The sequence below is a fragment of the Lampetra fluviatilis genome, chromosome 29 (genome assembly GCF_964198595.1).
Source record: "Lampetra fluviatilis chromosome 29, kcLamFluv1.1, whole genome shotgun sequence".
Taxonomy (NCBI): Eukaryota; Metazoa; Chordata; class Hyperoartia; order Petromyzontiformes; family Petromyzontidae; genus Lampetra; species Lampetra fluviatilis.
In genome coordinates, this window is record NC_136303.1 from 12,040,601 (window position 1) to 12,184,779 (window position 144,179).

Below are 144,179 nucleotides of genomic sequence, written 5' to 3' on the forward strand. Positions count from 1 at the left end.
TGCGACATTTTTCTTCTTTTGTAAAATACTTTATTTGAGTTATATAAAGTTTATGAGTTGAATATTTTATTTTTTACTTGAAGTAAACAATATTTAACATTTACTTTTGTTCTGGAATGCTTCAGTCGGTCTGAACACACGGGAATGACGCATGTGCGTGATGACATACGAAAGGTTCGCGAGACGTCGTTGCGTTGCGTGCGTGATGACGTCACAACGTCGGCACGTCGCGACTGTGCGTGAACGCAATGACGTCGACGAATGGGCTGCATCGTCGGAACGTGGGCGTGCGATCGCGACGTGCCCGGCGTGCGCGGTGACGACACGTACGTGATGACGTACAAAGGCTCGCGAGACGTGCGTGCGTGATGACGCGATTACGTCGGCATGTCGTGCCTCTGCGTGAACGCGATGACGTCGACGAATGGGCCGCATCGTCGGAACGTGGGCGAGCGATCGCGACGTGCGCGGTGACGACACGTGCGTGATGACGTCACTCCACCGGGGCGGTGATCCTTATATAAGGAGGGGCGCGGAGGGGAGGCGCGGGAGGCCGCACACAAACCACGGAGAGAGGCGAACATGGCGACGGGCCCCAGCAGCAGGCCGCAGCGCCCGCACCTCAAGGAGCGCATCTTCGGGCTCATGATGGACGCGTTCCACGACGCCGTGGGGCCGCCCAAGCAGGCGGTGGACAAGCGGCTGGTGGAGAAGACGTGGAAGCTGATGGACAAGGTGGTGCGCTACTGCCAGAACCCCAAGGTGCAGCTGAAGAACAGCCCACCGTACATGCTGGACATCTTGCCGGACACGTACCAGCACCTGCGACTTGTGCTCGCACGGCACGACGACCGCATGGCCGCGCTGGGCGACAACGAGTTCTTCAGGGTGTTCATCGACAACCTGCTGAGCAAGAGCAAGCAGGCCGTGAACCTCTTCAAGGAGGGCAAGGAGCGCATGCACGACGAGCACTCGCACTGCAGGTACGCGGGGAGAGCGCGGGACGCGAGCGGGCCCCTGGTGAGAAGTGGTGAGTGTGTTGGTGGAGGTGGTGAGGGTGGTGAGTGTGTTGGTGGAGGTAGTGAGGGTGGGGGTGGTGGTGAGGGTGGGGGTGGTGGTGAGGGTGGAGGTGGTGAGGGTGGAGGTGGTGAGGGTGGAGGTGGTGAGGGTGGAGGTGGTGAGGGTGGAGGTGGTGAGGGTGGAGGTGGTGAGGGTGGAGGTGGTGAGGGTGGAGGTGGTGAACGTGGTGAGGGTGGTGGTGAACGTGGTGAGGGTGGTGGTGGACGTGGTGAGGGTGGTGGTGGTGGACGTGGTGAGGGTGGTGGTGGTGGACGTGGTGAGGGTGGTGGTGGTGGACGTGGTTAGTTTGGTGGTGGTGGTTAGTTTGGTGGTGGTGGAGGTGGCGAGGGTGGTGGTGGTGGAGTGGTGGAGGTGGTGAGGGTGGTGGAGGTGGTCAGAGTGGTGAGTGTGGTGGAGGTGATGAGGGTTGTGGTGGTGGAGGTGGTGAGGGTCAACTGTATTTGTTTATTCAGACACCAGGAGGGTATCATTTACATGTGGTGTTGGTGGTGATTATGGTGGTTATCCTCAGGGTGGTGCTTGTGGTAGTAATTGTGGTGGATATGATGATGGTGGTGTTGGTGGTGGAGATGGTGATGATGGTGTTGGTGGTGGAGATGGTGGTGTTGGTGGTGGTGATGGTGGTGTTGGTGTTGGTGGTGGAGATGGTGATGATGGTGGTGTTGGTGGTGGAGATGGTGATGATCGTGGTGTTGGTGGTGATTATGGTTGTGGAGGTGATGCTGCTAGTGGTGATGATGATGGTGGTGGAGGTGACAACTTGCAACGGTGTGATCACTAAGATGTACTGATAATCGTATTGATGGTGACCATTAAGTCCATCTACTGCCACTGTGTTATGATGCTGGTGAGGTTGGTGGTGACGGTCACAAAACAACGATTTCATCACTCGCGTACCACTGTTTTATTTTGTCCTGCAAACTTGTGCATTCCTCGTGTTATTCTTAACTTGGGTCCATCTTTTCAGCCTTATCTGTAAAGTTCTGAAAATAATGTATCGTATTTAATTTTCACTGTCTGTTAAAATAGCTCATCAGAAAGTATAACATGGAAAACATTTACGTTTAAACCTATAATTGAACTTTCTAAGCTTCATGTCTCCTTTTGTTGGAAATAACCATGGTTGAGCATGCCTCTTATGATTTGTGTTTTAGCGCACTCCGGGAAACCTAATTTTAGCAGTCCGTCTTTAATAAATGGGTTGATAATATAGTGGGGTTTTTTTATCATTGCCTTGTTTTGAGAGCTTGGATGACTGCTTCAATTTCCACATGAAATGCAGGCGAAATAATGGCAACAGAGATTCCAACACTGTCTGATGACCGCAGTGACACCAATAACTATTTATAATCACGATCAGTCACCGACATTTGACGGTACCAAAGATTATAACAATAACTAAAACATGCAATTCGTAATCACATACATCACTAATAACAAACACTCGCTGAAGAGTGACGCTCATTAACGAATGCAGTCACGAATACGGAAAAAAATAACAGCCATGGCACCAAATAATAACAACATCAATCGTTACTAATAATCACAACCTCTATTAATCGATAACTAACCGAACAGCAGTCGTGGTCTTCACCAACACCCCCTCACTCATTCCGTTTGTAAATGAATCGCGATGTCTCCGCATCGTTGTTGATGCCACAAAACCAAACGGCGCCCTTTGGGTTATCCCCACTGGGCGTGAGCGCTCGTGGAATTTCCACGTTGCTTCGACGGTGCCCCAAATGTATTTCCCTTGTCCATTGTGCCCACCCCCCGCATGCGTGGAGCAATGAGACGCGGCGTTCACAGAGTCAGCGCGCTCTTTGGGGTGGCTAAAATACCACCACTTTGTGGCAATTGAACAGTGGTGGTTTCTATAGGAGATACGGGACCCCCATCGGAGCAATGTTTAATTTCCACCACTGAATGCACAGGGGGAGAGACTTTTGAGTGTAAGTGTTGATCGTGAAAATATCTTATAATCAAATTGAGACGATTTTCTTAACTAGTATTTTTCTCAGTATTTTGCCTAAGTTTGTTACTGCCGTGAATGTTGCTTTGTGTCAGTGAATGTCTACTCGTTTAATAAAAAACAAGCAGTGTTATATTTTATAAATCCCAGCAATCGCTGTCCCTAATCACCCCAATGTGTGCCCAGCGTTAAAGAAGGTCATGGATTGGTATTGGCAGTTCTAATATACTGCGTGTTGTAGCACTGCCTGTACAGTGTATTTGCATCATGCACACATTAGGTATTCCACGGTGGAAGTTTGTCACAAATGAAAAAGAGCTATATAGCTCTTTGTTTATAGTTTAAATTTAGCAATAGTACGTTTTCCTGAATTGATCAAGGTTTATACGAGTTTGGGAAATAATATGGGAAGGAATTAGAAAGTTAAAACCGTTCATGTGCAAGTGGATTATTAACATTGCAGGTTAGTGAAAGGTGGTGGTGGCCTGCATCCAGCAGTGGATTGACCATGGCTCTTGATGATTAATCTTCTAGTGAAGGTGAATATTGTGAGTAAACTGTAATTTGTCATGTCTCTCTCAAAAGATCACCTTGGGCGCAGGAGCGTGGTGGCATGCAGGACATCGACTTGCGTGCAAAAACATGATGTGGAACACAGGAAGAGCGCAAAGCGTAGGCGTGAAACGGTTGTGAAAAGGCAAATATCGATCCAAATGTTACTTCAGTTATTTAACAGTAACAGAACTATTGAAGTGTCATAGGCTTTACGGTAAAACTTAAGAGGAAATGCAGAAACGGGTATGTTGCCAAGATGTGTGCTAAATACAGATAGATATTTTGCAAACCTTTAAGATGTACATGTCATGTGTACAAAGCGATGTTGTCGGTTGTCCTAATTCCTTGTAGTTTCCAAAACGCATTCCTGTCTGATAGTTGTGTGTTCTGAATGACATGAGTCACGAGGAGTAGAGACAGTCGTCTATCGAGATGCCATTCCCTTTAGCCTCCATTGGGAAGTTGTACGTTAAAGATCTGAGCTTGACGTGTGACTTCATAGGGATGTGTCACGGTAACTACGCATGCGTATGCATGCACGATCGCATATTGATTGCGCTTTTACAGAGCCAGGCACGTATAACTGTACATGAATGTTTAACATGTTATATTAACAATCATCCTCGTCATCAGCCATTATAAATCCACTGTTGGATTAAGGTCTTGCCAAGCTGTTGCCATCTCTCCCAGTAATGCAATGCTACATCCTCCCAGAACCTGCACATGCATTGATTGCATCGCTCCATTTCCTGATCTCTTTTGTTGACGTACTCTCTAGGACGCGTTCTATTCATTGTCTGCCATTATTTTACTTTTCTTGACCATCTGCCATCATCCTAGTGATGCCCAAGGCTGCTTCCTTTTTTAACAGTTAAATTGTGCCTTCACCTCCCGTGTGTTTTCTACTCCCAAGTGTTCCTCTCTCTGTCTCTCAATGCAATTCGAAGCATTGCATCTCTGCGTCTTCGCGCAGGAACACAAATGCTGTTTTAAAAATTATATTACATTTCCATTGAGCCAGTATCTGACATTTGCCGGTGTGAAAGTCCAGTGCAGTACACCAGTTCTTAGCTTCGCACCCGTTCATTACAACAGCAAATGGTATAATTTTGTACTACATGAATGTGGTCTTTGGTTCCACTCTTTCGGCTGGCATTTGTTGACGGTCGTTGCATGAACACGCTTTACTGGTGCGTTCAATATATTTTACTTGGCACTTTTTCAAGGAGAACTACGCATGAATTATTTGAAAGTAACTTGAATGAAAGTTTTAATTGGGTCCAAGTATTGTACGATAATCTCATTGTAAGGGCTGAGAGCGACACTTAAATATGGCAGAAAATATCACAACAGTAGTAAACTGTGAACCGGGGCGTGTATTTATACCATTTGCCTTAACTATAACAGTGACAAGGAAGTCTTGTGTTTTTAGAACATGGTTTCCTTTCACTGGTGGTGGGCAGTGAATAGTTGGTAGTTACTTGCGCTGTGCTAACTAAACTAGACTATTTTTTTTATTTTACCAGGTAAGGCCCACTGATCTATACAGCTCTTTTTCAGAAGTGACCTGGCCACAAATGATAGCTCAACAAAGTGGCTTATGTGGAAATGTATAGTAGTCAAATACTCTAAACGCATGTTGATTCTAAGTGTGGTGGGAAAAACCAGAGTACCCGGAGAAAATCCATGCCACCATGGGGAGAACATGCAAACTCCAAATATACAGCAGCAGGCGTCGGGGGCGGGATCGAGCCCACAGCCTCCTGCATACCAGGCGAGGGAGTTAACATCTCTCCACTGCAGCTCGTTAAATTCTTTAAAACATGCGGCGCAATAGTCTGCGTGGAAGTGTTTCATGTGTTTGTTCAGATACATGACGTGAGTTATCCTGGTCCAAGGACTGATCATGATCATTATAACTCGGGTTGCACATCGCCTCCGCGTGTGGCTGGGAGCAAAGGCCAAATCCAAGCTAACATGTAAAAGGATGTCGGTAATTGCGTACAATAATAAGGGACTCTTGGTTGATTACAGATTTAATTTGTTAAGTAAAAGTGATTGAACAAGGGTTCATGTGTCGTGAATGTTTATAGTTCCATCTTAATGTTTGTGCTGGGTTAAATATCTTGATTTACGTGTTTTAAAATAAATATTCTTGAGTTAGAGATTTGCATGACGTTAGACCTATTTTAAGTTTTGAAAATATATTCGTGAAAACATTTGACTACTTTTACAGATTTCCTGTCAATAATTCTTGATACTGAAAGTTTTTGAGATATTGTTTGTCCGAGCGCAGCGACACTGAAAGAACTGACTGTTGTTTTCTCTTGAAATGTTTCGATTTTTTATTTTATAATTATATGCAAACATCATCTCATCACATCAGTTCACAAATCTGATGACTATTTTCAATTGTGTTTTTGAATGTACATTCATGGTTGTTATGATTGAAGAAGAATTATATTGCATCACAATTGCTTTAATAATTGGAAAAATCGTATCCCCCCTCCTGTGTTTGTGGATTACACAAAGCTATTTTAGAAAGACAAAGCATGAACGTAGAACATACACAAGCTGTCTGATCATCATTCACTGCCTTGACACTTCTTTGTCTCCTTACACCAAATTAGCTACAAAGCATTGCGCAATAACCCCCACAGCTGCTGTATTTACAAAGCAGGGTCCTGTTACTTCGCTCTGTGGCAGTAATTTTCTCCCGCTTATTCTTATTTCGTACTGCTGCTGATTATACATGCGGAGCAATAACTAAACACTCACATTCAGGTGGTAAAGTGCGGATAACCACATCAGGAGTAGCAGAGTGTATCGCTGTGTCTCCTTCGTATTTGTGGATCGGGGCACTGCGTCGTTATATGATGGTAGGGTCTGTACTGGATGACCACACTGGAGAGTTTTTTATTTTTCATTTGTGCATCCGGTATCCACATCTGGTCATGGTTTGTGCAGTGGATGCGATGCGATTTAGCATGGACCATGAGCTTCGTGGAAGATCAAACCCAGCTTTAGGTCTTTCCTCCCTCTGATGCTCCATTGCCAATTGGGGACATCCATCCACAGACCTGACACTTTTTTACAACACTTTAAATAGGCCTACTCTTACTCCTGGCATCCATAGTTGGAGATAATAATTTTTACAGGAGTTCATTGAATGTTATCCGCAGCAGCCATGGTCAAGCCACTGCTGGATGAAAGATTTAGAAAACCATCCCCCAACCAGTCCTGTGATGCAAGTCCATCCCGCACGCTCACATCAGCTGATTTAATAGTTCCATCTCCGTGGTGGACAGTGGGTGAATGCCTCCCCTACCACATTTCAGTCATGGAGGTTGTTTGACCATACTTTACAATGCTGCTGCTTCGTGAGGGTTGGCAAAATGTGTGCCTGGTACCGCTTAAAGTAAAACTCTCCACTGATGTTAACCATGGCTGGGAATCGAACCAAGCTTTCCCGGTTCATCCTGTAGTGCGCTCACTACTGCACCACTCTTTTTCCCACGACGGCGTTGACAAGTTTATACGTGATTTATTCAGAGAGTGAATGCTGTACGACAAGTACTGTTGTACAGCATGCACTGAGATATTAGTACATTTAACAATGACGGGTGAAGCTGGATTCAAGCTCGTATTCCATCAGTGTTTTTAATGTGTAGTGGAATTTTTTTTGTGAATGTAAAATATGTTTTGAGTCAGCCGATAGCATGTGAATCTCTTGGATTTGTGGAGTCAATAGTGCATTTCTAAGTGGTGTGTTGGCAAAACAACAAAACATCCTCCCGGCTAATGAGAATCCTCACTGCGTGGACAAAACATTTTTGCCAGCTGTGCGGTAATTGTGAAAATCGGCTAGTATAGTCGGAGGCATCGTGGGAAATGCACATGTTTGTGTGAACTTCTTTCACACCGTATGTAGCCAACCATGCTAATCGGAAGTGCTGGATATTTATACACGGCACCAGATATTCATTCATGCGTAAAGATTTTGGATGACAAGTCCTGTGGTGAGATATATATGGAATGCTAGCCATTTCCTGTCCTGTGTGGCCTAATATTACATCTCGAGCTGTACTGTGTGTCAGTGTGTGGTTGATACCTGCCAGGAACGATGAGATACACAAGCTGGTTGCATGCTGTCAAGGAAGTTAGTTCTCATTGAGCTTGTGCTTTAAATTATTCTTGTTGGTTACAAAAGGCAAAGCTTCATATTTTGAACATATTTCGTATGGAAAGCAGTAGTTTGTATCTTGAAGATACAGATTTAAATTATAGTTGCCTTTTGGGCAAGCGCTAACGAGGACCCCCCATAGTGTCAAGGTTGACGTCCTCTGTATATATGGGGCTCCCAGAGACAGATGGCAGCAGTGAATGTTACGGACTACTTCACTGTTGAGTCCGAGACAGGACAGAACCAGTCTACGGTTGTTTTGTTTCTTTGCTCTCTTTTGGCATGGCCACATTTTTCGGTGCTTTGACTTGGTGGACTAAAATGGCAAAATGGCCAAACATGCAGTTCTTTAGAGTTGGTGGTCTGGATAAGACTTGAGAGCTTTTGTACATGCAGTGCACATCTTTGTGCGTTTAAATCTATACTCTTACTTTGTACAAAACAGATAAGTAAATAACATTAAGGTTTTTTTTACCATCACAATTAAAACACTATTTCGCCCATTGACTAAAGGGCTTTATGGATTGATACACCCACATTTTCCCCAAACAGGAAAAACTTATTTTGAGCGTCTTGCTAAACTTAGCTGAACGTAATGTTGGGCTCTGGCAGCCTTCGTGGGTGGCTGCTATTGCCCCTAACACTGGCTTACTCGGTAAGCATTTTTAACAATGTGCACCCAGTTGACTATACTCAATAAAATGAACTTGTCAAGGTTTTACCTTTACTAATATAATAATAAGAATATATTTTTAACACACTTTTGCCATATGAACTGGACTACCCAATGGTTGATATTTTGTTTAACACGTAGGCTTTCGCGACCAATATTGTTCATAATCAACGATTTTTGGGTTTAGATCGCGTTATTTATAAATATTTTGGCAATAAAGCATTCCCCATTATGTTATATTCATAGCAATTCACTGCACCAGCACATTTAAGTCATGGCATGTTTTTTTCATTCATAAGAATTCAGTGGACGTGCCCAAAACGCAAATGCCTCAATTTGGGCATCCTCTGAATTTATACATGTAAAAGGAGAAATTTTCAAAGCTACTTTGGCCGGTTTGTATGTAGTGCTGTGTTTTAAAAGTCCAAGTAAATTCCCCGAACTTGGATAGCTATATTCTGAGACAACATAACTCGAGCCTTCCAAGACTACAAGGTGCCCACCCCAGGATGATGAAGACTTCCCGCTCCAAAGTGACGATGGCGACGGCGATTCCCCCACAACAGCAGCCCAGAGCCCTCCGTTCGTGCCGGCTCTTATCCCCCTCACGACCCGGCCCCGAACCCCCTCTCACCGTACCTGGCCCTGTTCGTCTCTGCCCTTGTTACAATTTACAACCGATAGGTCCCGTGCTTCCCCTCCTGTGACCCTATCAACTCTTGTCCATCAATCATTATTAGCAACCACTTAGGTCCCACATTACCCTAACGTGACCCTGTGTTCCCGTTACGTTAATTAGTAACCATGGCCACGGGGAGCCGTACTGTCCCTACATCACCCCGTACTGTCCTTACATATATGTTCACTGTTTCCAGTGTCTAAAGGTTGTAATTGAGGATTAAATGGTTGTGTAGAAACTACTTTCTTAATCATCCATCGGCCACGGTCAATCCTCTATTAGATGAAGTTCTCTCCAATCTACTGCCACCTCACAATCTTGCAACATAAGAATGCACTTTGCACCTGCACGTGAACTGATTACATCGCTCCATCTCTCATGTCGTAATTCAATCCCTTGTTATGATGCTTCACTGTCAGCCATGATTTCTGATAGTGATGTCCTGGTGATGTGCGAACTACTTATACCATTTAAAGTATACATTTGACATCAAGGTGGATAGTAGTTTATTTACTGAACTGTGATGAATCTGATGCCCTTACATTTTACCATCGGAGTTTTAATATGTATTTTTCAATTACAAATTGAAGGGCTTGGCATAACATAAGTTGTACGTAATGCTTTCCTCTCTTTGGACACATGTATTTATAGTTGGGCAAGACTCCATGTGTTTTGGGGGCATGCTTATTTGTCTAGTTAGACTGTCTTGAGGTTTGGAGGAAAGGCCAAACCGCAGACTCCCCCCCCCACTACACTCTGGGAGAATGGAACGGTTACGCATTCACATTTGTGGGCTCGCCCCTCTCATGGAAAAGCCACGCTGGCGCAAGTCTGAGGAGACCCAGATATCCCCGCTGTTCATATTTGTCGTCTTTTGCAATTTGCATCAATGTTGTGACGGAAAATGCTTGGCATTAAAAAGTTATGCTTTAACCCCCCACCCCCCGCAAGGGCCTCGCCGCTTTGTTCTCTAGTAGCAGATATTTTGATATCGGATTGTGTCCTAGTGTCCTTTTAGGATCTCTGTCTTGCACATCCATAAGACTGGGGTTTCTCAGTTGACCCCGTGATGCCACGGGGTGGAGGGGGTTGCAGAAATTCTTCGGTGTGTCGTCACCTCCTCGTCCTTTCTCTGTCCGGCCTTCCTCATCTCTCTTCCTGTTCATGTCCCTCTCTTTTTGGGTCTCCAAATTTGTCTCTCTACTTATGTCCTCTGCCTTTCACCCTATTTCTTTTTTATTTCTCGTGAATCTCTCCGCCCGAGGTACCCCCCCCGCCCGTTTCTACGCGGTCGCTTATAACACGATCTGGTTTGAACCAGTTATTCTTTGTAATGGTAATACTTCTGTATTTTGTTCTTATACAGAATTCCAGTTGCTTTTCTGCATGTAGTTTGGTACCGACTGCAAAATATCCAATTACGTTTAGGCAAATGTATTATTACACTGTAGATAATTGGAAACTTAACAATTTAAGTTTAATTGCTCGTCATGACTGTTTGAGAGGTCCAGCCAACTGTACTTGTGACCGGAATATTGTGAAAGTGTGTAAACATGCTTCCCTTTATTTCCGCTTTTGTGTTTTGTTCCCATTATTTTTTAGGAAGCTGGCATTGACATGTCTGGTTGATAAGCTGTTACCGAATGAAAGAATTTGGCAACTGCTACTTCATATTAAAATGGTCTTACAAAGGAAACGATCATCTCAAATCGATACACACTTGTTGTAGTCGTCCATGTGTTTGAAAATATACGTAAGATGTAATGAAATGCATCTCCCGGAAAAAATGATTCCAGGCGCATGTCAAATTGCGCGTATCTTATGTGTCTTGTAGCACGTGTCGGAGCTCGCGTCGTGAACGTGTTAAGGGGTGACTGTACAAGACAGTACAGCACTCCCATATCAAAGTCAATGTGATTTCCTGCTCAATTGGGCAGCGAGGCGGTGGTCATGTCCTGTTTACAGCCATGCGTAAGTGGTGGAAATTCCACAATCCTATGACGGGGGTGAGTCTTTCCATAGGACAACCATTGTTCACTTCCCCACAATATGATATGTATTTTATCGACCTTGGAGAGATGATGGGCTGAGTCAACCGCCAACCAGGATTAGAACCTGCAACCCTCCGATTGCGATTGGCTCTGGTGAAGCTATGATGCGCGTCACTTCACAGGCAAAGCGTTTTCTCAAAGTCCCCGAAGCTCCCTTGAGTGGACCAGCTGGGCGGACTGTACAAGTTGGGATTTATTTATTGCTTCCATTCAGTAACGATTATTTTATTGGTCGCCTTTGTTTCATTACGCACTTGCACTCGAACAAGTGTGAACCATTTGCAATCTCTCTCCGAGAACTCTGCGGCAACTGGCGAGCTGCGGATTGCATTGCAAGGCGCGCGCGGGGCGAACACATCGCCTTATCTGCACCCTGCAGGCTGCACAGTGCAGTGCCCACACGGCTGCGAGGGAAGCTCGCGGCCCACTTGCGGTAACTTTCCTGCTGACCCAGCCACGCGGTGAGCAGAGGTTTCTGATAACCAAGGTTGTATCGGCCCCGCGAGCCGGGGGGGGGGTAGGGGTGGGGGGGGTCTGTCGGTACCACCTGGGTCGCCAAATGGTACCCAGTGCCCGCCGTGGGCAGAACGTTCAGCGTCCGTTTTGCAGACGCATTTCCTTCGCTTTGTTTGTCGTGTTCGTAGACGTTGCGTATCGCATTAATTTCTGTTAAAGCTATAGTTTCCATATAAAACATGCTACGGTACCCTTTTTATAAGAACTTATTTCTCGTTTAAAAAGCTACCACAGTGCCCTTTGCTGTCACACACGTTTGTGATCTAGAGATACTGTGCTTCAAGAAAGTAAATTTTGACATTTGCCACCTTGGATGGTACAGATGCGACTCGAGGACCGAATGCCCAACTCCACTCTGCCTCGTGTGATGAGCTAACTTGTGTGCCACTTGGCCACACTTAACCCATTTGATTCATACTGACGTACGTGTACAGGTGGACGGTAGAGCACTGTTCCACGTGGGGTGGGTGGTGGCACTTATTGGGCCTTATCTGGCAAAATAATAAAAAATCTTTGTTATTAATAGCAGACGCTGAGGACAGGAAGTTGTGCTCCATCTCGCATCCCCGCATCGTGTCTGAACCCAGCAACCCTGGTTCAATTCTCAGCCACGGCTAACATCAGTGGGCAAGTGATACTTGAACCGGTGGTCCTTGCATTTGCTCCCTCCACTCGCTAAAAACAAATGCCAGGGCACCTGCAAGCACTGTGGTTCTGCATGTGTGGCAAGTGTTACATTTGAGGTTTTATTACCTTATTTTGAAATTATAATTAGTATTTCTCACGTAAAAAAAGTTGTTCCAGAGTGGAACATTTTGTGGCTGAAACGTAGCTCGGCTTTTAACATAGGAGGAGTCGATGGGAAAACAATGATCGTTTAAAGGAGTTTTCGCTTCCCCGGAACGCATCCTCGCTCGTTAAGCGAGACGCGCCTGTAATTCGTGTTTTTTCCACATTAGCAGCTCTCCGCCACTTCATCGCGCACAAGGAGGAGGCTCCCCCCGCCCCCCATTTGAGGAAGTATGGAGCGCGTGCTCACGGAGGGCACCCATCCACAATGCGTGCTCTTTGCCTCGTTGCGACTCTGGCTCGCTTGTTTTTTTCACATTCTAAAATTAGGCAACAAAAAGTATTTAATTATAGATACATTTAAATTCAAATTGTGACCACACAACGTCATTTCCTTCCGTGCCGATTAATTAGCACACGAGCTGTCTTCCGGGTGGAATTTTTGGGTTGAAATAGTTTTTTTATATTTCAGTGATTCTTTCCAGCATACCTTAAATTATAGCTTACGCGTGCGTGGCTTTTAGAGTTTTTTTTGTGATGCAGTTGCAATTATACTGCATAAATGGCATTAAGTATGCCGTGTAAAGATACAGACGAAGGCAGTGAGAATCATTCTTGCGTGTGTAATAAAAGACTCCGTCAGGCGATGCTGGTCTCCGTTTGTCTTTTATTCAGGTTCTTCTCCGCACCCCCACTGGCCTCCTCGGACCAGTGTCATCTCGCGCGCGCCCCGCGCACGCTCCCTCTCGCGTGCCACGCACGCTCTCTCTCTCGCGTGCTACGCACGCTCCTCCGTTAGCTCCTCTAATTCCCGTACTCAGCACACCGCTGGCCGACGGCGTGCTGAGGTCCTTCGGCCACGTGGCCGATGGCGCGGATCTTTCCTCACCACTCAACGTGACTCAGCCTCTTAACTTCCCCGACTGCCCCGATCTCTTCCGGGCTCCCACTTATATACATTCCCCCCACGTGACCCTGCCTCCCCTTCCGGATCGTCAGATCCGGCCTTCCCATACTACCCTGCTGGCTCCGCCCCCATTCACCGCGCCTCCCATTGGGGCCGAGGTGAACGGTTGCCCCTCCCACACGCCCCGCAGACCAGGCTCCGCCCCCCAATACCCCGGGCCGTGTGATTGGACCAGAGGCCAGCAACAACCCCATTTATGCTCGCATTACACGTGTGAAGCAATCACAGTGTTCAACGTACACTTGTAGCTGGCAGTTAAATGCCACGCAGGCTTTTTCAGCATGTAGCCGTTATGCTAGCTTCACTGCACAGAATTAGAATCTTTATTTAATCTGGAGGAATCTGATGAGCTATAAAGCACTTTTTTTTAACACATGTCCAGTATAACCCACACAACCTTGATTGAAAGATGGAAAATTACTGTACAGGATGGTCAAGTTGTCTTGTGACCCCCGTTTCTCTAAAACTTAACATTTTAAAAGTAAAAGTTTATTTAAAACAAAACTAAAAATGCAAAATTGTTAGGGGTCAATTGAGGGGGTCACAAAACATCTGCACCACCCTGCACAGTCGAAATGTTGCTCCGGAGCCATCAGTTGCCACAATTTCACACGGAAGCTATTTCACAAGCTGCACGTATGGGGCACATGCGGAAGTTAATCATTTCAAACGCCACTCGCTTATATTTTGTCCTCCTAATTAAAATAACCTCCAAACAAGACTAACACGAGCTCGTGAGAGTTATAAACGCGACAAGTTCGGGTAAAACGTTAACTCTGTTAACTTTGGAGGCGGTTGAGGATTCACTGTTAATAATTTGCGAGGCATTGGGTGCTAATGAACATTTTAACAGCGCCCAATGTAGTTCTTGAGCCCATTGCTCACAAGTGGCATTTAGGTACATTCCTGGGTGGCCAGTTGTTAACATCGATATTCCTCAAGCGTTATCTCTCGATCATAAAAGTGTATGATAGCAAGTTCACTGTGGTAACTTTGAATGATAATACATGTTCTTATTATTATATGAGGTATGTTTGATGGAGAATATAGTTTGAGGAAAAGAACACTTCGAATGTGATACGAAACCTCTACAACTACATTCCAATTCATCGGAAGTGTGTCCCAAACTGACTGCTTGCACGCCAAGTGTTCTGCTTGCGGTGGATTCTGGGAAATGTTTCCGGCCCCAGGTGCTACCGACCGAGCCCTTGGCTCGTGAGCTCATTTTTCAGTGAACTGGCTCTCCAAAAAGAGGACCTCGTTAGCCATTGCTTTTGTTGACTTGGAGTCCACTCAAAGAGCACCTGTAATTCAGGCTGCTATGCAACATTGCAATGCCATGGTAGTGAAACTGGCTATATCTTCCAATGTGTTATCCCTGCGAGGCCAAGCCCATCTGTTTCCCGAGTGCTCAGAAATCGTATGAATGATCATGTCTGATGCTGCACTTGCATCCGTAATGTACAGATATAAATATAGACTTGGTCAATTGTCGGTTATACAGAGTAATGGGGAAGAGTGATTAGGCCTGGATAAAACAAACACACTTGATATAGACCATATGCAAAGTAGGCTGTGGAGACTTATTGTCTATTTACGTAGAATGAGCGTGTGGGCTGAGGGTGTCATCTGTTTTTATTGTTTCTTGAAGTATCTGTTACTGAGTCACAAGTGAGATGCAGTTAATAATAGAACCAGTGTCCATGAAACATGCAATTGAGAATCCTGTTTTTATTATTTTTCTAATTTTTACAAGCACGGTTAAGCCGCTAAGTAGGCCAGATTATCGGCACATGAATAATCTTGCGTTAACTGTATACAGCATATATGCGACCGCAGAAAAGAGCCTAAACGACCGCTGCAAATAATGCCATGTTATTAAAAGTCCTCACGGTAAGTTAGTGTAAAGCAAACGGTAAACACCGGAAAGCACGATATGCAAGCTTAACCAACTGTAAGTTTAAAAAGCTGATTATGCTCTTAATCACCAGAAACGGTCTTTGCATGTGTAAAAAATAGTTCGGCCCAAAAGTTACGGTTTTTATCAGTGGCAGAGGTCTGAGCGCGTGACGTACGGCACGGCAGTGTGGAACATGCTACTTTTTATCTGCAGGAAATTGTGAGAAACCCAGCATGGCAGGATAGTGGTATTTAGAAATGTATACATCCACATTTCTTATGAATGATGCTTGCCCCGGTGTAATGGTAGCGCGCTGCACTTTGCAATCCAGAGGTGGCACCTTTGAATTGCTCTCCCAGAGCAGAAAAGTGAAATCGGAGGCAAGTTTCTTAAATCCCCCCCGTCCCTGTCCACCCAGTCGTATAATTTCACGCGCCACAGTTAGTTGAGAACGGCAGGTTACGCATGGTAGAGTAAAGTGTGGGTACTCCCATTTTTTCCACGGTGTCTGGCCAGCGTCAAAGAGTAGATGAAATACCCTCCTCGAGCAGTGGCGTTTGGAGGCAATTTCAGGGCTGCACCTTATTTTTTCTTCTGTGCTTTTTTGAGAGCAGCTGTTTGTGCTGCGCCCCGTGAGTAGTTGGGAAGGAGCAATGGTGGGGGGGTGGAGGCACAGATGCCTTGTTTCGTGACAACCTCTGGGGCGTGTGAGCTCAGCCAGCCCAGAAGTAGCAGGAAAGCACGAGTCCACGTAACCCGGACTCCTCCAACTATGAAACTCTATGGGCTCAGCCCCTCCCACACTAGCCTCTATGCCCCCCATTATCGACCCACCACAGCCAATGGGGGTGAGGAAGAGATCTTAACTTGGGTTTGTTAAACGACAACTCGTGAACTGTAAACAATTTTCATAATATATTCCCGGAAATTCAGGAACCGGCAATCAATGTAACTCACTGACCCGCCCCTACCGGACATCTGTGACATAGTGCTTCATAGAATCCTCCAGGAGAAATACATATTTTGAATCTGAATTCAAAAAAATATTTAGTCATGAATGCACTGGTTGCCTTCTCTGTGTGACTAGGTCGAGGGTGCCTCCCTGAATTTTCTACCTTGCCTGTTAACGCCACTGCGGGCAGAAGGGCCTCAACTGGAGGGCTTTCCAGATGAAGCCCTCTGTTGAGCCCTGTGAAGCACTCTACTTCTCTGTGGCAGTGTTTGGGTTTGGAAGATGCGTACTAGTGGCAATGTTGATGCAGGTTTCCTAACTAAATATGACTTCTTGAGCTCTTTACGTAGTAATATGTTAAACGTTTCATGTAAGGCCATGTATGAGCCAGACTTGCATGGCTACTTGTTTCGCGGTGGTGAAATGTGAATTACCTCACCTGGTTTGCAGGAGGTCGTGGGTTCGATCCCGACCCTGACACTAGCTTGTATATTTAGAGTTTGCTTGTTCTCTTTCCCCTTGGTCATGTGCAATTTTCTCCGGGTCCTCTGGTTTTCCCCTCCATATTTAGATCAACATGAGTATTTGGCTGCTATAAATTTCCAAACGATAAGCCACTTCGTTGAGCTATTATTTGTGGCCAGGTCGCTTCTGAAAATAAGCGACACAGTTCTGTAGGTCTTACCTGGTCAAATACAAAGTTTAACTGCATCCTATGGTTATCGGTTACTTTTTGATAATTTTTATGTAGGCCTGGGTGATGATAGGCTCTGAAAGATCTTAAAATACATTGGGTGTTTTTTAAACAAAAATCATTTTGTTCATAAGTGTGCACTACCTAAAATGATACATGGATCAGAAACATGGAAATTGACAAGTAACGTTAAAATGTATCCCAAAAGTGCAAAATATGACGGAGGGAAGGGGGCGGTACATGTTTGGAGTTACATTTGAGAGACAGAAAGAGGACCACGATTTTGAAAGTTTGAATGCATAATTCAAACTGTTAATAAAAATACAAATGTGCTTGGGCAAGACATCACCAGCTGGGGGATGCAGCTTATTGATGTGGCATCGTGACTAATGACCCGCACGGCCTCTGTTTGCTTTACTTTATCGAGCCTATTCCCGGCTTGCTCAAACTTTATTCTCGTCACCACAGCACAAAGCCCTCTGGTGACAAACGGCCACCCGGCGTCTCTCTCACTCTCCGCTCTTCCTTGTCGCTTCGGATGTCGTGCATGAAGACCCCCTCGGTCACGCCCTGTTAACCATCGTGCGCCCTTCACCATTACCATCTACGTGAAGTTTGCATGAACCCCCATAGCGTGTCTTCACCCCCCGCCCCCCGATCTTCACGCTGGCACATCTCAGAGCGCTTCACAAACGAAGTGCGGCTCGCCGCACACCGCAGTGGCAGCTGTCCATGTGCAGGACCAAGATGACTCGGGCACCTGGCCTACGAGTGAGGATTAGTCTTGTCAGTAGGGTGGGGGGGGCGACGATTGCAACGTGTAATCCTCTAGTAGTAATTTTGCGTTGTTTTTTTGGGATAATGTAGACCATGACGCTGACACACAGCGAGTATCCCAGAGGCCTGACCACACCATGAGTCTCCTTGTTCCCCACCGAGCCATTGTGGCTCCCTTGCGCTGTGCGGGCCCTGCCACCCTGGAATATCCCAACCCCCCCCCCCCGCTGCAAGGGTTTAATCGCCGCCCCAGCCCCTCCCCCCGTGCCCCTCCATATTCTCCCCGCAAATATGAGTTTGTTTCTGGTGGTCCTGCGGTGGTATCCGCCAGCAGAGCAAGCGGTTTTGGGGTGGGGAGTGTGTGCGCCATTTCCTCCCGCATGTGCCCGTGGTATTAATATAGTCGGGTTGTACGCCACATGAGTTGTGTGTGTGCACTTAGCCCCCCGCTTTCCGATGTCACCTCCCTTGGCCCAGTAACAATGGGATGTGCGATGCACTGTAATGTCTCTTTTTAATAATGTATTCGTTTGATACGTATGGCATTCACACCGTTCTCGGAGCGTGAGGCTTCTCGCCAAGACGCAGTGTTTCGCTCACGTGGTCTGCAGTAGCGTCACGTTAGGGAGCGATGTTGCCGTGTGTAATCCCACTTGAGTAATTTGCGAATCATTCTTTTTCCAAATGTGGACCGTGACGCCGACACACATTGTTGTAGGGAGTGTCTCTGAAAAAAATGTTTTTGTCTCATGACAACAAAAGAATGAGGTATAATTGTCAAATAAACAAAAACAAGGTTTCTGGTTAACGTTTTAGGACCATAAATTAGCTGTTTTAGGTTTCACTCATGCTTTCCTCTGGACATGGTGTCTGCGTTGAGTTGTTATTGTTTTAAACACACAAATTTATTCTATCTGCCCTTTTTGTAATATGCAAATATAATTGTTATTCATGTAATATCTTGCTCTCGTAATGCAATGCATGCAGTCTCATTCCAGCTGGCAATGGGGTTGCACTAATCTCCTCTGGTAGCCCCAAGGCGGTGTAATTCCACATTCCTAGAGCCGAGACCAGTCTCATTAGGCTAGCCAAAGTCACCTCCCTCGAATGGTACTCATGTTATTTCTTCTGACAGATTGAGTCGTTTAGTCGGACCCCTAAATGGGGTCCGATTAAAATATCACACTGGTGTCTGAGACAGCGAATCTAAATGTGAACTTCCCATAAGTTGATTGCCGCGGTTAGAGATGGGACCGATGCACCTTATCACAAGTGTCACTTGCAAGTGAGCATTGAAAACTCTAGATTAGAACTGCTTTTTGTGTTTAGTTTGTCCTTCCCCCGCACCTCCGATAAGCACAGTTGGTTACGTACGGTGTGAAAGAAATTCAACGTACATATATAGAATATGGAGGTAGTGATAATAATTTAGTACATTTTGGTAGAAGTGCCATTCCTAGAGTGCAAGGCTATCACGAGACATAGTCTGCAATAGTTTCACACTAAGAGGGAAATGTTGCTGTGTGTAATGCCAATTAGCGGTGTCATATTTTTTATTTGGAAAATGTGGAACTTTAGAATAAAGTGAGGGATGTTTGACGCCCACTCTGAAGCATAGGGGCGCGTGTTTCATGGTTCGTAGACCTGCAGTAATAACCAGGGTGGCCTGCTGGAATCGAACCGTGACCCTCCTCTGGAGCAAGCACGAACGTGCTACTGCTGTTCCAAGTCACTGCCCCAACACACAATGCAGAGGGTCTTGTGTATTTAGATAGAAATGTGCGCGCAGCGCGGAGAGTTGAGAAGCAACAGGGCAAGTTTTTGACGGACGATTGGAAGGTTTTTAATGTCACAGTGAATTTGAAAAGATGCATGTTTTGAGGCAAGAATAAGGTCTTCGTGACTGCATAGGTCCGAGAGCTGGACTTAAAGCAATTGATAAATAAACGTTCAGTCTGAATGCAGGTCCACACGGAGGATGCTGGGAAGATCACGATTGAATGTCAAAGTGTCGTAAATAAAATCAGGAAAAGGAAATTGTGATGCGTGTGGGACGTGTGTAGGGGTCAGAAGCAGGCAGGTGACCGAGTCACATTGGAGAAGTGCACACAGGTCTGATTGAGGAAGAGACCTCAAGCCAGATGGTGGGAAACCATCAGAACAGACCTTGGAGGTCCAGGTGCCTGCTTTGTCTTCGACAGGATCCAGTGATGGCAACGATGGTGAAGTGTTGGCTTCAAAGCATCAGCCACAATGACCTCTTGACCTTGTACTCCCAAATGTGGAAATTATCCGCAAACTAATTTATGGCCATTTTCCAGATCTTTCTTGCAACTACGATAATGACTAGAAATTGGCTCTCGCCCACTGAATAAATTAAATTGTTAGTGGTATAACTTTTAAGTGCTTCTACTATTGAGTCGATTATTGATCGTTGACTGGCTCCTGTGGAGTAGTTTGTTCAGCACCTATATTAAGAGTGATGCGAAACAACCAGGCCTACAGTAGGAGGGCGATTCTCTGCAGAACCTGTCAAGCGGGGACTTTACTTGGCTGTCAATTCAAAATCCATCCTGTTAAACCAGTTTTCAAGTTTCATGACAAACATACCTTCTTGTTGCTCGCAAGGGAAAAATAAAGTTATTTCCTGCTCAAATGACCAGCTAGGTGGGGTGCCCATCTCCTGTTTATTATTGTTTAGCATTTTGGATCCCGGAGGAAAATTGTTGGAAAAACGGTAAACAATTTACAAATGTGACTTTGAGTATTGGACCATTTGTAGTGCAATTCAAGGATATTTACTTTAGCCAGAAACCTTCGTGTTTTGCGTGTTGATTCTACATTTGCATGTACTGTAGTGGGCGTTTGAGCTCTTTTACAACGAGTAAAATATATCAGACGTGAAAGTACCATCGCCCATTTGTAGGCTCAACAAGGTAAAGGTGCGTCCCTGAAATGTCTTCCTTGGGCCACTGCTAACGGAAGCGCTTCCACTACGGGGAGCTCTATCGAGGACTTTTGGTCTTCTCTTCCACGCTTGTCACACATGTTTGAAGGTGTGGAAACCACCTACACGTCATATCACCGCACAAAGACAAGGGGACGGGGTGGGGGGAGATTTAAGACACTTGACAAATTTTTCAAATCCCGTGCCGGAAGATCGAATAGGACTGGCGACCTTTGGATTGCAAGTCCAGTGTGCTAACCATTACACCAAGGCAGCTCCCATAAACTGCAGGCTCTACTATATTTTATGTTCTTATTGCACTCGAGGGGAGGAGGTGTGTCTCCTATAAAGATGGTGGTGCCTCTATTTTGAAAGCAACCATGACTATATAAATATACTCTCTGGTTCTTTCGGTAAAGTCACGTAGATAGAAGAGGTAACCAAAGAAGAAACACGACGTTTCGGTCGCAACACAAGCGTCCATCTTGAGGTGAGAAAAATTTACTTAAATATATGCTAGTTGTTGTTCTCCAGCGTAACACTGCCCAAACGCTTGGTTGATCCTGTCTTTTCTCGGTCACAATATTGCCGTGAACGGCACTAAAGGATTTATTTTGAGAGTAATATCCATCACGAGTGTTTCCAAAATGCCAGCCCTCGCGACCAACCAACTTACCAATTTACTCCCCATTGAAAAGTTTACTATTTCCACGCTGCACGCGCCCGTTTGTTAAACATGTCCCACGTGACACGCTAAGCAGTTAAGGGTATTTTTGTCACGTGGAACACGTGCCTGTACACACACGAAACTTATGTCCACACACCGAGATCTTGATCTTAATTTTAATCTAATTTGAATCGGCACCATTAACGCAGACAGCGTTAAATGTTTAGCGGCGTCACAGTGCATCGTTGAACGAGTTGATTTTTAATTGAATACTAGCGGTAAGTACCTGGCGTTGCCTGGGCGAAAAAGACAGACACACACATCGACTTACACACAGACATCGACCCACACACATAGAAACACATCCACTTACATGCACACACACACACACTGACTCACACACACAGACATCGACTTTAGACACACACACATGGAGTTACACACACACATACATAGACTCACACACACACATATATGGACTTACAGACACACATATCGACACACACACACGGACTCTCACAAGCATATTGCCGTACACACATGGACTGACCCGTACACATGGACTTGCGCACACACACATGTACGTACACACACACCCAACAACAACCGCCATTCGCCACTAAGTGGCGGTGCCGTCACCACGACGCTTGTGCCAGGGTATGTGCACCTTGAGGGTAAAACTACGTGGCCGGGAGTCGGAGCCTTTCCCTGTACACCTTGGGGTGCGACAGGGATGTCCTTTGGCTCCCACATTATTTAACATCTATTTCGACTGCGTTGTTCGTGAAGCCTTCAATAGCTGTACCGGGGGAATTTCCATTTGGTACAGATATAATGGGAGGCTGATCGACGCCCGGGTGCGATCAAGGGATGGCTCCCTATTGGTCAACCACGTTATGTATGCCGATGATTTGGTAATAGCTGCTCATTCAGAAGAGGAGTTGGAGACGCTGCTGCTGAGACTGGAGCGTGCCACTAAGAGGTGGGGCCTTACCATCAGCCCCACCAAAACTAAGCACCTGCCTGGGTATTTTGTACCATCGGACACTCCACCCCCACAACTCCCAATTGGTGATGGGGCAGTTGTGGAGAGAGTGGAGAGTTTCCCATACCTAGGCAGTGTGCTTATGACCGGCTCCAGTTTATCAGCAGAGGTCTCACTCCGAATCAGTCGAGCAGAAATATCTTTTCATCGGTTGCATAACGCTGTGTGGAAGCTACCTGGTCTGTCGCTCCGCACGAAGCTTCAGGTCTTTTCGGCCACGGTCATTCCCTCCCTTCTCTACGCTTGCGAAGCGTGGACCCCCCTAATGGAGCATCTTAGCCGGTTAGTAACATTTAGGCTGGCCTGCCTACGATCCATCCTGGGTTTAACCAGGCTGGATTGTGTGAGGAGCTCACAAATTCTTGAAAGATCTGGGCAAAGTCCCATCGGTGAGCTCTTCCGGCAGGCAAGGCTGCGTTGGCTGGGTCATGTAGCCCGCATGCCCAGCCACCGCATGCCTAAACAGCTTTTGTTCGGCCGGATCGAGGGGGCTAAATGGGCGCGGCACGGGCTAGAGAAGAGATGGAGTGATGTGGTACAGGAGGACGTGGAGCTGAGTGGACTTGCCGATGACTGGTACCAGCGGTGTCACGATCGGCCTCAGTGGAGGAGGCTCGTGAAGGACGCTACTGGGCAGTTGGAGGCAGTCGCCCTCCAACAACAACGGAGGGCGGAGGAGCGACGCTCACAACAACGAGCGGAGCGCCGGGTGGCTAAAGCACAGCAAGTTGGTACAGTAGGGGGGCACAGGTGATGCATCAGCCAGTCATCTCGGTCAGTCGACTCGTGGCACCTGGGTCTGCCCCGTGACCTCCTGCCAGCGGGCGTTCGACACTTCACATGGCCTCAAGGTGCACTTGGCCTGGCACAAGCGTCGTGGTGACGTCACCGCCACTTAGTGGCGAATGGCGGTTGTTGTGTTGCACCTTGAGGCCACATGAAGTGTCCAACGCCCGTTGGCAGGAGGTAACGGGGCAGATCCAAGTGGCACAAGTTGACTGACTGAGATGACTGGCTGATGCACCACCTGTGCCCCCTACTGTGCCAACTTGCTGTGCTTTAGGCACCCGGTGCTCCGCTCGTTGTTATGAGTGTCGCTCCTCCACCCTCCGTTGTTGTTGGAGGGCGACTGCCTCCAACTGTCCAGTAGCGTCCTTCACGAGCCTCCTCCACAGAGGCCGATCTTGACACCGCTGGTACCAGTCATCGGCAAGTTCACTTGGCTCCACATCCTCCTGTACCACATCACTCCATCTCCTCTCTAGTCCGTGCGTGTGGACTCACACGCACACATGGACCTACACACACGCAAAGAAATGGACTTACACTGACTCACATGGAGCCACGCACATACAGCGACTAACACGCACATCGAATGATGCACACACACACACACATTGACTCGCACACACAGACACATCGACTTACACACACACATCGCTGCAGAAACGCACATCGACTCACACACACACATGGACTTAGACACGCATTATTATTGTGAAAATAGGTAACTTAATTTTAAAAAAGTAGTTGTTTACACACGCACACCACACACATCGACTTAGGCACACACACATCGACGGTATGCACTGCTATCACTACAGCAGTGCATTCCGACTGTGGTGGTACCTCCTTTCACTGCAGCAGTGCACACCGACTGTGGTGATACCTGGTATCGCTACAGCAGTGGCTATTGACTGTGGTGTAACCTGCTTTCACTACAGCAGTGCAATACCGACTGTGGTGGTGCCTGCTATCACTACAGCAATGCATACCGACCTTGGTGGTACCTGCTTTCACTACAGTAGTGCATACTGACTGTGGTGGTACCTGCTATGATTACAGCAGTGCATACTGGGGTGTAATTTGCTATGTTTTGGGACCTCCTTTGCCAGTACCAAAATATGAGAATAGGTTTTCCCCTTTTTTCTGGCAACAAAACAGGTGTTAAGATGTTAAAACACCAAACTGAAACCTTTTACAATGCATTTAAAGACAATACAATGCATATATTATCAGGGTATGTTTTGTAAATCACCACGGCCCCTTACGTTGTGGCAAGCTTCGGGGCCACTTCCTGGAGTCGTGGAGTTCTGCCATTACGAGTACATTTAATAAAAGCGTGTTTTTTTAAAAGTTTTTTTAAAAATATTGCTTATTAAATGGAGGCCACGGACTGCGCCACGGAGCTTTTAGCGGTAAACAAGGCACCGTATTTACCGGGTAATACTTCACACTACCTTTACCCTACCGAGTAATTCTTCCGAGCTACCTTTACCCTACCCTTTACCTTAACCCTTGGCATGTCGACACCTTTACCCTTTACTTTTACCCTTTTACCCGGTAAAAAGGGTAAATTACCTTACCTTGCCGAGGCCTAGCTATGACTACAGCAGTGCATACCGACTTTGTACCTGCTTTCACTACAGCAATGCATACTGACTGTGGTGGTACCTGCAATGATTACAGCAGTGCATACTGACTGGTGGTACCTGCTATCACTACAGTAGTACATGCTGACTATAGCAGTATATATCGACTCTATAGCACAAAATACTCACCTGACAGTGTCGTGGTGAGGCCTAGTCCCGTGCAGAGCCCCCAGCCTTGCCTAGATTGCCCAGCCGGCAGGCTGGGCAATCTAGGCAGGTGGGGGGAGGAGAAGAGGATATCACACTGAAGAATTAACTTCAGCGTTGTGTGTATTTGCCAGGTATTTTTAAGGCAAGTCAATTTCCCCCTCACCCCCACCGAACGCGTGTGACTTGGCATGGTCCTTCCCCCGCCCCCACCGAAAGTGCATGAGCTGGTATGGCTGAGTGCGTATTAAGTAATTAAATAAAGACAAATCGCACTTTTTCGCTCGTTTTAAGGTGACAGGCGTGAAAACGGAATCGCGCTTGCCAACCGCGGGGCTTACGGCGTGGCACCTGGCAATTCTTTTTTACTTAAACCCCACCGTTTGAGAGCCAAATCCCTCGCAAGCGCCTGAACACACAGACAGACAAAAAATTACATTTATATATAAGAGAAGATGTAGAAAATTGGTACAGACACAAAGACGTAGCATAGCGGGTCGCAAGGACTGGAGTTTGGGAAACCTTGCCCTACACAATGTTAGTTAGCCGATCAAGATACTACTACTATGTAGTACTAGTATTTTTTTTAGGTAAAGCCCATGAAGCTATATCGCTCAACGAAGTGGCTTATGTGGAAATGTATAGCAACCAAATACTCTAAACGTACGTTTCTTAATGTGGAGGGAAAAACAGGTGGACCCGTCGAAAAATCTACGCGAACATGGGGAGAACATGCAAACTCCAAACATACAGCCGTCGGGGTCGGGATCGAAGCCATGCCCTCATGCATACCAGGCGAGGCAGTTAACATCTGACACCGTGGCACCCACATGAAGTCACCGTGGTCAAAGCCGTTGGTGCCACTGCATCTCATCGCTACCCACGCTCTCTACCCTCCGCCAGATCTCACAGCTGCTGCTGCTACATAGTAGAGATGCAGCGACCTCCAAGATCGGCCCTGACAGTCTGCCACTCCCTCGCTGACTTATGTTCCTTGGTCATCCACGACTGCTGCTGTCGGCGTCGTTCTTGCGAATCGTGCAGTGCACACACACCGCTTTACCCTCTGTACACCATGAGGTGCAGTGGCATGGCACTCACGGTCGCACATTTGTCACTTGTTGCAGGATTTCATGGTTTGATTCCAGTAGTCGCCCTGGTTATTATTGCCCACGTAATAACCATACCGTCATTTTCAAAAGTAGGTTATTGTGTACCAGTGTCAGGGTCCAAATTTGCGAGAGAATGATTCGGTCAATCTTCTACATAGCAGCCTTCACCCCCTACTGGCAGACAAGATCCATCCTGATCACGAAATCTCACCTGGTTTAGTGAAATAAACTCGAATGAAGTCTCCAACTGTATGGAGTCCTGCCGTTATAGAAAGTGTACGAACCCTGCAAAGGCCTGTGCTACATCCAAGAAACATGACTGGTACCTCTACTTTCACCCCAATGCAAACACCACTGTTAAGTTTGAGCCCCTTAGCTTGACTATATCAATGGAACAATTCACCTTGGCTTGGCTTAACGACCCAGTATGGGTTGACCGAATTAATAATTTCTTATTCTTGGTTCTTTCGGTAAAGTTACCGAAAGAACTAAGAATTTGAATCCCTGCAGTCACTAAAGCTTTAAATCAAAAATATAATAATTTCTTGTTTATTCTTCTGTAGAATGTGCACCGTTTACAGCGGCACGATTTTGTCGATTCTAGGGATTTAAAAAGATATCTTCATTGTCTTCATCCATCGACCATTGTGTATCCACTGCTGGATAATGATGATCTCCCCGAGCTGTCCACCGCCCCTCACAATCCTGCAATGCCACAGTCCATCTTGCTCCTGCACGTTGGCCGATCCCATTGCTCCATCTCTGTGGTGGTGCCCCTCGAGGGAGCATTCTCTCCTGTGGCTGGCACCAGTTTCGTGCATTGACCATCATCCCTCCTAGTCAGTCACGTGTCCTGCCCAAGCCCACTTTGCTTTGCAATCGTGTCCTCTGATTTTGTGTTTGTTCCCCTGATCAGCGTCCTCATCTACCTGTGTCTCGGTGTAATTCCAAGTGTGCTTCTCTGCATGTTGCTTTGTCCACTTTTCAACTTTTGTTCACGAATGAGAAATAATAGGTTCTCACTTCTCCACTATGATGCACGTACCACGAGCATGATAATTGATTGAATTTTTATGTATTAACGATGCATTGAATCGATGCAGCGTTACTTATTGAAATGCAGCCATTGACTTTTTTGTGGCCTTGGATGATCATTACTGCCCCCTAGAGCCCCGTAGCCCCTGGCAGTAAACCCACTAATGAGAGCAAAGGTGAAGCCCGGCAGTTGCTCGCTCACACCACTGCTGGCAGCATGGCCCGCACTAGAGGGAGCTCCAGAGAGTCTCTCTAAGATGATAGTCTGTTCTATAAACGCGGTAGTTGCATTCCTGAAGAAAAATCGTGTTTTTATAATAAATAATATAGGGTAAAGCACAGTCCGCGATAACACGTGAGATGCATACGCAGGCTGAACGAAGACTGAGGCACGTGGGTGGCATCGAGAATCATCCAGCAGCATCCTGCCTTGTGTGATGCTATGCCGAGGCAGCCGTATGACTGCTTATTCCTACTCGCGCGATGTAGTTCTTCTGTTCACTCGATCGCATTATATCCAATTTGCATCCGCATTATGAAAAAAAATGTGTTCCCTAATACAATCATCCCGTTATGAAAACAACATGCGTTATAGGATAATAGACTATTTAGTTTTTAAATAGTCTTTTAAATAAATTGTTGATTTGCCATTACTCTTTAACTCTGGCCAGACATCTTGGAAGAGGGTACCTACTTATTTGTATAGTCGTATACGATGCCACGGATTCCTGTGGAATTTTGTCATTATGAAAGTTTACGAAAAGTAAAGTTTAATAGGACAAACTGACGACGAATCTCAAAATGTCAAATTTTATTGGTAAGTTTTCAGCTCCCTTAGTCAGAGGCCTTCAAGAAAAGTTTATCTGGACGAGTCGCGATGGATTCAATGGCCGTGATGGCGCTGCCTTGGGAACATGGGCACTTCGCAAGCACCGCAATCTACAGCTTGTGTTGCATATGGTCAGCAGCAGCAACAGTCTTGGATATTCTGCTCACGCTAACACCACATAGCACATGCTCATGATCATAATAAAAAAAATCATTCGTTAAGTTTGCCAAATTGCCATTGTAAATTACCCCCCCCCCGCCCTCTTATGATAGTGACATAAAGTGGATCCCTTGTTTTCTGGCCGATGTATCTCCCTTTTCTTGTATTGCCACTCTTGTGCCAGCACCGGCAGTCCTCTTCCATCCGTACACATTTAGACACGAGGTCTCCTCGCGCTATCAATAACACTAATGGTCATGTGTAGATGCGGTCATCTCATTCCCACATGGGGTCCCACTTAATTATTTAATGTCTCTCATTTGGACGTCGCCTTGCCACGTGCTTTTCAGGCTTCTTGGTTCCTGTTCCCGAGAGTAAATAAAGGGGAAAGCCTCTACGACTTCCTCTGCCTACACCGAATAAAACGCGAGATCGTGGTCGGAAGCATTTTTTCCCCCTCAGGGAAGTTGAAGAACACCGGTTCAACGTCGCACGATCGACATCCACTGGACGTCCTCACGGGGCGAGTTCCCTTCTATTTGCTGCCACTCTGTCGTTAGTCTTGCCCACCACCCATCATCCATTCGAGCAACGTGTCCTGCCAAAGCCCACTCACTGTCTCTAAGTTAATTTCATGTCTCTCATTCGCTTCGCCTGGTATATAGGAAGTCGTGGGTTCGATCCCGACCATGACGCCTGTGTGCATTTGGAGTTTGCATGTTCTCTCTGTGGCTGCGTGGATGTTTCTCCGGGTCCCCCGTTTTTTCTCTCCACGTTTAGAATCAACAATGCGTTTTCAGTATTTGGCTGCAATACATTTCCACATGATAAGCCACTTGATTGGGCTGTCATTTGTGGCCAGGTCACTTCGGAAAAAATGCTATATAGCTCAGTGGGTCTTACCTGGTAAAATAACATTTTTTGTTTAGTTTATGTTCTCTAATCCGTTTGTTCCTTGTCTGATCTCTTAGTTGACCCAGGCTGGAGAAACTAGTTGATGTTGTAATTATTAACATACGTCTTATTCTGAATGTAACGAGCTTCTTAAATGGCATTTCCATCACTTGTACATTTATTTCCACTGCAAAAATTAAATTCCGCATAACGCAGCCCTCTTAAACTCCTGCAACACTGACATTGTGGCTGCAGCATGAGCAGTTGCATAATTACTATAGTTCCATGCAAAATTACATATGCAGTTTCAAAAGCTAACTTTAGCTTATGAAGAAGTCAACTTCTCAGCTGTGTTAGTCCTAGTTTAGGAAGTTGCCTTATCGGCACAAACCCTGTTGTGTTAACTTCTGTTTATCATTTTACTAATGCTTTCGAGTACCATTTTCAGGCGATGTCTCTGGGAAACTGAACAGTTTTACCAAGCTGTTGAATAGCTGATTTAAAAAATGTGTGCCTAAAGTGCAACTGAGTGAAACGTGTAATTTGAACAACCTGCGGAATGCGCACGTTTTTGTGACGTAGTTTATCTTTAATTGCGAATGTGGTCCACATGCGTTTGCAATCACAAGATGAACTAACTTGGTTCACGGTTGTTTGCGTGTACGCAAGCCGCTCGGTGTACTTTTTAGTTCAAAACCGAGATTATATTTTCTATCGGGCACCTGTAAAAACACGTCCACATTATATTGTGTTCAGTTGTCCTAGTTTCTTTATGTTCAGCAAACGTCACATTAAAAAAAAATATTATGAAAGTAGCAACAATGTCTCAGGCAAGAAAAACACTTGTGCAGTTGGTCTGAATCTCAATACCTTGCTAATCTCGTCAAGGAACATTAACCATCACCAAACTCCAGTCATCCTCGCAATGGCTTTGGCTAACCATCGAAGAAAGACGGTCACAGCATCGCGTGCTTTAAAATGCGCCTCTGCAGCCATCTGGAATGCTCTTCCTCCCGATATTAGGAAGCCACTGGAGCTATGCACTTTTAATTCTAAATTGAAAACCAACCGTGCTCCGATGAGCACGGTTGGGTACGTAAGTTCTAAAAGAGAGTGAAGTTGGGTGAGGCTCCATGATGTGATCCAACAGACTTTTTAAGTCTTTGCTTCATCAACCTCGTCTGCCTGCCTTTTTGATAAAAAAAAAACGCCAAATATTAATACTCTCTGGTTCTTTCGGTAAAGTTACGTAGGTAGAAGAAAAAATATATATCACGACGTTTCGATCGCAACACAAGCGGTCGTCCTTAAATATAAATTTTAGTTGGTGTCTTTCCATATAGCATCACATTTAATACATATGCCAGCCCACAATTTACAAGTGCATGCACTTATCATCTATATTTAGCGCTAAATTAACAGCAGACCTGGCTAATATTCCTGAAGGAGGCTAATCCAGTAGACTAACATTACAAGATACCCCATCATATAAATACATTATTATCACAACGCTTGTTTACCCAGAAAAACGTCTTGAATCTCTCGACACTTTCAGGAGGGTCCTGCTACATTATTTAGTAGAGGGCGATGTTCCTGCTGTATATAATCCCAATTAAGTAATTGCAGGTAATTTTCCAGTATTCGAATGTTTTGTCAGTCTCAGAAAACGGGAAACCCAGCAGAATGGGGCAAGAACGTAGCAACTCCGCACAGAAAGGCGCCCGAGGCGGGAATCGAACCCAGGACCTTCTTGCTGTGAGGCACGAGCGTGACCACTGGCACCCTGCCACCGTCAGATCAAGATGCATGATCACCTCTTTCTTTGGTGGTGGGGGGGCGGTTATGATGAACTGTCGAGGTCCATTTCCCCCTTGCAGAGGGATCATGTATCCAAAGCATAAGTTGTATATTCCGTTGTTTTGCTGCGTTTGAGCCACATTAGCGATGTTTAAGTGGTGTCCATTAAAGTGCACGGCCAGTTTGTCAATCGTCTTCTGGTCGACGATCTCCCTATGGCCATGGCGGTCGTGGAGGCTGCTTGACTAGTGCAGCTTGGTGAAGACGGAAACCAAGATCCGGTTCGGATAACGCTAGCCACAGACGTTAGTCGTGCTCGCCAGGTTTAATGGAAAAGTGCTAACCATCTTTTCACTGCTTTGGGCAGTCGCGGTGATGTATTGTGCAAGGCTATGGTGCTATGTTTAGCCACCGTGGCGGTTTGCATGAATTACAGTGCCACCGCACACGCAGCTTCGTATTGACCACCACCAACATCCACCAACCAGGATAACTGTCGCAGCACCTGTGCACGCAGTCATTTGTTCTCGGGCTGATGTTGTTTTAATTTTGTTTACAGCATTTTCATCGTTTAGACAAAAGCAACCGAATGACAGCCATTGCGCTAGAGACAAAGTTGTAATTATAATGGCTTTAGCTTTTAAAGACTGGAACATGTGGAACAGTTGAGCACACGTGTGTATATTGATAGTTTTTGAGAGTTGTCATTTCGAACACAAGTCAGGTTTAACTAAGAGCTGTGTGTGTAAAGACCTGAGTGTTTGGAGCACCGAGGAACTAGGGTAGCAAGTTGAGTTTCCAATGATGTTACTCTGCAACTGTAAGCTCCTATCAAGTCATGAATATTATAGAGATTTTGACCCATGACTCAATGTACATGCTACGTTTTTACTGTGTCGGGAGGGGCGCCATGGTGGCGGTAATTATGTTAACTACCTCGCCTGGTAGACAGGAGGTCGTGCATATTCCCCGTATTTGCGTGGATTTTTCTTCGCGTCCGTTTTTTCTTTCCATATTTAGATGGATGCGTTTTGAGTATTTTGGCTGCTATGAATTGCCACGTAAAAAATCACTTCTTTGAGCTATTATTTGTGGCTTCTAGAAAAAGAGCCATATAGCTCATTGGGCCTTACCTGGTAAAATACATTTTTTTAAATTAAACTTCTTCGATGAAATGGAGATTTTTTTATTTTTTATTTTGCAGAAATAATTTCGCAGAAATTTTTTTTGCTTGGAAAAATATCGGCGCATGACGGGCAGTTGCACACGACAGCCACGGGTTCCACGTTTCCCCCAGCTGAAGAGGAAGTCCGGTGCTCCTTGGTTCTCATTAACAGTGGAGAAGCTGACATTTGCATGCTATTAGGGGTGGGGGGCGGTGACCAAGTGGGGATTGAAAAAACCCACTCATTTCCATGTCCGATGCTTAATTCAAAACAACCCCGGCTTGCTCTTGCTCCGACAGATGTTTCGGTTCAGACAATGCAGCTGTTGTTTAAAAGTTGCTGCTGCGGTATTGGTAGGTGAAATGATCTCCCCTCCCCCCCGTTTTTCGTTGTCTGCGATTGAAGCAGTTGAACCTTTTTATTGAATTTAACTCATCGCTTGTGTGTGTTTACGTTAGTAGAACGATTGTGGCAAATTCCAGTGCCCATTTGTCATATATCAATGCTGAAAACATGTGGTGGTGAAGTGTGTGTTTTTATCATGACGTTCATGCTCGTTAGAACCTGTGTCAATTTCAATGTTTTCTTCCCATGATTACACGCACGGCTGGTTTGTGAACACACACTGTAATTAACAAGTTAATGACATTCAAATGTGAATTTTTAAGTCTGACTAGCTGACCTTCTTACAACTACATATCTTACTGTAATGTGGTTTAGATTGAGAGGGGGCTCATACACTCTACTCAAGAGGATGAGCAAGTAAGTGTTAATAATTTAACACGTAGGGTTTCACAGCCAATATTATGATTCATAATTGATTTTTGGCTAACGCCTCGTAACGATCTGACCAATTGTTGTCTTTTAAGACCCCTCAAAGTACCTAACACAGCCAAACAAATTTATATTTCTCTTGTGAGGATTGTTCTTCAACTTACCATTGAAGTGAAACGATAATTAATGGCGTGATAAACTCTTGCACAATTGACCATTTAATTATGTTCGGCAGTATCGGGCGGTGTTGTGTTGTTGATCATGTTTTTGGACTTAACGTAACCATGTGTTTTTTGTTTGTGTGCGTGGCTTGCAGGCGAAACCTCACCAAGCTATCGCTCATCTTCAGCCACATGCTGACTGAGCTCAAGGCCGTCTTTCCCAACGGCAGCTACCAGGGAGACTCGTTCCGCATCACCAAGGCGGATGCAGCCGACTTCTGGCGGAGGGCCTTTGGAGACAGGTGCCTTGCACTTCCGCGATGAACCTGTTTTTTTCTTTTTTAGTTCTGCTTGCCAAGCACAGGCCCCAAAACCGCCAAGCGGCCAGCAACTAGTGGTGCTTACGACGCAGATTTGTTGACGTCGTTAAGAGGCCTCGGGAAAAGAGTAAATTGTGAATCGTGATGTTGGCTGCGAAAACATATGCGGTAGCCATTGTTGATGTTGTTAATGGATAAGGAGTTGGCACCTTTCTTGAATTGATCAGTTTTAGTATCAGAGATTAAAATGACCATGGGAGGGAATTCCAAAGTGAAGCAGTGTAAGTGAAGAAGACATCTTTTGATCTGTAGTGTGTGGCGGAGTGAGTGAGTGTGTAGTGGGAGTGAGTGTTGCTGTGACCTGTAGTGTGGTGGTTGGAGTGAGGTGGGTGTGGTTGGAGTGAGTGTAGTGACCTGCATTGTGGTGGTGTGGATGAGATGAAACAGTCAGTGTCTGGTAGACCGAGTCTTCAACATGGGAGGAGGAATCAACTTCACGAGGACGGTAGCCATGATAGTCATAGCGATAGAAGAGTGGTAAGTATAGTAATAATTGAGAAATTGTTTATATTGTAGAAACTGGATATATGACCATCCCTGCTTGTATCAGAATGTGGAATCTGACTACCACTCTACCAATGGATTGTAAGCACATGTTGCTTAGAACACAACTGCTTATAAAATGTGCGCTCATATCCAGCTCATACGCTATTATTTTAATTATGTTGTTGCGGTTTGTGGAATCTGGAGTCTTGCCGCGCATGCACAAGTGATGGACATAAGTCCACATTGGCCGGCCTACATACAAGACATTTTAAGCTATTTTGTGAAGTTTGTTTGCTCGGCCTGAATATTAGAGGAAATTCAAGACATCCCTTGGAATAAAATTGGCCTAGAGAATTGTGGTTCCAGCCCAAAGTAGCAGTTAAATAATTTAAACTTTTTTTATTTTACCAGGTAAGGCCCACTGAGCTATATAGCTTATTTTTAGAAGCGACCTGCCCATAGATGATAGCCCAATAAAAGTGTCTTATGTGGAAATGCATAGTAGCCAAATACTCAATGCATGATTCTAAATGTGCAAGGCAAAAGCAGAGGACCACGGGAAGAGACAAGCAAACTCCAAACACATACAGCGACAGCCGGCAGCGCTGTCGCTGTATGTGTCAGCCGCTCCATCCATTTTCTGAAGAAGCTCCCAGCACGCGGAACGAAAACACGTCGGAAAGAGAGATGTCCAACACGACTGCGAAAACCCACGCAGTCGCTTTTTAAATTGTCTGCTTTGTTGTGCATCTAAAGGCCTCCCATAGACGAGCCTTAACGACTGCTGCTGTGGCAACATCATGAATACGCCATCTGCACCTTTGTATACCCGAGCGAGTTGCCCACTCACCAAATACTCCCTGCTCATTGGTTGCCGAACAGACCGGCATTTTGAATTCTGGACGGCGTGGCGGCTGTAAATCTGCAAAATAAAGCGACCGACTGCGCACGTATTTTAGTTTAGTGAAGAGAAGCGCACGGCTTGTGCGCTCTGCAGCGAACTGCGCGCATCGCTTGCACTGATAAGTTGTCAAATTTCAGAGCTACCGATGCATGTTTTGATCATTGGATAGCTGCACAATCGTGTTTTGTGGATTTTACAGCTTGGCACATTCACAACTATAAATACTCATGTTTTTGACTCGAGTAGCGCAGTGGAACCTTTCTCATCTAAAAAATTAATGCTATGGATTTTAAACATTTCATGGTTCAGTTAATTGCGAAAAGCCCTAATATACCATTGCATTTTTATATTTATTACATAATGACATTTTTTTTCTTCGTTTTAACATTTTTGCTAACATTGTACTCTCACGGACCTGCTGGAATAATGCAGCCGGTGAGTCATGCCCTCTCGTGGCTCCGAGTTGCATTATACATCAATGGACTACATCAGTTGTACGATTGCACATACGAACCAGAGAGCACTGTTGTGGAGGGATTTTGGATAGCCGACATAAAGGTAATAAGAGAGCGGACTTTGTCCTCTACACTCGTAATAAAGTTTTTTGGGTTAACCACATTTATAAATAACGCGATCTAACCCAAAAACCTTTATTATGAATAATATTGGTCGCGAAAGCTTACGTGCTAATTTGTCCTACACTTTATAAATTGCCCCACATACTCGGCTGTGAATCGTTGAGGCTCTTTGTAAATTGATCAAGGGTGCAGCTGTATTTTCACTTATTGGTAATTGTTCCTTCTCATGAGAATGTTGGAAAAACCGTCTTTTGCCAATAGTCGGACAATTATATAACCCCATGGTGTTCAAGACTGTAACAAATACACCTAACAGCTGCAAAATACAAAAATCGGGTTTGGTTTAGAAGAAACCTGGTGTTGACTTTTATATGCCGAACGTTAACTTTCTCGTACACAGCGGCTGGGAAATTGCTGTCCTCCCCCCCTACATATGGCACAGAGGTCACGTGACGGAATCAAGGGGTAGCTCCGTGATATCCGCTTCCGTGAACCGTTCTCGAATACACGGAAGGATTGCACCGCCCTGCTAGAGATAAGGGTGGATGCACAGTCTCGTGACATGACACGGATGGCAGTCAGGGATGCAGTTGTGTAAAATATTACAACGAATGCTCCTCAACACAAAGCGCACGTGCACACACACACGTTGAAACGGGGTGGTAACACGTGTGCCTCACAGCAGGAAAGCCCGGGGTTCAATTGCCAACTGGAGCGTCTTCCTCTGGCGTTTGTTCTCCCCTTGTTATGCATGGGTTTTCTCTAGGTTTTCGTTTTTTTTATTGTAGCTAAAAATTATATCCACAATGTATCTGATATTGGCCAAAGCAGGGGTCGGCAAACTAAAATAAAAATACACTTCAAATAACTGTAAAATAACATCAATATTTCAAGAGCCACAATGTGTATTGTGAATACGAGATGGTGGGTCCTTAATGAATTACATCACGAAGCAGTCCTTGAAGAGCCGCCGCATGCGGCTCCGGAGCCGCCGGTTGCTGACCCCTGGACCAAAACATCCTAATGCTGAGACGTTACCTGCAAATTACTCGATTGGGTTTACATATGGCAAACAAAAACATCAGAATCTTTACTCATACTGGGAGGAATCTGATGAGTTATAAAGCTCCTTTTTCACAGATATCCAGTAGGGCCGGGCAAGAAAGTTACAACAACAAGCAATACCAAAACATTATAAGAGTGCAAAGTATAGGAAAGGTAAGCAAATCGCTGAACAAGGGATCTTGGCGGTAGCTCTAACCTTGCTAAGTTCAAGAAATGCATAACCTTGCTAAATTCAAGAAACGCATACCTGAATTCAAGAAACGCATACCTGAATTCAAGAAACGCATACCTGTCAACCCATACGGTTTTACCCATATTGTTGTATAGGAAAATTGAGAAACATTTTTTTTGTGTTTCTTTCTTGTGATGGGACTTTGTAGGGTGAACGTTGAGATTTGTTAGGGCACGGGGTGACCAATAAGGTCTGAATTTGTCGGTAATAAGGTAGGCATTGATATGGGGTTGACCTATATGGAAACGTGAACTCCTATGCATAAAACTAAACCATTTTTATTTTACCAGGTGAAGCCTACTGAGCTTATTAGCTTCTCTTTCAGAAGCGACCTGGCCACAGATGACAGCTCAACGAAGTGGCTTTTCGCGTGCAAATTTATAGTAGACAAATAATATAAATATTCTAAACGCATGTTTCTAAATGTGAAAACGTTGCAGGACACGCTTGAAAACGAGTCTCTTGTAACTCGGGTAATCCTTCCTGGGTGAAGCGCCATAATGATGATGATGATGGTGGTTATAATGATGATGTGTGCTGTGCGTGCTTTGTGTCTGTGCAGGACCATCGTCTCGTGGAAGGCATTCCGGCAGTGCCTGCACGAGGTGCACCCCATCAGCTCGGGCCTCGAGGCAATGGCCCTAAAATCCACCATCGACCTCACATGCAACGACTACATCTCCATATTCGAGTTCGACATCTTCACTCGTCTTTTCCAGGTGAGATGGTACCTGGGGTGGAGCGCCCGGTCCTTACGTCGCCACTGCGCCTGATAGAATTCAGAGTAGAGCAGCCAGGGATGATCCAGCACTCGCCGATTAACTCCAGTTACGCGCTCGCCGCCTTTCTTATCACTCTTCTATAGCTGCTGTCATAATTACTGTGAACTTCACTAATTTCTTCGGTGATTTTGAGGACTTGGTCTACCAGACTGACTGCTTCGTCATATCTTACACTGTTCAACCTCCATCCTGTGGGTCACAACAATGCACAGGCTGACTCACTCACCCACCCACTCACTCCTCACTCCATTCACTCACCACACTGCAGGTCACCACACTTCTTTTCTTGCTTCTTTCCCTCGCACTGCTGCACTTAGTAATTCCTTATAATTTATTTTTTCAATTCTTATAGCCTTGCTGAATTCAAGAAACGTTAACTCCTGTACATTGCAACTTTTTGATCATACTTTTTGTTGCTGGCCATTTGACGTTTTGCGCTGTTTGGGCTGTTTTCAACAAATGCGTTTAAATATATAAATTTTATACCTATGCTATTTCCTACCACATTGATCTTGGAAAATGCAACCGGCACGAAAATGTTATCCTGTAAGGTTTAGAAAGATAAAAAAATACCACTCTTACATTGTATGTACGGTACACGAGCAGTCATGGCATAATCTTCGTCAAACCACCTCTACAGTGAGGGGAAAAAAAGCATTTGATCCCCTGCTGATTTTGTATGTTTGCCCACTGACAAAGAAATTATCAGTCTATAATTTTAATGGTAGGTTTATTTTAACAGTGAGAGACAGAATAACAACAACAAAATCCAGAAAAACGCATGTCAAAAATGTTATAAATTGATTTGCATTTTAATGAGGGAAATAAGTATTTGACCCCTCTGCAAAACATGACTTAGTACTTGGTGGCAAAACCCTTGTTGGCTATCAGAGGTCAGACGTTCATTGTAGTTGGTTACCAGGTTTGCACACATCTCAGGAGGGATTTTGTCCCACTCCTCTTTGCAGATCTTCTCCAAGTCATTAAGGTTTCGAGGCTGACGTTTGGCAACTCGAACCTTCAGCTCCCTCCACAGATTTTCTATGGGATTAAGGTCTGGAGACTGGCTAGGCCACTCTAGGACCTTAATGTGCTTATTCTTGAGCCACTCCTTTGTTGCCTTGGTCGTGTGTTTTGGGTCATTGTCATGCTGGAATACCCATCCACGACCCATTTTCAATGCCCTGGCTGAGGGAAGGAGGTTATCACCCAAGATTTTACGGTACATGGCCCGTCCATCGTCCCTTTGATGCGGTGAAGTTGTCCTGTCCCCTTAGCAGAAAAACACCCCCAAAGCATAATGTTTCCACCTCCATGTTTGACGGTGGGGATGGTGTTCTTGGGGTCATAGGCAGCATTCCTCCTCCTCCAAACACGGCGAGTTCAGTTGATGCCAAAGAGCTCCATTTTGGTCTCATCTGACCACAACACTTTCACCCAGTTGTCCTCTGAATCATTCAGATGTTCATTGGCAAACTTCAGACGGGGACCTTGCGGGCGCTGCAGGATTTCAGTCCTTCACGGCGTAGTGTGTTACCAACTGTTTTCTTGGTGACTGGTCCCAGCTGCCTTGAGATCATTGACAAGATCCTCCCGTATAGTTCTGGGCTGATTCCTCACCGTTCTCATGATCATTGCAACTCCACGAGGTGAGTTTTTGCATTGAGCCCCAGACTGAGGGAGATTGACAGTTCTTTTGTGTTTTTTTCCATTTGCAAACAATCACACCAACTGTTGTCACCTTCTCACCAAGCTGCTTGGCGATGGTCTTGTAGCCCATTCCAGCCTTGTGTAGGTCTACAATCTTGTCCCTGACATCCTTGGAGAGCTCTTTGGTCTTGGCCATGGTGGAGAGTTTGGAATCTGATTGATTGATTGCTTCTGTGAACAGGTGTCTTTTATACAGGTAACAAGCTGAAATTAGGAGCACTCCCTTTAAGAGTGGGCTCCTAATTTCAGCTCGTTACCTGTATTAAAGACACCTGGGAGCCAGAAATCTTTCTGATTGAGAGGGGGTCAAATACTTATTTCCCTCATTAAAATGCAAATCAATTTATAACATTTTTCACACGCGTTTTCTGGATTTTGTTGTTGTTATTCTGTCTCTCACTGTTCAAATAAACCTACCATTAAAATTATAGACTGATCATTTCTTTGTCAGTGGGCAAATGTACAAAATCAGCAGGGGATCAAATACTTTTTTCCCTCACTGTAGCTCTTGCGTGCTCGCTGCTTTCCACAGCGTCTGTATGATGTCCTCTGTGTGAAATGTGTCATTGGAACACATGCATGTATGTATGTACAGTCTGTTCTCCTATAACGCGTATTTTTACGACGCGAATTGCATACAACGCGATGAATGTATTAGGGAACACATTTTTGTGACAGATGCGAATTGGCTATAACACAATTGAGTGAACAGAACTACCTCGCGTAAGTAGGAATAAGCGGTTGTACAGCTGCCTCGGCGTAGTATCGCACAAGGCGGGATGCTGCTGGATGCTTCTAGATGCTATCTATGTGCCTCAGTCTTTATTCGGCCTGCATACGCATCTCACATGTTATCGCGGACTGTGTTTTACCGTATATTATTTATTATAACTCGATTTTTCCAAAACGCGGCGTTCTTCAGGAACGCAACTACTACTGCGTTATAGGAGAACAGACTGTTGGACTTCTTTCGCATCGTACGTGGGCAAGTGTTAATCGGAGATGCAATTCTTTAGTTTTTCTAGTGTAGAGCTGTGCTCCCTGTATGTCTGGTTAATGATTATAATCAGTAATTGATTATAATCAGTAACCAGATTTCCAATTATCGGTCCTGTTACTTCACTAATCGGATACATACGTGATGCCAGAAGAGAAAGGGGTTTAGCGGGGCATGGTGATATGATCATCATCATCATGTGCATCAAGCCTAGCGTTGCCTGCCTTGGGGAGGCAGCGTGGTGGGAGAGGCAAAGTAATCAACCACAGCAAAAGTTGTTGGTTACAATCCTAGTCGACTACTAATTGCTTTAAATGGTCAACCCCACAGTCCTGGCTCTCGGTTGTGAGTGGCTGCTTCATTTTATTAACCGTATGAACCTTCGACACTTGGAAGAAAAATTAGGGTATATACCATATTTCTATCTGGACTTGCACGTGTGATTTATTATATCATCAGTAACCTTATTGCTCTGGATAGAGAATGTCTGTAGTTGGCCAATAGCTACTAGTTCTTATGAGTTGAATGGCTCAGATGGTGCTAAATTTAGTGACTTCCCCTCTCTTTCATCCACAGATGTGGATGGAAAACTTCCTTAAGAAATAATGATAGGAAAATTATCCACAATGCATTGCACCTTTCTTGTGGGCAGAGATAATCTGACACCTTTTGTACCATTTTTCAAATGCCCTCCAAATTGGCCGTGTGTCTGCACGAGCAATGAGGCTGGGTGGGAAGGCTATTGACGTTGGCCTGCACAGTGGGGGGGACTGCAGCTTCCCCTTTTATTAACTCGTAATTGACATTCCACTTCACTGAGGTGAATGGCATGTGCAGTGGTTATTCGGTTTGATAGCCCTATTTTGAGGTTTGTATTGCAAAAGGGGCATTGCACAGTCTTTAGTGCCTAATGGATGCTTTCGGTTGATAATGTCCATAATGACAGGGACAGAGATAATACCACAATTGCTAAACATTGCTGTTCATACGGTGGTCATCGACACACTCCGACTGATCACCAATGCTTCATGGACCAGAGTTGTGTCGTAATCATTATATTATCAGCCATTATCTATCCACCGCTAAATGTATATATTCTTAAGCTAGACAGTAGCTAATTGTCCAGCAGTGGATAAACAATGGCTGGTGAAGGTCATGATTTTAGAGGCACATGTTGTTGTTCAAGTTCTTGTGACTTAAAACATTGTTATTCTTTTTTACTTGGTGGTCTCTGACTTGTAATTCATTGGGGGGCGGGGGATGGAATTGGCATGGGTGTGCGAGTTGTTGTTCTGTAATGTTATGAAATATGGGGGTGTGGGAGACGCTGGTGAGAGACTCATCCAATGTTAATAAAACCCCAATGTCACATCCTCCAGCTGTATTCTTCCTCCCCTGGCATTCCCCACCGCCCATGCACTCTTCTCTAATAATATTAAACCACACGTGTTATCGCTACACAATGTAAAACTTGTCCAAAATACAAGGTTTGTAAAGTAAAAAATGCTTTTAGGTTTGTACTGTATTTTACGATGTAAACCGTTGTATGACTTATTATTATTATTGGTTGCCGCGGTGGCGAGGAGATGTTAACTACCTCACCTGGTATACAGGAGGTCGTGGGTTCGATCCCAACTCTGACGCCTGCTGTATTTTGAAGTCTTCGTGTCTCTCTCATCATCATCACGGTGGCGAGGAGATGTTAACTACCTCACCCGGTATACTGGAGGTCGTGGGTTCGATCCCAACCCTGATGCCTGCTGTATTTTTGGATTTTTCGCCGGGTCCTCCGGTGTTTTTCTCTTTATTTGGATACATCTGTTTCAAGTATTTGGCTGCTATACATTTTCACATGATAAGTCACTTGATTAGGCAAACATTTCTGGCCAGGTCACTTCTGTAAAATAGCTGTGTAACTCATGGGTCCTTGCCGAGTAAACTTAAAATAGTTTAGTTTTGACCCACATTACATTATATCAGCCTTATAATTTATGTGTAATTTGCGTAAATAATATAATCTCACGGGTGCGCCCACACGCCTGAGAGATCTTTCGCACGAAAAAAGTTACTCTGAAAACCACACAGCATAATTGTTGCCGGCCAAACTGCTTTGTCCACATCTGAGCAACAAGTTGCCAACAAGGACGTGTCTTCCTTAATACAGGTTTTTGGGTTAGATCGCATAAATATTAATCCCCACTGACTTATGGTGACCTGTATAGGCATGCGTTTAAATAATGTATTATTTCATGATTCTCTTCCAGCAGCATTAAGTCTGTAGCTATTTGAACGTTTGACATTATTCTTATTTCTCTCAATTTCGATATTCTCATTAGTCTTGGCCAGTAGTAACTTTTTTTTTCTTTGCACGTGAAGGACTCACGAGTGATGTCATGACATCTACCCCCTCTATTTAAGGAACGAAACAGGAGGATTTATCCACAAATTTGTCTGTCTGCCTGATGATGCTAGTTGTAATTACTGGCAAAGCGTCGTGTGTCTCCGTGTCTGTGTTTTGCTCTCTCTCAAATTTTGCCATCTTTGGAATAACGTAATCAACCAGGGTAGGGTTGTTGACTGTTGTGTTAGCCGACTCTCGGTGTTTTATTGCATTATTTCTAAGTTTACTAGGTTTGTTTTCTACCTGATGACGATTGCTTGTGTTGCAACCGAAACGTCGTATTTTATTATTTAACTTATTTTCTTTCTACGTGACTTTACTGGAAGAACCAAAAAGTATTAATGTACCTATTATTATTCTTGTTTCAGCTCACCGGTGATTTGATCAATTCTCACAGCCAAACAATGTTTTGCTTGAAACTGCGTGAAACCGCCTCCAGTCATGAGACCAGCAAGTCAGAATGTCGGGTGGTGGAGGGTTACTTTACAATGATGTGGCCGGACCATGACATGGCCTAATTCGCTCATAATTAGTTTGTAGATGCCGGGATATTGCATGTCAGGGATCTTGTCCTTCATAAATGGGATCAGATCACAAATTGTATGTACTGTGTTAAATTGGACTTGGATCTTGTGTTTGTTCATCAAAAGCGGAGGGATGAGCGTTTTGAGTTATGTCAATTGAAATAGAGGGATGATATCATCCTCTCAGCCGACAAGGGCAATGCCACGGTCATCATGGACAAAAACCGTATACAATAACAAAATTCAGAACCTACTTAATGATGATAGCTACACAAAAAATTTAAATAGATCCCACCAACAGCCTCGTTACAAAAACGAACAGTATCATCACTGACTCAGCTTCATTAATTGAACAATTAACTTTACCGAAAGAACCAAAGAATATGAATTCCTGCAGTCACGAATGTTTTAAGTCAAAAGATAAATGTGTCATTAAACCTGCCACCAAAAGATGTAATACCGAAGCTATCAACAAAAGGTGTGCTATGTTTGGAAAACAGGACGAATGATCAGCAGCAGACTAAAGAACATCAAAGAAATATTAAATACTCTGAAATATAATTGTCAGCAGCAGAACACGCGTGCCAACAAGGAAGTTATGTGCAAAACTAGCTATTACGGCTCTACACCATTAGAGCGAGACCAGCTGCGCTTGGCCCGCGACTGGAAAATGCTAGCTGACATTGGCCGGCAACTTGTGTTTCCTCCGGAGATCGCAACCACCACCCTAAGACCTGACATGGTGCTCTGGTCCCGTTCGCTCAAGAAGGTCTTCATCATTGAACTCACAGTACCCTGGGAGGACTCGGTAGATGAGGCTTATGAGCGAAAACATCTGCGCTATGCCGATCTTGCTGCCGAAGCACGTCATCATGGCTGGAACACAGAAGTCCGACCAGTGGAGGTGGGCTGCAGAGGTTTTGTGGCAACATCTACAACCAGACTGCTTAGAGACCTGGGAATTAAGGGCCAGAGCCAGCGTTCGGCAATCAGAGCTGTATCGGAGGCGGCAAAAGGCAGCAGTCAGTGGCTCTGGATGAAGAGGAAAGACCCCAGCTGGGCCCCAAAGTGAGAGGGCCAGGAGGTATGCAGTCAACAATGCTTGACTCAGGGAGGAGGACGCCCCTGCCATGCATAGTCCCATGGGATGTTGGCTATCAACAACAAGGCAACTCCTATGACTAATTGGGAATGGAACGCAAGCGTAGGATTGATCACCCTGTCGCTGGCCGCCTTTGGGGAGGGTGTATAGTATGAAAAGCCGAAACACCCTAGGAACCAAAGGTTCACTACTGACGATGCGCTCCCCAAATTTCACCAGGCTCACTATTCATGAACTCTTGGAAGTGCTTGCACAAAGGATAGTAACATCTCATCCTGTGTTCTTTGGAATCAGCTCATAATTATGAACTGTAATAATATTCAAATCAAGATTGTAATAATATTGCTTTCAAAAACCGACATGTTAAGTTTATCGACAGCTTGCTCCATGCCTAATTGTCAGACTGCCCTGGTTTATCTGCGGGCCCTGTGCGCGTGCTGCTTCTGTCGAGCGGGGTTTGTTTACGGAAGCGACTCTGTGTGTGCCTTTTTGGTTTCTCTCAGCCCTGGTCCTCGCTGTTGCGCAACTGGAACGTATTGGCCGTCACGCACCCTGGCTACATGGCCTTCCTCACGTACGACGAAGTCAAAGCACGGCTGCAGAAGTACATCAGCAAGCCCGGCAGGTCTGTGTAGCATGTCTCTCCTTTTATCTATATATATAAATGTTTTACACTGACTCAACTGTTGAGCACAGACATGAAGTCTCGAAATACAGAAGTGGCCAGCAACAAACAGCACTGCCAGAGTGGTAACTTTGATAGGAGTGGACACGGTTCTTGAATTGAGAGGTTATTATCAGATCGTGGGGGGGGAGCGGTGATGAGAGGAGGGAGGAGGGGATACCAAAGTGGAGCCATGTGAGGGAAGAAGCAAAAAGAGAAGCATTGTGACCTGCAGTGAGTGGTGATTGGATGAATAGGTGAATGGTTGAGGTGGGTGAGTGTTATAGTGACCTGCAGTCTGGTAAACCGTGTCCTCAACATGGTGTATGCTTTCCAAAGCTCTAGCCATTGTGTATGAAGACAGGGCACTCTCCAGCAACAGACTGTGGATTGTTATTTCGATTTGTTCTTGGATGCCGATAACCGCATGCAAGTAAGCGATACAAATTTATGCTCGGTTTTCCACACATCTAATTGTAACAGCACTCCCTAAAAACCTTTACAAACTATTAAAGTATTTATCTTTTACCAGGTAAGGCCCACTGATTTGTATAGCTCTTTTTCAGAAGCGACCTGGCCACCAATGATAGCTCAATGAAGTGGCTTGTGGAAATGTATGGCAGCCAAAAACTCTAAACAAACGTTGATTATTAAAGTGAAGGGGGAAAAAAGCCACGCGACCACGGGGGGAACATGCATGCTGTAAAGATGTGGCATCTCGACCTGTAGCTAATCACAAACTCTCGTGGATATCCAACAAACAGTCCTTATCTTCAGGCTCACTTTGTGCATTGAAACAATCAAGCTGAGATGACTAGGTATGAGGTTGCCAATATTATTGAGAACAGTAAATTGGCAAAAGTAAATATTAGTTTCAGCCTTAAGAGAACTGAGATCAAATAAAGATATCCAAATTATTGCTGCTGATAAGGGCCGATCAACTGTTGTGATGCCCCGTGAGGATTATGATAATAAAATCTAAGATTTACACTGAAGGTCTTTTGATAAGTCACGTAGATAGAAAAATAATAGATCACGACGCTTTGATCGCAATACAAGCAATCGTCTTCAGGTGAGAGAGAGAGAAAGCTACTGAAACAAGGTCTTATATAGGCCTGAGATGGGTGCAGCCTCAGGGTAAGAGGGCGGGGCTAGAGATGGTCTCCCTGAGGCTGTGGAAGTGGCCATTGTATTGTATGTTGATGCATCGATGACTTGCCTATGCCACTGCATCGGTGACTGAGTGAGTAGGACATCCAGCCTGTCAATACAAAGACATCCAACCTAGTAATGCAGCTCAGAGTCGGCTAACATCGGCAGGAAAGATGGAAACATCACAGCAGGTTAAGACTTTACCTGGTTAATCACGTCTTTCCAATGATTGCTCAAATTGTACCCATCTTCTCAGTTGAAGTTGTGTCTGTGTTTATAAATCTGGATGGGTTCATGAACAAATCTTTGATAGCCAGTGGGTTTACAGAGTGTGATTTCCTGCAATCTCGAAAGCTTTAAATCAAGATTTGAAGGTACCCACTTTTAAAATTAAACGAGACCCATCTTGGAACATAAGACGCCGGCAATCATTGCCAAGTCATAAATTTCCAAGGAAGAGCAATACCTGATAAAACCAAGGGTGTCAAAACCACCAAGCCATTATGGACTACCAAAAATTCACAAACATGATGTCCATATAAGATCCATAGGTAGTACAATAGGCTCTGCCACATATAAATTAGTACAATACGTAACGAAACAAATGCAGCCCTACCTCGGTAGGACCTCTTCGTTCATAAAAAACTCCAGAACATCTCGTAAATGTAATTTAAGATATAAAGCTTAATCCTAATGATATTTTCATAGGTTTTGATGTGTCCTCTTTGTTCATGAGGGTTCCAGTCAATTAAATTACTCTACTCTGGTAACAAATACAGGTTTAGCCAAAGCTATACCACGACTAGCTGAACACTGTTTAAAGAACACCTATTTCTTGTGGAAAGGTGATTCTATAAACAAAAGGAAGGAGCACGATTGGGCTCTCCTTTGACTCCTGTGATAGCAAATTTGTACATGGAAGATTTTGAAGCAATAGCACGAGCTTCAAGCACACTAAAACCCTCTGATTGGTTTAGATGTGGATGACACACTGGTGGTCTGGCTACACGGCAAAGATACACTTAACGGATTTCTAAATCATCTCAACTCTCAAAACCCATCCATCCAGTTCACCATGGAAGTGGAAATTGAGAGAACTCTCCCATGTCTGGATATTTTGCTCGGGCGCAGCCGAAATGGTAAAATCACGCACAGCGTTTACCGAAACAAAACGAGCACTGGCGCCTATCTGAATGCAGAGTCACGCCATCACCCAGCACAGAAATCCTCTCTCATCAAGATGTTCATACATCGGGCTAAGAAAGTGTCGGGTGATAGTCTGAGTAGTGAAATTAAACATGTTAATTCTAGATTTGAAGCTTTTGTGACTGCAAGGCATCATATTCTTAGGTTTTTTCGGTAAAGTCACGTAGGTAAAACATCAAAATTAATGAAAATAAAATAAAAACAAAAATCACGACGTTTCGGAGGCAACACAAGTCTCCGTCATCAGGTGGGACCGTCACAGCCGAATTAGCTGCATCAAGTGAGGCAACGATTCAAGAAGTAATCCCTTATAAGTAAGTTGAAGGGGGGAGGAGAGGGGGGGGGGAGCTCATCAGAATGTGGTAGCCAATGAATGGAACGTATCGGGAGGGAGGGGGGCGGGGCTCAAAGACAGCACGGAGTGCTAAGCACAACGCATCGGGGGGGGAGCGGGGCCAAAACAATGGACGACGACCTGGACGCGGCTGCTGCTACACACGCCAACACAATGGACAGAGAGGGGGGAGGGGAGGTCTGATACACATGATAGACAAAAGAACGAAAATGCCCATGTTTATACCAATGCTGGCTGAACAATGAAAAGAGCACTGCCAAAAAATAACTGGGGATGTTAACACTCGGTGAAGTAAAGTAAAATAGTGCCTGTCAGATAAGATGGTCCAAAAAAGTGTAATTAAGTCTTTTTTGCGTGGTTGCCGATCATTGCTACAACTCGGTGGGCTCTCATGAAATTGTCTTTTCCGAGACCAAGGTTCTCTGCAAACCTCCCGGCTACCATCAAAGGTTTGTACACGAAGCCATACAAATATACAAACACAGACATAATTTCAACCGTGATGATGGGTACAAACTTAGTAATCATTGGAAATATGTTATCAACCACGCAAAAAAGACTTAATTACACTTTTTTGGACCATCTTATCTGACAGGCACTATTTTACTTTACTTTACCGAGTGTTAACATCCCCAGTTGTTTAACAGTACTCTCTTCATTGTTCAGCCAGCATTCGTATAAACATGGGCATTTTCGTTCTTTTGTCTATCATGTGTATCAGGCCTCACCTCCCCCTCTCTGTCCATTGTGTTGGCGTGTGCAGCAGCAACCGCGTCCAAGCCGTCGTCTTTTTTTGGCCCCCCTCCCCCTCCCGATGCGTTGTACTTAGCACTCCGTGCTGTCTTTGAGCCCCGCCCCCCTCCCTCCCGATACGTTCCATTCATTGGCTACCACATTCTGATGAGCTCCCCCCCCCTCTCCCCCCCCCCCTTCAACTTGCTTATAAGGGATTACATCTTGAATCATTGCCTCACTTGATGCAGCTAATTCGGCTGTGACGGTCCCACCTGATGACGGAGACTTGTGTTGCCTCCGAAACGTCGTGATTTTTGTTTTATTTTATTTTATTTTCATTAATTTTGATGTTTTACCTACGTGACTTTACCGAAAAAACCTAAGAATATAAACATTTTAAAGCAGCGCTGCAGTTGAATGGTTACAATTATGCACAAATCAACAGGGCACTGAATGCCAAAACCAAATCAAATAACACCAGAGTTTAAACTGAACCAAGTAATTAAAACTATTAAAATACCGTACATTGCGGGAGTAACTGATAAACTAGCCAGATTTTTGGAAAAAGAAAACATCTGAGTCAGATTTGGAACGGTACATAAAATACAGAAACTAATATCATCATCATCACGGGAAAAACCCTATTAGTAATATCATATTGTACTAAAGATGTTTTACCGAAGCTATCAACAGAAGATGTGTACCGGATTAATTGCACTTTTGCCAAATGCTATGTTGGGCAGACAGGACGAATGATCAGCACGAGACTAAAAGAACACCCAAAGGAATATTCAATACTCCCAAATACAACTGTCGGCAGTGGCAGAACACGCGTGTCAATAAGGACACTCAATTGATTTTGATCATGTTGAAGTTCTGTGCAAAACTAGTTGCTACTGGCCAAGGCTAATTAGAGAATTTATCGAAATTAAGATAGAAAAATAATTTTAACTGTTCGAATAGCTTCAGGCTTATTGCTGCTTGGCAGCAAATTACACCGGTCAACAAAAAAAAAATTCTGGCCTGGACTTTTGCAGCTGTTTTAGACTAATTTCAGGGTGCTGATTCCAAATCTGATCTCAGATTTGCTCTATCACATCTCATTTTTATTCTATCGGCATACCCAATTTTCATTGATTTTACCCGAAATTAACTCTGTCACTTATGATTGCAAATTGTTGCGAGTCAGTGACTGCTTTAGTGTTAAAATATGGTGCTGTATTTCTAGGATAATGTGTTTATAATATCATTGTATGTAGATATTCACATTTATTTAATATTTTTCTTCTGCAGTTTTTATTGAAAATGCAATATTTGATATCTCAAAAACCTGATGTGATAGACAAAAACTGATTCCAGATTTGGAATTTGGAATCAGCACCCCAAAATTACCTTAAAACCGTTGGAATACCTTATGCCAGAAAAAGTGTGTTGACCAGAGTTATCAAATAATACATGGTTTAAATGCATGCCTAATACAGGTCACCATACGTCAAAGGGGACCTGTACGCAGACAACAACAGGTACTGCTATTTTATTGCATGCAAACGACAAGTGGTACACGAACAATGTGCATGCACAATGTACGTTGATTACCAAATGAATAACCCAACCGGCAATGGATACCCATTGTAATTTAAATGCTTTAAATTATCCCCCCCTTCGCACGAGAAGGACTCACGAGTGATGTTATCACATCTACCCCTCTAAGGAACGAGGATTTCTCCACCTGAAGAAGCTATTTGTTATTACTGGCGAAACGTTGTACTCGGATAGTAAATGTTGTGAATTTGCTTTCCAACACATTGGTGTGCTGTACTAGTAACGAATTTGCATGTTTTGTTTACGTGAAAAACCTTACTAATTGGCTGTGTCGGGTGGTGGCGGGTTTAACAACACATTTACGCAATCTAACCCAAAAATATATTCTGCAGGAAATAATGGTTTTAAATCCACACAATTAAAAAGATCATTTATGCTCGGACAATAATTTGAATCATCCGGAGTCCATCTCTATAAATGGCATGCAATTATATTAATTTTCCCGAACTAATTCCCCATTGCACACAAACTCTAAATGGTAGTGGTGCAAATTCACGTAAATTGATATTAAACTAAATCTCGTTTTCTGCTCTCTTGTTCACTGACCAACATTTCCATTGATCTCAAGGTCACGTTTGCTTGGAAAATTGCAATGCTTTCCTCCCCGTGTGCAGAACATTGCGGTTATCAAATTTCCACAAGTGGTTCAGAGTACACCGCCATGTGAACTTTTCAACCTGAGCGTGGTTTCCGGCCACGAATAACGTCAGTGGCGAGTGACAGCGGAACCGGTTGTATGGTCAACACTGACCAGCACAGTGCGGCACAACAACCCCATGACCAAAACGGCATGGAGTTGGTCTTTATACGGCAATGGACTTTCCAACAGCTGTAAATTACTGTTATCTTACCTATAAACGTATTTTTTTGTCTGTCTCTGTGTGTGTGTGGATGCACACTTACGAAGGATTTGGCTCTCAAACTGTCGGGTTTACGTAAAAAAAGTAGCCAGGTACCACGCCGTAAGCCCCGTGGTGAGCCAGCGCTATTCTGTTTTCCCATCGGTCAACTTTAAAGTAGTTAAATAAACAATTTAGTGGTATTTGATTATTATTATTTAATGACTCTTTGGTTCTTTTAGGAAAGTCACATAGGTAGAAAAATAAAATAAAACAAAAAATAACATATCACGACGTTTTGACCGCAACACAAGTGGTCGTCCTCAGGCGGAAAAAATAATCCAGCAGTGGAACTGCTGAACCAGCGAGAGAGCTGTTACAACAAGAGGTTATTTATGTGGCGATGGGCAAGCAAGCGGGGTCTGAGCTGGAAAGGAATTCCATTCCCGGACGAAAGCACGTCAGTTGTGTTAATGGGAGAGATTAGGGAGAGAGATTAGCATTAAATGAGCTTCCGTCGCCGCATAAGAGTATCATCCCCGCATATGCGCACAACAGCAGTGTTAATGGGAGATTAGCACTATTGTTCATGGGAGAGATTAGGCAGGGAGATTAAGGGGATTAGTAAGTTAATGTCAAGTCTATGTGTAACACGAGCTGCGGCGCTGCCAACTGTGCTTTGAGGCAAGCGCGGCTACGCAAGAGAACCACCGTAACGGTGGTCACGCCAGTGAGACAAACCACATCACACAGCCAGAACCATCGATACATCGAGGCTAAGGGAGCAGAGGTGGCCATGTTAGTGAGACGCCAGCCCGTTAATGCAGAGGCACCTAACAGGGCAATGCAACTCAGTCGGAGATAACAGCCAAATGGCATTTTCCTTATTTCCTCGCGCTGCTAAAGCTGCCCGGGGGTTGCCCTTAGCAACGCACATGCGTCATCGGTGGAGGGGGGAAGGGATTTCTCAATCGCGTTCAAAATGGAAAAAAAAACAGAACGCTGAGGTAAATTCATGAAAGTGTCTGTCATAGCGCTTAGATACTATTATTGTAGTGCGGGAGGGGGAATGGTGGGGGGCGGGGTTGCGGCCCAGCCCCCAGCTTGCGACCTCGGCCGGCTGGGCAATCTAGGCGAGGCTGGGGGCTCTGCATAGGACTAGGCCTCACCACGCCACTTTGTCAGGCGAGTACTTTGTGCTCTAGAGTCTATATACTGCTATCGAGTCAATCTAGATTTGAAGTTTTCGTGACTGCAGGGATCCATACTCTGGTTCTTTAGGTAAAGTCACGTAGGTATAAAAAATAAAATAAATGTAATCACGACGTTTCGGGCGCAACACAAGCGGCCGTCATCAGGTGGGACAACCACAGCAAGAAAACAATTGCTGAAGTGGACCAAAGGGCTGCTGTAACAAGAGGCCATATAGGTAAGAGAAGGGGGGAGTAGCCAGGGAGGAGAGCTAGAGAGGGTGGGGTGTGGGGTAGGGGGAGTGGAGTGCTGAAGCTAAGACACATACACGGCAAAATGCCGGAGTTTTCTTTCTGTGGTTGTCCCACCTGATGACGGACGCTTGTGTTACGCCCGAAACGTCGTAATTAAAATTATTTTATTGTTTTATACCTACTGCTTACAGTCAGTAACTACTGCTATAGAGTCAGGTGATACTACTGTAATGCGGGCGTAAACGGCCTCGCGGATATGACGTCACGGGGGGGAGGAGTTAGGTCACGTGAGAGAGAGGGGTGAGGTCTTAAGGGAGAGATACCAGAAGAGACGGGAGAGTGTTGGAGATAGAGACAGAATGAGGCCACGCAGGGCGGAGGTTGGAGAGTGGCGAGATCGTCACACACCCAGTAAGACTCGGCACCGTCGGCCAGCGGTGACCGAGCACGGTGGAACGGGGAGCAGCGGTGGAGCTGCAGTGAGAGCAGCCAGAGGACTGCACAGGGGACCTGCAGGAGCTGCAGGAGCGAGAAGGGCTACGGGAGCGAAGACAGCTGTGGAGCTGCCAAGCGGGGAGGCTCTGAGCGAGGGCCGTGTGGGACAAGTGTAAAGAACCCAAGTAAAGGACAACGGAGACAGACCCAGTGAACGAGTCCTTTATTACACTACTATAGAGTCAGTATATACTGCTATAGAGTTGGTAGTTACTACTACAGCCGGTGGATACTACTACGGTTAATAACTCCTACTAGGCCTCTGCAAGGTAAGGTCAAAGTTAAAAAGTAAAAACAACGAGCCTACCTTTACCCTACCTTTTACCTTACCACAATACAATCACTCTACCCTACCTTTTACCCTTTAGCAGGTAAGGTAAAAGGTAAAAAAGCAACGAGCCTACCTTTACCCTACCTTTTACCCTGACCCCATACAAATTACCCAATTTACAGGGTAATTACTAGGGAACTACACATGAACAAGGTTTATAACAGGTAAATGCTAGATAGAACGCTTTATTCATATATAATACTCTCAATGATTCCAATTTTACACGCTTGTCGTTGTTGTATCCTCAAATATTGTAACTCAATTTTAACCCACTTCCCAATGTGGTATTGACTGCAAACTTGGTATACTTATGTCATACTGATTACAATACTATATTCTATCATAAAAAATAAAATAAAATATTTTAAAACTTTTTTTTATATGTTATGTTTCGGCTTGGGTCTAATTGTCCACGCTCAACTGACGTTGGCTGTAATTGGCCACGGTCCCTTACATTGTGGCAAGCCTCGGGGCCCACTTCCTAGAGTCGTGGAGTTCTGCCATTACTCGTACATTTAATAAAAGCGTGTTTTTAATAAAGTTATTTTAAATATTACTTATTAAATGGAGGCCACGGACTGCGCCACAGAGCTTTTAGCGGTAAACAAGGTACCGTATTTACCTGGTAATACTTCGCGCTATCTTTACCCTTCCGGGTAATTCTTCCGAGCTACCTTTACCCTACCCTTTACCTTACCCCTTGGCATGTCGACACCTTTACTCTTTACCTTTACCCTTTTACCCGGTAAAAAGGGTAAATTATCTTACCTTCACTATGGGAATCTCATTTGCCAGTAAAAATATGATATCATATTTTTACTGGCAAATGAGGTTCCCATAGTGTAGATGCTTGCCCCGAGCTCTCATACTCTGATGGTGCATTGTCTTTGAGTTGTGCGCCTTTTGGCGTCATTTGGTCCAACCCATATGAGACTAGGCTCTAAGGAAAGCTGTCTCGGGTGTGGATCAATCAACTTTAAGGACAGTGCACATTATCAGAGTTATGTTCTTTTGTTTGTATTATGACTGCAGGTATTGCGGTCTATGCAAACATGACTCCTTGTAAAAAGGTGTCAGTTTTGTTGCCAGATAGAAGGGTAAAGAACCAATTATCTTATCTTACCTTGTCGAGGCCTAACTCCTACTCTAGAGTTAGTAGATACTACTAGAGAGTCAGTAGATACTGTTATAGAGTTGGTAGTTACTACTATAGTCAGTGGATACTACTATAGAGTCGGCAGCTACTACTATAGAGTTAGTAGTTACTACTATACAGTCGGTATATACTACTGTAGGGCCAGTAGATACTACTACGGTCAGTAGTTACTACAGTCAGTAAATACCACTAAACAGTAAGTAGCTACTACTGCCTCAGTAGATACTACTGTACAGTCAATATATACAACTACAGAGTCAATAGATACTACTTACTCTATACTCTTAGGTTTTTTTTCGGTAAAGTCACGTAGGTAAAAAATAATAAAAAATAATAATAAATGAAATAAATCTTTTAAATCACGACGCTTCGGAGGCAACACAAGTTTCCGTCTTCAGGTGGGACCGTCACAGCTAAATTTACTGTATCAAGATACTTCCTCTGTTGTGTGTAGGTATATATACCTACGCGGGGGTAAATATATTTTCTGAGGGGGTGGGGTCGACAATTTTTGCAAACCTTTTAGATCAACTATTTACCTCCCACTTTCTATAACTTTTTGGACTTCTGCAAGCCTCTTATAATTTTGTTGGTGAATAAATGGACAAACGGCCCACCGGCCTTTCACAATTGCTTGGTATCTGTGTATGTATATGTGTAATGTTTTTAAGAGAAGTTTTGAAATATATCTTTCGCCGGGTACTTCCCGCTAGTTTTTTTTTATATATACCATTTCTAATCATTTACGTTCCTTCGGGAAACAATTATTTTCTATTACGAAGTGGATATTAGATATTCACAATTATTATTCTTTTGGTTTTTTGGTAAAGTCACGCAGAACATTTTTTTTTTTTACAAAACTGCGACGTTTCAATTGCAACACAAGCAGTCGTCATCAGGAGGAAATTCACACTTGTTTCCTATAATATGCAGGGTACAAATATACAAACACAGACATAATTTCAACCGTGATGATGGGTACAAACTTAGTAATCATTGGAAATATGTTATCAACCACGCAAAAAAGACTTAATTACACTTTTTTGGACCATCTTATCTGACAGGCACTATTTTACTTTACTTTACCGAGTGTTAACATCCCCAGTTGTTTAACAGTACTCTCTTCATTGTTCAGCCAGCATTGGTATAAACATGGGCATTTTCGTTCTTTTGTCTATCATGTGTATCAGGCCTCCCCTCCCCCTCTCTGTCCATTGTGTTGGCGTGTGCAGCAGCAACCGCGTCCAAGCCGTCGTCTTTTTTTGGCCCCCCTCCCCCTCCCGATGCGTTGTACTTAGCACTCCGTGCTGTCTTTGAGCCCCGCCCCCCTCCCTCCCGATACGTTCCATTCATTGGCTACCACATTCTGATGAGCTCCCCCCCCCTCTCCCCCCCCCCCCTTCAACTTGCTTATAAGGGATTACATCTTGAATCATTGCCTCACTTGATGCAGCTAATTCGGCTGTGACGGTCCCACCTGATGACGGAGACTTGTGTTGCCTCCGAAACGTCGTGATTTTTGTTTTATTTTATTTTATTTTCATTAATTTTGATGTTTTACCTACGTGACTTTACCGAAAAAACCTAAGAATATAAACATGTTAAAGCAGCGCTGCAGTTGAATGGTTACAATTATGCACAAATCAACAGGGCACTGAATGCCAAAACCAAATCAAATAACACCAGAGTTTAAACTGAACCAAGTAATTAAAACTATTAAAATACCGTACATTGCGGGAGTAACTGATAAACTAGCCAGATTTTTGGAAAAAGAAAACATCTGAGTCAGATTTGGAACGGTACATAAAATACAGAAACTAATATCATCATCATCATCACGGGAAAAACCCTATTAGTAATATCATATTGTACTAAAGATGTTTTACCGAAGCTATCAACAGAAGATGTGTACCGGATTAATTGCACTTTTGCCAAATGCTATGTTGGGCAGACAGGACGAATGATCAGCACGAGACTAAAAGAACACCCAAAGGAATATTCAATACTCCCAAATACAACTGTCGGCAGTGGCAGAACACGCGTGTCAATAAGGACACTCAATTGATTTTGATCATGTTGAAGTTCTGTGCAAAACTAGTTGCTACTGGCCAAGGCTAATTAGAGAATTTATCGAAATTAAGATAGAAAAATAATTTTAACTGTTCGAATAGCTTCAGGCTTATTGCTGCTTGGCAGCAAATTACACCGGTCAACAAAAAAAAAATTCTGGCCTGGACTTTTGCAGCTGTTTTAGACTAATTTCAGGGTGCTGATTCCAAATCTGATCTCAGATTTGCTCTATCACATCTCATTTTTATTCTATCGGCATACCCAATTTTCATTGATTTTACCCGAAATTAACTCTGTCACTTATGATTGCAAATTGTTGCGAGTCAGTGACTGCTTTAGTGTTAAAATATGGTGCTGTATTTCTAGGATAATGTGTTTATAATATCATTGTATGTAGATATTCACATTTATTTAATATTTTTCTTCTGCAGTTTTTATTGAAAATGCAATATTTGATATCTCAAAAACCTGATGTGATAGACAAAAACTGATTCCAGATTTGGAATTTGGAATCAGCACCCCAAAATTACCTTAAAACCGTTGGAATACCTTATGCCAGAAAAAGTGTGTTGACCAGAGTTATCAAATAATACATGGTTTAAATGCATGCCTAATACAGGTCACCATACGTCAAAGGGGACCTGTACGCAGACAACAACAGGTACTGCTATTTTATTGCATGCAAACGACAAGTGGTACACGAATAATGTGCATGCACAATGTACGTTGATTACCAAATGAATAACCCAACCGGCAATGGATACCCATTGTAATTTAAATGCTTTAAATTATCCCCCCCTTCGCACGAGAAGGACTCACGAGTGATGTTATCACATCTACCCCTCTAAGGAACGAGGATTTCTCCACCTGAAGAAGCTATTTGTTATTACTGGCGAAACGTTGTACTCGGATAGTAAATGTTGTGAATTTGCTTTCCAACACATTGGTGTGCTGTACTAGTAACGAATTTGCATGTTTTGTTTACGTGAAAAACCTTACTAATTGGCTGTGTCGGGTGGTGGCGGGTTTAACAACACATTTACGCAATCTAACCCAAAAATATATTCTGCAGGAAATAATGGTTTTAAATCCACACAATTAAAAAGATCATTTATGCTCGGACAATAATTTGAATCATCCGGAGTCCATCTCTATAAATGGCATGCAATTATATTAATTTTCCCGAACTAATTCCCCATTGCACACAAACTCTAAATGGTAGTGGTGCAAATTCACGTAAATTGATATTAAACTAAATCTCGTTTTCTGCTCTCTTGTTCACTGACCAACATTTCCATTGATCTCAAGGTCACGTTTGCTTGGAAAATTGCAATGCTTTCCTCCCCGTGTGCAGAACATTGCGGTTATCAAATTTCCACAAGTGGTTCAGAGTACACCGCCATGTGAACTTTTCAACCTGAGCGTGGTTTCCGGCCACGAATAACGTCAGTGGCGAGTGACAGCGGAACCGGTTGTATGGTCAACACTGACCAGCACAGTGCGGCACAACAACCCCATGACCAAAACGGCATGGAGTTGGTCTTTATACGGCAATGGACTTTCCAACAGCTGTAAATTACTGTTATCTTACCTATAAACGTATTTTTTTGTCTGTCTCTGTGTGTGTGTGGATGCACACTTACGAAGGATTTGGCTCTCAAACTGTCGGGTTTACGTAAAAAAAGTAGCCAGGTACCACGCCGTAAGCCCCGTGGTGAGCCAGCGCTATTCTGTTTTCCCATCGGTCAACTTTAAAGTAGTTAAATAAACAATTTAGTGGTATTTGATTATTATTATTTAATGACTCTTTGGTTCTTTAAGGAAAGTCACATAGGTAGAAAAATAAAATAAAACAAAAAATAACATATCACGACGTTTTGACCGCAACACAAGTGGTCGTCCTCAGGCGGAAAAAATAATCCAGCAGTGGAACTGCTGAACCAGCGAGAGAGCTGTTACAACAAGAGGTTATTTATGTGGCGATGGGCAAGCAAGCGGGGTCTGAGCTGGAAAGGAATTCCATTCCCGGACGAAAGCACGTCAGTTGTGTTAATGGGAGAGATTAGGGAGAGAGATTAGCATTAAATGAGCTTCCGTCGCCGCATAAGAGTATCATCCCCGCATATGCGCACAACAGCAGTGTTAATGGGAGATTAGCACTATTGTTCATGGGAGAGATTAGGCAGGGAGATTAAGGGGATTAGTAAGTTAATGTCAAGTCTATGTGTAACACGAGCTGCGGCGCTGCCAACTGTGCTTTGAGGCAAGCGCGGCTACGCAAGAGAACCACCGTAACGGTGGTCACGCCAGTGAGACAAACCACATCACACAGCCAGAACCATCGATACATCGAGGCTAAGGGAGCAGAGGTGGCCATGTTAGTGAGACGCCAGCCCGTTAATGCAGAGGCACCTAACAGGGCAATGCAACTCAGTCGGAGATAACAGCCAAATGGCATTTTTCCTTATTTCCTCGCGCTGCTAAAGCTGCCCGGGGGTTGCCCTTAGCAACGCACATGCGTCATCGGTGGAGGGGGGAAGGGATTTCTCAATCGCGTTCAAAATGGAAAAAAAAACAGAACGCTGAGGTAAATTCATGAAAGTGTCTGTCATAGCGCTTAGATACTATTATTGTAGTGCGGGAGGGGGAATGGTGGGGGGCGGGGTTGCGGCCCAGCCCCCAGCTTGCGACCTCGGCCGGCTGGGCAATCTAGGCGAGGCTGGGGGCTCTGCATAGGACTAGGCCTCACCACGCCACTTTGTCAGGCGAGTACTTTGTGCTCTAGAGTCTATATACTGCTATCGAGTCAATCTAGATTTGAAGTTTTCGTGACTGCAGGGATCCATACTCTGGTTCTTTAGGTAAAGTCACGTAGGTATAAAAAATAAAATAAATGTAATCACGACGTTTCGGGCGCAACACAAGCGGCCGTCATCAGGTGGGACAACCACAGCAAGAAAACAATTGCTGAAGTGGACCAAAGGGCTGCTGTAACAAGAGGCCATATAGGTAAGAGAAGGGGGGAGTAGCCAGGGAGGAGAGCTAGAGAGGGTGGGGTGTGGGGTAGGGGGAGTGGAGTGCTGAAGCTAAGACACATACACGGCAAAATGCCGGAGTTTTCTTTCTGTGGTTGTCCCACCTGATGACGGACGCTTGTGTTACGCCCGAAACGTCGTAATTAAAATTATTTTATTGTTTTATACCTACTGCTTACAGTCAGTAACTACTGCTATAGAGTCAGGTGATACTACTGTAATGCGGGCGTAAACGGCCTCGCGGATATGACGTCACGGGGGGGAGGAGTTAGGTCACGTGAGAGAGAGGGGTGAGGTCTTAAGGGAGAGATACCGGAAGAGACGGGAGAGTGTTGGAGATAGAGACAGAATGAGGCTACGCAGGGCGGAGGTTGGAGAGTGGCGAGATCGTCACACACCCAGTAAGACTCGGCACCGTCGGCCAGCGGTGACCGAGCACGGTGGAACGGGGAGCAGCGGTGGAGCTGCAGTGAGAGCAGCCAGAGGACTGCACAGGGGACCTGCAGCGGAGCTGCAGGAGCGAGAAGGGCTACGGGAGCGAAGACAGCTGTGGAGCTGCCAAGCGGGGAGGCTCTGAGCGAGGGCCGTGTGGGACAAGTGTAAAGAACCCAAGTAAAGGACAACGGAGACAGACCCAGTGAACGAGTCCTTTATTACACTACTATAGAGTCAGTATATACTGCTATAGAGTTGGTAGTTACTACTACAGTCGGTGGATACTACTACGGTTAATAACTCCTACTAGGCCTCTGCAAGGTAAGGTCAAAGTTAAAAAGTAAAAACAACGAGCCTACCTTTACCCTACCTTTTACCTTACCACAATACAATCACTCTACCCTACCTTTTACCCTTTAGCAGGTAAGGTAAAAGGTAAAAAAGCAACGAGCCTACCTTTACCCTACCTTTTACCCTGACCCCATACAAATTACCCAATTTACAGGGTAATTACTAGGGAACTACACATGAACAAGGTTTATAACAGGTAAATGCTAGATAGAACGCTTTATTCATATATAATACTCTCAATGATTCCAATTTTACACGCTTGTCGTTGTTGTATCCTCAAATATTGTAACTCAATTTTAACCCACTTCCCAATGTGGTATTGACTGCAAACTTGGTATACTTATGTCATACTGATTACAATACTATATTCTATCATAAAAAATAAAATAAAATATTTTAAAACTTTTTTTTATATGTTATGTTTCGGCTTGGGTCTAATTGTCCACGCTCAACTGACGTTGGCTGTAATTGGCCACGGTCCCTTACATTGTGGCAAGCCTCGGGGCCCACTTCCTAGAGTCGTGGAGTTCTGCCATTACTCGTACATTTAATAAAAGCGTGTTTTTAATAGTTATTTTAAATATTACTTATTAAATGGAGGCCACGGACTGCGCCACAGAGCTTTTAGCGGTAAACAAGGTACCGTATTTACCTGGTAATACTTCGCGCTATCTTTACCCTTCCGGGTAATTCTTCCGAGCTACCTTTACCCTACCCTTTACCTTACCCCTTGGCATGTCGACACCTTTACTCTTTACCTTTACCCTTTTACCCGGTAAAAAGGGTAAATTATCTTACCTTCACTATGGGAATCTCATTTGCCAGTAAAAATATGATATCATATTTTTACTGGCAAATGAGGTTCCCATAGTGTAGATGCTTGCCCCGAGCTCTCATACTCTGATGGTGCATTGTCTTTGAGTTGTGCGCCTTTTGGCGTCATTTGGTCCAACCCATATGAGACTAGGCTCTAAGGAAAGCTGTCTCGGGTGTGGATCAATCAACTTTAAGGACAGTGCACATTATCAGAGTTATGTTCTTTTGTTTGTATTATGACTGCAGGTATTGCGGTCTATGCAAACATGACTCCTTGTAAAAAGGTGTCAGTTTTGTTGCCAGATAGAAGGGTAAAGAACCAATTATCTTATCTTACCTTGTCGAGGCCTAACTCCTACTCTAGAGTTAGTAGATACTACTAGAGAGTCAGTAGATACTGTTATAGAGTTGGTAGTTACTACTATAGTCAGTGGATACTACTATAGAGTCGGCAGCTACTACTATAGAGTTAGTAGTTACTACTATACAGTCGGTATATACTACTGTAGGGCCAGTAGATACTACTACGGTCAGTAGTTACTACAGTCAGTAAATACTACTAAACAGTAAGTAGCTACTACTGCCTCAGTAGATACTACTGTACAGTCAATATATACAACTACAGAGTCAATAGATACTACTTACTCTATACTCTTAGGTTTTTTCGGTAAAGTCGCGTAGGTAAAAAATAATAAAAAATAATAATAAATGAAATAAATCTTTTAAATCACGACGCTTCGGAGGCAACACAAGTTTCCGTCTTCAGGTGGGACCGTCACAGCTAAATTTACTGTATCAAGATACTTCCTCTGTTGTGTGTAGGTATATATACCTACGCGGGGGTAAATATATTTTCTGAGGGGGTGGGGTCGACAATTTTTGCAAACCTTTTAGATCAACTATTTACCTCCCACTTTCTATAACTTTTTGGACTTCTGCAAGCCTCTTATAATTTTGTTGGTGAATAAATGGACAAACGGCCCACCGGCCTTTCACAATTGCTTGGTATCTGTGTATGTATATGTGTAATGTTTTTAAGAGAAGTTTTGAAATATATCTTTCGCCGGGTACTTCCCGCTAGTTTTTTTTTATATATACCATTTCTAATCATTTACGTTCCTTCGGGAAACAATTATTTTCTATTACGAAGTGGATATTAGATATTCACAATTATTATTCTTTTGGTTTTTTGGTAAAGTCACGCAGAACATTTTTTTTTTACAAAACTGCGACGTTTCAATTGCAACACAAGCAGTCGTCATCAGGAGGAAATTCACACTTGTTTCCTATAATATGCAGGGTAAATGTTGTTTGAATTATCTCAAACTGGTCTCATCTCAGCCACGCGGAATCAAAATGTATATTTATACTGGAGGAATCTTCTGTGCTATGAAGCACTTTTTCACAGATGTCCAGTATTCCTCCTGGGCACCGAGCCCATTCAATTCCTTGGCTGCCGATGCGTCGTCCATCGCCTCTCCTTGCGGCGTGTACTGCCCAAGCCATTCGCGTTTCTTAACAGTTTTGACAATGTCATTAACCTGCGTGTGTTCTCTTGGGCGCCACGGTGGTGAGGTGTTAACTACCTTACCTGGTATACAGGAGGTCATGGGTTCAACCCCAACCCTGACGCCTGCTTTATATTTGGAGTTTGCATGTGTCTCTCCCTGTGGTCGCATGGATTTTTCTCGGTTCTCCGGTTTTTCCCTCCACATTTAGAATGCGTTTAGAGTATTTGGCTGCTATAAATGTCCACGTTTTTGATGAGCCACCTCGTTGAGCGAGCATTTGTGGCCAGATCACTTCTGAAAGCAGCTGGAGAGCTCAGTCGGCATTACCTGGTAAGCTAAAAATAGTAAAATAAATATAGTATTTTTACATAAAAACGAGTACTGTTCAGTAAGCGCGTGCGTTGTATATGTAACGATGGCTAAGCAGAGAGTTTTACATTGCATTTTAGCAGCCACTTTTGAGATCTTAACAAAATGGCCTTGTTTATTCATTTTTCTTGTTTTTCTTGTTTTTCAGTTACATATTCCGGTTGAGCTGTACACGGCTTGGCCAGTGGGCAATCGGCTACGTGACAGCTGATGGAAACATTCTCCAAACAATTCCACACAACAAACCGCTTTTCCAAGCCCTCATTGACGGTTACCGCGAAGGCTTGTAAGTAAACACACGTACCAGTGCCGCGCGTATCCCCGCACCCGGGCATTAAAAATGTATTCAAAATTCAACTTTGACCTTGAGACTTGTGATGGTGGATAAAGCTCCAGGTAGTTCGTAAAGCCACGACACAATACACTTGGGTATCTGGAGAAAATCGTGTTGCCTTACTTTTCGCTTTTTATTATATTGCCTTTGCAACCCTTGTTTAACTATCCAGGGGTTGCGGTTCGTTCTGCAACTTTGCTCAGCTGGGATCACACACAGCAGCAACATCGCCCCCTACTCTGATTGCTTGGCAGGACCCTCCTGAAAAAGAGTTGAATCTCAGCGAGGCCTTCCTTTGTAAATATTCATAATAATGACGTTTTCGTGTTACCCCACACCTCTGTCCACCCAGCAGTATAAATTGTTATACCACAGTCCATCAGATCGCGTGTGATTGGATCAAGTGTGGGTAATCCGACCTCTTGCAAAACTGTTGGCCAGGTGTGGAAGAAAAGGCCAAATACCATCTAGAGGGGTTCGAGATCTCCCGTTCCTAAAGAACACCACGTTATGAGAAAAATGGCGTTGTAATATGCAGGCTGAAGAAAGACTGAGGCACGCGGGTAGCATCTAGAATCATCCAGCAGCATCCAACCTTGTGTGATGCTACGCCGTGGCAGCCATACAACTGCGTATTCCTACTCGATCGCTTTATCGCCAATTCACATCCGCGTTATAAAAAATGTGTTCCCAGTACATTCATCGCGTTATATCCAACACGCGGCGTTATAGGAGAACAGACTGGACAACCCATTTCCAAAGCCCGCTCGCAGTTGCACCCGCGTACACGCACACTTGTGTGTGCATGGCTAATTGAAGCTTCACTCTGCCACGTGTATATTTATGTAATATACATGGTCATTTTTTTATATCGTTGAATGTGCCGGGTACTCGACATTACTTGGCATGATAGGTAGGGTAAGCAACGTGGAAATTTGTAAAAGAGCATGGCAGGAAAGTGAGGTTGCGATGAGTGGAACGCATGTACAGGATGGAAGAAGGCTTGTAAATAATGGAGTTGTTACTGTGCATTGATGACTTTTTCCACTCGACAAGGAGGAGAGAAAGTTAATTGACTCGTTGATATTTCTACGGTTGTTTATTCGGCTTTCTAGATTGGTGTTTATAAGTACATCTTTGCTTGGTATGAAGCCAATGGCCGATTTAGCTGCACACTGGTGCCGTTGAACATTGCTTGTGTGTGCGCTGCTTCTACTTCTGTGTCCCTGTACTACAGTTACTTGTTTCCGGATGGCCGTAACCAAAACCCAGACCTGAGCGGCTTGTGCGAGCCTCTACCGCAAGACCATATCAAAGTCACCCAGGTGCGGAAAGGGACCACCGCTCCCACATCCCTTATCACACTTCTATCGCTTCTCGAAGCGTAATAAGGCATGATCGAAAGTAGTTGTACATACATGCGGTGGTTACCGTGCGCCTGTGAACTTCACCTATTGAATCCTGCACCCGTGATGAGGACTCTTTGACCAGACTGACACTGCACATCACAACCACTCACTCACATAGAATTAAACCTAACTCGTAGGTTTTCATAGCCAATAATTAGATTCGCAATGGTTGTTTTGGTTAAGCTACGTAACGATCTGGCTAAATCTATGTTGCAAGACCCTCCACCACCCGACACGGCCAAACAAATTGCACTTTCTCACGTGTACGAGCGTTTAACGCACCAGTTGTTATACTCGCAATCAAACATGGCAAGCGATTTACTACGTTACACATCGGAAATGTGGCCAACTCTTCAGCATAGCCCCGACATATCATTCCAGATGTCACTGTTTGCTAACCGTGGTGCGTGTACGCGCGCGTCTGGGTTGTGCAGGAGCAGTACGAGTTGTACTGTGAGATGGGCTCCACGTTTCAGCTCTGCAAAATCTGTGCAGAGAATGACAAGGATGTGAAGATAGAGCCGTGTGGCCACCTCATGTGCACATCCTGCCTCACCGCGTGGCAGGTCCGTTGTTACACCTTGCTACCCCAGCAAAATGTTCCTGGGTTCGATTCCTGACCTCGGGCGTCTTTCTGTGTGGGAAATATATTCTCTCCCCACTTCCCCCCCTTCCCGACGCCCCCTTGTTCTGCATGGGTTACCTCCTGCTTCACTGGTTTTCTCCCGATGCTTAAAAAAATATACAAAATGTAACCGGTATTGGCCAAACATCCCAGTGCTGAAAATATTACTGGCAAGTTACCGAATTGGGATCGCAAACAGCAGCAACATTGCCCCCCCCCTGCTGTAAATGGTCTGTGTAACATCACACCTTCGTGAGGATAGCCTCTCGCTACGATACTGACGTAAATATCAAATGTGTTCATTACTTGATTTGAAGTAAGAAAATTATTTGTTTACCTAACAATGTTTTGGAACATCACAACAACAACAAAAACCCCTTTGACGTCCACATCGAGTTGTTAAGGTTCACCCTGGGAGTGGAGAGGGTTGACTGCCATGATGCTCGTGCTGTGCAGAATCCTCGCAACGTGTGCAGATTTTACCACTCGCGAGATGCTGTGTGGAGGTGATTCTATATCCAGCATCAAACTGAATAGAAGGAAAAAGTGGATTCCACGTGTGTTCAGGCAATCCTAAAAAGGGAGCTCCACGGTAGCGAGCTGTTGACTACTTCTTTTGGTATACAGGAGGTCGTGGGTTTGATTGCGTTTAAAATGTTTGGCTGCTATAAATTTGCGCATTATGATAAAACACTTCGTTGAGCTTTCATTTGTGGCCAAGTCACCTCTGAAAAAAGAGCTATACAGCTCAGCGTGCCTTACTTGTTGAAAAAAAATACTTTAATAGTTTAGTTGATAGTTTAAGCTAAGAGGGGATGTCTTTGTGATCTTGAATAGCTAAACAGATTTTAGAAGAGACAATGTGAAAAAAACCCAAACATTCTAAAGTGCCCCTCTGCATTTGTATTTCTCTTCCATGTCTCCATCTCTCTCTAAGCTCCATCTCTGTTTCTCTCCATCTGTCTCCATCTGTATTATTGTGTAAGGGGAATAATAGAATAATCTTAGGTTAAACACTTGACAATGCAGAATTTAGGTCTCGGGGACCCCATTTTGCTGGCTGTAGTCACATCTGGGTATCTTTTAGCGCCACTCCGATGGTTTCCACTTTTTTGGGATATGATCCAATTGGCCGGCAGCAGATTGATTGGGAGTTGATTACAATGATGTCATAACAGGCAAAGTGATTTCCTGCATAAATGAGCATTGAGGTGGTGCTCTTTCTGTTTACAGGTCTGAACCAGTGGCAGAATTTTTTTCACATTCCTACAGCTGGTGCGATGAACAACCACTGTTGACTTCACAAAGTGGTACTCTTTTTATCGTCCCCAGAGGAATAAGGGGCCGAGTCAACCCCCAACAACGATTTAAACTCGCAACCTTCCGATGGCAAGCCACCTCTCTTCCGCTGAGCCACCTGGCCGGATGTGTCATAATAATATTCTGTGGTATTGTTCTCGTCAATTTAAACCGAGAGCTTGGTTTAACTGCCCCCCCCCACCCCTTCTGTTGTCGCCAAAGCAATGTGTATTTGCATGTCGCTTTTTTCCATAGGAGTCGGATGGGCAGGGCTGCCCTTTCTGCCGGTGTGAGATCAAGGGCACAGAGCCCATTGTGGTTGACCCCTTTGACCCGCGGGAGTTCGGCCGCCGCTTGGCCGTTGATCAGTTTGACTTCCGAGATGAGTGCCGGCGGTCAGACATGGACATCCTCTCCCCGACCTTTGAACTGGAGGATGACGACGAGAGGCTGGAGGAACCGCCAGTCTTCATCAATCGCTTGGCCTCTGTCAAGAAGGTGATGGCGCTGCTGCATGCCGCCAATTCACTATTCGCGCGTACGGCCACGTTAACCTGAATGCACCCGATCGACCCTTATATGTCGAGACTTGGGGTGAAGAAGGGGGCTCGCTTTGGAGGCTTTTTCAGTATGAATGTATGTATATTGAACTTCTCTCGCACCCTTACGTAGCCAATCACATTACGTACGGTGCCCCCTAAAGACTGAACCTCAGAGGTTTCTCTTGTTACGGTGCCCTCTAAAGGCTGATCCCCAGGGGTCGTCTTTAGAGGGTGAGCGCTCGCGTCGTGTGACGTCTTGGCGTGCGTGCCTACGCTTGACCCGTTCGTCCCCCCCCCCCCCCCACTTCGGCTGTGCGCAGGTGGAGCACCCCGACTCGCCCGTGTCATCTCCGCCCTCATCGCCCAAGATGGGGCAGCGCAGGAAGCTGCCCCCGGACCCAATGATGGGGTTGCACCATGCGGCGGCCCCCCTCCCCCCAGTGCCGCCCCGCCTCGACCTGGTCCAGAAGATGGTGTCGCCCTCGTCGCCAAACCTCAGCCCCAACTCCTCTCCGAAGGTAAGGTATCTGTTGCCGGAGTGCCATACAGCGGAGCTCCGAACACCCGGAGAACAACCTTGCGACACACACGTTTTATTTTGTCGCTATTCAAGGGCTCAAAAGAAGCGTGGGGCAGAGTGGAGAACAGCAGTAGGTTTTTTTCTGCACTGCCCTCCTGCCCACAGTGCCAACTGCACCCTTCTGTCACGCACTATGGTGGGCATCCACCCAAGCGCTAGGCTCATCTGGCTTGAGCTTCCATGGTATTGACGAGAAGGTGGGGGGTGTGCGTATTTGAGGCAATGTGGCCATATCAACTGCAATGATGATTCTATAACCGCACATCAAAATTAACGACTCCTTTCTTTCTCGCCGCAGATGAGCAGGAAACACGAGAAGCCGCTGCCTCCTCCCCCTCACCTGCGCGAGATGGGATCTCACCGGGACCTGCCGCCACCACCCCCAGAGAGACCGCACGGCTCGTCGTCGCGCAAGCCGCTGCCCGTCACCCCCGAGAGCCCCCCACCGCGAGACTACCCCATGCTGCCCATCAACCTGCCCCGCCAAGCCGACCACTTCATGATGCCGCCCACCCGCCCGCTGCCCGTGCCGGGCACCGCAATCGATTCGGGAGCGCCGGCCGACGGTTGGATGGGCCGCGACCTCTCCAGGATGCTTCCCTTGCAGTTCGGAGCGGACTCCGGCCGCGACTTCTCCAGAGCTGCGTCCGGCCCAAGCGCTTCCGAATCGAACCACAGGCACCTGGCCCTCGCGGCCAGCCCGATGGACGCGGCCGGTCAGAACGCCGCGACCGTGAGCCATGTCGACAGTCACGCCGGTTGGGACTTCCAGAGGCACGCGTTGTCGTCCGAAGGTGGTGGCGGAGTGACCATGATGCAGGGCGATTCACGACAGATGCGGCCGGTGCCGGTCCCCGGCCTGTCGGAGCACGCCGCCGCCGTGAACAACCAGCACGTGCTGGCGAGCGATGAGGCGAGGCATGGCCTGGAGCTGCTGCGGCTGCCCACCGCTCACCAGCATGGCTCTGACAGATCGGGGTCCCGCAAACCTACCGAGAAAGCGAAGGTAAAGTTGCTGTTAAAATGTTTGTGGGGGAAAAACTAAAATTACTGCTATCAAGCCCCCCCCTACGTGAGAAGTCGGCAGAGCCCAACCACCGTCCCTTTCTTCTGCCCTGTGGACACCCGGCCTTAGGCTCGTCGTCTACGGATCATATTTACCTCTCCCCCACTGTCGTTTGTGCTCTGCTGTACCGGGCTCTTGCTTGATTAAAATAATAATTATATAAATAAAAACATTCCGCCATGATATTTGGATCACAACCATGAGCATTGACAAAGAAAATGGACCGAGCGCTGGAAAATGCTTAAAAGCATGGAGAGGTGCAAGCTGGGAATTATCCTGAGAGACGGAAGAGGAACGAACAAGTGAATCCGAGCGTGTGGGCACGTTGAGAGACGTCGCCATTGAAAAAGAGCTGTGTATAGCTCATTGGGCTTCACTCGGGGGTGAAGTCAACTTCAGAACTGCTGTATTGACTTAAGAACATGCCAAGTAGGCTTGGGGGGAGGACCTGTTGCTAGAAAAGTGATGGGAGGTCTAAGCTAACGACAGTGGTGCCCAGATGTGTCCACTGTTGAGATGGAGCGATGAACTCTCATGGGAGGGAGCTTACGTGTGCAATGTTGCATTTTGACCAAGAGGGATGTGGATATATAATGATGTTGATGACAGTCTTGTCACTTCAGCAAATTAATATATTTTAAACTCTACAACAAGTCTTATTTTTAAATACGGGATTTTGCTACTTGGCTTCAAAGTAAAATGAGGACTGGCGGTGATTTTAATTTGTTCGACATTAACCTCTCGTAATAGTAATAATAACAGTGTTTGTGCTCTTCAGAATGGAACGCCTAATGGAATGACCGATGGAGACTCGCGACACAATTCCTGGAGACCTCCCTCATCTCCTAAGTAAGCATTTCACTTCCCGTCTATTGATTTCACGCGACCTCATGAAAAAGTGCCGCATAATGCTTGCCGCTGCACCGTCGTGCGGTGAAGCAAGCTCTTGTCTGCCCTCCTAATGACCGCGCTGGCTCTTAAGATGCTTATCTATACGCGCAACAGATGTACCAAAAAATACTCTCCATTATCCCTGTGTAACTTGCCAAGCGATTGCATGAGTTTCTCGGTACTCAATGAGGCCTTGACAAGAAGTTGACGAGACTTCGAGTTTTTTTGAAATGCTTATCAAATGTTCAATGAAGCATCAGTGCGAGTGGTATTTAGCTCGATGGTGCAACGCGGTTGTGAATCTGGCCGTGGTATGTCGAACTAATGGAAGGTTGTTTGCATCATACAAAAAACAATAGCCGCCATTCGCCACTAAGTGGTATTGACGTCACCATGATGTTTGTGCCAGACCAGGTACACTCTAAGGCCACTTGAAGTGTCGAAGGCTCGCTGACAAGAGATCAGAGAATGGACCCAGGTGCTCTGGGTTCACGGAGTAGACTGGCTGTTCCTTCTTACTGTGCCAACTTGCTGTATTTTAGCAGCCTGGCGCTCCACGACTGCCTCCAACTGCCCAGTAGCATCCTTCACGAGCCTCCTCCATAGCTGGAGTAAACAAATGCGAGCTTGCGCGTGGTTGTCCTGTGTTCGTAAGTGGCGCTTCTGCAAATGCCATAGGGTGGCGCTAAATCGATGTTTTGGTTTCTAAGGCAGTGACACTGTCGGTATGGCCACTGCGTCGGTTCTTGTGGGTTGTGCTGTACAGTTCCCATTGTTTCCAGGTTGCCCCGTGTGTGGTTGTTTGGCTCAACGTCCCAACGTTCCTCGCCTGAAAAAGCTTAACTTCCAGTGAAACGTCAGATGTCATGTTGAACAACGCACGGTACAGCCTGAAAACACATCTGGGTTGGGGTTCATGTTTATTTTTTAACATGTGCTGCTGCATATATATCTGCCTTAACATTCTAAACTAAAAACTATTTTAATTTTACCAAGCAAGGCCCACTGAGCAATATAACTCTTTTTCAGAAGCGACCTGGCCACACAAATGATAGCTCAACGAAGTGGCTAATCGCGTGGAAATTTATAGCAGTCAAATTTATCGCAGCCAAATATTAAACGTGAATGCTTGTGTATTCTCTCTCTCTCTCCCCCTCCCCCCCCACTGAAGCCACATCACGTCCGCTAAGAAACCTTTTCCACTGGAGAGACTGGACAGCTCTGACGACGAGGACGATGGGCAGATGCACGCTCACACAGAGATGTCCGCTTCTGGATACATGACCAACAACACTCCAGCCAGTCCACAACAGCATAACAACAGGTGGCTCCTTGCTCCCGATATCCACACGGTTGTCTTCATCAGGACCACCGCCCACGCCACAACGGATAAACATTCTCTTCTCACTTTAGATCTTATAAGTGTCAATCTTAATTTTAGAACTTTCGTGACTGCAGGAATTATTATTTGTTTCTTTCGGTTAAGTCACGTCTAAAGATAAAATAATAAATTAAATTAAATAATAGAATACGACGTTTCGATTGCAACACAAGCAATCATCATCAGGTATAATGAAATAGCGACATAAAATCTAACCAGAAAACTATAGACAGACATATTAGCAGACAGATATCACCAAGATACATAGAGAGAGCAACACAGGTAACAGAGAGAGGTGGTCGTCTCTGTGGGGTGGCCTTAAATAGACAGAGGAGGGCGGACGCAGAGAGAGGGAGGGGGGTTAGAGAAAAAATTAGCATATCAATGAGTGGACAACAAAACGTGGTGCTGCAAGTGCGATGACACGGCAAGCAAGCCTGAAAATCAGGAGAAGGACACACTAAAATTAAATAACCTAGTAAAATATCGAAATGTAATGTAATACAACACAGAGGGTCGGTCAACACACAATTAACGCATAGCCTGGTTGATTACGTATTTCAAAGATTGCTAAGTTAGAATTTAAGTGTGAACATTCCAAAGAGAGGACACAGGCAGAGAGAACAAGTAGTCAGAGAGAGAGAAAAAGAAGATAAGTTTAAAACTTCCCCGTAGAAGTGGTTCAATCTTAATTTTAGAACTTTTGGAATGTTCACACTTAAATTCTAACTTAGCAATCTTTGAAATACGTAATCAACCAGGCTATGCGTTAATTGCGTGTTGACCGACCCTCTGTGTTGTATTACATTACATTTCGATATTTTACTAGGTTATTTAATTTTAGTGTGTCCTTCTCCTGATTTTCAGGCTTGCTTGCCGTGTCATCGCACTTGCAGCACCACGTTTTGTTGTCCACTCATTGATATGCTAATTTTTTCTCTAACCCCCCTCCCTCTCTCTGCGTCCGCCCTCCTCTGTCTATTTAAGGCCACCCCACAGAGACGACCACCTCTCTCTGTTACCTGTGTTGCTCTCTCTATGTATCTTGGTGATATCTGTCTGCTAATATGTCTGTCTATAGTTTTCTGGTTAGATTTTATGTCGCTATTTCATTATACCTGATGATGATTGCTTGTGTTGCAATCGAAACGTCGTATTCTATTATTTAATTTAATTTATTATTTTATCTTTAGACGTGACTTAACCGAAAGAAACAAATAATAATTCCTGCAGTCACGAAAGTTCTAAAATTAAGATTGAACCACTTCTACGGGGAAGTTTTAAACTTATCTTCTTTTTCTCTCTCTCTGACTACTTGTTCTCTCTGCCTGTGTCCTCTCTTTGGAATGTTCACACTTAAATTCTAACTTGGCAATCTTTGAAATACGTAATCAACCAGGCTATGCGTTCATTGTGTGTTGACCGACCCTCTGTGTTGTATTACATTACATTTCGATATTTTACTAGGTTATTTAATTTTAGTGTGTCCTCCTGATTTTCAGGCTTGCTTGCCGTGTCATCGCACTTGCAGCACCACGTTTTGTTGTCCACTCATTGATATGCTAATTTTTTCTCTAACCCCCCTCCCTCTCTCTGCGTCCGCCCTCCTTTGTCTATTTAAGGCCACCCCACAGAGACGACCACCTCTCTCTGTTACCTGTGTTGCTCTCTCTCTATGTATCTTGGTGATATCTGTCTGCTAATATGTCTGTCTATAGTTTTCTGGTTAGATTTTATGTCGCTATTTCATTATACCTGATGATGATTGCTTGTGTTGCAATCGAAACGTCTTATAAGTGTATTTATTGCCATGATTTTTCCCGCACCTATTTTAGCACAGTTGCCTACGTATGGTGCGAAAGAGTCTGCATACATGCCTACATGATGTATAAAATGAGAACATTATTTTTACAATGTATCCATCTGTTGAGAAGTGGACACTTGAGCTAAAGATTTCTCGTCAGATGTTCATATCTGCTGATTGTTCGACGTGTTTGCGCACGACCTTGAGCGCTTTTCCCATCACACGCCAATGAACGAGCGAAAGACACGTGTAGATGACGTGGTGTGACGCCGTGTTTAGAGTTGTTACCGAGTGACTGACCTGCATTGCACGGAATTTAAATGTGTTTCGGTTCTACAGTGGGAAAAACAGCGTGGCACCTCCCTGAACCGTGCCAGAATGCCTCGGCACGGCTTGGACCCGGCTTGGTTGTGCAGTGGGAAAGGGGCGTAGATTTGCACGCGGAAAAGATGCGCTGTTTGCATTCTACTTTCGCGGTTTTATGCCTGAAGGCTTGGCCTCTCTTTACACGGTGTGGCAGTGAAACAGCAGGACAACTCCATACTAGGTTCACGTCTTCATACAACTTACGTTTATGTTCCAGCCTGGACACGGACTTGGAAAATCAGACGTACGATACTGCATACAACATACAAGCAGAGCTAATGGCCTTAAACATGCAACCGGAGCTCAACATTGAAGGTGAGACGAGCAATCTTGATTTTACCTCGAGCGTTTCTTTCAATTCACTACTTTGGTAATTTGTTACCAGTTCTCCAACTTTACAATATTTTTAGTAGAAAGTGTTTCTCTTTAGCTATGTCAGTGATGTAATTTTCTCCGTGTTCAAGCTCCTTAAAGGGGCAATAGAGTTTGTATTCGGCCATGACTGGGAATCAAACGTGGATTGCCACGATGGTAGCGCAGTGCCCTGACCGCTGCTGCATTACTCCACCCGTGCTTTGCTAAGTGTTGTCTGTGTGCGTGCTCATGTCTGTGTGTGCGTGTGTGTGCGTTTTGCAGAAGATGAGTACGATTTCCCAACCCATTCTGTGCCAATCAAGGCTCCCGTGGATTCCCCTCAGCTGGAGCTCGACTCCCGGCTCTCCACAAACCAGGGATCGGGTGGGTTGTTGCAATTATTTGACCCACTGCCACAATGTGTGTATGCAGGAAGGTATTTTGAACTAGGCATAGTGCTGGTGAACACTGAAATGTTGTTTGTGTGTTGTATGTTAATCGTTATGTGAAATGTAATGCACACACAGGTTCGTTTGCTCTCAGAGAAGTGGAGAGGTAGCCAGAATCGCCGTCAACAATTGCCCAAGCTCTGCGGTTCTATTTTGAGATATTTTGCAATCGCTATGAATGAGTTTATTCTACTTGTGGGAATAAACCAGAGTACCCTGAGGATCCACGCATGCGGGGCGGGGTGGCGCGGGGTAGCACGCAATCCTCGTCTAGATATAAAACAGATGGAAATTGATCCACTTTCTGAAATGCAGTATCCTGGCAAGCCATGAGATGGAGACCTCAACGCCCACGGGTAGGGAGTTTGCGAATGTGTCTTTGGCCAGCCAGGTTACAGGCCACGTGCAGCAAACCCACTAGCACTAACATTTTCCTATATAGAAGCCACCTTACAGAAGCCGCGGGCAACACAAAACCGTGCTGTGCGTAGCAATAAATACATAAATACACAGCTTCCCCCACCACTGAGCGCAGTCGATGCGTTTCCGTGCCGCAGACGACGAGTACGATGTGCTGCCGCACCCGGTGCCCGTTGTGCCGATGCGCCGCAACGCCCACGAGGCTTCGCGTGGTCACCGCACCCTGGAGAAGGCGTCTTCGGATGCCGGTACGGGCGGACGGATGCACAGACGTTTGCGAGCACGTTTTTGTGCACATGTATGGACGTGGGGAGCGGTAGTGAAACAGTTGGTGCACCGCTCTACGAACTCTGTTACCCGAGTTCAAGTCCGGTCACGGCCAGCATCAGTGATGGTGATTATCTGAACTGATCCTGGGTCTCCCCTACGTTGACTCAGCCTCAAATGAGTAGCTGATGCTGTGTGCAAACATTGCCACAGGGGAGACAAAGGCAGTCAGGCGTGGTGCTGGCCACCCACTCCCTCGTGTGCCATGCCGGCCTTAATAGGTGCTCACTGACAGCACTTTCCCCAACAGTCTGTTCAAGGCCAGGGGGATCTTTGTCTTATTTAGACAAGTGGATACAGAGAAACTAATGTGGTTCTAACTCATCCTATGTTAATGCAGCAAACATCTAGAATACAATTTCTTCAATGTCCTCAGTTATTCTCGCACTTCAATGCTTAGCTGTTGATTATTTTGATAACTTGACTTACAGTTGTATTCGACACATGTCCTTGTCTGTTTCCGTACCAGTGCAATAATCACCCTCCATCTATTTTGATGTTCCTGCGACTGAATTTATTTCAGGCACCAGAGGCCACAGAAATGTTGAGCGATGTCACTCGGACTACGATATGGTTTCTGGAAGAGAAGCATCAGGTATTTAATCCAGACCTGGGATCTGTTATAATTACAACAGCATTGTTAGCTGAGATTGCAATTAAAATAACTTTGTGAATTGTAGTGCGTTACAAATTGTACAATTACAATCGATCCCAGGTCTGATTTCATATTTGTCCAGCAACCTATTTGTGTGTCGTATAACTTAATATTTTCGAATTGATGTTCACACATCCGACCTTTTCGCCTATTTGCATGTGCCTCGGTCCACAGCGAGCCAGTAATGGAACATTGTCCCATCGCTGCTGCTCTTGTACGTAGAATCGCCTGGACGAGGCTGTTGACGTATGGAATGGCGTGCGTGCCGCTGACGAGCACATCGCTGTTTGCGTGTGTAGATTTGGCCCAGGCTCCGGCCCGCCCACCCAAGCCTCTTCCGCGGAGGGCCAGCGCGGAGCGCAGCATGTCCCAGATCCTGTACGAGTCCCCAACGCAAGACGCTCGGCCCACCAGTCAGCACGGCTGGCTCGACTCGTCGCAGCAGCAAGAGTCGGCGGAGGAAGAACGTGAAACTTTAATATCCCTTTTGATGAGGGAGGGGTACTCCTTTGAAGATGTGCACCGTGCCCTTGTGATTGCCCAGAACAATTTGCAGCTCGCGCGCAGCATCCTGCGGGAGTTTGTGGCTGCCCCTGTCCGGCTGTAGTCCCCCTATAAGCGATGCTAAGTGAGCAGAAAGGTGCATCGCAAAGTGGCATGCAATTTGCCGAAGGAACGGCTACTATTGCCTTGGCTGTAATGGCACGACTTGGCCCATTTGCAGTGCTTTGACGGTCACGTGACTTTTCCCCCTTCACCCCGCGGCCGACGGGAGGAAGAGCCGGCTCGTGGCTGCGCTGTGTGTCATCGGAACGGTGTCGAGTGAGAGCGGCGTTTAGTTTTGGCATAGAGGGCCAAATAAAAAGGTCCTGCCCCGAGCACCGAGACGGCAAGGAGATGCGCCAGCTGTGCCACTGTGAGCCTCGCCTGCGTTGTAAGATTGAGCTCAAACTCCCCGAGGTGGTAGTTACATACCACCGGACACATGGGAGGACAGTAGCATTGGGGGGGTCAGGGGGCCCATGCCGATCAATCGAGCAGCGTCCGTGGTGGGTGGGGCGGTTCATGTGGGCACAGCGCAAGGTTCGCCCCCCCCCCCCCCCGTGCACATTTATCTGTAGCGGTGGTGAAGACATAGCGCAGTGGCCCCTTTCCTGCCTCCATGCACCCATGTCCTTGTGTATCAACAAGTATGCAAAAAGGGGGCCCATCTGCAAAAAAAAATCGACTTGCTGCTCCGTATTTCAATTTCAAAGATATCCATAATTCAGTAAAGCTTCGTCTAATCAAATGAAATGCTTTGGATTAAATTCAACTGCAAAGTATTTGCCAGGTATGCTTTCTTAAACTTCGTTGACAGCATAATGTCATGCAACTTTGTTACTTAAATTGACCTTCGGTGGGACCGAGAGCCACATCTTGACTTTTGCAATGGGTCATGCAAGCAAGCGGCGCGTTGATCGCACGCGCTTCTCCATGTGACGCGACTTCCTCGGGTCCTGCATTGCGTTTTATTTATAAGACAAGACCCGTTTTTGTCTGAACCAAGGTTTCCTCGCAACGGTTTCTTGCAACTGCGGTGCCTCCCCTTGAGTGCCTTTGTAGGCTCCCCACTGCCGAGTCTGACGCCTCCTCCCTCGTGCGCGATCGCTTTTTCCTTCCTGAGTACAGAGTCGCTTCCGTCGTCTTTTTATTGCTACCCGCAAACGGCGGTAGACTCCCCCCTGCCCCCCACAAATGTTCCATTTTGAAATACCGGCCCATTGCTGGGGTTGGACAACGGCCTGGGGGGGGGGGGGTTGAGAGTTTCTTAAATCCCCAACTCGCCTGCCACCAGCCACCCAACAGTATAATAGATATGCGCAGCACCGTAAGTCCGTCAGCAGGGCGTGTGCCCGTGGGGTAAAGTATGGGTGCTCTCACCTCCTTTCAAGATCTCTCGCTGTCGTGGAAGATTAGGCCAAATACCCTCGAGAGGGGAGCTCCCTCTAATGGAGGCCTTTTTGCCACCAGCAGTGGCGTGAGTGGGACGCTGCAAGGCTGCACCACCCAAGCTTTTGTAAAGCTTTTTTTTATACCCAAAATGTTTATTTGGATAACTTTTGCATTCAAAGTTATTGGTTGTATGTACGAGGCTTCGCTGACCGCCAGGTTCTGGGCAGCTTGCACTAACGGAGACTGCATCTGCAAAATTGCTCCGTCTGCTAAGCCTTATCACCAGGGTCTCACCGCTGGCCACAGCACCCCAGCACTTTGATTTCCGCAAAGATATGGGTGGGGTGGGGGGCTGGGGGGCCCTTGGTACAACCATGTCCTTGTAACTTTGTGGGGAGAGTAAGAGTTAATTCATGCAACCTTTTGTAACTAACCTAATGTGAATTTAGATTGGCCTGCTATACATTTTCACTTGATAAGCCACTTCGTTGAGCTATCTTTTGTGGCCAGGTCGCTTCTGAAAAAGAGCTATATAGCTCAGTGGGCCTTGCCTGGTAAAATAACAATAAAAAAAATAGTTTATAATACAAGCAGGTTTGCTTTAAAAATAACAAAACGCCCCGAAATTCAAAACCAGAGTGTTGGCAACCTGCTGGTAGCAGTGCGATTCTGTTGTTTAGCCACCATCCCCTTCTTGAGAGCAGAGAACACGTTGGAAGCGAGGCGTGGGTGGGCATCAACAGCTGTGGCCACGATGGTGTCTCGATTGTTGAGAACGATGAACCAGCTCCTCTCGAGTTCTTTTGGGGCTGTTAACCTCGGGCAGACACACGGAATGCCAATCAGTGCAACGTGGGTTGTAGGAGTGCCCGCGTGTTTGTACCGGGACTAGTCACTTTATTGCACAATAACTGTTTAGTGGTGTCCGCTTTGTGTTGAGGTGCGTGGTGTGGAGACTACCAGCTGGTTCCCGCAGGCGGTTTTCTTGGGTGGATAGAGCGGAGCCGGCGTGCGAGCAAGCGGAGCCTGCTGCTGTCGGGGCTCGCGTACGCGGGGGCTGTGTGGGCGACGGGGACAGGTGGCACGGTGACGGCAGGAGGGGGATTCTCTCTGAATGGAGTTCTGCTCTGAATCGTGTTTCTATGGCACAATGTAGACGATGGTAGAAAGTACACGAAAGTCAGTTTTAAAAAAAATACACTTTGAAAACCAAATCAGGTTTTTATGACGTAAAATATTTGCATTAACTGGTCTTTTTAAAAGGTTTTTAGCTTTCCACGCATTTAAGTGCATTAAACAGTGGCAGGACTTTTGTCTGCTGGGCTGCAAACTGGCAGGATAATGAAATCGGTGATTTCAGTTGTTCATTCTCGCTTGCACGAGTTTACTTATTCCTTATGCCCTAACATTTGCCTTCCTCTTGGTTAACCGTGCTTTAGTCTGCATCACCACTCCTTAATGTGAATATATAAGGGAACAAATCTTATTTCCTATCTCAACCGATGTCAGAGATGACTGGTGTAATCTTAATCACGTTCGCAGGGAAGTGTTAATTTCCGACAACACTCGTGCTCTCGTCAGCTTTTAAGTGTTTTTTTCACGACTGCTATACATCGATGTTTGGTCTGGCGTCACCTTCCGATGATGTTAATGCCTTTTTTATATTGCAAAAAAAAAACACAGTTTCTAAGGACGATGGAAGCAGCGACGTCCGAAACCAAGTTAATAAAACAAATGTTCACTCCATCTTGTGCATCGGCGCAGACATATCCCCTCGTTGTGATGGTCACGTGGCCGGCGCGTGTGACCAGGTGATATCGATAGTTCGACGCGTCTGTCGAAGTTGCCTTTCTGTTGCAAAATCCAAATGCATTGGGGGGTGGCCCTCGCTGCCGAACGGCGGAAGTACTCGCCATAGACGTTTGCCTGTGCCGGCTGCGTGATTCCTGGCCCCCTCCTCCTTGGCACGCGGGTTCTCTCTGCCACGCTTTGGAAGTGTATCTTGTAAAAATTACTTTAGAATTACGTTAAGTCCTGTTTCACGTAATGGCTTAAAAGTTTGTATATTTATGTTTAGTACTATCCTCGTGATTTAGGGATGGTATTTTTTATTATTAATTTACACAGCTTGTTTGATTATTTAAAATATACTTGTAAATTATATGTTGGAATAATTGTAAATGTTGGACCTGTTGACAAATTGTTTTATGCTATACAGAGCATCGTTGAATGTTTTCTGTTGAATAAGGTTTTCCATATTTTTTTAGGCTTGAATCGGGGGTATATTGGGGTACATAGTTATTTGCTTAACGAATAAGTCTGGTTAATTCACAAATATTCCCAGCTAATTAACTCACTTTCAACAGGATTATCAGCTCAGGGCCAATTATCACCTGGATTTGTGGGGGGGAAAGGAAAAATATTATTGTAATTTTATAATGGAAATAACTTTTTAAACAAACAATTGGGAAACTATCTTTTAACTGTCACTTCTGCTCATTATCGTTCTTAAGTCCATGCAACATGCTCATTTGTGTGTGTGGTAGCCTGCATTATCTTGGCCTGTAGAAGTACCAGCAGAAAATCTCTACAATTCTCTTACATTTCTAAATCAACCCGATAATTAATCCTTACACTTAATTCCAGATTTTAAATCTGTACAACCGATGTACATATTGCACTGACTACCTTCTAAAGCAGGTTTTTCAGAAGGGCAGAAGATGAACCCTTGGCCATTTCCCCTCCATGTGAAGAGTTCGCACAAAATGAAGTTCCAGCTTCTCGGATCTTTCTTAACTACTCAGATTTCATAGTGGAGATGTACGTGCAGGGTACCTGTATTTCGTTAAGTTACTCGACAAGATGTTGCCATGGGGGGAATGTGGCAAGGCCCAAACGTTGTTTTCTTTCTGCAGCGCTGGGATGTCAATGAGGGCCCATCTGCATTGTGCCCTCCGTATTGATCAGAGGCCCAACACTTGGGTCTCAATCCACTCCTCTACTTCGGCTGCCTATGTCTAACCAAGGCCAGAGGGCGCATTTATCCATATGTCCTTTCTCTTGCCCACACAGCCCTTTCGTGATGGCCAGAAACATATCTTTATTTGAGATTTGATACCGGTGTGTCTGCATGACGGTGGCGTAATCAAAACGTGCTAACCAGGCTGCTGATCGTGTATTGCCAGATTGTACACCATTGACAGCACGTGTGGGGTACGGTCTGGACATGTCCAGACCTGGTGATTCTTTTACATTCTGCCATAATCACGATTACCTTCCCCATTCTCCCAATCTTGGGATGTTCCTCAATCGGCCACTGTCCTGTTCTACCCCCCCCCCCCCTCGTGTTCTTGAATTTCTCTCTCAGGGTGTTTTGCTTAAAATATTCCATGATATAAAAAAGACAATTGTGATTGATACGAGCAGTACAGTATTTAAATAATGGATGTTTCATTTGTCATTCCGTAAGACTTGCGTCAGGTGACCGGATTGATGTATTTGATTTAGGATGAGAATGTGTAGCTCATTCCGAGTTGTCGCCTGGACTCGCCAAAAAATAAATCCAAGGTGGGTTTATTTCTACGTATGAGCATGACATTATTTAAAGGCGTTGCTGCTTTCAGTAATTGTGCAGCACGGAGATGAATCCGCAAGATCTCGACTGCTTTTTCCTTTCCGTCGCACATTGTATTCCAGGATGTGGTTTGTGTTTTTGTTATGATATGATGTGCACCACTCAAAGCACAGATTTATTGTAAGAGATTGAGCCTTGACAATAGAGTTTACAGAGGTGTTCTTTTTGAAGTTTATATTGCCAGACAGTGTGAGAAAAATGTATATAAAGTGGTAATGTTTAGTACTACACTGTGAATGGTACTAATGCAAGTACTGTATGCGTCAGGAAATCCGCATTAACCTTTTTGTACAATTTATTTGTAAACTTTGCATCGCGATAATTGTCCCCGTGTCACTGGAGAGGACTTTTTGTCCACTTTACATACAAAATTAATCCCAAAAAATCCATATGATTTTACAGTTGCACTCACAACATTTAACCTCTTGTTTTTATTTTTTAAATGGCTTGTCTGTCTTTTCTGTACAAAAAAAATGTTTGGCAAGGATTAAGTCTAGTTCAGTCATGGATAAGTCCGCTTTTTAATATCACGAGAAACAGATGTCGGTTTGTGTAAAAGGGACTTGCATCCAGGTTATTGGTGGATTTTACATTTGACAAACTCATACAATTGCGATCATGGATGTGTTGTGGTTGGATGTGTTACGTGGAGATAACCACTCGTGACGTGGTCCCATGCCCTTTGCCTAGAGGACCTCTGCTGAACTGCAGCGGGAGAAAGTGGAACCGATTGGAAGCGTGGCGGATCGCGGTTTTGTTCTGGGTGGGTCCCACTGGCGGTGAATGTTAACCTGACCGCGAAAACAATAGACCCCTTGACTTAGCTGATGCCAAATTCATACTGTGAAGGATTGTTAAAAGTCCGAAATTGAGTTTTAAACAAGTCCCCGGTAATGAAATCGGCCAAAAAGTTTTGCGTAATTTGATATTTTTTTGTTATTCCTAGCCAAGTGCCTTGTACACAACAACGAGCCTCGGGCGGGGGGGGCTGTCTTTCCCCTCGAGCCGCATGGTTCAATGCCGCGGCATTTCCATCGGTGTCCGGGCCGCCCCACCACGTGCATCGTCTTCACGCATTCCTCGGCCATAGAAACATCGGACCGGTGATTTCGGTTGCTCTTCTCACTGCTTCGGAGTGGATTGGGGGATGCGCATTTGCTTGTGAGCCTTACACACTCGTAGCTTGTTTCGTGGCTAATTACAACAAAACACCCTCCATTCTAAATGTTTCCATTGAGGAACAAAAGGTAGTTCTTGGTGATAAGTATAATGAATTATTGATTACTCGTTAAGTTGTACGACTGCCGTTTGATCGGGGGAAAAGTAAACTTTTGAAATGTGCGAATGTACGTAGTATTCTGTAAAAAAAATTAAGACTGACTTTGAAATGATTAACATTCTTTTTTTACAATGCTATATTTTCAGCAGAGGGAGCCGCTGCAGCAAAAATTTAAATCGTGCCGTGTTTGAGGCTCGCGCAGCGCCTCTGCTCCCCTCTTACACCAACCAGTGCAACCACGCTGGCCGGCGTGGTTGGTGAACTATGGTCAAATAACCCCCCCCCCCCCACGAGCCGCACGGCACGGCGGAGGCCCTCGTCCAGCAGTGGACCGACAAAGGGCCGCGCCGTCGCTGCTCGCAGCAGCTGCCGTGTATTAACACGTCGTCGTGTTCGGATTGTGCTGACATGTCTTACGGTTTAACCTGGAACAAATCTGCGCGAATTGTTTCATTTGCTTGTGGTGGTGGGGGGGGCAGGTTGTGTCTGGCAAAGACGGCAGAATATTCATGAATCCAGGTGGGACCTAGATCGCAGGGAGCCGCGTGAACCACTGCTCGCGTGGAAAGCCATCTCGGGCACGTGTGGGGCCCGTGTTCGTGGCCAGTAAGAGTAGAAGCTTGATTACAGTGCCTAACCACTGGCCAGCCCTGCCCTGTGCAATTTACTCTTTTATCCACTTTGTCTTAACAAAACAAAAAAACTGTATTGGTGATGAAAAAATAGCTCAAATAATAACTGTTGTAAAATATTTTTGTTAAAATAAAACCATATATCTGGCAAAATCTCGTGTGGTGTCCGTGCATTGGATTCCGATTGCCGAACGAATACGTTGCAAGGGCGCACTCATTACACACACAATGCTTGTCACACATGAACCACAATACGTTGCTGATCTCGTCAAGGTGCATAAACCATCCTCACAAATTCTGGTCATCCTCACAGCGGCTTTTGGCGAACCATCGAACAAAGACGATCACCGCATCGCACACTTTCACATGTGCTTCTGAGGCTGGTACGCGCTTCCCATATTAAGAAGCCACTGGCACTATATGCACTTTTAAACCATCGAGATTGAAAACGCATTTCTTTTGTGTTTTTTCTTGTTGTCCTTCCCCGCCCCTCCAATTAGCACGTTTGGCTACGTACGATGGAAAAGAAGTTCAACATGCAGTAACATCTACAAATAATAGACAGCTCGAGGAGTAAGCTGCAGAGGTTGGGTTTCCACCCGTCTCTTTTTTGCAGGATTGTCCTCGAGTTGAGCGCTGTAGCTGTCCTGTGAAATGGAATAGTCTGGGTTTTAAACGTGCATTTAATAATAATTGTACACGGCTCTAGACAATGTATTTACGTGTAGTTTCCTATCGTGAAATGTTATTCCCGTGATATATCCCGGTTTATTTGTATCTCTGGAGTTGGCAACCTTCGTCGGTAGAGGCTGTGGCAGCACGCGGAGATTGGGCGCCGTCGGCGAGCGCGCTCGGCGTGGACGGACGCGGAACGGAGGAGCGGATCGGCCACGTGGAATGCTGCTGCCCTGGTGCCGTAGCACGCCACGAGATGGACTCGCAATGCAGAAGCCATCGGTTCGCGATCTCCCGGCACGCCAAGTGAAACAATAGGGGCGAGTTCATTACATCTCCCCCGCCTATAATCCACACGGCAGTGTAAATAAATGGGTTCAAGGGGAGTTTGGTCGATTGGCGGGTCGTGTTTTGGTTGCGGGGAGGGGGGTAAGTCTTGGTCCTCTCCATCGTTTCTAAGACACGTGGCCAGCGCCGGACGGTTCTCATGGGGGGGGGGGGGGGGGCTAAGGACAGCGCCCTCGAGTGGAGGCTGCTAGGCCTCGGGCAAGGTAAGGTAATTTACCCTTTTTACCGGGTAAAAAGGTAAAGGGTAAAGGTGTCGACATGCCAAGGGGTAATGGTAAAGGGTAGGGTAAAGGTAGGCTCGTTGCTTTTTACTTTACCTGCTAAAGGGTTAAATATTCTGACGGACGAAAGACGCGTTCAAAATTAATGTGCAGTGACGCATAACTTTTTTTTTACTATTTTCATTTTAACCAGGCGAGGCCCACTGAGCTATCGCGCTGTTTTTTTCAGAAGCGACCTGGGCCACTTGATCGCTTCACTGAAAAAAACTCCCCCTGCAGCACACACAGAGACAGCAACCATCTTCACTATCGCCTCCTGCTTCCGTTCCTCGCTTAACCCCCCCCCCATCTCTTCTTCCCTCGCCTTCCTGCTACTCCTTGCCTCGCTCCCCAGCTATGAGCAGGTCCAGCCCAACCCCTATCGCCACCCCAACCCTTATCACCACCACTCCCCCAACCCCTATCACCACCACTACCCCTATCACCACCACTACCCCAACCCCTATCACCACCACTACCCCAACCCCGATCACCACCACTCCCCCGATCACCACCACTCCCCCTATCACCACCACTACCCCAACCCCTATCACCACCACTCCCCCGATCACCACCACTACCTCGATCGCCACCACTACCCCGATCGCCACCACTACCCCGATCGCCACCACTACCCCGATCGCCACCACTACCCCTATCGCCACCACTACCCCGATCGCCACCACTCTCCCTATCACCACCACTACCCCAACCCCTATCGCCACCCCAACTCCTATCACCACTACCCCTATCACTACCCCAACCGCTATCACCACCACTAGCCCTATCACTACCCCAACCCTTATCACTACCCCAACCCCTATCACTACCCCAACCCCTATCACTACCCCTATCACTGCCCCGATCACTACCCATATCCCCCTTCACTACCCATCCTTAACCACTCCCGCCCGTTCTTCTGTCACCATAACTACACCACCATTTTATAACCACAATATTTATCTCCACCATTATCACATGTACTATACAATTGTATCATTGTTGTAAAGCGCCTTGGAATGAGGCGCTATATACATCTTTCTCAGGTAAGATTCATTTCTGATAAACAACTCCGTTGGCTCATAATATGTATGCCTTGTTGAGCGGTGGTGGCTGTGCACGCCTCCAATCCATCACCTGTGAACGCGAGGGTTGGTGGATCACGCATGTGTTTACGGAACTCAACACCCGTGAGCGGCGAGCTGCCGTCAGCTCGCCAGGAGATGGCAGTACAGCAACTATATTCATCTCCATCTATGAAAATAATAGGTTTTACCCTTTCCGATAATGAAAACGGGTGTTAAGATGTTCAAACACCAAACAGAAACCTTTTGCAAGAATCAAGTTACTGCATTCACCACACGCAGTGCTTGCGTGCTGCTCGCGTGCTGCCACGACCGCGGAGCGACTCCACAAGCGCCGCGACTCCCCCTGGCCCCCCACCCTGAGCACACACACATGCAGCACACACACACACATGCAGCACGCAGCACACGCAGCACACACACACGCAGCACACACACGCAGCACACACACACATGCAGCACACGCAGCACACACACACGCAGCACACACACACGCAGCACACACACACACGCAGCACACACACGCAGCGCACACACGCAGCACACACACGTAGCGCACACGCAGCGCACACACGCAGCACACCCACGCAGCACACGCAGCGCGCACACGCAGCGCGCACACGCAAACACGCAGCACACACACGCAGCACACGCGCACACGCAGCACACGCAGCACACGCACACACGCAGCACACGCACACACGCAGCGCACACGCGCAGAGCACACGCAGCACACGCAGCACACACACACAGTACACATATGCAGGACACGCACACACGCAGCACACACACACGCAGCGCACACACGGAGTGTCCCGGCGGGGGATCGCCTAGCACAGGGGTCGGCAACCTGCGGCTCCGGAGCCGCATGCGGCTCTTTTGAACCTTGACCGCGGCTCCGGGGCGGATGCTAGCGAGGGGAGGAGGCGCACTGTGACACCTGCTCTGGCGTTGCCGCTGCTGACAGGTCGCCGCTCCGCTCCACACTGCCCGCCCGGTGACAGGCAATAACGTTGCCGTTGCTTTGTCACATGTTTGGAAGAAGTAAAAACCTTCCTGGGCAGCAAAGAGCTCACCTTTGCTGAGCTGGAACAGCCAGAGTGGCTGGAAAAATTACATTTTATGGTAGACATGACAGCACATCTAAACACGCTAAATACAACCCTTCAGGGGAAAGGAGGCACAGCCCTGCACATGCTGGAGGAGGTTTTGGCATTCGAGCGCAAGTTGACAGTGTTTGTCAAAGATTTACAGAGAGGTACACTGTCTCACTTTCCCTCTTTGAGAGAGTTCAAACAAAGTCATGATACGATAAATTTGGAATATTTCAAGTCTGCAATCACCACAATGCAAAGTTCGTTTGGGAAACGATTCTGTGAGTTCAGAGAGGAAAAAACGACATTATCCTTCCCTGTCACTCCCCTGGCGATCGATCCATCCCTATTGAATATGACTGCATTTGCAGGTGTAAGTCAACCTGATCTTGAGATGGAACTGGCCGATATAGCCGACAAAGATATATGGGTGTCCAAGTTCAAATGCTTGACCGCTACTCTTGAGGATGTTGCCCGTCAGAAGGCCATTCTGGCTCAGAATCATAAATGGAGTGATATTGAAAACCTTCCCAAACAGGACAAACTTGTATTCGAAACATGGAATGCCATCCCCAACACTTATATAAACATGAAAAAGTATGCATTTGGAGTCCTGTCGATCTTCGGCTCCACATATGTATGTGAGCAGGTCTTCTCCAACATGAACTATATTAAAAACAAACATCGATCACGCCTCACAGATGACAGCTTGCAAGCCTGTGTGAAAATGAAGGTGACGTCTTACAGCCCTGATGTGCAGACACTGTGCACTGAGGTTCAGGAGCAAAAATCCCATTAACCAGGTAATTTAGCTATTAATTTGCAAAAATATATTTTACATTGTTAAGTGAAAAAGTCCTATTTTTATTCAGATTGACAGCTGACTGCACGATCCTATATATATAGCAATAAGGTAAGAAACAATATATGCAGTATTATATTTGTTTTAAATGTTGCAATGGTTTTGCGGCTCCCAGTTTATTTTTTCCTTCGGAAACGGGTCCAAGTGGCTCTTTATGTCTTAAAGGTTGCAGACCCCTGGCCTAGCACAACGGGTTTTCATCCGAAGGGCCCCTCGGAGGGAAGTTCCGCGGTTTCCCGGTGCCAGGAGATTGGCCGACCCTCACAGGACAGGTCACATTGCGTTGTCCCTAAATTAGCTTAAAATTGTATGGGTGCACAAATGTTCACCCGGCAAGCCACAATGAGTCATGCACGACATCGGGGAAGGGGGCTGTGGTGAAATATTAAGTGAGCAGAGCAGACGACGAGGTCAAGGGATCGCAGCACCACACACCGAATGCACACGAGCTGGGTGCGTAGACGCCAGCCGGACGCCCTTCCAGATTAAACGGGTTGAGTCAGGAATTCATGAGTACAGGTGCACAGACAAATAGGTTGCACAGAGAATAGAAGCCGGGTCCCGAGAGGGACCAGGGTTGTTCATCCCGGGAAAGAACCCCTTCGTCTACGATCTCTGTTCAACGAGTCTTCCAGAACGTGGACCCGGGCAGATGTTGTGGTCCCGGGTCTGTAGTAGCAGTTACGTGGTAATTAGTGAAGTAACTAGTGTAGTAACTAGTGTAGCTAGCCGGGTGGTCACCACCTTAGGTTGTTATTCTGTTAAGGGGAAGTTACCCCGTGTGTTGGAACTGAATAAATGTGTTGCCTCCGAAGTCTACGCCTGCGACTCGGTTGAACCCATTACACGTGCCTTGTCTTTGAAACTGATTGTCCTACACCAGAGGCAGCCTTCCATATGGCCTTGTCTCACCAGTGTCAGACCACAGAACGCCAAAAGACGAACAGTAACAAAGACAGTGCAACTATCAGCATTTATAGCTTGGGATGAGCAGCAACATCGTAACACCTGTTTTATTCTCAGAAAGGGAAAAACGTATTCTTATTTTTCATACATTTGTAATAAAGGACTCTTAGGCGATGTTGGTCTCCGTCTGTCCTTTATTGGGTTCTTGTCTCGCACCCCGCGTCGCGTGCCCTCCGCACGCCGTTCGAGTCCTCCGCTCTCTCTGCAGCCACACCGCTGCCCGTGTGCCCCGCACACTCTGCAGCCACCCCGCTGCTCCGTGTGACTCCGCACACTCTGCAGCCACCCCGCTGCTCCGTGTGCCCCGCACACTCTGCAGCCACCCCGCTTCTCCGTGTGCCCCGCACACTCTGCAGCCACTCCGCTGCTCCACGTGCACCGCTGGCCGACGGTGCCGTGACTCCGACCACGTGGCAATTCGTGCCACCCCTCCACCAGCACCCCGCGTGGCTTCTATCTTTACTCTCTCTCGACTCCCGATCCCCTTCCGGTTCTCACCCTATATCCTCCTCCTCACGTGACCCTGACTCCTCCTCACGTGACCCTGACTCCGCCAGCCCGCGTGAGTGGTGCGGAGGCAGCGCCCACCCTGTCCTTGCTCGCATTACACATTGATACTGGCAAAAAGGTCCCATGATACAATCTCCGTATGTTTGCATCTGAATATGGAGTGAGCGCGATCCCCTCTTCCCACCTCAACGCGTGAGTGAACTCCGAGTGGGGAAAAAAACACACGCAATATATATTTTCTAAACCGCTAAAAGTCACCAATAACTAAACCAGTGGTTCTTAACCTGGGTTCGATCGAACCCCAGGGGTTCGGTGAGTCAGTCTCAGGGGTTCGGCGGAGGTTAAGATACACACCTGACTCATATGATTCGTGATGACACGTCCAGCTTGGCCATCATTGGCTGCAAGTGATCACGCTACATCGCTTGGCCTATCTGTGCTGCAGGGAATTTGGTGCGCTCGGTAGTCGACTTGTGACTGTCGTGATGGTACGTCGTGTGATTTCTTTCTTAATATTTTAATCCCTTCATACTAACTATGTCGAGCAAAAAAAGAAAGTGGTTGGACGAATATGTACAATATGTATTCACATGTATAACGGAACGTGATGGGAGTCAGCGTCCTAACTGCATGATTTGCAATGCCAAGTTGAGCAATTCTAGTCTAGCACCGGCAAACCTAAGGGAACACTTCCTTAAGCTGCATGGAGATGAGGAATACAAGAACACAACGCTCGCTGAATTCAAGGTGAAGAGAGCCAGATTCTATGAAAAGGCTACTCTGCCTGTTTTCGGCTTTGTACCCATCAACAAACCGATCCTCACAGCATCGTACGAAGTTGCTTACCTGATCGCAAAGCAGGGCAAACCACACACCATTGGTGAAACACTCGTAAAACCAGCTGTGTTGAAGATGGCGAATATCATGCTGGGAAAAGCGGCTGAAGTTAAGTTATCCCAAATTCCTCTTTCAAATGACACCATCAGCGACAGAATAGAGGACATGAGCAAATACATCAAGTAGTTGCAGATCTGATTTCAAGCCCGGCAAAATTCAACTCGACGAGACCACAGACGTTTTCAATCTAAACCAGCTTGCTGTATTCGTGCGCTATGTGAAAGACGACGTGAAAAAGGAAGATTTTTTATTTTGTAAGCCTCTTATAACAACTAAGGCAGCCGATGTGAAGAAACTTGTGGATGACTTATTCAAAGACAACAATCTTTCGTGAGATATGGTTTCGGACGGAGCTCCAGTCATGCTGGGAAGAAAGTCTGGTTTTGGTGCGCTAGTGAAAGCCGATGCACCACACATCATTGTTACGCATTGTATTCTGCACAGGCATGCGTTGGCAACAAAAACCTTGCCTCCAAAACTGACAGAAGTATTAAAAGTTGTAGTAGAATGCGTGAACTATGTGCGAAATAGTGCTCTGAGGCACCGCATCTTCAGTGAGCTGTGTAAAGAAATGGGCTCTGAATTCGAGGTACTTCTGTACCATTCTAACGTTCGGTGGTTATCCCGGGGACAGGTGCTGAATCGTGTTTTTGCCATGCGTGTGGAATTAGCCCTGTTTTTGCAAGAGCACCAACATTGTCATGCAGATTGCTTCAAAAATTCTGAGTTCATTCTCATTTTAGCGTACATGGCTGATATCTTCGCAGCTCTCAATCATCTCAATCAGCAGATGCAGGGCGGTGGAGTCAACATCATTGAAGTGGAAGAAAACCTGAAGGCTTTTCAAAAAAAGCTACAGTTATGGAAACGACGAACAGAGAACGATAACTTCGCAAACTTTCTCCTGCTGGACGACTATGTAAGTAAGATCGAAGATGTATCTGGAATCGGAGACATTTCTGTACCCGCGGAACTGAAGCAAGCAATTGCCACGCACTTAGATGAGCTTGCAAAGTCTCTCGACGGATACTTCCCTACAAGAGAGTCATATCCAGCATGGGTAAGACAGCCGTTCACGTTTAGTGTTGAGACAGCAGATGTCAATGATGAATACCTCGACGAAATCATTGAAATTCAGCAGAGCCAGGTTCAACAGCAACTCTTCAGAACAACAACGCTCTCAACGTTTTGGTGTCAACAAATGATAACGTACCCTGTTATTGCTAAGAAAGCCCTGGAGATTTTCATACCGTTTGTTACAACATATCTTTGCGAGCAATCCTTTTCGAGGATGCTGGACATAAAAACGAAGAAAAGGAACAGACTTTGTTGCGAAAATGACATGAGAGTGGCACTTGCCAAGGTGAAGCCGCATATTTCTGAACTGGTCTCTGAAAGGCAAAAGCAGAAGTCACACTGATTTCCAGTAAGTATTCATTATTTTGTTTTTGTGTGAAAATCATGTTTTGCTGGTTTTGTTCTTTGAACACAGTGATGTTGATGCACGGTTCATTTTGTGCACCAGTAAAACATATACCTATGTTTTGAATTTGAAAAAATCACATTTTATTTTTCCAATTAAGAAGGGTTCGGTGAATGCGCATATTAAACTGGTGGGGTTCAGTACCTCCAACAAGGTTAAGAACCACTGAACTAAACGTATGCAGTATATATTATTTTAAACGTACAGTGCTGCACAAATTAGATTGTGCCATGTCACACAGCAAGGGTTATAATTTGGGCCATAAATCGGGCGGAACGTTGCACAGCTCTCTCTCTCTGCTCTTGCTCTCTCGCCCTTCCGCGTGGGCGCTCCAGCAGCCTGAGCGCAGCCACCACCACCACGGCACGGGGACCGCGGCCGCGTTTACGCTCCCAGCTCTTTTGAAAACGTTTTCACCGAGAACGTCATGGGTTTAAAAGCCGCCTGCTGCTTTCTGTTCGCGCTCGCCACGCAACGTAAGTGATTGCGCCATGTCGTGGAGTGTTATCCCGTGACAAATGTCATCGGTTATTGTAAGTTTCATCGCTGTGGTGTATTATTGCTGCGCTACGATACGAACCCGGCGTCCCGATGTCGATTCCCGCTCACGGCTAACACCAGTGACGATTTTCTGAACCTGTCCTGGGCCTCCCTGAAGGTCGACTCAGCCTCAAATTAGTACCTGGTGCGGTGTGTAAACATCGCCACTGGGAGACAAAGGCGGTCGGGGTGGTGCTGGCCACCCACCCCCTCGTGTGCTGTGCCGGCCTTCATAGGTGCTCACTAACAGCACTTGCCCCAACAGTCTGTTAAGGCTACACGGGGGATCGTTGTCTTTGTCACACCTCAGCTCTGTGTTGCACCCTCAAAGACGAGTTGGGGTTCCTGTGCGTTTTCGGCAGCTCTGTTAAACAGCGTAAGATTATCAAATGATACTTCACGTTGGTTCAATTGTTGCAATCGGTTGTGAGCGGAACCGATATTCATAATCGGCGCGTTGTTGTACGCTCGTGCATCGCGAGACACTTTAATGTGTTCAGCTGTGCCACATTCTTACTCTGTCTGATGCCACACTTGGGCCAGATCGTTACTACAAATCTATTCTGAACGGTCATATGATTACGGTAATTAACTCTTGAATAGCAGTCTGAAAGAGGAAGTTCGTTTTGACAATTGGTCTGTGAAGATGAACCTTTTGTATGAATGGCACACGGTATTGCAAAATATTACTTCTCATATTACTCATTCGAGGGAACTGAAATGTTTAAAATTAAACCATTAGAGACTCGTCGAGCATGCTTGCGGAATTTCCCATTGGGGTCTCTGCGGGAAAACCACCGCTGTCTGCAATGTTCAATGTTTTATCCACGAATTTAATAACTTCCTACGTGAAAAAGTTAATCATCCCCTACGCGCTGAAGTTGTATACGTATTACAGCGATTACGTGATACTTGTGTTAACATTTGCAAAACTGAGTTGTAAATATGCCGGGTATATTGTAACCGATCAGCGAGAGAGCGAAGGTGGCTTGCGATTGCGATGGTTGTGAGTGCAAGTTAGGGGTAGACTCGGCTTCATCACCCCTTTGCGGTCATGAAAATAAGTACCACTTCGTAGGGAAGTTAAGTACATCTAAAAGTAGTACGAAATAAACTTCGTAATACTTTTGGCCAGCACCACGCCCGAGCGCCTTTGTCTCCCCAGTGGGGATGTTTACGCACCTTACTAGGTACTCATTTGAGGAGTCAGTGGGGGGTGGGGTGGCACGTGCTCCCCCAATGATCCGATCGAAATCCCTAATTTAGATCGGATCATTGGGGTTTATTAGTAATAAATCGGCATTTTGCGACCCCCCACTGCCACTGTGTAGCATATTATTATTACGTGCCGGGGACTCTATGAGATGATAGGACAATAGCCTGAGTCCATAATTGGCAATAATTAACGACAAAGCAGTTATAAGTGACTCACAGAATTGTGCACAGTTGCGTATACGGGACACGACTTCCCTGAAGGCATCAACACCTTCAGCGAGCGCGATGCCGATCACACAACGCCGTTCAAATTTGACCCTCACTTACTAACAACTCTTATCATTTTTCATTTCTGGAGGGGTTGCCCCGCCTACCTGAAAATCCTGGCTCCGCCATTGTCCACACCAATGTGGCAACAACAACCGCAAATCGCCACTAAGTGGCAGTCACGTTACCACGGTGCTTGTGCCAGGCTAGGTGCACGTTAAGGACCCGTGAAGTGCTGAACGCCTGCTGGCAGGAGGTCACAGTGACCATGGGTCGACTGACTGAGATGAGATGTGACACACCCGCACACACACGATATATGACCGGGAGGTTACTCGCCACCACATCTACTGCATAGCAACTCCTCCAGCGACGCTTCGTCTTCTCACGCTTCCTGCCCCTTGCCCTCCCGTCCAATAAACTCAAACATGTTTCCGCACGAGTCACTGTCAGTCTCCGCTTTAATTCTCACACTTCGCCTCTCCTCCTTCAACTTCGCACCGGCTCCTCGTTAACGACACCGCTGGCTTTTTTAAATACCTGACGCGCGTCGTTACATCTCTCCGTGGCCCTGCCTTACCTCATCATCATCATCTCGCCTCTCTCATCTCCCTCATCTCGTCCTCTTCGTTCCCAATAAACTCTCTGCCTCTCCTCCCTGTGCCCAATCCCGTTTCCAGTCCTTCTCCCTCCTTGTACCCGCCAATGGAATAAACTTCCCCTGTACATTGAGCAGCACCACCATAGACTCAACACTACACCATAGACTCAACACAGCCCATAGACTCAACACTGCTCATAGACTCAGCACTGCACCATAGACTCAACACTACACCACAGACTCAACACAGCCCATAGTCTCAACACAGCCCATAGACTCAACACTGCCCATAGACTCAGCACCGCACCATAGACTCAACACTACCCATAGACTGAGCACTACACCATAGGCTCAAAACAGCCCATAGACTCAACACTGCACCATATATTCAACACTGCACCATAGACTCAGCACTGCCCATAGATTCAGCACTGCACCATAGTCTCAACACTGCCCATAGACTTAACACTGAACCATAGACTCAACGTTGCCCCTACACTCCTTCCCATCCCTCCCCGATATCCCTTTCGTGAGCCCCAAATACCCCTCGATTGCTCTCACTCATTCCTCAATCCTTGTAGCACTCCCTCTGCCCAACGAAATAATTCCACTCTGCGATTGTTGTGTAAGCTATGTCAAGCACCTTCAGTGAAAGCGCTCTATAAATATACATTCGATTGTCACCAAACCTTGTCATCAACTTCCTTCCTAATGAGAAATAGATAATCCATCTGTTGTTGCTGCTTCCGGAATCTTACACAACATGAGTAAAATTTAAAGAACAACAATGTAATTTTCTTCATTGTGTGAGCTAACGTCGTCGTGATGTCCATCATCCTTCTCACATGGTAAAGCATATCAAGAAATACAAACTTGCCACTTTGAGATTGGTTCATGATGTTATCTCCCTCACCTGATATGCAGGAGGATGTGGGTTCGATCCCGACCCTGACACCTGCTGTATATTTGGAGTTTGTATGTTCTCCCCGTGGTTGCGTGGATTTTTCTCCAGGTCCTCCGGTTTTCACTCCACATTTAGACTCAACGTGCTTTTAAATTATTAGCCCCTTCGTTGAGCTATCATTTATGGACAGGTCGCTTCTGGGAAAAAGAGCTATACATCTCAGTGGGTCTTACATGGTAAAATAAAACAAAGTAAATCGTGATTCCCTATCTTCTAGTCCACATAGCCGGTCTCGCAAGCAACGACCACCTCCATTACAAACTCGCGAGCATTCCCTCCAAAGCGATGTGCGACGGTTAACTATCTAATGCAACAACCCATGTGCAACTAGCGTGGTTGGCTACGTACAGTCTGTTCTCCCATAATGCGTCTTGTTGTTTTCATAACGCGAATTGGATGTGACGTGATTAAAGTACATTTTTTATTACGCGGATGCAAATTGGATATAACACGATCGAGTGAACAGAACTACTTCACGCGAGTTGGAATAAGCGGTCGTACGGCTGCCTCGGCGTAGCATCACACAAGGCATTGGGATGCTGCTGGATGCTTCTAGATGCTACCCCCACACCTCAGTTTTGTTCAGCCTGCGTATGCATCTCACGTGTTATCACGCACACATCGACTTACACACACACAGACATCGACCCACACACAAACACATCAACCTAACACACACACATCGACTCCCACATACATAGACTCACACACACATCGACCTACACGCACACACATATGGACTTACACACATTGACTAACACACACACACATGGACTTACACACACACACATGGACTCATGCACACACATCGACTCATGCACACACATCGACGTACAGACACACAGAGACTCACACACACACTCACACACACACACATGGACTTACACAAACATGGACTTACACACACATACATCGACATACACACAACAACCAACAACAACCGCCATTCGCCACTAAGTGGCGGTGACGTCACCACGACGCTTGTGCCAAGCGATGTGCACCTTGAGGCTACGTGAAGTGTAGAACGCCCGCTGGCAGGAGGTCACGGGGCAGACCCAGATGCCACAGGTCGACTGACTGAGACGACTGGCTGATGCACCACCTGTGCCCCCGACTGTGCCAACTTGCTGTGCTTTAGCCACACGGCGCTCCGCTTGCTGTTGTGAGCGTCGCTCTTCCGCCCTCCGTTGTTGTTTGAGGGCAACTGCCTCCAACTGCCCAGTAGCGCCCTTCATGAGCCTCTTCTACAGAGGCCGATCTTGACACCCCTGGTACCAGTCATCGGCAAGTCCGCTCAGCTTCACATCCTCCTGTACCACATCACTCCATCTCTTATCTAGCCTGTGCCGCGCCTATTTAGCCCCCTTGATCCGGCCGAACAAAAGCTGTTTAGGCATGCAGTAGCTGGGCATGCGGGCTATATGGCCCTGCCAACGCAGCCTTGCCTGCCGTAGGAGCTCACCGATGGGACTTTGTCCAGATCTTTCAAGGATTTGTGAGCTCCTCACACAATCCAGCCAGGTTAAACCCAGGATGGATCGTAGGCAGGCCAGCCTAAATGTTTCTAACTGGTGAAGATGTTCCATTAAGGGGTTTCACGTTTCGCAAGCGTAGAGAAGGGAGGGAATGACTATGGCCGAGAAGACCTGAAACTTCATGCGGAGCGACAGACCAGGTAGCTTCCACACAGCGTTACGCAACCGATGAAAAGATAATGCCGCTCGACTGATTCGGAGTGAGACCTCTGCTGTTAAACCGGAACCGGCCATGAGCACACTGCCCAGGTATGGGAAACTCTCCACTCTCTCCACAACTGCCCTATCACCAATTGGGAGTTGTGGGGGTGGAGTGTCCGATGGTACAAAATACCCAGGCAGGTGCTTAGTTTTGGTGGGGCTGATGGTAAGGCCCCACCTCTTAGTGGCACGCTCCAGTCTCAGCAGCAGCGTCTCCAACTCCTCCTCTGAATGAGCAGCTATTACCAAATCATCGGCATACATAACGTGGTTGACCAATAGGGAGCCATCCCTTGATCGCACCCGGGCATCGATCAACCTCCCATTGTATCTGTACCAGATGGAAATTCCTCCGGTACAGCTATTGAATGCTTCACGAACTACGTGGTCAAAATAAATGTTAAATCATTTGGGAGCCAGAGGACATCCCTGTCGCACCCCAAGGTGTACAGGGAATGGCTCTGACTCCCGGCCAAGTAGTTTTACCCGGGCCCACTCACCATCATGAAGGTCCTTAATTATCGTGGGCAGAGGGTCAGGGACTCCGAAAGTACCGATGAAAAGATACACACACAACACATCCACACACACACATACGACAATGCGTACTCGATTTCCCATCTCCCCCCGAAGCGCTCGATCTCACTCCTGACATTAGAGGCGGAGTTAACTTTAAATGTGAATGGTTTGCAATTTTCCTTAAGAGTATATTTTTTTGGTTAGATCACAGAAATATAAATGTGTCGTGAAACCTGCCATCACCCGACACAGCCAATCAGTAAGGTTTGTCACGTAAATAACACATCCAAATTAATTACTAGTTCAGCACACCGGTGTCTTGGAGAGTAAACCCACAACATTTACAATCCTAATACGACGTTTCACCGGGAATTACAACCAGTATCATCAGGCAAAAGCCAGAGTTGTTTGCAATTTAACAGTCAATTTGAATACTCTATTTCTCGGTTTGAAACAAAAGCACAACGTCTTGGTTTCCTTTCTTATAACCTTCTATAAAGCTCTGCATAAACCCGCATTATCAATTTAATTCCAGTGGCCACCTGCGGACTTCTCGGAATGTTTCAAGGGTCATGAACCTGCTCGTGCGTAATTCACGCTCGGCAGTAACACACTCACACACACACACTTGCTATAACTGCATCGCAATAACTCACACAATTGCTATAACTGCATCGCAATAACACACACACACTTACTATAACTGCATCGCAATAACACACACACATACACTTGCTTTAACTGCATCGCAATAACACACTCACACACACACACTTGCTATAACTGCATCGCAATAACACACACACACACACACACTTGCTATAACTGCATCGCAATAACACACACACGTGCTATAACTGCATCGCAATAAGACACACAGACTTGCTATAACTGCATCGCAATAACACACACACACTTGCTATAACTGCATCGCAATAACACACACACACACTTGCTATAACTGCATCGCAATAACACACACACACTTGCTATAACTGCATCGCAATAACACAAACACACTTACTATAACTGCATCGCAATAACACACACACAAACGTGCTATAAATGCATCGCAATAACACACACACACACACTTGCTATAACTGCATCGCAATAACACACACATACTTGCTATAACTGCATCGCAATAACACACACACTTGCTATAACTGCATCGCAATAACACACACACACACTTGCTATAACTGCATCGCAATAACACACACACTCACACTTACTATAACTGCATCGCAATAACACACACACACACTTGCTATAACTGCATCGCAATAACACACACACTCACACTTGCTATAACTGCATCGCAATAACACACTCACACACTTGCTATAACTGCATCGCAATAACACACTCACACACTTGCTATAACTGCATCGCAATAACACACTCACACACTTGCTATAACTGCATCGCAATAACACACACACACCTACTATAACTGCATTGCAATAACACACTCACACACACTTGCTATAATTGCATCGCAATAACACACTTACACACACTTGCTATAACTGCATCGCAATAACACACTCACACACACTTGTTATAACTGCATCGCAATAACACACACTTGCTATAACTGCATCGCAATAACACACACACACTTGCTATAACTGCATCGCAATAACACACTCACACACTTGCTATAACTGCATCACAATAACACACACACTTGCTATAACTGCATCGCAATAACACACACACACTTGCTATAACTGCATCGCAATAACACACTCACACACACTTGCTATAACTGCATCGCAATAACACTCACACACACTTGCTATAACTGCATCGCAATAACACACACACACTTGCTATAACTGCATCGCAATAACACTCACACACACTTGCTATAACTGCATCACAATAACACACACACTTGCTATAACTGCATCGCAATAACACACTCACACACACTTGCTATAACTGCATCGCAATAACACACTCACACACTTGCTATAACTGTATCGCAATAACACACTCACACACACTTGCTATAACTGCATCGCAATAACACACTCACACACACTTCCTATAACTGCATCGCAATAACACACACACACTTGCTATAACTGCATCGCACTAACACACTGACACACACTTGCTATAACTGCATCGCAATAACACACACACACACTTGCTATAACTGCATCGCAATAACACACTCACACACTTGCTATAACTGCATCGCAATAACACTCACACACACTTGCTATAACTGCATCGCAATAACACACACACACTTGCTATAACTGCATCGCAATAACACACTCACACACACTTGCTATAACTGCATCGCAATAACACACTCGCTATAACTGTATCGCAATAACACACTCACACACACTTGCTATAACTGCATCGCAATAACACACTCACACACACTTGCTATAACTGCATCGCAATAACACACACACACTTGCTATAACTGCATCGCACTAACACACACACACACTTGCTATAACTGCATCGCAATAACTCACACACACACACTTTCTATAACTGCATCGCAATAACACACACACTCACACACTATAACTGCATCGCAATAACACACACACTTGCTATAACTGCATCGCAATAACACACACACACACTTGCTATAACTGCATCGCAATGACTCACACACACATACTTGCTATAACTGCATCGCAATAACACACACACACACTTGCTATAACTGCATCGGAATAACTCACACACACACACACTTGCTATAACTGCATCGCAATAACACACACACACTTCTTCTTGGTTCTTTCGGTAAAGTCACGTGTAATGGAAATAAAAAAATAATAAGAAATAAAACATAATAAATTAATTCTCACGACGTTTGGGCCACAACGCAAGCAGCCGTCCTCAGGTGAAGAACAGGTCTGTCGAGAAAACAGAGTCTGAATGACTCACTCCAGGCTTGGAGCGTCTATTTAAGCTGGGAGGGAGGAGGAAGAGCGCCTTGACAAAATAATTTGCATATCAAGAGGAATTTTAGCATATTTATGGGAAATGCAGATATGCGATTAGTACTACTTGTGAAATGCGTAGGAGGTTTGGCGGGGGGGTTTAAAGTCATGTTTTGCCCGTGTATTATGCAGGATTAGCAGCATCAAAGGGAGGGGATAGGGGGAAGCATTAATAAAGGGAAGGAATGTTAATAGTATGTAGCTGCAGTAACTAAACTACCACGTAAACAACTAAAATATGTATTATGCAGGATTAGCAGCATCAAAGGGAGGGGATAGGGGGAAGCATTAATAAAGGGAAGGAATGTTAATAGTATGTAGCTGCAGTAACTAAACTACCACGTAAACAACTAAAATATAAACTACATAGTATCATCAGTATACTAAATATACTCTCAAATAAGCTGAGCTACTAACAGTAAGTAATACATTACAATTCTATGTCGCAAAAAATATAATATGCTGCCAGCTAAACTTTATTCTCTTACATCACACGGGTCTACCCCGTACTATATACTGCCATAGACAAACCCAACATTAAATTACATACTGTATTACTATACACCATGTGTAATAAAGGACTCTCTCTCAGATGTCGATCTCCGTTGTCCTTTATTGGGTTCGTAGAATCTCGTTACAACGGCGTCCTCGCTCAGGCCCGCGTCCCTCCCGACGATCTCTCCACAGCCACTCGGCTGCTCCGATATGCAGTCTCCCTGCTGCTCCGATATGCAGTCTCCCTGCTGCTCCGTTAGGCAGTCTCCCTGCTGCTCCACCTTGCAGCCACACCGCTGCTCCACTCTCTAGCTTCACTGCTGCCCCGTATACAGCTAGCCTCCCACAGCCGCTAGCTCTCTGCGTCTGACACCGATGGCTGACGGTGTCGACGTCTCCGACCGCGTGGCGACCGCGCTACTCTCTCCATCCTGCCCAGCGTGGCCTCCTCCTGTTTCACTCCGTCTCAACTCCCCTTTCCCCTTCCGGTTCTCCCCCTAAATCCTCTCTCCCACGTGACCCTAACTCCACCCATTCCCCACGTGACCCAGACTCCGCCCCCCCTCAAGCCTTGCTCGCATTACACGACCCCCCCCCCCCCCCTAATGAAAACCCAGCCGTCCCCGGCTGCAAAAAATATAATAAAATAATGCGAGCAACATTGTAACCATCTGGCATCACTGGACAATGGAGAATATAACAACGATAACAAGAAGAACAAGAACAATCAACGGAAGGAAAGGGATTTGGAATGCGTGCGGGTCGCCGGCCCGTCACGAACGGGCGGCGGTCCCCCCACAGACCGAGAACGCGACGGGGTTTTAAGATCGACGGGAGTAGAACCGCCCGCCGCTGTTGGAGGCCCGTCAACGCCAAGGTCCCGTTCCCCAGAGAGACCCAAGTCCGGGGTCTCTGGCAACCGTGTCTGTGGTGGGGTTGGAGGGGCAGCGGGGTCAAGTGGCCCCGTCACCGTGGTAGGCCCACCCAGAGCAGGATTCGCCACATCCACCTGCGTCACGGCTGGTTCATCTGTAGAAGGCACAACAGGCGCGCTTGCAGAGTCAACAGGCAAGGGCAGAGGTGCGTCGGGTGCAACAGACACCGGCAAGGCAACATCAAGGGATGACGCATCCATCCACAGGGCCACGTAGGGCTTCAACCTAGACGTATGGACGTACCAGCGCCGCAATCTGAACCGAACCCGTGCGGATTGCGGGTTAGGGACTTCAATAAGCTTAACCGGCCCCTGCCATGGTTTGTGAAGCTTCGGGGAGGTCCCCGGCCGCACCTGCGGGCAGTGCAGCCATGCCATGTCCCCCACTCGCCAGGGGCATGTACCGGTCGAGCGCCGGGCGCAACGCTCGTTTCGCGCCTGAGTCTTGGCAGTAGCCAATCGAGCCCCCTCCCGTGCCTCGGCGACGCATCGAACAGTGTCCTGAATGTATTCGAGGAGAGGTTTAACAGGACCCTTCGCCCCCGTACCCAGCTGTACTTCCACCGGCGGCACATTCTCGCGGCTGTACATTAGAAAAAATGGAGAATACCCTGTGGACGCATGAGGCGTCATCCGATACGCGGAGAGTACCCCAGGTATATCTAAGTCCCAATCAGCTTGTTTCTCGTCAACCGTGTGACATAGCATGGCCGACAGCGTCCGATTAAGCCGTTCCACCATGCCATCCATCTGCGGGTGGTAAGGAGACGTACGAACCTTCTTGGTTCCCAGAGCAGCGCACACTTCTGCCAACAATTTGGAAGAAAAATTTCGCCCCTGATCCGTGAGTAGCCTCTCCGGCGCCCCTTTGTCCAGCACATATCCAAACAGGAAGGCGTCCGTGATAGACGCCGCCGACTGGTCGGGTAAGGGCCAAGCCATCGGCCAACGGGAAAGATATTCCACCCCGACCAGCAAATATTTATTACCCCTAGCGGATGGCGGGAAGGGTCCCAAAATATCCAGCGCCACCAACTCGTTAATTCGAGACACCTGTATGGACTGCACCGGCGGCACATAAGGGTTTTTAGGCGGCTTCCGCCGGGCACATTCGGGACACGCCTGAATGTGTCCGACGACATCCGTCGTCATGCCGTGCCAGAAGTAGTCTCGCTGCAATGTTAACAAAGTCTTCTGCACCCCGAGATGTAATAAAGTGTCGCCGTGCAGAGTCCGAATCAATTCGTACCGTAACGACGACGGTACTACCAGACGCCAGCGGTCATGCAATCCCTCCCTCCACATGAGCAAACCATCCCGGAGAGCGGCCCTTGGCGTCCCACCGGACAGCAATCTCCCCGCTCCCTTCGCAGCCCGACTCCGTAAAGCCCCCAACGAGTCGTCGAGCAATTGTTCACGAATCCATACCGAGCGCGGCAGGTTCAGAACACCATCGGCCGGTCCTGGGCACACCGGAGACCCAGGCACCTCGACAGCTGACACGACAGGCCGAGGGGGTAGCTGAACCGGCGTACACCTATTCGTACCCGATGCGCAAGCGCAAGGGGACCCCTGCGGTAATCTGGAGAGCGCGTCCGCATTCGCGTGACGCGAACCCTTCCGATATTGTATTTCGAAGGAAAATTCCTGCAGGGTCTCCAACCATCGTGCCAGTTGGCCAGATGGTTGGTTAACCCTCAGGGCATATTGCAGAGCCGCATGGTCCGTGCGCACAATAAACGACCGGCCGTAAAGATACGGCCGATATTGGCGGAGAAAATAGACAATAGCCAATAGTTTGCGGCGAGTAACGCAGTAGCGGGTTTCTGCCGGGGACAGTACACGGCTACCGTAGGCTACCACGCGTTCCATGCCGCCCTTGGACTGTGACAGAACGGCCCCGATCCCAGTGTCACTAGCGTCCGTATCCAGAATAAAAGGTCGATCAAAATCGGGATAGTCCAATGTCGGCGCCATCGCCAACTGATCGCGTAGGCCCTCAAACGCCGCTTCCTCCGGCGGACCCCAACTGAACCGCCGACCCTTACCCGTAAGGAGGTGCAAGGGCCTAGCGATCATAGCAAAGTTCGGAACGAACCTGCGATAGTATGAGGCGAACCCCAGGAAGCAACGTACGTCCCCAACCGAGGCCGGGGTTGGCCAGTTGCGGACGCACGCCGTCTTCTCCGGGTCCGTGGCCACCCCGTCCGCACTGACTATGTGTCCCAAATAACGCACGGATCGTTGCAGTAGGTGACACTTTTTCGGTTTGAATTTTAAATTGGCGGAGCGCATCCTAGCAAAAACCGTCTCCAATCTCTGCAAATGTTCGTCAAATGTGCGGCTAAAGACGATGACATCGTCTAAATATATCAAACATGTCTCCCACTGCAGACCCGTTAACACCAGCTCCATCAACCGCTGAAAAGTGGCGGGGGCCGCATTCAAGCCCATTGGAAGGTAATTCAACTGAAACAGTCCCTGCGGCGTACGGAAAGCCGTCTTTTCCCTCGAGGGCTGGTCGAGGGGAAGCTGCCAGAATCCCGAGGAGAGATCCAGTGTTGAAAAAAACTTCGCCCCAGACAAGGCATCGAGGGAATCATCCATACGCGGCAGGGGGTACGCGTCTGCGACGGACACCTTGTTCAATTTTCGAAAATCGACGCAAAATCGCAGTTTCCCATCCTTCTTCTTCACAAGGACTACCGGCACGCCCCATGGGTTGTTAGACGGGGATATTATGTCAGCGGCCAGCATGTCCTCCACTGCACCGCGAACCTGATCCCGCTCCATCGGGCTCAACCGATGCGAGTTCAACCAAATCGGAGCGGCATCCCCCATATCAATGTGGTGGGAAAGCAGGGAGGTGCGTCCCAAGTCAAAATCATCCGAGCTGAACACGTCGGAATAACTTAGCAACAGCGTGCGAAGCGCGGACCGTTGTTCTCCGGTCAGGGATGAATTCTCCCCGCATAACTCGGCAACCCAACGGTCATCCTGCCCCGTAGGCCCCGAAACCCCCCCTACCATGTCCCGGCGGGCCTGGTTGTCATGAGCCGTGAACGCGGTCGTGGCGTGAGCCAAAACCGTTCCGGCCGGGACACTGACATTCTCCGCACTCCCATTTAGCACCTGTAAGAACAGGGGCTGGCCCGGCCGGACAATCGTTTGTGCCCCAACCAGCGCCGAAACGCCCGTTATAGCCGTGGACGGCGATAACAGAACCCCCGCCGCTCCCTCAACGCCAGGTACTGGCTTCCGATATCTCAACGGGATAAGCATCTGCGAACCAGGTGGAATGTCAACAGATACTTCAGACAGCGCCTGCACCTGGCAACCAGGGGCAGGCTGGCCCCATGGCGACGGTAGGAACGAAATCTTCCACCCCCCTGGTAATTCAATGCAATTTTGATCAATCCTTGTTTGAATGGGCATTTTTGCCAGGAAATCAGTCCCCAACAAACAGGGTACCGCGAGGGACCTAGAGATCAAAACGGTCCCTGAAGCCGACACCCCCCCAATCGATATGTTGGCGTCCACCTGGCCCACAATGCCCATACTTCCCCCATTCGCCGCTATGCATAAATCATAAACGGCTCGCACTCTCCCTGGCGGAATGCCCAAAAGATGGAAAATGACATCCGAAATAATGGTCGCGGACGCACCGGAGTCCACCAAAATACGCACCTCGACCCCCTGAATAGAACCCGGTACCGTAGACGACCCCGTAGCGGCCGCAACTACTCTCCGTGCCAATCGGCGCCATTGCGTCAGCGAGCGACACGGGTCAATCGGAGGCATCTCATTGTTATCGACACATGGACCGCGCGGCGATGGTGATGCATGAGGTGACAGGCCTTGCCGGGTGTCTGATGCGCACCGACTTGCCTGTCCTGGCTGGTCTTTTCGCGCGACGTCCGTGGTCGAGGCCTCCTGCTGGCGCGGCCCCGGGATGCGAGCCCAACAGTCCCTGGTGAAGTGGCCCTTACGGCCGCAGCGGAAACACTCCACGTCGTTCCGGCGCGCGGCACCCCCTCTGTCCCGACGTTCCCGCGCCGGCGGGCCGGACCTCGGCCCCGTTCCCCCCCGAGCAGGCCACTGGGCGGAGGCGGCCGTCAACTCCTGCGGACCCTTGTCATCAGGAACGTAGACCGCCTTCTTAGGATCCCACCCCGTAGCACCGCCTTCAACGATGGGGCCCCCCGTCCAAGCTGACACCTGCTTCCAGCGTCAGAGATTAAATTGAGCGTCCAAGCACTTAGCCGCAGCACGGGACGTCAATTTATCATGGCTGCACACCGGCATGGGGATCCCCAGGTCTCTAGACAATTCCAGCATCTTGCCCAACACAAGGGGCTCCAACAAATCTGGCTCCGTCTCGGGGTATGCCGCCATCGCCAGCTCCAGAACTGCGCCTCTGAAAGCCACCGGCGATTCATCAGGCGCCCGTTGGCGCTGAACAAATCTCCGATGGGCATCGTCCGGAGGCTCGTACGCATCCGCCATTTCCTCGAAGACACCCTGCAGCGTCTTCTTCTTGTCGGCCTTGATGGAGCGGAAGAACCAGATGGACTCGTCGTCGAGAAGTGTTGGTAAGACTTCCAGGGCCTCCGCGTCCGTCCATTTGGCAGAGCGTACGGCCGCTTGAAAACGGCAGGCGAATGCGCTCCAATCGCCGCCGATGGAGAATTTTTTGGCCGTTGTTAAATGACGGCTGCGGGTTCTTGCTCCGCCGTCCTCCTCCGATGGTGACTCACGCGGCAGCGACAAGATGGCATCACTCCGCAACGTGTGCAAGATGGCGGCTTCCCACGGCGGAGGGCGCAAGATGGCGGCTTCCCGCCGTTCCTCCTCGGCCACGCCCAAGATGGCGTCTTTGTGCCGCGTGGTCAAGAGGGCTGATGGCGACGGCAAGGCCCCGGGCCATTGTTCCCCGCCGGGCCTCCCCGAAGTCGTCGCCAGCGTCACAAGGTCGCACAACTGCGTCAACACCGTCTTCAGCGCCTCCAGTTGCGCCGCCACCTGTCGCCATCCGTCCTCAGCGTCCAGTCACGTGGATGGGCCCACCGAGGCGGCCACGTCCTGCACGCCCGGACCCCCGCTCGTCCCCGCGCCGCTTTCCTCCTCCATCATCGGTAGCGCCACCGCTGGAGGGAGGTTGTCGTCAGAAGATGCTGCAGAAGATGGTGCAGGGACAGTCTTCCTCCTGAGCTGTTTTGACATGCCATTTCACTTCTGACACCAATGTAATAAAGGACTCTCTCTCAGATGTCGATCTCCGTTGTCCTTTATTGGGTTCGTAGAATCTCGTTACCACGGCGTCCTCGCTCAGGCCCGCGTCCCTCCCGACGATCTCTCCATAGCCACTCGGCTGCTCCGATATGCAGTTTCCCTGCTGCTCCGATATGCAGTCTCCCTGCTGCTCCACCTTGCAGCCACACCGCTGCTCCGCTCTCTAGCTTCACTGCTGCCCCGTATACAGCTAGCCTCCCACAGCCGCTAGCTCTCTGCGTTTGACACCGATGGCTGACGGTGTTGACGTCTCCCACTGCGTGGCGACCGCGCCACTCTCTCCGTCCTGCCCAGCGTGGCCTCCTCCTGTTTCACTCCGTCTCAACTCCCCTTTCCCCTTACGGTTCTCCCCCTAAATCCTCTCTCCCACGTGACCCTAACTCCACCCACTCCCCACGTGACCCAGACTCCGCCCCCCCCCTCAATCCTTGCTCGCATTATATATGTATTATTCTACCCACCCTACTGTGTATCGCACTGCTGTATATTCACTATACAATTACGATACTATGTATTACTCTGTACATTGTATTAAACATTAAAATTTTATACTATTTATTATTATACAATCCGCTATACACTATACCATTGACCGTCGCGTGAAAGATACTAAGAGGAAGCAACGAAATATGTCAATGGGAGAGTGGTGATTGGAGACTTGCAGCGGAGCAAAGAATCCATTCCCTGCGGAAAATACAAGATATATAGTCAATGCCAGTGAGTGGAACGAGGTCTGAAAGTCACCGTAAACGTGAACACAATCAGTTAAGATCCGAAATGGTTTATTACGTCCTTCCAATGATTGCTGAGCCAGAATCCATCTTCTCGGTTGAAATTGTCTCTGTGTTTGTATATGTGGATCGCCTCATGAACGAATCTCTCATGGTAGCCAGATGGCTTGCAGAGAACCTCTGTCTTGGAGAAGTAAATATCATGTCAGCCCACTGAATTGTAACAGTGATCTGCCACGGCTGAGGTGTTTGTCCTACCGTGTTTCAAGTCTGCTTTATGTTCACGGATGCGGTCCGAGACATGTCGTTTGGTTTCTCCAATGTAACTGCTACCACAGAGGCAACTTAGTTTGTAGACGCCAGGGTACTGTATGTCTGGAACCACATCTTTTACAGACGGGACCAGATCACGGATTTTATGTACTGTGTTGAATCGGACCTGGATCTTGTGTTTTATCAGGATTTTGGAGATCTTTTTTGTGACCCCAGCATTGTAGGGTAAGGTGATGGTTTTGAAAGGCTCCTCAACAGGATCCTTCTTGATGTTTGGAGTGATGGCTTTGCGGATTGTGTAGTCGGAGTAACCATTAGCCTTAATAGCTTGGCGTACGTGTTTGAGTTCACTGGCAATGTGTTCCTGGTCGGAGATGCATTGGGCTCTATGGTATAGAGTCTTGATGAGGGAATTTTTCTGGGATGGATGGTGGTGGGAGGACGGCTGCTTGCGTTGTGGCCGAAATGTCGTGAGAATTATTTTATAATGTTTTATTTGTATTATTTTATTATTTCCATTCTACGTGACTTTACCGAAAGAACCAAGAAGATGAATCCCTGCAGTCACGAAAGCTTTAAATCGAAACACACACACTTGCTATTACTGCATCGCAATAACACACACACACACACACTTGCTATAACTGCATCGCAATAACTCTCACACACACACACTTGCTATAACTGCATCCCATTCAAACGGGCGCAGCTGGTGCAATCACCCTTTCGCGCAAATGGAAAAGTAAGTCAGCCAGGGTACCATAAGTTCATGGTGTGGAACACTCCTGAAACCAACAACAGCTGAATATCACAACTTAGACAGCGATTTATAGTTGCTACCAAATTCGTATCCCACGAGGAAGAGGAATGCACATGCCAAAGTTGGACAGATTGTTGGCCTGCCTCTCTCCTGAGGTGTAAGGAATGAAATGAGGACCCCCCCCCTCCCCCCATCAATGTACCCCCACCCCCCTCTTCGTAATGCGGCGCCTGGACCCCTCTGACCCGTGGGTCCCCAGTTGCACCACCTGCACGCATGTCGACAACCACGCCGCTGCTCTACCGTGCGTCGATGTTCTGTACGGATGGTTTATGGCGCCGCGTGCGCACAGATGCTGTGCACCGAGACACACTCTAGCTGCTAAGAATGAACGGCGGCAGCAGGCGTTTGCCACCGGAACAACCACGACGTGGCTTCTTGCTGAAATTGACACGGGGCAATGCACGTCTACGTTTTGAAGCTTTAGGCGGTGGTGGGAATTCCATCTTCCTATGGCAGTACTGAGTCTTAGCCATAGGAAAAGCACCATTCGCTTCATGCACATGCAGTTTATTGTCCTGAAGCGTCGAATCGTTGGGTTGACCCTCAACTGGGATTCGAAATCGCCACCGTTTGCCCTTTAGTGACTGGCGCTGTAACTACTCGACCACCTGTACAGAGATTGCAAATAACAAAATACAAATACTGGACACAAAGTAGTCATTAGCGTCACTGTGGAGACGCAAATTAACAAAATATAAAAGCAGCCAATGTCTCCTTCGCATAAATCCGTCTCTCCACATCAACGATAACAAAGATTTATTGCAAAACTCATCAGATGTATGACACATTTGGGAGTGCATTATTTCAGCATCCAGTGTTTCAATCACTGCTAGTGAGCCGCTGATCTTACAGGCAATCACCGTTCCCTAACCCTAATCGGTCCCAGTATGATGCAACATTACGTAAATTGTACAATGATATAATGCGTTACTCAAATATTACAAAAGTATGATTCATAGTTGATGTCTGGGTGAGGCCAATCTTTTTGGCCATGTTGGGTGGTGGAGGGGATAACAACACATTTGGCTAGATAATTTTGTGGGCCCTGACCAACACAACAAATCAACTATGCAGGGGCATAGTAATGTTCACTTCAGTAGTTCCTCTGCGAATTACATTACGTGACCAATGTCATCAGTCTCTTGCAGTAATAATTGCGCCCCCCCTTCCCGTGCGAAATTCCTTTGCACCGTGTGTACAAACCTCCACACCTTCTAGGTGGGAAGGCGCAGTGGTGGAATATGTCGTGGTCGGAACAACCAAACAACAATGTGGGAATTCAAATTATGGTGAGGAATTGAAATCGGGGCTGAAATCAATTCGACTGCCACTTGGTGACGGTGCATCACTGCAACTGTACTTATGTTTAACTTATTTCGCACCGTGCGTAGCCAATTGTGCTAATCAAAGGTGTGGCGAGGGGGGGGAGGACAACAAACTAAACACAAAAATCAGTTCTAAAGAAATGAGTTGTCAATCTTGATGATGATTTAAAAGTGCACAGTTCCCAGTGGCTTCATAATATCGGAAGGAAGAGCGTTCAAGACGCCTGCAAAAGCGCATCCGAAAGGACACGCCACTGCTGGCAGCAGGAACTTTGTTAGCAAGCCCTGGAGGCCCTGTTGATGGTATTTTGGCTTAGTATTCCACGCTTTTTACCACTTGGGTTGGTGGGGAAGTCGAAAGTAGCAGACCTATAGACTCGCCTTGGCATGGGAATGTGGAATTTCCACCACTAGCTGAAGACCAAACTGGAAATGATTTCTGCTCCATGCTCAAGTGAGCGGGAGATCAGTTTGACGTTAACTTGCATGCTGCATCTTTCCTCGAAGCCCGAGTACTTTTACCGCTTCCGAAACATGACCAACCAAGTTAATGTTCATGTATGGACAGTAAACATCACTACCCACAAAGAACTCTATATGCCGCGGTGGCAAGATGTTTACTATTTCGCCTGGTATACAGGAGGTCATGGGTTCAGACCTGACCCTGTCGCCTGCTCTATATTTTGAGTTTGCATGTTCTCCCCATGGTGGGCGTGGATTTTTATCCGGGTCCTCCGGTTTTTCCCTCCACATTTAGAATCAATATCGCGCATTCAGAATGATTTGGCTGCTATATATCCACATGATAAGCTACTTCGTTGAGCTATCATTTGTGGCCAGGTCGCTTCTGAAAAAGAGCTGTATAGTTTAGTTTAATTGTATACAGATGCCGGGTTTGTGTCTCTGCACAACAGGGCGAGGGCCCGTGCCACACAACCCAGCCAAGTTAGGATACAAACCACTGTTGTGTGTTTACATGCGCATAATTGAATGTGAATTTGAGTTAATGCATGCCTTTTGGAGCCAAAATGTGGGTCTGCATGCGTTAGTCCATTTCTAGCGTGAGTGCACGTCTGTATGTGTTTGTGTGCATGCGTGTTTTACGGGTGCATCTGCTTGTGGGAGCTTTTTATGCACAATTTAGTTATTTTAAACAAATAACAAGCCCAGACTCTTTGAAAGTGTGGTCAAGCAACTTTTCTTTCCACAAATGTTACGTGCAAACGATGTCGCAAGCAGAGGGTGGTGAGCAGGAGGAGCGACGGTGTTTAAGCACGGGAGTGGGAGATTGAGCAACGGTGGAGTGTGTGTATTTTTGTGCGCAGGGCAGGAGGGTAAAGGTCGCAATGCGAGGTGTGTGCCAAGGTATTAGTGGGTGGGTAAAGTCGAGCGTGAAGGTCGGAATGTGTGTGTCTGTTAAGTGGGTGGAGTGTAGGTGTGAGGTACTTGGTGGGGGTAGATATGTATAATTCTTTGTCTGGTACAGTAATAAATGTGTTCCTTTATATTTCCTCTGGAACTCTGGTTGTGGATGTTACTATAACTATGCAATTGTACAGTTAACGCGAATGTTGTTTGGCAAAATTGTTCGCAAAAAAAATTATGAAAGTAAATTTACATTCCTCTTTTAACACGATTAAAGTGGTGATCACGATATTTCTATTCAAACCCCAAAACCGCATTCCCGAATTACGCGTGAATCTTGCACCCTCATCCAATGGACAGGTGCAACAAAATGGCCGCCACTACTCCCTCTGTACAAAATGGCTGCTGCCATAAACCTTTGAGGCATGCTTCCTCATCTCCTGAACTCTAAACATCAGTAAAATCACGAACATTTACAACCAATGGCTTAAACTGTGACCTTATCTTTGAAGATAATTATAAATGCAGTGTTTAGCCTTGAAAGGAACCCACATCAAATGCATTGAACTCTACCCTCACTGTAAAACCGTGTATCGGCTGCGAGTTTTGTCTGAGCGATTAAGAACTTAACATGTGTAGTCAGCGGCTTCCGAGACACGTCGTGTAGAAGACTTCTTATTTATTAGGAACACACTGGGCGATACATATATGTAACGCAGCTACACATATCCGACAATATCACACAACCCCATCGTCGGCGTCAAACTATGCAGCTATCCCACTAGCGCAGTGACGGCGACGATGAGAGCCTTGCAGAAGATTGGCCACGTAATCGGACGACGAAGAGAGATGATGGCGAGCAGCGACGATGCCAGGACCCAGGACCTGCAACAGCACCGAACCTCTGGTTCGGTCCCCCTTATATACCCCCCAGCGTGGCCAAGCCCCGCCTCCGGCCACACCCCCTTCCAGAACCTTCAAGCAGGTTCCCGGAGCTTCGACTGACTCCGCCTTTTAACCTTTACCCCAGTTACACCCCCCTCATAATTAGCATTACGAAATATACCCATATCCGCGATTACCCATGCATCGGATATTTGTACACATTGCGAGCGTAGTGTATAGTATTACTACATCGTATTGGATGAAAAATTTCCCAGTGAGACAAATTGCAATTTATACATTCAGATCATGGTAGCGAGGAGGATCCTGCCAAGTTGTCGCAGTCGGGGGGGTGTTACACAGCTGCAATGTAATCCCAATTGAGTAGTTTGCAGGTGTACATTTTCAGCATGAGTATGTTTGGCTCATACCAGTCACGTCCGTTGTCTATTTTTGTTCCTCCTCGGCACCGCACTATATATATAGTCTAAGGTGATTGCACTGGTGATAGTCGTGTTGTCCTTCCCCTGCACCTCCAATGAGTATGGTTGGCAACGTATGGTGCGAAAGAACTTCAACGTTCATACAAACGTACAAACAAGTCTTTATTAAACTACTTTGGGAGCAAACAAACGGCTTTTTGGCAACAAAATCAACCGTCTTAGCTGTCAAGAACGTGTTCAGTAAAATAACGTAAATGCACCCCTGATGATGATGGTGATGATGCCCCGGTGCATGTTATCTACACGTGCGTGTTTTTTATCTGTGAAAAAAAATCGGACAACCCAGAGGCAACGTACAAACTCTGTTCCCCAGAGCTGATTTCTGTGAGCCATTAATTGTTACCGTGTGCCAGTTGCGGCGTTCAGCCCAGTAATCGGCGTTGCGTTCGTATGTCCCAGCAGGTGTTGCGGACAGCATCGTGGTGACCACCACTCCACCAACTGTGGATATTGAGGTCGGGGAATCTCTAAAAATAAAATGCAGCTGGGAACGTGGAATTTCACGTGTAGATTCCAACGACCCCCAACTGGCATGGTTTATTGTGAGTATTGCGCACTTTTTAAAATATGTTTTTGTAAACTATGTACTCTTCATGGTATGCAATACATGGTTAATCAATTATGTGATCTTCATTATCAGCTGTGATCAATCCACTGCTGGATGAAGACTTTCATTAAAGTCACCGCCACCTATCACGATCCTGTGATGTAATAATCCACCAGGCACAACAAAGTAAATAGAGTCAATGTTTAAGAACGAAACAGGAAGACTTCTTCACAATTCTGGTTAATCACCTGATGAAGCTGGTTGTGTCATGGTAATCGAATTGTAAATACTGTGAGTTTATTCTCCAACACACCGGTGTGCTGAAGTAGTAACTGATTGGCACGTTTTGTTTACGTGACAAATCTTACTAATTGGCTGTGTCGAGTGGTGGCGGGTTTAATGACACATTTATATTTACGCGATCTAACCCAAAAAAAAACGATATTATGGATGAACTGATTTCATCGCTCCCATCTCCTTGGACGCGTAGCATTCTTTGGCTAACGTATGTACTTCATATACTTTCTGCGCGTGCAGCCTATAGCAAATACTCGACAGAGAATCCTTTACAAGCAGGGTCAAATCGAGCAGGTCGATTTGTCAAAATTCGGGAACCGCATCTCCATTCAGGACGAGTTCACTCTGGTGATTAACAACACCATCCCCAGCGACTCGGGTTACTTCATCTGCACTGTGTCGGCTGGGGTGGAGGGAGCGGGAGAAGCCAAGACAAGAGTCAACGTTTGCTGTAAAGTCCTAACTATAACACTTTTTCTGTACACCTCAAAGTCGCACCTACACCACCGCATATGCTGTGATGTTCTCCACAATAGGAACCCTTCAGCTGTCCACCTCAATATCGCACCTTCACCACTGCTGGATTACACACCGTGTCTTACCAGATGATCCTATTTCCTCCATTACATTTCTAACCAATCTGCTAGGATCTCCTTTTCAACAACCACGTGTCGCTTGTTATAAGCTTTTAATGCTGCAGAACTTCACGTATCCGTGGTTACGTTGGATCACGATTATTCCTGAGTTGTCTCCACTTATTTATAAGGAAAACTTGCAAATAAGCTGTCCTTCGTTTCTCAATTCATTGAGTCTGCGAAAAATGTGTGCATAATTATAATTGTAGAAAGTAGGTTAACAGATAAGAGTTTTATATATAGCCATTTTATGACCATGTTTTATGTATGTAGAACTTCTTTCCCACCGTACGTAGCCAACCATGCGAATCGGAGGTGCCGGAAATATCACGAAAACTCAGATTTAAGCAATATTATAAGTTCAAACTGTTATATATTTATTCATTTTAAACACTATAATGTGATATTTGTGTATTTTTTTTTACAAAGTGAAATCAAAAAGATGAGATGTGAGATTATCATGATCCATGTCCACCAGCGTCATCGTTCCAACAACAGTTTGAAACCAATGAAAGCTTGGATTTGCCCGTTGAAAATTTGGTAAAAAAACTACATTTGCAAAGATACAAATAGGAGTTGATAGACGAACAAAATTGTGATAAACAATGAAACCAGAATTTTCCATCGTCAATTATTGCTGGTCACAAACACACAGAGGTGTGCTGCTCACAAATAGCAGGAAGTCACGACTCCCATCATGCCTTGCGTGCATGTCATCTGACCACCATGTAGAATGTTCTCAGCCTTGTCTGGACCAGCGACTCAACAGAGATCTGAAAATGTGGCTGTATTGTCGTGTATACCAACTGCTTTTGGAAATGATAATTCTTTTTTTACCCTTTTATCTGGCAACAAAACTGACACCTTTTTTATGAGGAGTCATGTTTGCATAGACCACAATACCTGCAGTCATAATGCAAACAAAAAACATAACTCTGATAATGTATTCACTGTCCATGAAGTTGATTGGTCCACACCCGAGACAGCTTTCCTTAGAGCCTAGTCTCACATGGGTTGGACCAGATGACGCCAAAAGGCGCACAACTCAAAGACAATGCACCATCAGAGTATGAGAGCTCGGGGTATGCATTTACACCATTGATACCAATGGTGTGAATGGTTTTGGAAATGTTTACCTTTTTAATGTTCTTTTGATATTCATATTCTGATGTTTACTTATTTCAGCGCCACCACAAGTACATATAATTGGAAAGCATGAACCTGTTCAAGCAAACAAAGATACCGTTGAGGTGAGATTTCATACAATTGAAGAGGCATCGGAGAATGGTTCAACACTTCTTTATTTCTCCAACGTACAGCAAAACTCGTTCCAAGACCAACCCCAAACACACGTCCCACAGCCCCTTTACCCCGCTCCCAATACACATCCACGGCGGGCGCACCTGGTCCGGATGACGTCACTGCCCTTTAACCCCTGTCCCCCCCCCGTCCCGCGCATTCCCGCGCGTGTGATTGGTGCGTGTTATAGTGAGAGCGGAGATGTCGTGTCTGCGTGGTGCGTGTGCGTGAGGGTGGCTCGCAGATACCTTACACAATTAAACATCTCTACCTCGACATTCGCGTTCACCAATTGGTTTTGTGCAATTTGCAATAATATTGTTTGCTGTTGTTGTATGTGTCGGGTTATGAAATTTTGATCAAAATAATAAAAATTAATAATTTTCCGAAAAATGCGCAAATCGCATTAATTATGTTAATGTGTGAGTTAACAAGCATAAATTATGATAATGTGTGTAATTATATGCATAAATTATGATAATCGCGGAGATAATCGTAGTAATTTGTGCGGATGCTTGCGATTATGTTACTCTGAGCAGTTATGATAATTAGGCTTAGCTTCGTTTATCCAGTGTTATATCAATCAGGATAACACGATTATCATCGATTAAACGTTTACCGATTATCTTAGTGTGTTTATGTTATTTTAGGTCTCCAGTTTCAGATCTCATCACAGGATACAGTTATCAAGAATAAGATAGTTTTGCATGGACTTAGAAAGAAGCACTCGAACAGTTGGTGTTAAGCAATTTTATTCTAAACAAGCACATGACACTCTCTTATCCGAAAGCAAGTATACGTCAATAAATTCATGGGCAAGATTATGCGATTAACGAAAATGAATGACTAAAAATACTTCTTCATTGGCGTGATTATGCAGTTAACGAAAATGAATGACTAAAACATTTCTTATTCATGTAACTCGACGGCAGCAACTGCTTTGCACGATCAGTTGATATTGAACGCACCACCTCGAAATGGCAACCCTTTTTGAAACGCAAAGACAATTTTTTTTAAAGTCTCATTCGTGTGCGTGCTGTGTGTGCGTTGTCCCCTTGTAATATATATTAATTCTTAGAGCCGGGAGTTGTGTCGTTAGCTTGTGTGGTGTGGGAGGATACAAACAGCGGCCAGAAGTTTTCTCTGGGTTGGGCGTGGCCGCCGCGAGCCCCTGCTGCTCCCTCGCTCGGCGTGTCGCTCGGCTTGTGCGCTCTCTCTCTCTCCACTGCTGGACGACGAGTTGGCACGACGCTCGGTGACGCCCGGTGACGTCCGAGTCGTGCTGCTCTTGCGCTCTCTCTCCCTCCACTGCTGGACGACGAGTTGGCACGATGCTGTCCTTGAAGATGCTCGTTCGTTGTCGCTCGTGTCGCTCGGTGGCGCTGGGTGTCGCTCGGTGTCGCTCAGTGGCGCTCGGTGGCGCTCGGTGGCTCTCGGTGGCGCTCGGTGGCGCTCGGTGGCACAGCTCTGCTGGCGCTCGGTGGCGTTCGGTGGCGCTCGGTGGCGCTCGGTGGCGCTCGGTGGCGCAGCTCTGCTGGCGCTCGGTGGCGCTCGGTGGCGCTCGGTGGCGCTCGCTGGCGCAGCTCTGCTGGCGCTCTCCTTCTCTTTCTCCCGGCTGATTGTTCGTTAGCGCAACTCCAGCTGCAGCTGTTGGCATTCGCTCTCAAAATTTATAATTGTATTTGCACACCTCTTACCCGACTGTGAAAACTTAGTACAATCAACTTATCGCAATCCTTGACTTTGCGAGCAACTCAACACATCAGGATAACTGTAGAAGAGAACTTTCAGCGATACTCTCTCGGCTCATGCCGACCCCTCCCTTGCGAGCCCCGTCGCACCGCTGAGCGCGACTCGGACTGACTGCACTCAGACTGTCACCTTAACGACGTCTCGTCGTCCCATCTTTCCTCGAGGCACGATCTGCCCCAGCTCTCTTGCGAGCCCTGTCGCAACGCTGCGTCGCAAGCCGAGTTGCGAGACCGAGCACGACTCGACCCAGACTGCCTGTTCGCTGTGTGCGCCCGTGCCTAACTCAAAACGTGACTCCCCTCTACTGCGCATTCCTTGTGAGCGGGCAACAAAAAACAAAAACAGAGCGAGAAGAAGCAGACACCCCCGCGACCCCTCCTCGCGACCTTTCCTAACCCTCCAAGCATTCATGGGCCATCTGTTTGTGCTGCGGGGAGACAAAGACGGCCGTGTTTAACTCAAACGTGAGCACCCTCTCCTCTCTCCGCGTCTCTTGCGAGGGAAAATAAACAGAAAAAAAAACCAGATGTTCTCGAATGTCAGCACAAACCCCCCCCTTTGTAACCTTTCTGCTCCCTTCTTGCTTGCCCTGCGTGGGTCATTCTGAGGTCAGACCCCGCTGGAAGACAAAGGTGGTCGAGGAGATGTATGCGATACATTTATGTGGTCCTGTGTGTTACATTTATTCTTGAATTATATTTTATGAGTTCCTTCGGTCTTAGTATCGTGGTTATCATTCGTCTATGTTTAATGAATATTCGTAATGATCCTCGTCACATTATTATTTTGGGGCTTCGCCAAGTTTAGTTCTCCAGAGATTGGTGTTTTATTCTGAGTTATATTTTAATGTCCTGAGGTTAAATGTAACTATGTTTCCACTTAAGCTTTCTGGAATTCGTACTCTTTAGTTTTTCGGAAGGTCGTGTAGATAGGAAACATATAATTCTAAATAATATGTATGCGGTGAATACGAGTAATATAAGATAATTACTAATAAAAAAAACCTATGGTTTGTTGGTTAATTCTCTTTGTTAAGTTTCTACTTTTCGGTTAGGAAAACGTTAAGAAAACGCGAGTGGCAACCGTTATTATCCTTTACTCTGCTCTGCACCCCCTCCGTGCATCTCAAGATGTCTTGGGAGTTCAGGTTATCGATCTTTGTCCATCTGGATGTCTCTGACCTCTCTGTGACCGACTTCTTACCAGTTTAATGGCCGTTTCACAGATTCCTGGTGTGCTTGTAGTGGGTTGTTTTCATTATTTAATTAAAAAAATATATATATATAGATATAATAAAAAATATATATTTTTTCTTAATTATTCTTAATATTAATAACGGAAAACAGGGCATAGATACAACACTGTGGTACGGTAATTGTATTGGGAAGGTCGAGTCGGCTTGGGTTTTTTGGCGAGATGTTAACTATCTCGCCTGGTATACTGGAGGGCGTGGGTTCGATCCTGACCCTGATACCTGTTGTATATTTGGAGTTTGCGTGTTCTCCCTCTCTCCCCGCAGTCATGTGGATTTTTCTCTGGGCCCTCTGGTTCTTCCTTCCATGTTTATAAGCAACGTGCGTTTTAGAGTATTTGGCCAATAAACATTTCCACATTATAAGCCACTTCGTTGAGCTATCATTTATGGCCAGGTCGCTTCTGAAAAAGAGCTGTATAGTTTAGTGGGGTCTTACCTGGTAAAAATGTTAAATGTAGATGCCAGCACCGCCATCTATTGCGCTGCATTTGAACGTATGACTCTTGATCCGAACAGGCAACTGGACATACGGGCAGGTTTGTTTGTATCTCTGAAATTTAGTAACTCGAATATTCGTAAGTAAAGGCGTATCTGTAGTTTAATTTTAGTTTGGAGGCTCTCATCTCTTAAATGGCGACATTTGAGAGAATCCAATTAATGTCGACACCCAGACTTCCTCTAAAGTGGGTCCATGAGCGCAGATGACGCAGACAGCCACCGATGAAGATGAGATTGTTTCCAGTCACAATATTGGTTTTGCCAACATTTACTTTCAACCTCAACCTCCTGAATTGCTCGTGATTCAAATGTAAACATGAACCACAGTATGAGTCATGCAAAGGTAGTCTTAGTTGCTTTTGTCTCGAACCACGGACCTATCAAGATAACCAAATCCCAGGCAAAGGATCAAGGCAAAGAGAAGACAAGTTAGTACAGTTAATCACCAATGTTATTATTAGCTTTTAGATTCAATCTGTAAGTTAAGAAATATCATGTTCTTAAGTGTGATAGGAAATTTCCCACGAAAATAACCGACATATATAGTCGGTCTCACCTCCACACACAGCATTGGCACTAGAACCAAACTTCTCAATTGGGGGTGGTCTCTCTCCTATACCAGAGTAACCCCTGGTGAGAGGCCCTGGCAGGGTGTGGGGATACTCATAAGCCCCCCAGGTGGGTGCTGTTCAGTTAGAGTTTATCCCAGTGGATGAAAGGGTCGCCTCATTGAGACTCCGGGTCTCAGAAAGGAAAACTGACTGTTGCCTGTGCTTATGCACCAAACAGCAGTTTAGAGTATTTGGCCTTTTTGGAAACGATTGCTGCAGTGCTCGACTCCATAGTCTTACTGAGCGACTTCAATACTCACGTGGGAAACGATGGAGATGCCTGGAGAGCCGTGATTGGGAGGAATGGCCCCCCCTGATCTGAGCCTGAACAGTGAGATGTTATTGGAATTATGTGCTAGTCACGGAACGTCAATAACAAATACCATGTTCGAACACAAGGATGCTCAAAAGTGTACTTGGTACCAGAGCACCTTGAGCCAAAGGTGATTGACTTTATAGTTGTATCATCGGACCTACTGTAAGGCCGTATGTACTGGACACTCAGTTGAAGAGAGGGGCAAAGCTGTCAACTGATCACTACCTGGTGGTAAGTTGGATCCGACGCCTGGGGCACCGACCAGATAGACGTGGAAGTCCCAAATGAATAGTGTGGGTTTTCTGGGAATATCTGGCAGAAGACCCAGTGCAGAAAGATTTCAACTTCCAACTCTGGGAAAACTTCTCCTGCACTCCGGGGGAGGTCGTGGACATTGAGTCCGAGTGGACGATGCAAAAAATCTGTGGCCTGAAGGCAGTTGATGCCTGTCATGGCGGCAACCCCAAGACCCGCTGGTGGACACGAGTTGTGAGGGAAGCTGCCAAGTTGAAGAAAGGAGGCTAAGCTCGGAAAAAAGGTCTCCCGACTCGATTGAGAGGTACCAGCTTGCCAAGATGGTGGCAGCTGCAGCAGTCGCTGAAGCGAAAGCCCGGGCATGGGAGGAGTTTGGAGAGGCCATGGAGAGGGACTACCGGGCAGCCTCAAAGATGTTCTGGCAAACTGACGCCTTAGCAGGGGTCAACGGGAAGTGGCCCAAGCTGTTTTCAGTAAGGGTAGCGTAACAGTGACCTCAACTAAGGAGATAGTCGAGAGGTGGAAGGAACACTTTGAGGAGCTCCTCAATCTGGTGAACATGTTCTCTTCTCAGGATGCAGCCCTGGAAACAGCCGGGTGGGTTGGATCGATCGTGGCTCCTGAAGTCGTTGCGCCGCTCGAAGGCCTTCATAGTGGCAAAGCTGCTGGGGTAAACGAGATTCGCCCAGAGTTGTTGAAAGCGCTGGACAGTTTAGGAGGGTTTTGGTTAACACGCCTCTTCAATGTTGCATGGAAGGCGGGTACAGTACCTCTGGATTGGCAAACTGGGTTCATACTCCCCATTTTTTTAAAGGGGACCAGAGGATGTTCTCCAACTACAGAGGAATCACACTCCTCAGCGTCCCAGGTAAAGCTTATCCCAGAGTGCTGGAGAGGAGGCTCCGCTCAGTGGTCGAGCCTCAGATTCAGGAGGAACGATGTGGATTCTGTCATGGTCATGGCACAATCGACCAGCTCCTTTCCCTCTCACAGATATTTGAGGGGTCATGGGAGTATGCTTCTCCAGTCTACCTCTGATTTATAGACTTGGAGAAAGCATATGACCGTGTTCCCCACAATATCTTATTGGAGGTGCTGCGGAAGTATGATGTACCAGTGCCGCTTTTGTGCACTATCGGGTCCCTCTATTCTCGGAGTGAGAGGTGCGTTTGTATTCTTGGTGTTGAATCGAAGTCATTCACTGTGGGTGTTGGACTCCACCAAGGGTGCGTATTTTCTCAACTCCTGTTTGTGATTTTCTTGGCCAGGATATCAAGGCACAGCCAAAGTATGGAGAGTATCCAGTACGGGGGCATGGAGGTGACATCGCTGCTTTTTGCAGATGTCATCCTCTTTGCCTCGTCAGTCTGTGATCTCCAGCATGCACTTGAACGGTTTGATGTTGATTGTGAAGCGGCTGGGATGAGGATCAGCACCTCCAAATATAATGTCATGGCTCACTTCCAGGAGATGGTAGATTGTTCTCTCCAGGTGAATAGCTGCCCTTAGTAGAGGAGTATAAGTACCTTGGGGTCTCTTTCGCGAGAGATGGTAGGTGGGAGCAGGAGATCAGCCTGCATATTGGTGCAGCGTCCACAGTGCTGCGGGCACTGTACCATTCTGTGGTTTTGAATCGGGAGCTAAGTTCTCGAACAAAGCGTGCGGTTTACAGGTCGATCTTCATTCCCACCCTCACCTATGGTCATGAGCTTTGGGTAGTGACCAAAAGGATGAGATCGTGGGTACAAGGAGCTGAAATAAGGTTTCTCCGCAGAGTTGCTGGGTTCACTCTCTGTGATCAGGTGAGGAGCTCGGTAATCTGGGAGAGCCTCAGCGTCGAGCCTCTGCTCTTCCAGATCAAGAGGAGCCAGTTGAAGTGGTTCAGGCACCTGGTAAGGATGACCCCAGTTAGACTCCCCCTGGAACTATACCAGGCATGTCCCACTGGGCAAAGACCCCAGGGCCGGCCCAGGACACGCTGGCGGGACTATGTCGCTCAGCTGGCCTGGGGACACCTGGAAATTCCCCAGAAAAAGTCTGTCACCAGGGAAAGGGAGGTCTGGACCATCCTACTCAACTCAACATGCTGCCACCGCGACCCTCACCAGGACAAGCGGACAGAAAAACGAACGAACAAACATAAACTCCCCGATTAGAGGTGTTTTTGGGGTTAGATTACGTAAACATAAATGTGTCGTTAAATCTGCCACCATCCGATACAGCAAATTAGTAAGGTTTATTACGTAAACAAAACATGCCAATTCGTCACGAGTACGGCACACCGGTTTGTTGAAGAGTAAACCCACAACATTTACAATTCCAATACGACATTTCGCTGGTTATTAGCACTAGCCTCATCACGCGATCTAACCCAAAAAACCTATTATGGATAGTATTGGTCGCGAAAGCCTACGTGTTAAAATAACCACACCTAGTGTTATTGTTTCTCATGGGAAAATCGGTTTCGCTTAACGTTGCTTCACTTCAATTCACATTTTCCATCAACGCAACCCGACGTTAAGTGAGGAGTGACCGTACTGGTGTTGACAAAGAACAACCCGAGGGAATATGCCAGGATTTCCTAGGGGTTACATGCCAATTTAACAAGGCTAGTCACATTTACAAGATGAATGTTAACGGCAGTAGAAAGTACTTGGTCAGGCCATTACAAGATAACACAATCCTATTAGCCAGTAAAGAAAGTCCACAGACTCCAGTGCTCGGTCAAGGAAGTAGAGGTGTGAGCCTAAGCTCGCAAGTCGAGCAAATTGCAGAGGTCGTGAGCTGCCACAGTGCTCGGCAGGTCTTGGGTGCGAACGGAGAAAGAGATGCATGGGTTTCCGGGCTTGACCACGAGCCAAGCAGATTTACAGAGATGGTAATGTGCAATCCTGAGTTGCACCAGGGATAGGCTCCTAAGTGTCTCTTGTTCCTGCCACTGTTTAACTTGCCACAGTGGCGAGATGTTATCTGCCTCGCCTGGTATGCAGGAGGTCGCGGGTTCGATCCCAACTCTAAAGCCTGTATATTTGGAGTTTGCATCTTCTCCCTGTGGTGGCGTGGATTTTTTTCCGGGTCCTCTAGTTTTTCCCTCCACATGTAGAAACATGCCTTAAGAGTATTTGACTGCAATAATTTCCACAAGATAAGCCACTTCGTTAAGCTATTATTTGTCATAGCCAGGTCGCGTCTGAAAAAGAGCTATACAGCTCAGTGGGGCTTATCTGGTAAAATAAAAAATAGTTTTAGTTTAACTCTGTAACACTGTACATACAGTCCCCGAGATACGAACGTCCGACTTACGAACATCCACACTCACGAATGATTCGCCATCAGATGTTATGTTCAACCATCCATACTTATGAACCGAACCGCAGAACTATTTTGTTCGGCGGAGCGATCCTCCGTGAGACGTAATGAGGTCCAGCATCCCACCCCTTCCGACAAGCCAGGATCAAGGCTCAAGATAAGCAAAACTAAAACAGATTTTTTTTTTCCTTCTTGGTTCTTTCGGTAAAGTCACGTAGAAGGGAAGTAACAAAATAATAAAAATAAAACATAATAAAATAATTCTCACGACGTTTCGGCCACAACGCAAGCAGCCGTCCTGATGTGGAGAGCAGGTCTGTCGACTAGACAGAGTCTGAATGACACACTCCAGGCTTGGAGCGACTATTTAAGCTGGGATGGAGGGGGGAAGGGCGCCTTGACAAAATAATTTGCATATCAAGAGGAATTTAGCATATTTGTGGGAAATGCAGATATGCGATTAGTACTACTTGTGAAATGCGTAGGAGGTTTGGCGGGGGGTTTAAAGTCATTATGCCCGTGCATTATGCAGGATTAGCAGCAACAAAGGGAGGGGATAGGGGTAACATTAATAAAGGGAAGGAATGTTAATACATAATATGTAGCTGCAGTAACTAAACCACCACGTAAACAACTAAAGTATAAACTACATATTTTTCTACTATGTAGTTTATATAAAGTATAAATTACATAGTATCAGTATACTAAACATACTCTCCAATAAGCTCAGCTACTAACAGTAAGTAATACATTACAATTCTATGTCGCAAAAAATATAATATGCTTTCAGCTAAACTTTATTCTCTTACATCACACGAGTCTACACCGTACTATATATAGTGTAATATTACAATGTACAAGGTGTATAGTAATACAGTATATAATGTAATGTTGGGTTTGTCTATGGCAGCATATAGTACGGGGTAGACCCGTGTGATGTAAGGAAAAAATTTTAGCTGGAAGCATATTATATTTTTTGCGACATAGAATTGTAATGTATTACTTACTGTTAGTAGCTCAGCTTATTGGAGAGTATATTTAGTATACTGATGATACTATGTAGTTTATACTTTAGTTTTTTACGTGGTTGTTTAGTTACTGCAGCTACATACTATTAACATTCCTTTCCTTTATTAATGCTACCCCTATCCCCTCCCTTTGATGCTGCTAATCCTGCATAATGCACGGGCATAATATGACTTTGAAACCCCCCGCCCACCTCCTACGCATTTCACAAGTAGTACTAATCACATACCTGCATTTCCCATAAATATGCTAAATTCCTCTTGATATGCAAATTATTTTGTCAAGGCGCCCTTCCCCCCTTCCAACCCAGCTTAAATATACGCTCCAAGCGTGGTGGTGTTTCATTCAGACGCTGTCTCCCCGACAGACCTGGTCTTCACCTGAGGACGGCTGCTTGCGTTGTGGCCGAAACGTCGTGAGAATTATTTGATTGTTTTCTTTTTATTATTTTATTACTTCCCTTCTACGTGACTTTACCAAAAGAACCAAGAAGATAAATCCCTGCAGTCACGAAAGCTTTAAATCGAGATTTTTTTCTTTTCATAATAGTTTATTTTATTTTTTATTTACTTTACCGTATATATTGCACTATTACATGCAAATGTACAATATTTATTCTCATTTATGCTTTTAACAATGCGTCCCTTTTTTGTTGAACCATAACACATGTTATATTGAGTTCTGAGATATAAACACATCGACTTTTGAACGGGTCTCAGGAACGTAACATGATCGTAAGTCGAGGACAGTCCCCAATGATCTCAGGTATTTCCAGTCACTAACACCATGACACCGTACCGAGTTACTTTACCAGCGTTTCCTTGCACTGGAAGTGTACTAATAAAAGCTAGACAAAATCAGTGTGTCACTAAGTAAACTCTAGGACTGCTTGTGTGAGGTGCGATATAAAGAAATAAATGTTGATGATAATCCACTCATTTTTTGTCTTTTACAGATCGGAATTTGTGTTACAGAGAAAGTTTTTCCACGGCCAAATATTACTTGGTATAAAAATACCACCCCATTTGATCCAGGTATGTTACTCGAAGCATGCTCGACAATCGTTTAACAGTTTATTCAACAATGACTGAAAGTATATTTAAACCCCTGACCTTAACCCACATGTATGTATGTACATGGCCAACTGTGCTAATCGGAGGTGCAGGATGAATAACGGAATGGAAGCCAAGTAAGGAATGGAGCGTGTGCGAGAACTCTGTGAAAAAGATCATTATAGCTCATCGGATTCCTCCAGTAGAAAAAAATATTCTGATTCTGATCTCGCAGATGGAGCAACGAAATCAGATCGTGCGCAGAGTGGTTACATCTTAGAAGTGGCGGTGGCTTGGGGAGGCCTTCATCTAGCAGTGGACTGACCATGGCTGATGACGATGATCTTGCTTGTTGTGTTCATGTTTCACTCTGGATGGCCGTCTGCTGCGATGCAGAGTTGCATCAGCGTCCCGTCGTGGAGTATGACGAGATGGGCTTCATGACGGTGCGCTCCTCCCTCAACTACAAACCCCAGAAAGCGGACAGAGACGCCACGTACCACTGCCACATCAGCTACAAGATGCCCGGCCTGATACAAACCATGGATTCGCAAAGAATCAACATCACAGTTCACTGTGCGTACACAAATACTTCCCTTCTTTTCTCATATTGCCCGGGGGCGACCGCGCAGAGTTCATTCCTCCATGAACTTATATTCCGTGCCTCTTCTTGAGTCATGTCCACTGAACTTACGAAGAGACCAATAACCTCACATATACTTACATTGATACCCATAGACCTACATAGAGATTCATGGGCCTACATGATCCATAGACTTACGTGATCCTTAGACTTACATAGGGATCCGTAGACTTACATGATTCATAGACTCAGATATCCATAGACTTACCTTGAGATCAACAGACGTACATGATCCACAATCAGAGACGCATATAATTTCATTTTTTGTTAAACTCCTTCGGCTCAGATACAGTCAACATAATACAGACATAGAGACGTAAAGACATTGAGATTTTTACACTTACCTCGTCGAAGCCAAAAGCAACATCTCTCTGTTGCTTCCTAATACAAGAAGAGCGTTCCAGACGGCCGCAGAAGTGAATCTGAAAGCATGGGAGAAAATCACACTCAGCAGCCTCGTGTAGACGATCTGAAACCTCAAGTTACTTTCATCAGTGTGTCCGTCACAACACTTATTCGAATAAGAGCTGTCTCTAGTGCTGAGCAAAACGGCGCGGGCGAGCCCCTTGCGAAATTGATGACGAGTCTCGTATGACCTGTGCCCCTCTGGGTAAAGGTGCAGCACTGCAATCGTCTTCTCACGCCACTCGTGGTGGAAGGCTCTGTGCGAGGGGGAGCTTTATTTTCATTTTATTTTACCAGGTAACCCCACTGAGCTATATAGCTATTTTTCAGAAGCGACCTGGCCACAGAGGAGAGCTCAACGAAGTGGTTTATCACGTGAAAATGTATAGCAGCCAAATACTCTAAATGTATGTTGTTTCTAAATGTGGAGGGGAAAACCATGCCACCGCGGGAAGGAACATGCAAAGGTAGAAGGCCAGATGAGTTGAAAGAGGCGGGAGTTACCTACCCTTTATCGCATCGCACACAACCTTGCCAACCCAGTGCGGCGTGTATCTATTTGCACCGCTGGGATGGATAGAGGAGCAGGGGGGAGATTTGATTAAGCATTTTCCATCATTTCAACTGCGACACCTGGAGGACGAATCGAAGTGGCTACCTCCAGACTATGCACAGTCCACGGGGAGAAAGAGAGACACTGTAAACTCCAAATATACAACAGGCGTCAGGGTCTGGATCGAACCCAAGACCTCCTACATACCAGGCGAGGCAGTTAACGTTTCGCTACCGCAGCGCCCTAAGTAAATAGCCATGACGACCAATCTTCAGGATCCGGGAGGGGGGATTAGTCCCCAACCCCCATCCCCCCCCCCCGAATCCGCCACTGCCACAGCAGCAGCAGCACTCCATTTTCCTCTTGCGGCCACTGAACGCGAAACCGCAGTGCCGTGGCCGGGTGGTGCCGTGCCCTGCCCACGTGCCCACCGTGACCGCTGTTTAACCTGGAGCCCTGCACCGCCCCCCTCCACTCCCCCACCCCCCACCGCGGCCTCCCCCCTAGACCCTGCGGAGCGCGTAGAGCTCGTCATCTGGGAACCCAAGGGGGCCACGCACGTGACGGAGGGCGATGATGTCGTCCTGAGATGCGTGGCGGACGCCAACCCGCCCTCGACCTTCGCCTTCTACAACGTGCGTTGGTGGGGGGGGGGGGTTGGTACCAGACAGCAACAACTATGTTCACTACACTCGGGCCGCTCAGAGATTCTCTCTTGTTCTTTACCATGCATACATTACATACACCATTTATATTTATTTTATGAAGTCATGCCCACTAAGCTGTATAGCTCGTTTTTCAGAAGAGACTTGGCCACAAAAAAGTGTCTTATCATCACGTGGAAATGTATTGCAGCCAAATACTCTGAACGCGCATTGATTCTAAATGTGCAGGAGAAAAACCGGAGGAATCGGAGAAAACTCCACATGACCACGGGGGGAGAGAGAGACATACAAACTCCAAATATATTCAGCAGGCGTCAGGGTCGGAATCAAACCCACGACCTCCTGGCGAGGTAGTTAACATCTCGCCACCATTGCACCCAACACAAAAGTGTTGAGATGAGATGTATAAGTCGCTTGCCGTGTGTGAAGCGCTCAGAGACTCCCTGGTGTAAAGGAGGGCGGCTCTTATCAAAACAACAATTGATCCTTATGGCGGTACCCCGGGTACCAAATCATAAAAAAATGGCCGAGGCAATTAAATATTTTATTTCTGGGACACTATTTTTTCCAGGGGTGTACTTAACTCCGCGACAATCAATACGAAATCAGTTCCACTCCACGATGTCGAAACGCAGCGAGGACGATTGCGTCTAAATCCTGAATGCTCGTACGCACCATAGTGCATTGTGCACAGCTCGTCGAGATGAGTCGATTGCCGCATCGCCGACCATCAACAGACTAAAAATGACTGCATCACGGACATTGTGCGAGAGCCGGGGTACTATGGTACCCCGGGGTACCGCCATAAGGTTAAATTATTATAAAACTGTATTACAAGAGGTCCTGCGTCTTGAGTGCGTGGAGGACACCGTGGTGCACGACTCGTTTGTTCCTCTCCTTCTCTCTAGAATGGCACCCAGATACTGGGCGGAGTGATCGGAGACAAGATTACTTTCAATGACATCGAACGCTCCCAGATGGCGGAATATTCATGCGTCGCTCTCACGAACATCGTGACCGCCGTGCCCGGAGGGAAGCTGGAGGCAAAGCTGTTCCTGGACGTCCGAGGTAATGGGGATGCAGCCAACGGGATCGTGGTGGTTGGCGCACTGGACGTTGCATTTCAGAGTCCACCACTTCCACCAGCAGAAAGAAATTAGCTTTAAATTTTCCTGCCATTCCTTGTGTGCGTCGCTTGGCATCGCAGCGGCATCAACAAGCCTCCAGGTTCCACGCTTTGTCCCGGTTCGTGGTCATGATTCCATACAGGAATCAATTGTGGGCGCCACGGTGGCAAGATGTTGACTACCTCGCCTGGTATATAGGAAGTCGTGTATACTGTTTTGTATAGTAGTGGTGTGTAGTAGTGTAGTGTATCGTGTAGTATAAGTGTGTTGAACTTATTTCGCACCGTACACAGCCATGCTCCACGCAGTTAAATAGATCAGTAGATCATGTGTGGTGAGGTAAAGTGTGGGTACTCCTGACCAGTGTGAACCAGCAGGCCAAAATACCCTCTAGGGGGGAGCCCTCTACAGCTCCCAACACTGAGGGGGTCTTCTGCTCGCAGTGACGCGAGTGACCAATTGCAGGGCTGCGCCTTCATTTACCCTTGAACACTTCACCTGCGGTGCTTGTCGCAGAAGAAAGCGCCGTGCACACTCGTGGTGGCATTTCACTCTTTGACAGTCCAAGGCGCTCTCTGCTGCCGGCCTCACGGTGACGGCACGAAGCAGCAAGGGGATGCCGCCAGGTGCTGCGTCTCGCGCCCACTCCCATCGGCAGCACCAGCGGCTGCGGCCCCTGTGGGCAGTTGCCACCCGGAACAACTGGGGTCCAATTCTAAACCGCATCCACTGCACAAGCCATGGCAGTAGATGCGGATAGCTGATTGCGCAAATGGAAAATAAAAAAAACCTCTCCAGCAGTGTGCCGACCGTGGTCCATCCAGAGCAAACAGACCGTACAACGTTTCACGTCGCAACGCTCAGATCGACAAATATGAAGGAGACATCACAGCGATGATACACTTCGCTGCTCCTGACGCTGTTATCTGGCTTGACCACCTGAATGTGAGAGTTGAGTTGTTGCTCTGCATCTACATCAGCAACCGTACGATAAGGGGTAATTGCCCCGGGCCTCCAGGAACCTCTGGCCTTGTGGGCCACGGGTACGGAGACGTTATATTGACGCGTAGGTTTTCACGGTTGCGCTGAACAGCTCTCTCCAAAGTAAAATATCCCCGTTCGACTTCAAGGAAGCATATTAACTCTTTATTGATCACACCTTCAATAGTGCTGTTTTTAGTCTTTGGTTCTGTGCTCAGCTTCCATGATTTAAAACGAATTACCTTCCAAAACGATGATTTTTTTTAAATTTCTACAGAGGACAAAACGACCACCATCATCATCGCAGTGACAGTCTCTCTGGCGGTGCTGATCGCGACCGCAACGGTGCTTGGCCTCTTCTACACCAAGAAGCTTTGCTTTGCTTCGAAAGGGTAAAGGTTCACACACTCCACATCCCTTCTCCATCGTACCACCGTCGTGCCACCTGGCATGTTATCGGCAGTGGCAGGGTGGTGGCGCAGTGGTGACAGTCGCGCTTCACAACCAGATGCCCCCTGGTTTTGATTCCCAACTCGGGTGCCGCCTTCCTGTCTACTGTTTTATGTCCCCCCCACCTCCCCACTTGTTCTGCATGGCTTTCCTCTGGCTTCTTTGGCTTCCTCCCTACTGCAAAAAACTAAAACTTTATAGGAGTTTCGTGAAAATAAGTTGAGATTCAGTGAGGTTTTGCTGGATTTAACAAGCACAGCAGTGATAGTAATGCAAAAAAACATAGTTATGTTAATGTTCCCAAGCAAGTGAGCATTCTGAAAATTACCCTTATTTAAATGTCACTTTGTTTCAACAGAGATACACCTAAAACGGAAAACGATAAAGAGGAAGATATACCAATGAAGAATTCAACCTCTCTGCATGAATTGTACGTTATGGCGTTCACATTGTGCTATTATCCCTCACTGCCTTTCTCTCCACTTACACACGTGAAAATAATGATGATAATGATAATAATAACCTCTATTCTATAAATTGCCTTTTATTTGGAAATATCTCAAGGCGCTGTACATAAAATAAAACTACACCCACGAGTATAGATTACATTTAAGCAAAATAGAAAGCTGATAATAGCAATATCAATGACGACACTCGAAATTCAAATGATGGTGCCGTATTGGCCCAGATATATTTAGACAGGTAGGAGGTACGTTTTATACGATACTATGTTATTAGTCTATGCCATTGGATAAGCCATCTGATAATATACCGCACACGAAGGATGAGTTTCACCTTGAATTTTTCCAATATAATTTTTTTAGGCCCAATTTCGGATTTTATTTCTTATTTTCAAATTATTACGTTTTAAAAAGACGGGGGTTTCAACAGCTGATATGATGATTACTAATTTATCTATGGGATTAGGCCACGTAACGTTAAACGCTTGAACACGTAACGTCCGGTGGTGGAGGGTCTCGCGACATAAATTTGCCGAGATCTATTATGAATCACATTGTGTTAATTCACTAAATGTCGTAATTTTTACATAATTTTAAATATTAATCAATTTATATTGATAATCTGAGAAGTGACGTCGCGTATCGTTAGTGACGTCGCGTATCGTTAAGATGGCATCACTTGTGATGGGAAGAGCATGGGAGTGATGTCACATCCTGCCTGTTTGTGACCTCACATTTTCACATCAGTCTAAACCGGGATTTTCCTGTAGATCATCCAAAAATCTCATATCTAGGCCCACTTTTCACATATTTCAGATTCATTTGAAATTCTGTAACACATCCCTACTGCATGCAATACGTACATAAGATCGTGCCTGTATAAACAATGTGTTTACATGGTATGGAAATTATATGCAAATTTTACGTTTAGGTTAATGGTACGAATGTGACAAGACAGACAAGACAGAACAAGCTATATCAAATTACACAAATCAGACCGTATGAACGGGAAAAAAAGAAACATAATCTAAACTGAAACTATTCTTTAAAACTAAACAATTTTTATTTTACCAGGAAAGGCCCACTGAACTATATAGCCCTTTTTCAGAAGTGACCTGGCCACAAATGATAGCTCAATGAAGTGACTTATCACGTAGAATTTTACAGCAGCCAAATACTCTAAACGCGTGATGATGCTTATAAAAGTGCAGGAAAAACCGGAGGACCCGGAAAAAAAATCCACACAACCATGGGGAGAGAGACACGCAAACTCCAAATATACAGAGGGTGTCAGAGTCAGCATCGAACCCACGACCTCCTGTATACCAAGCGAGGTAGTTAACATTTTGCCACCGTGGCGCCCACAATTCATTCCAGAATGTAATCGTGACCACGAACCAGGACAAAGCATGGAACTGAGAGAGTCTGGCCTAGGGGCTTGTCGATGCTGCTGCGATGCCACGCGACATACACGAGGGATGCCATGGAAATAGAATTCCACGCAGGATGTGCGATAGGTTGGCCGCGGCTGCGTGCTCGGCTGTATTTGCGTCGTCGTGATCTTTACGCAGATGAAAACGCCACACCTGTTTATCATTCCAGAGATTCTCAAATCTATGAAGCCTAAGAATATGATATGTTTTGGATCTGCACATCAGAATACAGTAGGTCCTCGCTTTTAACACGTGCTGTTCACCAAGGCGTTTTCGCTCTAAAACGGTTTTTCGTACAACGTGGAATGCGCACCGTTATAGCGCGGAACAGCACCAATATAACGCAGAACATGGCCTGTTATAATGTGGTTTCTCAGCGGTCAATGACGACACACCCTCATCTCAGTTTTCCCTACCATGGGATGACTGCAGGCTGATTTTATAGTTGAAATCTGATTCAAATTTGTATTATTTTTACTTTTACTCCGCAACGCGTGGACAGTAATTCCTCGCTTAACGCGTTGGAGGAATTACTTTACGTATTAACAATAACCACGACCACTCTCCACTCTCCACAGAGACATTTAAATTCTTATTTTGTGTTGTTCATGGTATAATTTGGCGTCGAACTAGGACCCTAATTAATAAAGTGGGGCCTTGCCTTTAATCATTTGCCATTTCCCCAATCATTTGTTTAAATCAGCCTAACTCTACTGATGAGACATTCACTGAATGTCGAAACCAGTCCAACACTGCTGATAATACTCACTCCCAGAAAGGCCGTGTGGCTGATAGGATGTGCACGAATACGTTTACGTCTTACGTGGAGAGACATGTATGGGGAGGAGGCATTGCTTGTTTTGTCACCAGCAGGTTGGATGTTCTCCGAGGCCCGCACTGACTGCGAAGGAACAAGTGCGGGTAGACAACACGAGTTTTGTTTAAAACGGCACTTCGTTCTCAAATGATGATAATTTTTATTGCAGATTCAAATGAAGTTTCAAGGAAGAATGTTTCCTTCTCATCCTGCTGTGCATCATTTATTGTTCGCTCAGAGCGGCTGTTAACTTGGAAGTGTAATAACGACACAGCGTTTATATGGGCAATAATTGGCTTGGTTTTGTAAGTGTGTATGTTCGTGTATGCTAGGGTGAGTGTGGAGAGCAGTAGTATAATGGTTAGTGCGCTGCACTACAAACCTGGCAACCCGAGTTCGATTCACGGCCACCAACATAAGTGACGATTATCCGAACCCGTCCAGCCTCAAATGAGTACCTGTTGCAGTGTGTAAATTTCGCCACTCAGGAGACAAAGGCAGCTGGGCTTGGTGCTGGCCACCCACCTCTTCGTGTGGCCTTTCTTCATAGGTGCTACTCGCAAGAAGCACTTGCCCCGACAGACAGCCTATTAATGCTATATCGGGGATCTTTGTCTTTGTGAGTGTGGGGCGGTAGACAACATACTCCAATTCATGCTCATGAGTCACCGGTCCTGGGCCTCTCTGGGTCAACTTAGGGAAGGCCCAGGTCTTTAAGTATTCTACCTGGTGCGGTGTGTTCATATCAGCACTGGAGATAAAGGCGGCTGGATCGTGGTCCTACCCACCCCACATTGTGTTAATATCAGCACTGTGGAGATAAAGGCGGCTGGATCGTGGTTCTGGCCACCCACCCCACATCGTGCCTTAATGCCTGTAGCACTTGCCCCAACAGCACTTGCTAAAACAAGCCTGTTAAGGTTATATGGAGGATCTCGTTTGTGTGTGTGATTGATGATCAGATTTGTAAAGCTTTATTGACACCGGGCACAAGTTTCGGCGTGCGTCTTACTTTCCAGAGCACCTTATAATCTGGAGAATGCGGTAACTTCAGTGGTGAGTGTCTGCTAATTATTATCGTTGGCGGTAACCAGGGATAGAGGCACTGGGGAGGTATTAACGTCATCATCGTATCGATCATCATCGACATCGCACTTAACTCGGGAACTTCAAAAGGTCACATAAGCTCTGTGAAATGTGTGCGTTTTAAACATCACATCAGTGTGGAAAGCCGAAAGGCCGATTGGACTAAACGCGTTTGCATTGCTATGTGGAGGCATCACAGAGCTCCGTTTCACATTGCCGCACGACGGGCTGGGGAGCGGCGATGATGAACATGTGGCCGTAATGCTCGCGGTGAAGGGCTGCGTGTGATTGGACGTTCAGCGCGATGTTTTTTGTTTTGTTTTTTTTGGAGAGAGAATAATGTAAACGACTCGTATGTAGTGATTAGTTCGGTCTAATTGCTATGAACATAGGAACACCGGATACAACAATACAGGGAGTTCTCTACTTACGAACATTCGGCTTACGAACTTTAACAGATACTGTACTAACAAAACTGTCTGTATGTCCAGTTGCCTGTTCGAAACGAGAGTCGTAAGTTCAACCGCGGTGCAATAGGTGGCATCTACATCTGCAGAACGTGAAGAATCAGTGGCATATTCAGGAGATTATACAAGTTTCAAAGCGATTCCCCGTGTTTAGTGTACATGCCGTACAACATGTTTAGAATCGACAGGAGTAAAGTTGGACTCACGAACCTAACTCGTTTGTAAGCATATGTATATGTTAAATATGGGTCGTCTGACTTAGTACTCTAGTGGTAGTGCCTTATGCTGATAATGCTGACTCCAAACCAGCTGAGTGAGAAATTAAACACTGCGTGTGAGTGTCGAGACCAGGGGTCGGCAATCTGCGACTCTGTAGCCGCATGCAGCTCTATAAAGACTGCTGCTTCGTGACGTCATTTATTAAAGACCCACAGTCTCGTATTCACCGCAGTGCATTGTGGCTCTTTAAATATTGAGGGGTTTCTTTTACCGAATTCGAAAAAAAAAATGGCTCTTGTTATTTTAGTTGTCGACCCCTGGTCGAGACCAAAGTGCCACGGTGCAGCGCTGATGTCCTCGAGCGGCCATGAGCGATTGATGGAAATTCCACATTCCTGTGGCAGGCGCCAGTCTCTGCAGGACACCCACTGTTCACTTGTTACTAAGCGGTAACTCGGAGGCAGAAGATAAAGAGTCGTAGGTGTGGCATTGAACGGGGGCAAGAAATCAACAGCATGGATGACCGGGGGAAGGGAGTTCCACCAGACTAAACTGTACACGAGTCTTATCTGAATTAATGAAAAAAAACAATTCGGAATTGGCCAGACATAAGGACTGGCAACTAAGTAATGAACTAATTTCTTAATTTGCTGTACCCCCCCCCCCCGCCTCTGATGAGCATAGTTGGTTACGTATGGTGCGAAAAAGTTAAACATTCAAGTCTTGAGACTCAGTTGAGGCCAGGACTGAATTTCTAGCTTCAAGCTTTGTGCGAGGCTTGGCTTGGCTCATGTTTCTAGTACACGGTACACCAATCCATAATAATAATTAATCTTAACACATTTTATGCGTGATGGTCGCCCATGTAAATACTATCCGGGCTCAAACGCTGCTCAGCTTCTGAAATCTGGCACAATCGAGTACAGCTTGGTTCATTTGGTTATACGCTTGCATCGCTGTACCGCTAATGTTTTCAATAAACCTTTAAAAAATATTGAGATGTAGAGAATCAAACGGGGGTCACGAGACATCTGGACCAGCCTGTACAGTATTATCGTTTGTACTCGATGACCTTTACAATCGGGCAGTCTTGAAAGCCTTATCTCGCTTGAGGTTATGAGAGCACAGTTCCTCAGCGCTGTTCCCAGGTAAGGCTGTTCGGCTGCTGATGTAGAGCAACGACCACAATTTCACATCCAGGTAGTCAAGCCACAGATAATCGCGTGAGGATCAGCGGAATGTATCGCCGTGATTATTCATAGGAGATGATGGACTCCTTGAATTGTATCTACAGCAAACTCGTAGGTAATCGTCTTTTGCAACACAAAATAACCGACAAAGATCTTCCGTATAGACATGAGCAGACTGTTGGAGCAAGTGTTGTTATGAATGCCGGCAGGGCACACGAGGGGGTGGGTGGCCAGCACCACGCCCGACCGCCTTTGCCTCCCCAGCGCCGATGTTTACACACCGCACCTGGTACTCATTTTAGGCTGAGTCGACCTATGGAAGGCCCAGGTCCGGTTCAATTATTCGTCACTGATGTTGGCTGTAAGCGGGAATCGAGCTCGGGCCGCTGGGTTCATAGCGCAGCATGCTAACCGCTTCACCACCGCTCTTACAAAAGACACGCATCCATATCTATTGATTTTTGTAATGGTTACAGAGCTACATTTGAATTTAATGATGATGAACATATTTTTAAATGCATTAGGAAATGATAGAATTAGCAGTCTGCACTGGCCTCCACAAGATTGACCAGAGATGTCCCCACGTGTTATTAATGATGCTCTTTGGGTCTTTTGGTAAAGTCCCCCGACTGCTCCTGTCGCTTACATACCTGCAAAGATGATTGTGAGATGCAGCTTCAACACTTGCTTTATATGAAATACGATCTCAATGATATAGGTAGAATTCTCAATGTTTAAACCTTTTTTTATTTTATAGATTGACGCTCACCTCCCAATATTAAACAATTCAGATAATGTTTTTTTTGCTTTCAAGTTTAGATTTGAGTAGGAATCGCTTTTTGTAAATGACACGTTAAAGCCAATGTTTCATATCCTTTCAAATCTTTGAAATTTTACGACCAATAAAAATCTTTTTTTACGACCAGTTTCGACCTCTCGAGCTTGGTTCAGATTCGCTTGTGTGGCGCATTCACCGCTCTACAAACACGGGGCTACTGGGATTAAACTCAACACGCGAAGGTGTTTGGGGCTCCGAGACTTGAGTCTCGGGGAGGAAGCTTCCTTGTCTAAGCCACGCCAAGACGCGCCCCACACTCTATTTGAATTATACTAGGCAAGCTCTACTGAGCTATATGAAGCTCTTTTTCAGAAGCAACCTGGTCATCTCAAATTATTGCTCAATGAAGTGGCTTTAGTGAAAATTGATCGCAGCCAAATACTCCAAATGCACGTTTTGTAAATGTTGAGGGAAAAACCGGAGGATCCGGAGAAAATTCCACACAACCACGGCCAAGGCGACATGCCAAGTCCAAATATACAGGTGTCAGGGTCGGGATCGAGGTAGTTGACACCTCGCCACCGAGAATAAATTGTCTCGAACGTTTCAGCATTGGAATGATTGGCCAACAACAGTTACATTGTATGTGTTTTTGTCTATGGGAGATAACCGAAGAAGCTGGAGAAAACCCATGCAGAACAGGGGGGAGAACGTGCGAGTTAGGAATCGAACCCAGAAACTTGTTGGTGCGAGGTGCGAGTTGTCACCACTGCGCCACCGCCCAGCCGCCCATAAACCCCCCTTGTTCAAACAGAACAATACACTATTCTTAGGTTTTTTCGGTAAAGTCACGAAAAAAACCTAAAAATATGAATCCTTGCAGTCACGAAAGCTTCAAATCTAGAAGAACAATACACTCTCAGAATTATTCACGCTCTGCTCTCACTAACCAAAACGTAAAAAAAAGAAGTTTATTATTTGGCACCAATGCAACATGATTCAAATGTGTGTTAAAGAAAAGCCGATTCCGATGAGTAGATACGATCAGCGTTTAGCGAACTGCTTTTGCACAACGCATGCCAACAACTGCTACATTTCCACGAATACCGGGAGCCGTGCCTAGCCAGCCTGCTTCCACTCCAGTCGTTGACACTCCTGCCATATCATAATCCACCAAGTTCCTGGTGCTCGGTGGATTGATTCCATCGCAGGATCTCTTCAGAGGTGGCCACGCCTTGGGGGAAACCTTCATCCAGCAACTGATCGACAGTGCCTTGATGATAATGGCGACGTTGCGCTTTAATAGTCCAGGTCCCTGGAACAGGTCCCATCACTCCGTGCGAATTGGGAACACCGGTGGGCTGGGCGCTTTCCCGGCATCCTCCCCCAGGGCCCTTCATTTCCCCTCCCTCTACCGCAGGGTTGGTTTGCGCAATGCTGTGACAGTGTGGCCTCAGTGTTCTGCATGCGCATTCACGACATGTGGTGTGTTCAATATAAAAGTGTAATGTGTTGCTGGCACGTTACATTGTGAATGTAAATTGCTAAAAATATTAATTGGGCTCAGCGTCAAGATTCCACAGATTATATAATGGAACCCTTTTTTGCCAATAATCAATATATGAAGAACTAGCTGTAACTATCCGGCTTCGCCCAGGACTTGGATTCACCACACTCGGCCGCCTTTGTCTCCCCAGTGGCGATGTTCACACACCACAGCAGTTACTCGTTTGAGGCTGAGTCGACCTAGGAGAGGCCCAGAACCGGTTCAAATAATCGTCACCGGTGGTGGCCGTGAGCGGGAATCGAACTCGGGTCGCCGGGGTTCATAGCGCAGCGTGCTAACCACTACACTACCGCTCCCCAAACACACACACACACGCGTGCGCGTCCATAGGTACACATACACGAGCTAGCAGCAGACACAACTTTCAGGGTGCGTACGGCAGTAAACGACTGAAATAATAAATCAATGCTGCGCGAAGAACGCCTTCGACCTGCAACACATTTGTATTTCACTTTACCCGCGATCAGCAGGCACACTCCGCTACGCTTCCGCACACGGGTCACATGACAGATGTGACGTCACAGCTCACTTGCCGTGCAAAATATATGCATTGTTGCGCCCCCCCCCCCCGCCAAATACAAAAGTATATAATTTTTATTTTTGCACGATGTACAGTCTGGAAAGTACCCACATGCCAAATTTAAAGTTCGTTGCATGTACGCTTAACATTTTGAACAGATACACATAATCACACATTTCTTTTTTATATATATATTATTTTTCTATCTACGTGACTTTACCGAAAGAACCAAAAGAATAGGTGTTAAGATGTTCAAACATCAAATAGAAACCTTTTGCAAGGAATCAAGTCTGCATGAACCACACTTAATTGTGGTGAACATGCAAACAATACATGTTTTGATATTATGTATTGCCTTTGAAATGGATTGGCCGACACCAGACAGAAGCCTTCTTTCCACCACTTCAGAAACGAATCCCACCTCGCCATCTCATTTCCACCGAAGATTTTTTTTTCTAAACATACAGTACAATAACCTTGCTCGATTCGTGCAACGCAATACAATTATTATCTTTTATAACTTTAGCAATGCCGTTTGCTGCTGACAGCTTGGCATGCTAGGCCTTTGATCCTGTGCTCAACAACCGTTGATACACTCTGATACAGTATATACAAGTCAGGACACAGGATTATTTTATTTTAACACTGGCATTGTAATAGTTTATTCTTTATATTTCATCTATCATCCTTATTCATTTATGGTCTACTTCCTTTACGTTTAGAAATTACACGTAATTAAACCTGTAATCTTAAATCTTAAAAAGCATAAATTCATTTCAAAAGATAATTCATGCGTGCTTGCATGAATGTTAAAATAAATTACATATCCCTATCTGATGCGTTAAAATATTCAAAGGAATCGCATGCTGTGACGAACACCCAACCCGTCTGATTTTACTACATTTCAGAGGAACCACGCCCCAGGTGGACTTTGCATCTCAAGAGCCATAGAGTAAGTCAAGGCTGTTTGCCGCTCGCCCATTGGCACACTCATTAACTGTATTGCACCCTAGACAGTAGATTTCACTCCGAAGAGAAGACACCCACGCTCTTTCGATTCTATCCTTGGGCGCGGCAGCTGAAACAATGGTTTTAGTTCACTACATCCCTCCCCCCGCATACGCCTCGATCCACACAGCAGGGCCTGTGCTCGGGCTGCCTCGTGCGGTGGGGTAAAGTGTGGGTACTAACCTCCGCCTCTTCCGAAACGTACCAGCCAGTGTGGGGGAAGAGTAGGCCAAATTCCCTATAGAAGGGCTCTCTCGATCTCCATCTAGTGGAGGCCCTTCGGCCAGCAGTGGCGTGAGCCGAGAAAGTGCAGGGCTGCGCGTCTACTGAAACCGGCGTGTTTCCTTTTGCGATGCCATCACTGCCCCACGCAGTATTTTGGCTACAACAGCACACATCGGTAATGTAGAGTAGTAAAGATATACGACTCTGAGACACGACTGTGGTGAGTAAAGTGACAGCCAGCTTCGAGCGGTTATCAATTTATGATGTACACTGCAGTTTATGTAGACTGCTAGCAACTACATCACATATCCGTCGCTCCACATACAAAACACGTAGGCTTTCGCGACCAATATCATCCATAATAGAGGTTGTTTTGGGTTAAATAGCGTAGATAGATAAATGTGTCTTATTCTTTGGTTCTTTCGGTAAAGTCACGTAGATAGAAAAATTATAATAAAGTGACTAAAAATAAATAAAAAAGTACGACGTTTCGATCACAACACAAGCGATCGTCTTCAGGAGGAAAGAGGGGGAAGGTCACTGGAGGCAACCGTTTTTAAATGTTAAAAAAATGGGCGTGGCACAAGCGCTTCGGTGGCGGAACGAAGTGGGCGGGGCATATGTGCCCTCGGGTCAGAGAGTACCAAGGTGAGGCACGGAACATGCACTGGCACAAAACGTCCTGGTGTCAGAACGAAGTCGGCGGGGCATATGTGCCCTGGGGTAGGGTAACAAGAAAACACCAATCAAGTCATGTCTTGACCTGTGCTCCTTTGACAAGAAAACACAAATCAAGTCATGACCAAAAGTGGTTGATGACATATTTCCAATGATTGCTGAGTTTGTACCCATCCTCTAGGTTGAAATTGTGTTTGTATATATGGATGGCTTCATGAACGAATCTTTGTTGATAGCCAGTGGGCTTGCAAAGTACCATCGTCTTATAGAAATACATTTAGTGTGAGCCAGCCGCATTAAAATAATGATCAGCCACGGAAGAAGTATTGGTCCTGCCGTGTTTGAAATCTGCCTTATGCTCACGAACACGGTCCGAGACACGTCACTTAGTTTCCCCAATGTAACTGCTGCCGCAGATACAGCTTAGTTTGTAGATGCCGGGATATTGCATGTCAGGGATCTTGTCCTTCATGAATGGGATCAGATCACAAATTGTATGTACTGTGTTAAATTGGACTTGGATCTTGTGTTTGTTCATCAAAAGCGGAAGGATGAGCGTTTTGAGTTATGTCAATTGAAATAGAGGGATGATATCATCCTCTCAGCCGACAAGGGCAATGCCACGGTCATCATGGACAAAAACCGTATACAATAACAAAATTCAGAACCTACTTAATGATGATAGCTACACTAAAAATTAAAAGAGATCCCACCAACAGCCTCGTTACAAAAACGAACAGTATCATCACTGACTCAGCTTCATTAATTGAACAATTAACTTTACCGAAAGAACCAAAGAATATGAATTCCTGCAGTCACGAAAGTTTTAAGTCAAAAGATAAATATGTCATTAAACCTGCCACCAAAAGATGTAATACCGAAGCTATCAACAACAGGTGTGCTATGTTTGGAAAACAGGACGAATGATCAGCAGGAGACTAAAGAACATCAAAGAAATATTAAATACTCTGAAATATAATTGTCAGCAGCAGAACACGCGTGCCAACAAGGAAGTTATGTGCAAAACTAGCTATTACGGCTCTACACCATTAGAGCGAGACCAGCTGCGCTTGGCCCGCGACTGGAAAATGCTAGCTGACATTGGCCGGCAACTTGTGTTTCCTCCGGAGATCGCAACCACCACCCTAAGACCTGACATGGTGCTCTGGTCCCGTTCGCTCAAGAAGGTCTTCATCATTGAACTCACAGTACCCTGGGAGGACTCAATAGATGAGGCTTATGAGCGAAAACATCTGCGCTATGCCGATCTAGCTGCCGAAGCACGTCATCATGGCTGGAACACAGAAGTCCGACCAGTGGAGGTGGGCTGCAGAGGTTTTGTGGTAACATCTACAACCAGACTGCTTAGAGACCTGGGAATTAAGGGCCAGAGCCAGCGTTCGGCAATCAGAGCTGTATCGGAGGCGGCAGAAGGCAGCAGTCAGTGGCTCTGGATGAAGAGGAAAGACCCCAGCTGGGCCCCAAAGTGAGAGGGCCAGGAGGTATGCAGTCAACAATGCTTGACTCAGGGAGGAGGACGCCCCTGCCATGCATAGTCCCATGGGATGTTGGCTATCAACAACAAGGCAACTCCTATGACTAATTGGGAATGGGACGCAAGCGTAGGATTGATCACCCTGTCGCTGGCCGCCTTTGGGGAGGGTGTATAGTATGAAAGGCCGAAACACCCTAGGAACCAAAGGTTCACTACTGACGATGCGCTCCCCAAATTTCACCAGGCTCACTGTTCATGAACTCTTGGAAGTGCTTGCACAAAGGATAGTAACATCTCATCCTGTGTTCTTGGAATCTTACTGGCCAAGACTAAATCTTGGCTTTCATGACTGCAGGATTTCATATTCTTTTGGTCTTTCGGTAAAGTCACGAAGATAGGTTCAAAGAAAATAACCAAAAAATAACAAAAAACTACGACATTTCAATCGCAACACAAGCGGTTGTCATCAGGAAAAGGGGGGTTAGCTTCTAAAGACAACTGTTAACCTATCTACGTGACTTTACCGAGAGACCCAAAGAATATGGCCATGACTAATTAGAGATTCTATCGAAATTGAAAGAAAATGTTTTTTACCGTTCGGATAGCTACCGACTTAGTGCTGCGTGGAAGCGAATCATCAACTAATACATTGTTTAAATGCATGCTTAAACAGGCCTCCATACTACAATAGGGATTACTGTTGGTATGGCTATTTTTATACACACAATGGACAGGAAGGACAAGATCAATGGGCTCAACACATCTATATATTTACGCGAGCTAACCCAAAAAAAACCTCTTATGGATTGTACTGGATGTGACTGCTACTATCACCAGAGCCAGACCACGGATAGAATGGAAAAAGCCAAAGACCCCCGTTTAGCCTTAACAGACGTAAATTTTGACTTAAAACTTTCGTGACTGCTGGAATTCATATGCTATGGTTCTCTCGGTAAAGTCACGTAGATAGAAAAAATTATAACATCTCTAAATCTTTATAAACAGCTCTTTGATTGGTGTAGACCTACTGCCGGTGTCGGAGCCCTCTCCTACATTAACATTAGCTGCCCAGCCCATCTCTCAACCTTAATAAACAGGTTCCCCTCAGAGACTAACCCTCCCTGTTCCTGATGACGACCGCTTGTGTTGCGATCGAAACGTCGTGATATTTTTATTCACTTTATTTTCATTTTTATTATTTTATTGTTATTCTTTTTTCTATCTACGTGACTTTATCGAAAGAACCATAGAATTTTTCTTCTTGGTTCTTTCGGTAAAGTCACGTAGAATATAAATAATAAAATAATAAAAATAAAACATAATAAAATTATTCTCACGACGTTTCGGCCACAACGCAAGCAGCCGTCCTGATGTGGAGAGCAGGTCTGTCGACTAGACAGAGTCTGAATGACACACTCCAGGCTTGGAGCGACTATTTAAGCTGGGATGGAGGGGGGAAGGGCGCCTTGACAAAATAATTTGCATATCAAGAGGAATTTAGCATATTTGTGGGAAATGCAGATATGCGATTAGTACTACTTGTGAAATGCGTAGGAGGTTTGGCGGGGGGTTTAAAGTCATTATGCCCGTGCATTATGCAGGATTAGCAGCAACAAAGGGAGGGGATAGGGGTAACATTAATAAAGGGAAGGAATTTTAATAGTATGTAGCTGCAGTAACTAAACCACCACGTAAACAACTAAAGTATAAACTACATAGTAGTGTAGTGACATAAGAAGGGAGGGGCTGCTGGGGGCTCTGGGTTCCCGGGCGGGTCCAGACGCTTAAGCCTCTGGGCGCCAGGCGTTGGGTTCCCAGGCGCTTAAGCCTTTTGGTGCCGCCAACGGGGGGGGGGGGGGGTAGGGGGGGGGCTGTGTGTGCTCTGTGGGATGTCTGGTGGCGCACACGGCCCCACCCCTCGTTGGACTAGGCATAAAAAGGGGAGCTCCCTAGACGATCGGGGCTAGTTGTAACTCAAGACCCAAGACCCACGACCAGCCATCTGAAGACCCTGGGATGTTGTGAGAGCGAGTGGTGGGACTCTGGAACTCCCGACTCTACGACCTTGTGAGGGCGAGTTCCAGAGCGTAGCCAGAGTAGAGTATCTAGGCTGTGTACCTAGGCTGTGTACCTAGGCTGTAACAGAGTATCAGGACTGTTGGAGTGTTGTGTTGTAATAAAGAAGTTACCTCTACAAGTGTCTCTGGAACCCGTTACATTTGGCGTCAGAAGTGGCAATGGAGACAAGAAGTAAGCCACGT

General features: G+C 46.2%; 2 protein-coding genes across 2 annotated transcripts; both read left to right on the forward strand.

Annotated features, from left to right (window-relative positions):
* The first annotated feature begins 525 nt into the window (after positions 1-525).
* Positions 526-82,806, forward strand: LOC144943015 (E3 ubiquitin-protein ligase CBL-like). Its single transcript, XM_078870145.1, has 17 exons — positions 526-983; positions 33,109-33,255; positions 37,161-37,317; positions 44,618-44,739; positions 62,830-62,967; positions 64,253-64,340; positions 64,859-64,990; positions 66,604-66,846; positions 67,211-67,408; positions 67,769-68,476; positions 69,315-69,385; positions 70,599-70,751; positions 73,196-73,293; positions 73,615-73,716; positions 74,339-74,449; positions 75,052-75,123; positions 75,483-82,806. The coding sequence occupies exons 1-17, from the start codon at positions 583-585 to the stop codon at positions 75,788-75,790; spliced, it is 3,249 nt and encodes a 1,082-aa protein (XP_078726271.1). The 5' UTR covers positions 526-582; the 3' UTR covers positions 75,791-82,806.
* A 42,718-nt stretch (positions 82,807-125,524) lies between these two features.
* On the forward strand, positions 125,525-129,920 carry LOC144942897 (CD166 antigen-like). The gene is made up of 4 exons (XM_078869899.1): positions 125,525-125,726; positions 127,259-127,386; positions 128,325-128,484; positions 129,802-129,920. The coding sequence occupies exons 1-4, from the start codon at positions 125,525-125,527 to the stop codon at positions 129,918-129,920; spliced, it is 609 nt and encodes a 202-aa protein (XP_078726025.1).
* The last annotated feature ends 14,259 nt before the right edge of the window (positions 129,921-144,179 follow it).

What these genes read in the sequence shown, in the direction of transcription:
- LOC144943015 (XM_078870145.1), top strand. Translation starts at nt 583, where the DNA reads ATGGCGACGGGCCCCAGCAGCAGGCCGCAGCGCCCGCACCTCAAGGAG. An exon ending in GACGGTTACCGCGAAGGCTT is followed by an intron (nt 62,968 to 64,252) that starts GTAAGTAAACAC and finishes CCTGTACTACAG; the next exon opens with TTACTTGTTTCCGGATGGCC. An exon ending in GCCCCAACTCCTCTCCGAAG is followed by an intron (nt 67,409 to 67,768) that starts GTAAGGTATCTG and finishes TTCTCGCCGCAG; the next exon opens with ATGAGCAGGAAACACGAGAA.
- LOC144942897 (XM_078869899.1), top strand. Translation starts at nt 125,525, where the DNA reads ATGGCCGTCTGCTGCGATGCAGAGTTGCATCAGCGTCCCGTCGTGGAG. An exon ending in AATCAACATCACAGTTCACT is followed by an intron (nt 125,727 to 127,258) that starts GTGCGTACACAA and finishes CCTCCCCCCTAG; the next exon opens with ACCCTGCGGAGCGCGTAGAG. An exon ending in GCTGTTCCTGGACGTCCGAG is followed by an intron (nt 128,485 to 129,801) that starts GTAATGGGGATG and finishes AAATTTCTACAG; the next exon opens with AGGACAAAACGACCACCATC.